The following is a 144,179-nucleotide window of genomic DNA, read 5'->3' on the forward strand; positions in this document are numbered from 1 at the left end:
ATGAGTCTTCAAGATCACAGACTGTAAATAAAAAATGAACATAGCTTCCAGGTCACTCTTAAATCCAGATTTAAGAGTGAATGGCTTCACTCTTAAATCTGGATTCTTCCTGATGGCCTGCAGCACAGAAACACCCGGTTGTGCAGAAAACCATGAAAAGTAAAAAACATGGTAGTTTGATGCTGGATGTTCTTCGTCACATGACCCCAAAGGGAATTTGTGTCTCTGGCTGAAAATAAATGAGCCATTAGATTCAAATCTAACTGAATAAAAAATTATGTTTATTGTGTAGTTTGTGGTCTCTCGAGAGTTGAAAATGAGAGCAGGGCTTAGGCCTGCTTCATGACCAGTTGCTACTATATGAGCCACCAAAACACTAAGATAGCGATGGAAGCAAATCCTCTGCTTTAGGCCTCAGGTGGCCAGTCCACATCAACAGTCATCTCTTTATCTTTTTAAGGCTCTTTGGAGGGTGAGAGGAGAGAGAAGAAATAACAGAGGGACATACATACAGTTCAGCAACCATGAATCACAAACAGGACAGAACAGAGTAGACAGGAATGAATAGCATGCAAATATGGTGTATAAATGCATGTGGAGGGAAACATGGGGAGTGGAGAAGAAGCACTCAGTGTGTCATGGAAAGTCCCCCAGCAGCTCAAGCCTGTAATAGTAAAATTATGATTATAATGTGCTCAGTATTTTAAATACTACAGCTGAAGTTGATCTGTTCCTGAGCACCATCGACAGGTTGGAATGATTAAGTAGTCCTGCCTTTGTGATGCCAGCGAAGACACCCGCAAAGCTGAGGTTGGAGCGGTCAGCACACACTGGACACAACATCACAGAGAGGAAGGAAGGAAGAGGAAGTGACTCCAGCCTTCAGCAACAACTAAGTGTTGAATCATTTGCAGAAATACCCAAACTTATATCTGAAATCACACAAATTACTTCATCCCTGTCAGAGTTACGGCTCCGTCAGGCTGACGGAGGACGGTTGGGGGCTGCGCAGGCTGCAGCCACTTGTCAGAAGGCCAACAGTGCTGTGAATTACAACCGGACGGTTCGTCTCTCTGACTGAAGGATTATCTTCATACGATGACACACTCGTAAACAGTGCCGAGGAGCGGCCATCCATCTCACAGATGCAGCGCCCGCCCCCCCTCGAATGAGGACACCGGGTGAGATGAGGATTTACGTGGCTAATAATAAACTAGATATATTTCCAGAGAAGGAATTCTGCACAGGGTCTATTTATAATTACTGAATCCTATGATGTATCCCCCTGGGGTTCAACGCTCAGACTGCCGGCACGGGAACTGACACATACAGTATACAGACCTGTGATCTTCACACTCTCCTTTAGACTGCTGACATATAAATAAATAACATACATACAGACATATATAGGAGGAGGATATAAAATGGGTGTTTAGAAGAGGGAGTGGCAGTTTAAATAGGCACGAGGGGCTTTATTTTGGTGGGCTGCACCTTTTTTCAGTCAACATCAGCGTTGGTGTTGAAGCGGTGAGATACTCCTGTTCGCGATCGAGCCATGGAGCTGTCAGCAAGGCGGTCACAGACTTCATCACAGAACAGAAATAACTGAGTGAGACGTTGTTGCTCACGCCTGTTCACAGCTTCTGGTCAGAGCTGCTGCTTCCAGAAAAGGATCCTCAGGAAATCCATCCGATGGCTGCGATTCTGTGTTGGTATCAAACACAAATAAAAGTCAGTTCACAGATATGACACAGAACTTTGTGCGTCTATTTAGACAGAAGAGTTGAGCTTGAATTGCAAACTTTCAGCTTTATTTCAAGGGTTTCACAAAAGTGTTGTATTAACTGTTTTTATACACGGTTCCATATTTTAGAGGCAGAAAACTAATCGGACAAATGCACACAACTGTACATATAAAGACTTGTCATGGTCTGTGCTGCGGCAGGCAGGATGTAGGACCCAAAAGCAAAGGAATGAAACAAGGGAGGCAGCTTTATTTAAAACAACACAGAGCAGTGATGCAATGACACAACAAAGGACAGAGGAAAACACCGGGCTTACATACACCAGGGAGTAAGGAGGGAATGGGAAACACAGCTGTGACTAATCACACATAACGAGACGGAAAGGAAGCAAAACTGAAAACATTAACAAAGGACGTGAGACTAAGTAAAACAGGAAACATAAGACGGGCACGAGACGTGGATTTGACAAGGAGACACGGCTGACAGGGCGAACGGAGACAAGAGCCACTAACTGAGACAGGAACACGGCGGCTCAAAAAGGTGAAACACGGGAAGACACAGAAACCTAAGGACAAAAACTATCGCACAAACCCATAAAGAGGATCAAGACCCTGAATAACAACAAATCAAAGAATATTCATTCAAAACCTGAAACACAAATATTGTGTCGCAGATCCAGTACCGTGACAAGACTTTTGACTCTTGGGTGAAAAATAACCATTTGCCATCAGTGAAGCGTTGCATCCACGGACATCAGTGCGAGTGCTGTCTCTACCAACCTTTATTACCTTCAGCTGCTGCTTTTTTGTGGAAATACTGAACCCAGAGAGGTGACAGTCATCTTTAAAGAGCTATAAGTCTGCATCTGGAGGAGGGATGAGTGGTGGAGGTATAAGAGCCATTTGTTAGTGTGCTTGTCTTAGTTTTTACTTTGGATTTTTTTGCTTGATTAGTTTTGAGCCCACCCTTTACTCCCCACTAAGATCAAACTACACATTTGTGGTTCAGCAGCAAACCTTGCTTGTCGATGACCCTAAAGCACGGGGGAACTCCTCACCAGAGGAGGTGCACGCAGACATACAGGAAAACAAGGAGCACAGGAGGGAAAGAAGCTGCAAAGACTCCCACACTGAGCCCAAAACATAAGAGTGTACACAGATAACAGAGACCACGACTTGCTTAAGTTCGTTGTGTCTGAAACTCGGGCTGTCACGAGTCGAAAAACGTAGATACTTAGACAACTCTGACTGAAAGTGAACTAAGCAAGTCGCAGAGTCTCAGCTGATTAAACCAGCCTGCTCTTTAATCAGGAACGAGCTCTTTGACCAACATAAACACTGTGCACACAACATGTGGATACAAAATTCCCAGCTGAACATTATCCAGTTAACAGGATACCTCAGCTGTGAAGCTTTTAGTGTGTTTAGTAACTGCTTATACAGCATTGATCCGCAAGCTCTTCATTGGACTCCTGCTTTCCTTCAGCCTCTCCTTCATGCAGTTCTCTCTGTAATCTGTAGGCGGTGCAGTAACTGTGAAGGTCTCCATTCAAAAAGATTTCCCCCTTTTGCCATCTATTTCAGTCACAAGGTCAGTTTTAGAAATAGCCCACAGCTAGGTTTTGCACTTTCAGAGGAACTGAGGGGTCGGAACAGCACAGAGCAAATATGAGTGACAGCCCAGTTTGATGGGAAGGGTCAAAAAAGAGCCAGAAGAAAGTCAGTGATTATTTAAGTTTGTATTTGTCTTTGTAATTTTTAGATTATGCACTTTATGGTATACATTACGAATATTGTACTTCATAATATTATACTACATATTGCATATCTCTATTTCCTCGTAATCAAAAATAAGGGACACACAGCCACCTCCAAATAGAAATCCTTCAGTACTTGAGACCCCCTCTGAAAACACTTATACCTGCCTGTTTTAATAGTTGAAACACCAAATATACCTTAAACTATCATCCTAAACACTTCCAGTCATCTTACAACAGGTCTGTCTTGAAGGTCTTGAGATATTTCACAGCCATGTCTGCTGATGCCTGTTCCTCAGCAAAGATACACACTCTTTTAAATCATAAAAAATGTCTGTAATCATGAAAATAAAATCGAAGTAACTTGCAAATATATTCGATATGCTTCATAAAAATCCACAAATAGATGAAATTTCATGACAGCTAATGCTTTGTTTCACGAATCTTTGCACAGAAGTGTAGGTTAAACCAGAGTCCAGAGTTTGGAGTTAACAACCAAAATCCACAGAGTGCATGTTCATGACTGATCGGTGCGACAACTCTGATTTATTTGGCAGTCAGAATCTTGAAGCCTCAGCATTTATCATTCATCAAAGAATTTAAATTTATTTATTTTTCTTATTTTCACTTCCCCTAATTCACCTGGCTGTCTGTGACCCAGCAGTGTGGCTCGCCCCACAGTTTGAGAACCAGTAACATATGAGTGACTGAGGTACCCGAGGTCATCACAGTGCATCGCTGTAAACAACGTGACGGTAATTTCATTTATTCTTCAAGTTGTTTCCCAACATCAAAGAACGTCTGTGTCTAAACATTAGGATACTGCATATAAGCTTTAAACGAGCAATTTATTAAGTGTCACATACTGAGCGGTCTTTGCCTCTGCGAATGATCTTTCATTTTACTCTCCTGTTCCTCTTCTTACATCTTTCTCCATCTCTGAGTCGAGTTTTCACACATAACATGAACTTTTTCTTTTTTCCTTAGAATTACAGCGTCTCATAGCTCTTCAGTTTGCAGACACACTGTGTGCTTGCTGATCTTCGCTCAGCTGTTTGAAATGACCACTTTAATCAAAGTTACTTGATTTATGCTCTTTCCCATTTAGGAGCACCAGCTTGATGACTGTGCTTCAGATCTGTGAGGTGAACTGACATCTGCGCCATAACTGCATCAGAGAGGGGAAACAGGAGGATGTAAACGGGACTGTAGAATGACATCATTTCTAATGTGTTAGACAAATTTCTTCATGCAGAAAAATTAACATCCATCTGTCCTTCCTGTTCTGCTGATCCAATTCAGCATCCCAGCTGCCGTAGGGCGAGTGGCGGGGACAGGTACACCCTGGACAGGTGTCCAGTCTGTCAGGACTGACGCAGACACCCACTCTCACTCGTGTTCACACCTGGTCAATTTACAGTTATCAATTAAGCAAACCCCACTAAGGGTAGTTGGTGGGAGAAATTAACATGCTTTGTATTATTATGTTGGTAAACACTATCAGCTTTAATTATTCAGATCATTCTGGGCCACTCCATCCCTGGCCTAAGCTTTTCATTCAAAGCAGCTACACCTGTAACTGTGTGACATCAGGATGGATTCATTAAAAAAAGTATCGCCTACAGTATTCTTTTATTTTGGTTATTTTGAACAGGGACAGTGTTCATGAATAAACACTGCTGGAGCAGAGTTAACCAGAGGCTAATGTTCAGCCACAGTCATGGCCAGAGATTAAAAACAACCTAAAAAGAAAACAGCTTCTAACATCAGCATCATAACGGAAAATAAAAGGTAAAGAAATTAATTAATATTCTTTGATTTAATGTTTTTCATGTTCTCCTTGTGTTCTATGCTTAGTTTGTAGTCTCTAGTTTTCCGTCACTGTGCCTTCCCTTCATGTTCACCTTGTCAGTCATGTCTCTGCGTCTTTGTGAAAGCTTCATGTTTCCTGTTTTATTTTGACAGTTCCTTTTCCTATGTTCAGTGCAATCAGTTTTGTTTCCTCCCCATCTCGTTATTAGTCCCAGGTGTGCATGACTCCTGTTTCCAATTCCCTCGTTATTCCCTTGTGTATTTGATCCCTGTGTATTCCTGTCTGTTGTTGAGTTGTACTCCCTCATTGCTGTGGGTCGTCTCTGTGGCGCCTGAAAACATCTAGCTCTGTGTCTTCTAGTTTCCGTCACAGCAAATAAAACTGCCTTTTCCAGTTCAAGCTTTTTGTTTGAGTCCTAATCCTGCCTGCCAGCCGTAACAAGACAATTGATGTGTTTAAGAACATTTTCAAAACAAAGTCAGTAATTCTTCTGTAAAATTTAGCAACGAACAAAGTAACAAAGCCTTTTATCAAGTTCAGTTATATAAAGACTGTAATGGTTGACCATTTAGTGACACAATAATTAGCATGAGAAAAAAAATCATGAAATACATGATTGCATAACAGACATATTATTCTATATGCATTTAAAGTTATGAAGAACAATTTTAACTAACAACAGTGTAGATGTTAAGATGGTAGAATAGTGGGCACTTTATTATTCTTAATAGACTCAACAGCAGTTTGAGTTTAAATAAAAGCAGGTGAGCACCACATCATTTAATATTTAATTGTTACTCGGCTTCTTCTTCAGAAATTTAAATGTCAGCACTGAAATGAAATCCTTTAAACAAGCTGTCGATGGTTTCAGTAACTTTTACTTTTGGGTTTCTTGTTTCATGCGTTACTTCTCATGACGTCTTCATTTTCTGGCTTCTGATTGGTGGACTGTGATCTCATGCAGCATGCAGTCAGATGAGGTGTCATCACTGCCATAGCATGTACTGTACGTCGCTCTGTGCAATATGTGTACTTTGCAAGTTGACCTCATTTACCAGCAAGTCAAAGAACACCTGACATGATGTTACCCGTCGCCGACTGTCAGTCAATCTGTTGACCTTTGACTTTGATGCCTGATTGGCTGAGCTACAGTGAGAAGATGATTGAAAGTGTGACTATTTATTCCCCATCCACAGTGAACCTGTCTCCTCGCGGTGATGTCACTGCATTTCTATGACCACAGGCCCAGCCAGATACTGTCAAAGATCATCTGTGGTCGAGAGGATGAATCACTCAGCATTTAACTTTTTATACTAACAGACAAACAGAACAATACATTTTAAACCTTTATATACCCGTTTTATTAGCCCTGCAGAGGTTAAAGGACATTAAAGGTTTACATTTTAGAAAGTTTCAGCTCACACGTTTTGGTCACTTGAAAGATAAAGTTGAAGGAAATAGTAAAATTTATACCTTGTATTTTGGCACAAAATAGCAAAAGTTTATACAACTTTCAGAGGATCATGAGGCAGTTTTAATATGTCTGTGTGCTGCGATCAGACTCACCTGCAGAACAGGAAACATATCAGTCTGTATCAGCAGGAAGGACACAGAGACTCAGTCAGAGGATAAGGTCACAATATCTGTTTTAAAAAGGAGGAGACGAAGGCGAGGTCAAGATCAAAAGTACCAAAGAGCAGACAGCAGGTCAAAGGCCAAACATGCAAAGAGCTTGTATTTATTCCCAGACTGCCTGACGCTGCTGTTTCCTCAAAGCATCCAAGAGAGTTTGGGCTCTTTGGCATTTGTTCCATGATACACCGGGTTACTGCCACAGTGAGACGCATGGATTCTCACCGTAGTGAGGTAACACTGCGCAGAGACTCATTCCAGCCTGAACTTCAACTTTTTAGGAGCTAATTATGTTAATGAGGGCTCATCTGCTAAACACAAAGGCAGGACGTGAAGTTGCTGAAAAGAATGTAGATGTATGAAGACAAATCAGGGATAACTGATAGAAAACAAGGAAAGATTCAAGCAAAGAGCAGGAGGGGGTGATAAAGACTTTGCACTTTCAAGATTTCAGAGTCTTATATCTTTATGTTTACAAGAATGCATGTGACTGGTTCAAGCAATTTTCAGAACACTCAGCATCAGCATTTGGTGCAGAGTAACTCCTCAAAGCTCATCTCCATCTTTGCTCGGTGACACAGACGTGCCAGGATCAGCCCAAAGTGGGCAGCACTCGGGGTGGGACGGGTTGAGTATGGATATGAGGGTGGAGGAGGGGAGGGGGGCAGCGCTGATAACTCTGAGAATGCCACATGAGCACATGAGGACAGTGATGTAATCTGAGCTCAGTGACGGACCGGCAGTTTAGCAAAGCTATATAAGAGGCCGAGGCTCCAGCTGCAGGCAAAGAGACAGACAGACGGACATACTGAGCATCAGACCAGAGGATCTGTGGACTAAAATCCACCTCCAGGTACCCACGGCACAGTGAAACCATCAAGGAGAAGAATGGGACTGCTCAGTGTTGAAGAACTGGTAAGATGTGCTGATGTGTGCAACTGTAACAGAGAGAAGCAGTGCGAGGAAAGAAGAACAGGCAAGAAACTTCATTTGAAAATGAGAAATCAAATAGACTTTTGTTCCTTATTGTCACATTTCTTTAATTAATTCCTAAATATTATTTAAATTAAACCATTTTTGTATGGAATGGAACCAAAAAGAAGTGATTTTGAATGCACAAAAGTAAAGAGTATAAATATCTGTTGTTGTGTGCAGCAAGAGTTAAAAACAAGAAGCCAGTCAACCTGAAGCAAAATACTAGAACCTGGACCGCGGTTGTAGCATCTTTAATTTCCCATGTAAGGCTCTTAGATTGTGATTTTGCACAATGCAAGGGCCTCGATTTGGTTTTGGCGTTGGTGGGGATGATTCACCAAACTCTGCCCAGTTTCTTTTTTCTTTTTTTGCTTCTTCATAACAAAAGGAGAAATATACTTGCCTACATATGCTATTCTACCTGCTTTTAAACCGTTTAAAATTACAATTCATAGTTTTACATGTGAAATATATAATGTTAAATTACTATTAAACAAATGACTGACTAAGTATTTTAGGCTTTAGTTTACTTCAGTCATATTCCATATAAATCAGGTATCATACAAAAATAGCTTCAAATACAGTCGTGACAATAAAAGAATATGACTTTCAGGACTCAACAAAGTTTACTCAGCTACATTCTCGCCTAAAAATATGTTAAAAGTTAGCATAGTCTGTAACGTTATTATGACGGACACATTATATGAGTGAACTTGACTTTAAGTGAGTTACAGGTTTCTTTGAAAAATACTTTCTTACATCCAGGTTCTTCCTCTTTGCTGCCGTCCTCCTCTCCTCCTCGCAGCGCAGGGTTGCCGCTGCTAAAACTAAACAGAGCTCCCTGAAAGGCACAGCCAATCACATTGGCCATATTTGTCACATGACGGAGGACTCCAGTAGAGAACGTGATTTAACTCTTTCTGCACCGCTGCACCAAATTATTGGCGGGGACATGTCCCTTCCGTCCATGCCACATCTACGCCCTTGGCACAATGTAAATACAAGCTGTATTAAAACATGGCCGTCAGATTCACTTTATTTGTAGTCAAGATTGAGATCAGTAAAAAAAAATGCTTGTAACAAAGAAAGTACAAGTAAATATTCATTTTTAATTCAGTTACAAACCAGATGATGAAGCAGCTAAAATGTCTTAAAACGCATTTTCAACAATGAATCTGAAACGTCTCTAATTGCACGTGTATTGGAGGTTTCCTTCACATCTGTGACAGCATATCACCATTAACAGTTATTGAAGTATATATAAAAACAAAGAAGACATGAATGCGATTTTCTCAATTCTGTGCTCTGCACTTGTTTGACTAAAGCAGTTTAAAATGTGATGAATTGTCTCTGCACACAACCTGACTGCCTTTAACTCCAAATGCAGGATTTAACTTTTAAATCCATTAAATTCACTCAGTATACTTTCCAAGATGAAAGCACACTGGAGGTAAAAGTGGTTTAATGATGAGGTACCAGAGAGGTTAGCTCAGTCTCAGCCGTGTTTGTTGCTGTGCATTAGACTTGAACATCCCTTTGTTTCCTTCAGCAGTCATTGTTAGAGTGATGCATGGACTACAAGCTGTGTAAATGACTACATGAGTGATTTGAATGGAACAGTTGTGGCTCATTAAAGAGCTGAGTGAGCGTGTGTTAATGCGTTGACACTGTGGTGTGTTTTCATTCCTCTGTTTGCAGCAGGCCTTAGCTGTGCTGAGGGGTGCATGCGTTTGACTCTGCAGCAGCAAAGCCAAAGCTCAGTGCATCAGTCTGTGCTTCACACTGTAAATCTATCCATCAGGAAGGTTTTCTTGGTGTTTTTTCTGCAAAAGGCACCATTCAGACTTTGGCCTTTCAGCTGTTGGATATATAACAGTTATCAAAATACCACAAAACCACCTCACGACGTCTCCGCCTCTCCTTCTTCCTGCAGGTGACCGGTAAGAGGTCAGAGGGCATAGAGGCAGATGACTTTCAGGGGGGTGTGTACGAGGCGGCCGTCAATCAAGAGAAGCGGGATGATCTCAGATCCCACGGGGAGCTGGGGGTCGGCGGGCGTCTGTCGGAGGAGAGTGACAGCGGCAGCGAACAGGAGGAAGTCAGCGTGGCAGCTCTCAATGTAAGAGCAGCAGCTACAGTGCAATGACAGGTTACACTGAGAAGTATTATTTTACTGACAGCTGTACATGAACATGTCAATATGATTATGTTACACCAGCTGTGACTCTGCAGGTGCAATCACCACCTGCAGCAACAATGATAGTTACAGGAAAGTCTCATTACTTAAAATAAAATAGGAGTGACAATAATGCATCAAATACAATGAGTACATCACAATATTCAAGTGTTATCAGATACATGTGTGGATAACCAGCGTGAGAATGAATACAATTCTTTTTTGTGCTAATTCAATAAAATGTGACATTATTTAAACTTGATATTTTTAAACAGAAGAACTTACTCATCTCTAGGTAAAAACTACTTAAATATGTCAGTTTTAGAGTTGTGTATCATGTGTAATACGTACTTTTAGTCGTATTTGCGGTTATAGTAATGGTGACAAATTTCAGTTTAAATTCAGGCGTTTCCTTTTTGCCACAGCAGAGAGAATTACAGGTTCAGGATTATGTAATAAGTTAGAGTGACGTCACTTAAATCTGGTAAATGATCTCATCCAAGCACAGAGGTGAAGGAATTTTGAAGCCATCTAACTGGTTTTCTCCTCATCTGTGCTGCCACCTGGAGGCATTCAGGAGTATGACAACTTATAACTGCTCATGTTGGCATTTGATTATCATTCAGTGAATAAACAGACCAGTAGAAGTTGAATAATAAATGAAGTCTGTGGTTTTTACTGTTGCATGCTGACGGCCTCTGTCTTATTTCCACCTGTCAGACGGATAGGAGCGGCAGACTGAAGCTGGAGACGGTGGACGACCTGTTCAACATCCTGCAGCTGAGGAAGAAACGGAGAGAGAGGAAGAGCCCGGTCCTGAAGAAAGATGAGCCAGAGCCTGAGACTGTGGTAAGGTTTTTGACTTTCATGAATTCCCAAATTTTGATTTAATTTAATATTATTAATTTGCATTTGACCAGAAATACTTTAAACCTTGATGACAAGAAAGGGTGCAGTGTAAATAAAATCTATCATTGCATAAATGTGTGCTGATGCTGAATGACGTGAACCAAAGGTCAACTCTTTTATGTATAGAAGTTAACATTGATAAAGCTTCTAAAGTATTACCATGGGCTCCAGGTCACCAATGATATGAGGTATAAAACAGATTTTATTGGACAATAAGTCGATGCATGAAAGTCTGCAATAGAGCTGCAACAGCAGCAGCTTCTCTTGCCGCATGCTCCGAGGCGTACCTTTCTTTTTTCTCTGTTTCTTAATTAAAGTCTCTCTGCACACATTTTCCAGCCGGAGACAGTAGACGAGGAGCTGTTCCTCACAGCAGTCATGGAGAACAAACTGGCTGTGGTGGAGAAGTACCTGTCTGACGGAGGAAGTCCCGATGCAAGCGACAATGTGAGTGTGGCACAGCGATGTCTGCCTGCAGCACGTCAAAATCTCAAAAATTAGCATGTTGAAGTCATGTACAGTAATTACACTTATGAAGCTTATTTTTCTGTATAACGTCCAGTTCCAGAGAACAGCTCTGCACAAAGCCTCTTTCAAAGGACACGTGGAGGTCATGCAAAGACTTCTGGAGGCCGGAGCGGCTATGGAGAAAAAAGACAAGGTGAGCATTTTAAATATGTCACACCTTCTCTTTTACCCCCTTTATTAGTGATGTTTCCTCCACACACACACAGAATTGTTCTAACACGTGTGTGTGTTTTCAGCTGGAGGCCACAGCGGTCCACTGGGCCTGCAGGGGAGGCAGCCTGCCGGCCTTGCAGCTCCTCCTGGATCGAGGAGCCAAGTTCACCTCCAGAGACAAGGTTGGTGGAGGACTTGCGAGGAAGGGTTACTCGAGGTCACAACAGCTGCAGCTGGTTCTTTATTTTGAAAATTACTTTGGCTCCATCTAGTGGTGTGAGCAGCACTCGCCCAGATACTTTCATAAAATACTCTACTTTAGTATTTTCATGACATTTGATTTTCAGAATTTCTTCGTGCATGAACATAAACTCCTCTTCTTCTCCTCCTCATCCTCTTCCTCAGCTGCACAGCACTCCTCTGCACGTGGCTGTGAGGACAGGACACTGCGATTGTGCCGAGCACCTCATTCACTGTGGAGCAGACCTGAACGCCAAAGACAGAGTAAGCACGAAAGTACAAGCAACAGGACTTCAGCAAACAGAGGGTGATGTCACAGCGGCTTCATCCATCCTTTATATACAGTCTATGAAATAATAAAGCCAATTCAGCTTCAGGCACTCCTGCAGAGCGTTATATGGGTAACTCATTGTAAAAGAATTTGTGTTTGTTTGGAGCTGGATGTTTAGCGTTGCATTTTTCTAAAACGTAGAGTTTTAGTTTGTTTCTCGGCTGCTGGATTCTTGTTCCTTGTGGTCTATTTCACCCTGAATTTGGGGCACATTAATAAGTTAAGCACTCGTGTCCTGTGTTAAGGTTCAAAATATTGGGGATGGAGACAAGAGAAAAAACCACAATAACAACACTGGTCCGGCCGGGTTGAGTCAAACGATGATTTAATGATCACACACGTGGGAGATGGACACTGATGCAGACAGCCTCAAAATCTCAAAATGGTGGAGCATTGCTCAAACTTTTATAACCTCTGGTGCCTCCACCTTATCATAAAAAGCCTAAACATTCACATGCTCTCTCTCACACAGCGCCTAAGCTACGACCTTGGCTCCCTGTTTATCTGCTCCTGCTGAAATGGGGCAGAAAACTCCAGCACACTCTGTTCTCTTCTACTCAGACAAATTAGACAATAACCTTCTGCGAACAGTATTTCTTATAACTCAGCAATATAATGCATCATAAAACAATATCATTCATTCACAACAAGTCAGCAATTTAATGTAATGCAAATCAGTTTAACTAATGCAATAGTTATCAGCTTCTTCTAATTCAGGAGAATAATGCAAACTAAAACTACATAATAATTCACAATCTTTAATTAGGGGTATAACATGGCATAAAATAATATCATAATTTTACAATTCCCCCTGATGAGGTCATTAGAATAATGACCTCACAAACACCCTGTAGCCCAGTGTGGCCGGGTCCATCTCTTCTCACTCCTGAGGTCCTTTGTCCCCCTGAGGGGCAAACCATATGTAAGATGACCTCTGTGTTTGCGCAAGTCAGGTGCAAGACAAACTATTACTACACGGATAGCAGGTTCAGATGACACTCCCCTGTTCTCCCACAGCTTTATTTGGTGTTCCCTTATACCATTCAGACGTAGACTAGAACCTCTGTCCGAAGAGCTCTTAACCTTTATTTTATTGCTGCAGCTACCAGTGTCGTCCAGTTGGGTGATCCTCTGCTCTTAATTCTTCAACCTTAGGGGTTAGACAACCCTTCAGTCGTAACACAGATCAGGGGATTATTCTGCTCCGATTTCAAACAACGATCTGTGTATTCTCCAGAAAAAGGAACAGGAAGGTGTCCCCTTTTTACCCAAAAGCCTCTCGAACTTCGTTGGTCTGGTGTTCCCGGATTTCCGCCAACCCCTTCATGGTTATTGCTGTGTTTATGGGATCCATCCTTTTGTGGTGACTAGCTGGAGCCCAAACGCCATGACCCTTGGACCCAGTTGATGTCTCGGCAGTCACTGTGTCTGACTCTGCTACGGAGGATCCTCGTATATCTGTGACCTCGTCTGGTGTCTGTTCCTTTCTCTGTAAGAGACAGAAAACCAAAACACCTCTCTTCCTAACCCTAATAATCTAATGTTATTATCTACTGACCTTCTAGTGATTCAGAATTAGTCTAAAACATTCAGAATGTCCCAGGGACTTATTCTAATCATATCTTATGTGTGTGTAAGCATGTTTGCATTTAGCCCTCCGCACTCAAGGCATTTCTTACACTTTATCAGTCCGGACAGTCACGCCGAACGAAGCTTCTGACCTTCAAAAGGCCGAGTGCCAACTCGTTATAAGCACATTTGCAAGGTGTGTCTGAAAATTATTGAAACCCCTCTTTTTAACAAAAGACAAAAAATTAACAAATCTTCTAAACGCTATTCAGTTCATTTCAATGAGTAATGATTAAACATGAAAGTGATAGTTTATGCTTTTTCACTGATTCTCTAAAAGGTCCGTCTCCTCGGACCGCTATTAGCTTAAGCTTTACCATTCCTAAATTATTAAAGACACAAATGAAGTTATAAAATGTTCAAATAATCCTGGTTTGATGTTAAAGCTCAACCTTCCCCCCCCCTTTTTTGACACATTCCAATGTGTCAAATCAACGGAGCTAGAACATTCAAAAAAAAAAAGTTAGGCAGCTACAAAGTTTCCCAGACTCTTAAGGTGATCCGCGTGTAACGTTCTGACTCAGGTATTTAATATTTTAATAAATCTCGTTTAATTAACTGCCACTATTTAAACTAACCTTAAAGACATAATTTAAGAAAAGATCACAAAGAATAACATGATATCAGTGTTTTGTAAGCGCGTGCGGCCTTCTATGCTCGAAGCCTTTCCCCTCAATAGATCAGTCAGACATTCGCGCTGACTGTAGCTTTTAACCCTTATTAACTTGAGCACAACTCTACAATGAGCAACAAGTTGCAATATGTATAAAAATGATCATGGATACACCTGCAATGAAAAATTATATCATTATCCTAACACCTGTAAATGGAAGATTCATCAGAAGTTATAACAATCACAGGAACACAGATGTTAGTATAAGGTCAAAAGCTTCAATAAATGATCATCGATGCAATGCTTGTTGCATGATTCTCATACAATAATAATGCTGACATTGAAAATAACAGTATAACACCCCCTTTTGTCCCGTTTCACTTGACACCTAAACGTTTATAAATGCCTCTTTAATTCTTGATTTTATTTCCCCCTTTTCTCCCCTTACTGACCACAGCAGGGGGATCTTAGTTTTGAATCAGCCATGAATCCAGCTCACCTGATTCATCAGTGAGCTCCACCATCACTGGCGTCTGACAGGGTGGTGCTGCATACTCTTCCTTTAATGTCACTATTTTCAACCTGTTAATGAGAGTGTTTAAACCTGAAGTCGACTACGTCCACAACAAGTCAATACAGCTGTAAATGTGGCCAATTATCAATCTATTACCAATCAATAACAACAGATAACTTCTATTTTATGCATGCTTTTAATCAACCACTCACCCACAGGATCTCCAATCCCAGGAAATGCCTTCTCCTCATTTAATGAGTCTGTCCTCCTTCCATGCCCTGGTAACTGGTCCATCCAGAGCCATATAATCTCAAATATACATACGACAAGCCAAACCACACCTTGGTCACACCAACCCCCTTTCCACCCCCAAGATGTCCAATGCCATCCTAGTATGGACTGTCAAATGTGGCTTTAACGCTGACTGTTCTGACAATCCATTTTATAACGTTCCTGGTCAGATTTGCCAATCTCTGCACCAGAGTTTTAAACGTTTCGCCATTTTCATTAGGTTTTATCTTTTATTTAGTTTCGACTCCAGATTTTCAATTTTTTGCCAGTTGTAATTAGTTTTTACCAATTCTTTGCTAGTTTAGTCTAGTTTTTATTTCCTGAAAATCCTTAGTTTCAATTTAGTTCTATTTATGTTTTGCAAAAGTTAAGTGTAACAAAATCTCAGTTCCATCATATCAGTCATGCTCTTCTAATTATCCTTGGGTGTTGAGACTAATAACTATTAACTCTTGCCGCACCGAGTGTACCTAATTTTGGTTGAAGTCAATTGATAACCTTTTGAAGGCGATTGTTTCACACCTTTATTTAGATGTCCCAGTCCTGTTATCTCGGGATACATCACGCTGCCTTATCTGGGGTTAGCTATTTTCTTGGGATGCGAGTTAAGTGGGTGAGCTCTTCAACGAGGGGGAGCGTGCTCCCCCTGATGAGGTCTTCTAGGTAAGCTAGGTTAACCTTCTTGTGTGAGCTTTTCAAGTGCACTTTTAAGGTTTGTGGGATTTTTTGTTTTATAAATGTCCCTCAAGACCCCCTGATGACCCAGTAATTCATTTTTGCGCACTGTAGTACACATTTAGTTTTTTGCTTGTAGCTCTCATACTCTACTTGCCACTCCTCTAAGTCCTGATGTTTCTTAGAGAGGACAACAGTACCTTTAAAATTATGTCACATGTGTGGGGGTGTGGCCTTGCCAATTGTTTTTCCCACCTTTTCAAAATGGCTGGCGTGCCCACAAGCACATTTTATGGAAGAGAGAAAGGTAAGCTTGATATTTACATTTAAAATGTTTTGTTAAACTCAGATTTTTATTTTATTCAAAAAATAAACATCTGGTAAATAATTTCAGGGGTCTTTAAGAATTAGGCTCATTTACTTTCACAGGGAACATGACTAATTTATTAATGTGTGCTCTACACATTGGGACTTTATATTTATATTTATTTCACTTTTTCCTAATACCCAACTTTTGACAAAGGCGGAGAGAATTCTTAACACAATTATTAAGGGAGATTCAAACATAGATTTTTCAAAATATGAGAGGGTCAGGACCCACTAAAAGCCACAGAGAAGATTATCGAGATGCAGTGGCAGATGTAATAGAGAAAGACACAGGGCCACCTGAAATCTGTCGTCCTATCTGGTGCAAAACCAACATGTAGGAGAATCTGGAATTTTGATTTTGAGTTAAAAATAAAATATGGGTAAAATGCAGAAATCTTTTCCAGTAAAGTAAAAAAAATAAGTGTCGCAATTATAGTTGAATCCATAACACCTAATTGTTCCTACGAGATCACGTCGTTGCTGAGAGTTATCAGTGATCTCAATGTGTGAAAAGAACTCACAGTATCTGGGGTTTAAGCTCCTCTTGGCTGAGAAACCTGGGACAAACATGTGAACAAGACCTGAATAATACCAGTAATGAAGACTTCTCTCCAAAGATCAATAAAAGGAAGCCCCAATCTGATGAGAGTCTAGCAAAATATGGTTCACTCCACTTGCCTGAAATGGTTAGCAGTCCAAGGCATTTCAGTTGTAGAATGATTGGGTACCACAATGAAACAGATGTGAGATGAGGGAAGTGCCAAATGTTCCTTTGTGTCTCCAAATAAAATCAGTACTTCCTCAGATATCCTAAATAAATTGACTTTTGTGAAATAGACAGTTCAGTGCCATCACTTATTCCTAAACCAATAGTTTACAGCTAGTGAAGTGCCAGTGACTTCTGGGTTGGTCCCTGATCTTCATCTTATGAGATTGTTATTTTAATAACACTTGATTCATTTAAAAGAAAAAAGAAAAAAAAGAAAAAAGAAAAAACGAAAATATTTTCTCCCTGTTTTTTCTTATTCTCTGGGTCTCAGGAGGACATTACGTCCCTCTCCACTACAAGACTCTTGTTATGTCTACAAAACAGTCATATTAAAATCATCCTCAATTCTATTCTGGCGCTGTCTCCCGACTTTTCCTGACCTGATTCTGCGCGTGAACGGAGCAGCAACACAGACGACTCGACTAACGTACTACCTTAATTTCACTATAGCAGGGCACGCACACATCAATGCAACCAAACACATTTTGCTATAAATCTAGTTAATTTTAGTTAGTTTTGTGAACATTCAGTACAGTTTTAGTTAGTATTTCCTTTTTTTTTGATTTTATTACCGTTAACGCAAATTTTTCCACTTCTACTTTTCGTTATTTCATTTGTTGTCTTTAATAATAATAATCTCCTCTGCACCCTTGAATAAACACCATTAACATGATCAACCTTTTGCTGCTTGTTATTTCACCATGTTATTGAATCAAATACTTCATGCTTATGTGGTTTACGACATTATATGTATCTAAATCTCCACTTTGTGTCTAAATGTTTGAAGAATTTTTGAGGGTCAAATTTTGAGAATTTGACCATAGTGAAAGTTATGGCATTATCACCCCCTTTGGGGATTACCTGTTTCCAGTTTTGATGATATTCCTCCCCGTTCTTTATTCTTTGCAAGTACCCCTCTTCGGTGGCGAGAAACTGTTGGTGTGATCAAGCGGGTGCTGTAAAAACAAAAGCTCAGGACAGAACAGTCACCAGTCATGTACTTCATTCAAAATTAACAAATATCAAGCTTCATATTGATCCTCTGAGTGTAATGGTACATTTTAATTTGCACTTCTAAAAACAATATTTTCTTTATTTTACTCTTGTTCTTGTGCAGCACCACCCCTCAGCACATGCCCCTGTTATTTTATCTTACTTTTAAATTGTTGACTACTTCAAGAGAGCGCCCAAAAGACGGGGACCAGTGTTTATCATTACATATCTCCATTTTGAGTGTGGCTGTCTATCATTCCCCTCTTATTCATAGACCTCGGTGGAGGGTTTTTTGTTTGTTTGTTTTTTTTTCTAAAATTAATTGACTCTCTATAGTGACCCACTATGGTTAATAATAACATGCTCAGTCATGAGTGGGATCAAACCTTTTCTTCACTTTAGCATTTAATATTCCCAACAATATAATGTAATACCTTAATTAAAACACAGCTACTAAAACACAATTTCCTTAATGCAAACATCAGTAGCTCAAAATTAGCAACCAAAGGGTTCAGTCTGCAGTTCACACTGCTGTGAAGCTACAGCTCTTTAGTCTCTGTCATTCTTCTGTTCTTGCAGACAAAACAAAGCAAAACAAAACATCCACCCTTCTTTTACAGGCTGGGTGAATTGTCTGTGGACATTCAATAATCCTAAAGTCAGCACCGTTTTTGTCTCAGTATCAAGTCAGTTAAACTTTTAGTCGTCAGTCCATGACTTTTAGTCGTCAGTCATATGCATACATCCACACACATTCATACCAAAAGTTGCTGATAATGGAGTCTCACGCGCAGCCTATTCGAGGCTCCATCACCAGCAAGATGACGTCATCATTTTAAAGGAAACAGCTCCTTGTTTGTTTTTCCTTCTTTGGACTGGGTTGACTCGCTGCAATCCTTTTAGGCTTCAGGATCAGTGTCCCATATAAGTCAATTTTCTCCCAAGCTCATTATAATCATGGAGAAAAAATACTTTGCGACTGTTTTCAATAAGAATATTTTATAGCGCTTTAAAGTTCAATCTCTCAGGCCTGGATTAAAGAGCTGATTTGTTAAATCAGGAACTCACAAAATACCAAAATATCACCACCGGTGGATCACACCTCTCAGATGTTCTTATCTCAGTGCACTGTAACAAAAGCAAAAACAAACGTAAACAATAAAACACTCATATAATAACAGATACTGGGGCCCATTGCAAACATGTCCAAAGTTCAAACCATCTTTCTCTCTTTTAGAGAAAGAGAACAATCCAAACCTCACTGATAGAATCAACCTAGTGTCAAACAAAACCCAAAGATCAACCAAAACTCCTTTTTGCACCAACAAAACATGTTGGATTTACTTGACTCAATAGTGGACACTAGTTACACACCAACTCTTTACCTTGGCAAAAACGTAAACAACTAAGTTGAATCAACACAACCTTTTCATAATCTCTTCGAAATAAAACTCACACCATTCATTCATCATTTTCGCTCTGTACCACTGCTCCTTGTTAGACTGTGTGAAGCACAGTAAACAATTCAGTGGAGGCTTTGAGCCATAAACAGACATCACGCACAGACATTGTTTTCATTATCAAAGTGCTTCAGACCATGTCCTCTAAATCTACACAAATGCCCTCTGCGTGGCATGAAATACATTTAAGCAATAAATAATCAATCAGTTCTTGCTGTTGTAACCAACTCCGTATTTGGATGTTTGTGTGCAGCATTTGTTAGTAAAGCATTCTTCATTGCATCAGCGTGTGTGTGTGTGGATCACTTCTCAGTTCATTGAATCAACATTTTAATTTGTGTGTGTGTGTGTGTGTCATTTCTCCCTCAATCAACGAGTGCATATGTTCATATGTATGTTTCTTTTCACTCTGAGTCGGTGCATGTAGATGTGTGTGTTTGTGTGGGTGTTTGTGTTCATCACTTTCCTGTTGTAGTGTTCTGGGTAAACCACGGCCTGAAGCGTGCCCTGGGTCCTGCCCTCCTCCTTTTCAGTCTGTTTGCATCCATTGGTGCTGCTGCTCAGAGTTCTGTCCATACTGGTTCTGGCCCCAATTGAGGCAGTCCTTTTCTCCAGTGTCCAGCATCTTCTCCTTATTTCGCTCCTCCTTAACTTGACCCTTTTGCTTCGGTCTTCCTTCAGGGTTTTGATACGCAGCTCAATTGTCTGGATGTCCGTTTGTTGCTTGCAGAAGTGCGACTGCTGTCCGTTTGTTTGCAGGTGGAACGGCTGACATCCAGAAGGTGTATAGGAGAGTCTGCAGCTTCCACCTCCCCAGTGGAAGACCTCAATCTTTGTTCTGTTAGTTTTACACAGGCCTCAAGGCTCTCTGGGATCCCTTCTTGCACTCTCAAGCCCACGGCTGAGGTCGTAGTCGTGGTCCCATTCCACGGGAATGGAGTCCATGGTTGTTTGGGTGTCTCGGCCCGAGCGTTCAGTCCAGAGCTGGGCAGCCCAGGACGCTGAGCGATCGGAGGACGGCAGAGGCGACAGGAAGCCATCCCCCTAACGTTCGCTCCATAGCAGACCGGACAAATCACACTGCTCATCTAGCTCCAGGATGCTCCGGCCTGATTTCAAGTCCGGTGTCTTGGACTCCAAGCCTGATGGGTTCGATTTTCAGCTAGCTCCTCCTGGGCCATGCTCAGTTTCTGCTCTGATGCCTCGAGGTCTTATTGAGGGCAGAAACCTCAGAGTCTTTTCCGTAGAAATCAGATTTAAGTCCATTGATGTTTTCCTTGCTTTGCTCCACGGCCTTTTGCAGCTCTGCTGTTCGGCTCTTCTCAGAGGTCAGCTCCTGGCCGAGCCCCGACACCTGTGCCTTCAGCTTATTTTCTCCTGGTGTTTTGTCCATTCTGAGGTGACCTCAGTTACTCCTCCTGTCCCTGGCACGCCCTTTTTGCTGCCCGATGGTCATTGTTGGTCCGTCACTGTCCTGCACAGTTTTAATGCAGAGTGGTTAAGGTCAGCATGGTTTTGCTCGGCCTCACTTTTCATCTGGGCTTGATGGGCGTCTCGTCACAGCTCTGTCAGCTGAAACTGTCTTTTTCCATATGGCAAGAATGTAAAGAGTGTGTGAGAGGGGTGTGTCCAATCAGGCACAATGCTGGTGGCTTTGCGAGTGCCTCGTTTTCCAAATCCAGATGTTTCTTTGTCACGTACACAGCAACAGAGAGAACAGTCTGTTGTTGGGATGGCTGAGGTCTTTCACGATCTTCCTGGTCTTGGTCCAGCACCGCCTGCTGTAGATTGAGTGCAGGTCAGGGTGCTCGGAGCGGATGGTGCGCTCAGCTGATTGCACAACCCTCTGTAGTGCTTGTCTGTCCGGCATGGTGCTGTTCCCGAACCAGACAGTGATATAGCTGCTCAGGATGCTCTCAATAGTTCCTTTATATAAGGTGGTCAGAATCGGTGGTGGGAGCCGGGCCTTTCTCAATCTTCTCAGAAAGAAAAGACGCTGACAGAAATCTCCCCGTGTAGTGAAACGGGCCTTGGATTACCGCTCTCCGTCTCTGCTGCATGAGATCATTTTCCTGCAGCACTGTTGACATTTTCAAGTTGTTGTTGCGGGTTCAGCTGCTTTAGCATTTAGTCAGGGTCACATCAAAGATGGTAGAGGGGAGAGCAGGAGTCCAGGGTCAGCCTCGGCTTTTCCGGGCCGACAAAGCAGCCTGTAATCAAGCATAAAGAGAAAAAACAAAACAAAACAAAAACAAAAACAAACGAACAGGAAAATCATGTTGTATTGGCTGTGTTACTCAGAGAGGGGAAAAACAACGGGACCAGGCCCTGTGTCAGCCTTCTCTCCCCCTTTTTTTTTTGTTTTTTTTTCTCACCATATAATCCTCTCATAACTCACCAAGCTGACAGGACAACACAGGTACATGTTAAAATTCTTAAGATCATGTTTAAAGCACAAAAATGGAATTTTCTTTCATTCAGTAATCACTTGTATTAATCAATCAGAAGAAAACATGTCACAGTTTGACTTTTATTAACCACTAAATTTGTCGTGTTATCACTGGTTGTGATTTTTTTTTTTTTTTTTTTTTTTTTGAAGTTAAGTTGTTGTCCTGCAACCCAGAGGGTTTATTTGTTAGTAGTGGATAAACTTTATTGTGTAACGGCGGGTGTATGTTAAGTTTCACTGCTTTAAACTTGCTGGAAAATCTTCACGTGTTCATGGGTGTAAGCTGTTTCTTCATTGCGTGTATGTGCGTTTGTACATGGGCTAATTTAACGTTTTTTCTCAAACGAGGCATTTCTCTAGCACGTGCCTCTCTCTCACATTTCTCTGCTTGTGTGTGTTTTTGTTTCACCTTCTTGTTGTGATGCTCCAGGCGCCTTCCCAACCTCCACAAGTCTGTTGGCCGCAATTTTATGTGTAAAACTTCTCTTAATTTCTCCTTTAATTCTCTGCTAGCTGCTGTCTTTTCCACAGCTGCTGATTCTTGCTGATTTTGTGTCCATTACTATAATTTTGCTTCGGCCGCCGTGCTTGTGGGGGCAGTTGGTCCAGCCCCATAGCCACCTGTATCAACACACTGAGAGATTTATTTAATATCATTTTCATCACTGTTAAATAGACTAGCAGGCAAGACGCCCACCTTTGCACTGCAGACTACATGCCAGTCTCCCAACACACTCCTCTCTGAGTTTCCGCTTTAAACTCCAACATCATTCACACCCTAGTCATTCAACACCTTATTTGTAGTATCATAATCAGCAAAATCAGCGTTTTACTTACAGGCATGTATCATTGTTTGCAAATCAAAATTATAAAACTCAAAAACACGCTAAACAGGAAGCAAAGTCCTCTGTGCGCGTCACAGCTCATTTGCATGTTCACACACCGTCTAAAAATAGCTCGCAGCGCTGCAGTGCGCTGTCGTCACACACAGGGTCACACAAAGCTCAGACAAAACTCTTCTATTTTATATTACAAAGACGTCTTATATTTACAATCACTGACAGGCCTGACAGATTCAGCACCTAACAAATTTCGACAAATTTAAGTTAACGGGTCCAACCGAAGAAAGCTTCACTTTTTTGTAATCAATTAACCAGTATCTGTTTCCTCCAGAACAGCCTATGGCCTGATTTCTAAAATCCCTAACTCAATTTAACTGTGTCCAAAAAAGCACATCACACCATTTAAACGGTGAGGAGATTCTAACTCCTAGCTTATTTCGGGATGCCCTGTACCCCACAGTTAAAGCCAAACTGAACTACCCCTGTTCGCCGACAGGTCAAGACCGCGCGTCCACGGCCAGGAGGGAGCGTAACCTCCGGGCTATGTGCTTCTTAGCATCTTCCAGTGCCGTCCTATAACAATTTTCACCTAAACAATTTTGACAAATTTTAACATATCAATTAAACAGTATCTGTTACCTCCAGAACAGTTTCTGACCTAATTTGTAAAACTATTAACCAGTCTCTGTTTCCTCCAGAACAGTTTCTGTCCTAATTTCCCTACCAAACTACCTGAGCCTTCAGCTCAATATCCAGGGACTCAAACCCAACATTATATCTGTTACCTCCAGAACAGTTTCATATTTCTTCAAGTTCATTAAACATTCTTAAGCAACTTTAGCTGCATAACACACGGTGATTCTCATCAAAATCAAAACAGACACTCTACCAGTAATTTCAGTGAGTAGACTTTAATTTAGTCATATCCAATTTGGCACATTTTGGAAATAATTCAACAGGTAGTGCCTTACCTTTAGATAAGCCGGCTTTTGTCCACTCAAATCAGACCACTGGCTCGTGCCTGTCCGTTCGACAACCTCGGACCGTCCAAACTTTTAAATTCCACCCCAATACCACAGGACGAGCCCCCAAGCTGTTAAGGTTCAAAATATTGGGGATGGAGACAAGAGAAAAAACCACAATAACAACACTGGTCCGGCCGGGTTGAGTCAAACGATGATTTAATGATCACACACGTGGGAGATGGACACTGATGCAGACAGCCTCAAAATCTCAAAATGGTGGAGCATTGCTCAAACTTTTATAACCTCTGGTGCCTCCACCTTATCATAAAAAGCCTAAACATTCACATGCTCTCTCTCACACAGCGCCTAAGCTACGACCTTGGCTCCCTGTTTATCTGCTCCTGCTGAAATGGGGCAGAAAACTCCAGCACACTCTGTTCTCTTCTACTCAGACAAATTAGACAATAACCTTCTGCGAACAGTATTTCTTATAACTCAGCAATATAATGCATCATAAAACAATATCATTCATTCACAACAAGTCAGCAATTTAATGTAATGCAAATCAGTTTAACTAATGCAATAGTTATCAGCTTCTTCTAATTCAGGAGAATAATGCAAACTAAAACTACATAATAATTCACAATCTTTAATTAGGGGTATAACATGGCATAAAATAATATCATAATTTTACACCTGACACCAGCGATCCATAATTACACAAACCAAAAGATGATGATCGTGATAAATGATAAAAATAGGTGTTCAGTTTATTCTCTGCTGAAATGTGGGTTTTCCTCCTCGGCTGTAGGACGGAGACACACCCATGCACGATGCTGTGAGAATAAACCGATTCAAAATGATCAAGCTGTTGATGATGTACGGGGCCAGTCTCAACACAAAGAACTCTGTAAGTACACAACGCCTCCTCCAGAGAGCCAACTGGGTTTTTGAAACTACACACAATATGTCGTACTCCATGTGTTGTCACACCTGTATTGTTTACACTGATTTGAAAAGCGTAACACAAGCCTTGCATGTGACGTTTTCTACCATTAGGATCACACAGTCACAAGAAGGGACCTAATTTTGTACGCAGGGATATTCAGAGGTGTGATTCTGTTCTGGCATCTTCGTGCTCTTTAATCTGCCTCAAAGCCGGAGGCACCGAGAGCAGCAGTGAGAGTCTGGCCCCTTTAAGAACAGCCGTCAGTGACTTTAAATCAGACACAACCTGAAGGAAAGAACTGGGTTGCATTTGAGCAACAGCTTACCTACCTCCCTGCATTCCTTATGAGTTTCAGCAGCTGGAGGGCGTATCAGCCGAGTCATTAGCTGGGGTACGCTGACTGATTTCCTGGTTTGGGTCCCACCTGAACTAATGCTTCATATCAAGCCCCTCAAAACTTCACTCAAAAAGCTTTGTGTCTTTGTGCATAGTTAAAGTAGACTGATGTCGACAAAACCTCTGCTTTTCTTAAAAAAATATTATGTTGAATAATCTGTTTGTTTAGTGAGAACATGTGCTGTCTCTGCGTTCATCCTGTCTGCAGGGCCAGTACCAGAAAAGGAACATTCAAAGTTTCTTTGTTTCTTTTTCCCTTGCAGGACGGGAAAACTCCAATGGAGACATTGTATTCATGGCAGAATGGAGCCAAGAGCCTCCTGTGCAACTTCAGCGAGGAGAAGCTGGATCAGTAAAAGCCAAGAGAGTTCAGTAAAAACAGGAAGTCAAACTGAAAATCAGCCACAGGATCTCCTGGCCACACTAAGGTCCGCCAAGTGCACACTGCAGTTTATCCCGAGAAGCTTTCCAGAGTGTGGATGCTGTTTTTTCCTACTCACAGATATCGTGTTCCTCAGGAAATGGGCTGATGGACGTTATATGGATGTCATCCTAGTTCAGCGACTTTTCTTTGACCTGCTGAGGTTTTTTTTCCTCTTGTAATATTAATGTATCATATGTACGGTCACCATGGAGACCAGAGTGAAGGAGACAATGTGAATTCTAATCAGGATGATGTCATTATTAGCGCTGATAGATTCACTGATCGCCAAATATTGCTGGACAATGTCTCGGACGACAGTACGTGCTTTCTCCTTAAAGCTGAGTTAAAGTCAGCGAGAAGGTGAATTATTTATTAATGACAATTCAGTATCAGGTTCATTAGCTTCGATTGTTTGATTCGATACGTTTAACAACTGAGTGACTGAGTTATGTTGCAGTTGGTTTGTTGATTTTAACGGTCAGAGTAACTAATTATATGTTGTGAGTCTATTAGGAAGCAACAAATATAACTTGACTGTTTTAGTTTTTGCAAATGTGCTTGTAGTTCAGCTGGATGAGCTGTGTGCAGATTTAAGGTGAAGCGTGCACCGTGTAAAAACACTGCAGCTCAGTGAGCATCATCGTTTCTACGATGATGTGTGTCTCACAGGTTCTTTGGTCTTATGTGTTTGCAGATGAGAGATAAGGCAGGATAAAGTGAGCTTTGGTCAGGTTGATGAAGAGCTCTCCACTTACATTTGATTTCTGTTGAATTCGGACGTCTTTATGTGGTTTTAAAACGTGGATGTGGCCACTGTGCAGTGTCCAGCGGTTTGTGAATGACCACTTCAAACTCCCGGCTAAAGTTTTGGCCTTGCACACTTTGGGTTTTTGAAAGCACTAAAGCGTATCCTTCTTTGTTTAATATACTTTAAACGGGACCATAGTTTCCAAAATGAACGTCGTGTTGTATTCCCTCGAACTGAAGCCAGAAACTCATCGCTGAGGTAATAAATCAACTGACTTCTATACACAGCCAAGGAATCGCCACCTACTGGCCATTAAAATACAGTTTAAGGGACACTGACATACGTTTAGCTCATTTTATGTTCGTATTTTTCCCCTTTTCTTTTTTAATAAAAAGTTCTGTTTGGGGTTTAAAAAAGGTAATGTTTTAGACTTTGGTCCCTTTTCTGATTTCAGTTGGTTTCTTCTATTTCTTAAAAAATATACAACTGTGAGAGAGAAGCAGTCACTGTTGGTTAAGAGGAAGTTTTTACGTTTGTGTTTAAAGATGAAATTAACTTTTTTTTCTCTGTTGTTTGATGTAATGAATAAAAGACTGATTTTTAATGTAATTTGCTGTTTATTGAAGGATGCAGTAAATATAACCTGTGCATTACTTTAACAGGCTGCATGTCTGTACAGGTGTATGTGTATAAAAATAACTGTTTACATTTGAAAAGAAAATGTATTTATTTTTTTTTCTTCCCATTTTTCCCATTTTGAGGCTATTATGGGGTTTTATTGGTGATTTCAGGAACAATTCTACATTTTTAATGACAACATCATTACTCAAAAAAACAATGCTTCCCATTACTTTCGATTTGACACATCAGCTGAGAGGAGAGAGCTGAATCCACTGTGAGGCGTTCATTGCACCAACATTTGTAAACTGTTTTGTTTGCATACCAATTTTCTTTCTTTTCCTGCATTTCCAAAATATTTTGCTTCTCCTTCTCTCTGCCTAAATCAAGCCACCTGTCCTACAGTCAGTCACACTGTCGATGGGGTGCTGACATCCTTAATGCAGCAGCACAAAGATGCCACCAGCTTGTCAGTGAACCAGTCACACATGAAAACGAAAAGAATCAAGTCCGCAAAAGGACTGAGCAGAAATAAGGCCATAATAACATCTGTGGTATGTGTTATAATGTATTGAATGTGATCTAACATGTAAGATCTGATGTGAAAAATCAAAACGATCATTGGAGAGATCATCACGAAGTAGTTAAGGAACAGTAGAACTACTGCTCCCACAATTCTTCGTTTTTCCTTAACAGGCACTGAGGTGGCAGCAGGCAGACACTTGAGGGTCCCTGCTAAGCAGAGGATGTACAGTGGAGCAAGGAGTATGGCCAGAATACAAACAATAAATACTTTTTCTGCAGCAACGGAGATGGTAATAATGCAAATGACCCAGATCACAGCGCAAGCCAGCATAGAAATCATAGTTTGTCTGATGCTGTCCAACTGTCTGAAGACGATGATAAAAGATCTGCAACACAATACAAAGAGATAATATCATTATTAGAGTACAGAAGTTCATATATCTGGCCATAAGGATGTTTCACTGAGTAATAGAATGGAAGTACAAACAAAGACACGTACCCTTCTAGAGAAATGCATATTTTGAAGCCAAGATTAGCCATCATACTGAAGGCATAACAAGAAACGGAGGAGGAGTTGTACTGAAATTGGTTTGAGTTTGCCACCAAAGCGATCATTGTGAACAGCTGGAGGAGAGTGGTGATGAGGAGGTTTGTGTAGTAGATGACAGGAACCTGCCCGCGTTTTATCTGCAGGAAGTATGAAAGTCACATTAAAGCAGTAATAAGCATGACACATCGTCTCAAGATCTCTACAAGAAATCATGATGTGATGATGTGCTCGGTTCAGTTCAGTCTCTCTACAGTTACAGTGTTCACTTTCAGGGAAATACATGAGTATGACCAGTAATGTGTAGGACACACAAACAGCTTTGGGATTGCATCAGGACGGTTAACTGGTGTGATCGGGCAAATCAAAGCTGCAGTACTATCCTGCTTTGGTGACCACTTGTGAATAAGGAGAAGCTAAAAGTGATTTTATTTCGGTTACCTGCAGACTGCAACAAGAAATTACCTTTTATAAGTTGCTAAACACTAAAAACAGAGAGGTGCAGGACTGTGCAAAACGTTTGAGCCACACATGATATATTTGGTTTCCAAGGAACCAGACTTTGACAATTTTTTTACAGGCTCTGCCTCCCATTTGACTTTTAAATGGCCGCCCACAAGAAAGCCTGCAGGCTGAGAGCAGATGTTAAACAAATATGCAGGACTGCTTTATTTCATTTGCACAACATCTCTAAAATTAGAAATATCCTGTTGGCTTCCTGTTAAATCCAGAATTCAAAATCCTGCTCCTCACATACAAGGTCTTAAATAATCAGGCCCCATCTGATCTTAATGACCTTGTAGTACCATATCACCCTATTAGAGCACTTCGCTCTCGCTCTGCAGGCCTACTTGTTGTTCCTAGAGTATTTAAAAGTAGAATGGGAGGCAGAGCCTTCAGTTTTCAGGCTCCTCTTCTGTGGAACCAGCTTCCAGTTTGGATTCAGGAGACAGACACTATCTCTACTTTTAAGATTAGGCTTCAAACTTTCCTTTTTGCTAAAGCATATAGTTAGGGCTGGACCAGGTGACCCTGAATCCTCCCTTAGTTAGGTGTAAGCTGCTGGGGGATTCCCATGATCAATTTCACCTTACAAATTCAAAGTGCTTTGAGGTGACTGCTATTGTGATTTCGGCTCTCTCTCTCTCTCTCACACGCACACACACACACACACACACACAAAGAAATGTTTTATGCCTAAAAGCTGCATGGTGTGATCGACGAACTAACTGCATTTCTACAGGCTGTCAAGCAAACGGACAGACGACAAACAGACAGTAATGTTATTTTTTACTTACAGCACAACATGAAAGCACGAGGAGAAGAATAGTCACAGGAAGGCAGACACATGTGTCAACTAGGAACATCACATGAGCATGAGATGCCATCTCTGAGCGACTGTCTTCACGGTGGAGGTAATGCAGAGGTAAAGTCCACACTTTTCTTCAGCAAACAACCTTCAGTGTGGAATAGCCGATCTTTGCTTCTTCAAAAGAGAAAAAGAAAAAGACGCTGAACTGAACAGTTTGTCTTAAATCGTTTTTCATAAAATGATGCTACCACATGCCAAGAGCTTTACCTTTTTTTGTTTGACTATTTCCTGCCAAAGTTTTTTATGTTTCACAGAAAACCACAGAAAGATCTCTTCTCATACCTCCCACATGCATGTTATTATTCTTCTTATTGGGGGCCCATTGGGAGAGAGTTTCCTTACAACTATTCTACTTTCGCTGAACATAATATGCTAATAATATATATGTTTTTTCCTTATGTATTTTTTTCCCATTTTTTAAGTCTGACAAAGAGAAATTGTGGTTTTCTTTAGTGTCGCCTCTGTGCAAATGCACACAGAGTGTGGTTAGTAAGTGCTTCAGTGGAAGGAAGTCAGTGTAAACTGGAAATATTAGTCATTCATCTGGTGAAAAACAGCCCGTACACCCTTTGGCAGATTATGGCCATTTTCTAATGTATGCATTATTCAGTGAGGTCATATCTCATCTTACAAAAAAAACAAACAAAAAACAAAACGCTACTGTGTCCAATATAAGATGTAGGGGAGAGCGGGGTAAGTTGTCACACTCTTCACACTGACTAACTTTTACTGAGCACCATACATCACAACGTAATAAATGTTTCACCAAATGAAAGACGGAAGTCTCGGGCACATATGATGTATTGATTACATTTTCATATCTTATCTCATTACGGAGTTGTAGACTGTTGAAAGGAGAATGTGCACTTGTGACAATTTGCCCCATCGGCAGGTAAGTTGTCACACTAGATTATCTTAAAATATGAACACAAATACTTAATTATGATTATTGATTTTAATTGTTAAATTCAAACCAAAACTGGAAATTTGAACAATTATGCCAAGAGAATTTGGAAAAAAACAATTATTTCAATCCAATACACATTTTAATCAAAACATTAAGTAGAAAGAAAACTTTAGTTTGAACTTTAAACTCAAATGTTCTCTGGCTTGCACATAAATCCATCATAACTGAATGGAATGCTGCAAATAACTTGCTTTACTTAACATGTTTATCCTCTGAACAAAACAGATGCCTTATTTCTGATTAATCAGACTCAACTTCATAGTCACAATTCTGGCACACATAAATTGCCTGGCCTGAGGTGCAAGCATCATGGGCCCATTTGTTGCATTTTACGCATTGTACCCAGGTCTCTTTTGGACGACTGTTTGAAAATGGCTCCACACAGACAAGGCAGAAGCACTCTTCATCATCTGATGATGACTCTTGAATTATTTTTCTTCTTTTAGCTGCGTTGTTCTTCATAGGTCCAGATGTTTTCCCCCCTCGCGTCCCTCTCTTTTGAAACAGCTTTTTGCTAGATTCAGCCTTATTCTTTTCTTTTTCTAGTTGCTGCTTCACTGGCGTGTCGGTTAGAATTGCTGATTTGCGTCGTTTTCTTCCTTTGCTGGATGGTTTTCGGCGGCCAGCTTTTGGATATGGCTGGATGTCCTCTGGAGTTGGTAGTCCGCTGTCAGTAATTGCAGTGCGGTAATTTATGTCAAAATCCTTTGCTGTACTTGTGATTGATTTGTTCTGCATCTTTACCTGCCTGACTGCCTTTAACATAATGTCAGGTGGTGTTCTGCCACGCTCTGTCTTTCGTTGATAATTTCGAACCATCTTACTTTCTTCCTTCCTTCCTTAATTCCTGCCTCTCCTTCCTTTCTTCAAAAACCTTATTACAAATACAAATGAATTACAATATCACAATTTTTTGGAGCATTTATTTGTACTGGGGCAAGTTGTCACATGTGACGACTTGCCCCAAAGTTAATGAGACAACTTGCCCCAAACTGACATTTATGCTAATTTTGGCTAAATGTCAGGGTTAGCTCAACATAGCACATCAGCTGAAGTATCAAAAGACACGTTAATGTCTCCTCTATTTTGTGTAAAATAATAATCTGTAACATCTATACCTAACAAAGTTGTACTGAAGAAAATTTAAAGTGATTTATTTTTCCTTTTAGGTCAAAAAAATAAAAAAGATGTGCTCACCTCAGATTAGAGCAGTCTTGACCACATGTGAACAGGAGGTTGACTATAGAAGAAGAAGTCACACAAAGTGGCTATTTCATTTTTGAGATAGAGCCTCTAGTGTTGGAGTTATGAACAGTGTGACAACTTACCCGTGTGACAACTTACCCCGCTCTCCCCTATTATTGTTTTTTGTCTTTTTTGAAATATCACGGTGGGAATAATAGTTTTTATGTGTGTTTTGTTACTGGGTGCACTGCATTTGCAGTAATACATGATAGATATCTACTACTTATTTAATATTGTGATATTCTGGCGTACAGTTATAGCTGACAGTAGAGCAGGGCGATATGACCAAAAATATTTATCACGATATACATTTGAAAATTTGCGATAACGATATAACTGACGATATAATTGACACTAGACAAAATACTTTACAACTCCACAACTTTATTGTGCAAAAAATAAAACATCACTGTATTTTCACTTAAACAAGCAGCTGTTTTTATGTGCATTAAAGTTATATAGGTTAAATAGGACAAACAGATTCAGGGATAGCTTCTTTCCCAGAGCTATCACCGTAGTAAATAAGCACAAAAACAATTGAACCTGCTTAGCTATACCATACCGTCACTGCCATTAATGCTGCTATCCTGTATATATCGTACTTACTATTGTTTGAGTACTTACGATTGTTTTTTTTGTACTTTTTATATTTTACATATATATTTATTATTGAATCTTGCACCAAGGGAGTGGCACTCCAATTTCGTTGTACTCGGTACAATGACAATAAAGGCTATTCTATTCTATATAAAAATTTATCAGTGCAAATGTATATTCTTTGCTGACAGTTTAACCAAAAGGCATTTCCAGTGGAAATTGGCCGACACATCCTCAGCATAACCATGTATAATATCCACAGAACTTAAAAAGAGCGTATACACACACACAATACGGTAATATTATGTTGAAGCACAGCACGTATCACTTCGTGAGGCTCCTGCCTACGGTAGCCGTAATGCTCCGACAATCCATCAAGCGGTGCGGCTTCGATGCTTAGCAAAGTCGCACTAAAACATTTGACAGATTTTCGAGCGCCGCGCACATAAAATCGTTTTGAGGTCAGTAAACACAACCAGAGTTCATACATAAGGCACACGGGATTATAAGGGGCACTGTCGACTTTCAGAAAAATCAAAGGATTGATTTTAAGTGCGCCGTATTTTCCAAACAACACGGTAATGACGACGGCCCGCTAGCATGCGCTACCAAAAATAGTGCTTTGTTGTGTATCTGACGGACGAAAGCTAAAGCAGTTCCACACCACTGAAGCTGCAGCATTTTTACAAACCAGTTTAGGTTCATCGTTTCATTCAACGATCTGCTTTCGCCCTTCTCATTCTCAGTCGCCGCCGTGCTTTTTCGGCCATGTGCGTATGAAAACAAAGGCACTGCGCATGCGCGTTTTACCCATATTCTATCGCCATATTTCATTTTCTTATTGTTGCCCAACATTATACCGGTTTTACCGTGAACGGTATGATATGGCCCAGCCCAAGCTGGCATGAGGGCTCCATTTGTGTTTTGTGGAAGGATCGAGGTGTGTAATTAGTCCTAAACAGATTCAGCTGATGTGTATCCGGGACACTGTGCTGTCTCTGATTGGTGAATGGAGGGAAACTTCACTAACGTAAATATAAGAAATTAAAATTCTGCTTTTCACTTTTTGTGCTTTTGATTTCCTTCCACTCCCCAGCTGCCCGTGTTGCGTCCACTATTTAAATTATTCAAACTGTGGTCAAAGCGAGCCACCAGACAGCAACATTAGCCAGAGTAGCAGTCATAGGGTTAGCCTGTGTCAGTTAATGAGATCATGTGTTTCAGCTTAGGGGACACTAACCACAACACTGATGTTTTATTTAGCTTCTTTTAACTGCAAATGACACGCTGCTGTTTTTCAGTGCAGGATGTCAAAACAAAAAAAAATTAACGTTTTTCTCTATTTGTGTGTCGGGTTTTTTGCCACAAAGCAGGAAACAGAAGCACTAAAACAACATCAAATGAGTCATTTCCTAATGCGGCTAATCTTTTCCTTTGGCTGATTAAAATGGAGTTGTTGTTGACCTGCTGTTGGTCATCAGTTCATCTGAGCAGCACTTAATCTTCTCTCAGTATATTACCAAAAATATTAGCTTGTCTGCGTTCACATGCATATGAACTTGAGTGGCATCTCATTTTTAATCCATAGGGTTTGTTATGATGTCGGCCGCCCTGTTGCTTATATAAAAGACTCTCCACAAGGTTTAGGAGTGTGTTTAATCTTCCAGAATGCCATCTGTAAAGGTGGGAACTAACAAAGCACAAATACTTTGTTGATGTATTTTAGTAGAATTTTCACGTATCTGTACTGATTTGAGCTTAAACTGTAACACATGAAAGGAAATCTATCAGTATACCAGTCCATTTTATGGCATACAAAGAGAGGAAACTATATCATTTATGGATAATTCACAGCTCTATAGTCAGGGGTTAAGGAGGACCATTAATTTTGTTGTTCATATGCTGTGGTTGTGGTCACTCAGCATCTAGCTAGCTCTACAGAAGAGGAGCAGCATAAAGGTAAAAACATTTTGTCAGGTCATTTCAAATGCAGCGTTTTTAAATCAGCTCAACAAACATCAGCAAACACACAAACTGTTTGTGTGCAGTTTGTCTCACAGTGTGTTGCAGCTCAAAGTCCAGCTGTTTATTTCACAGAAAGAGAAAAGTAAGAGAGCTAACTTCACTCAGAGATGGAGAAAGCTAAGAAAGAAAGACAGGACGGGAGGGGAAGAAGGGAGGTTAGATTTAAAGGTGTATAGGAATTTATTTTATTTATGTATTAATCACATTATTTTATTGTATAATGCTTTGGTGCCACTGGATTTTAACATGTCTCACACTCATACAGTAAGACAAATGGTGGGGGTCTAGTAAGTGTGGGGATGAACAAAAAGTATTTGACCAGCATAATATAATCTGCAGTATGATCATTGCTTTAACAATGTAACAGATAGCTTTAAGAAGGCCTTAAGATGCTTATGCACACAGTTATTATGTTTAGTAGAGGTTCTTGATTAAAACATTTATTTAGTAAAAGTCATATCCATAGTTTCAGTTCGATTATTACACATACGAGAGTGGTTTCTGTCTCTCTGTCTGGTGAGGGGTCAGGAGCTAGTCGCGAGGTGAAACAGGGTGCAATTGTGGTTAGCACACAGACGCAGACACACACACACTTTTAGTTAGATTCATTTATGGGGGAAAGTTTAATTATGTTTTGCTGATGTTGCAAAGAGCAGTTTGTCGCAGAACTGCTGCTGCGGTGTCAAGATGACAAGCGAGCATCCGGCAGTGACAGGATGCACCTGTTTTGAAGATGGAAGACGATGTTCTTTTAAACTGTGTTAAAAGGTCATTGTGGTTTTGATTTGACGTATGTATATATCCTGTCTGTGACGTATGAAGGGGCGTCAGTAATTCAAACCCTGATGCTATAAAAATCTGTGTATGCTCTGATTAAGTCGAGGACTACTGGCTGTCTGCGTACAGAGTGTCTTCCCACACGTGTGTTCATTAAAATCATTGTTTGACCAAGACCTACTGGACCATGGGTGGTGTGTACTCTCCTTCCTCAATTTTGAACCTTAACATAAGGAAGTTGGGGGAAGCAGACAACTCCACAGGAAGAGTCTTTTCGCTACGTTCACACTGCAGGCGAAAGCGCATCAAATCGGATTTTTTTTTTTTGACCCTATGCGACCCATATCCGATCATGGTCTGACAGTGTGAACGGCACAAATCCGATATTTTCAAATCCGATCTGGGTCACTTTCGTATGTTGTACTGAATCCGATACATATCCGATGTTTTAGAAAGCGACTGCTGTTTGATGGTCATGTTGCATTAAATCCGTCTTTTACGTCACTGACACAAGACAGACGGCAATTATCAGCGCCAGAGAAGACATCGTGAACGCTTCCTGTCCATCCAGTGTAGATGTCAGTGAAACTGTTGGGAAGACAACGTTGGAGAAACGTGAACATTTTATTTGTACTGTATAATCTGCAGATTCTGACAGAAATCTGCAGCTATCCTTTGACGCACCGCTCCTCTAAAACAGCAATAAGGATCATTATTAGGTTATTTACATTATTATGTAAATAACAAAATAACTTAAAGCAAAAATTGGGAAACGTAAAGTCCGAAGTCTTTATATTAACGGCCATCAGTCAAACAATACTGTTGCTCTTGGTCTAAACAGAGCGCGTTGTGTGTGACGTCCTCTTTTGCGCATGCGGCCGCTTTGAGCGTTCACACTAGAGCGCGTTTGCTGTCGCATTTTATTTGTAGTGTGAACAAGCAGACAAAAACATCGGATTTGATCAAAAAATCGGAATTTATCATTAAGACCTGCAGTGTGAACGTAGCCTTTGTCTCTTCGAGGACTCTGGGAGGTAGCAAGGGAGTGTGAACCTTAAGGTGCGAAACAGCTGTGTACTGCCTTTTGTTCCTGAAGGTCTTTAACTGAGAGCCATGCTAGGCTCAGGGAGACTCTGCTGACCGTCTGCCCCGCGGTCATGCAGGCTTTCCACCAACTTGGTTGTCTGTTCTTTGTGTTTTGATTAAAGAATGTTAGCTACCTCTCACCGCTCGTCTGCAGGCTTTATTTAAATGGAAAACTTCCGCAACAAAGGGAAGGACTGCTCAGTGGGATTTGATAAACTGGAAATCTAAAGCTTATTTGTAAGTCCTCATTTTTAATAGATAGATATGGGATCCATGCTCTCCCATGAAGCCCATTCTATGATGATCTCTATACTGTTCTTGAGCTAATACGATGGCCACATGAAGTTTGGAGGTGAAAGTTAGCAAACTGTGCCTCAGTATCTGCTGACCCCACTCTGTGATTTCACACGGCCTCCCACTTTCATGCTGAGCTGCTGAGAGCGACCCATTCTTCCACAAATGTTTGTAGAAGCAGTCTGAATGCCTAGGTGCTTGATTTTATACACCTGTGGGCATGCAAGTGATTGGAACACCTGAACTCAATGATTCGGATGGGCGAGTCAATATTTCAGGCAAAACAGTGTGTCTACTTCTTATTTTAAGTCAGGGGATGAAGAGTGCCAAATTAAATCAGTATCACTAACATTATCAGACATATGGCAAACAGTTTGACAAGGTATATGCTTCAAAAAGCTCCTGAGTAATGATCAGGATCTAATTAGTAGATGTTTCTCCAAAAGTGGCCACACCCACCGCACTGACTCAAGGTGAGTCATGATTTGACTTTGGGCCACATCTATTCCACACAACACGAAGGCTGTATCCCAATTCAGGGTCTGCAGCCTTAACGGTCCACAAGGGCCGCGTACTCAAAGACCGCTAAGGTCGGAAGTGCGAGGCTTGTGAAATGGGACCGTCTAGCCTCTGTCGCGCTTGCCCAGGTTGCCTAGCAACCATGATACTAACAGCTGGAAACGTTTCATACAGCTTTGTTTGACAGAAATGAAGGAGAACATCTTTTGTTCATTTGTTTGTTTGTTTCTACATGAGCTTCGATTTGATAAGTATCTGAGGCTGAGACCACGGGACTGTGAACCATGATTGTTGGGCTTCATTTCTGTGCTGAACAGTCATTTTAAGATTAGCTAGTAAATAACAATTAGCTCATGTTGTTCATGAGACTAAAGTAATCTCACTGTGGTAATGTAAATATAATATGGCCAATATTAAAGTTATAATTTCAATCATTATTAGTTATTACAGCAGTGAATGACTGTTTCAAATACTGAGCTTCAGTAAAGATTCAAGCTGCATTTATTTATATTTCCTGTCACCTTAAATCTTCACTCAAAGAAAGGTTCATTTGACACTGTGTATATATAAATGTATTATATATAAGAGACAAATATTGAATATGTTGGCATTACTAAATTTGTCTCAGTGCTTACTTTAAATATCCATGAAATTATCACATTCTCTGTAAGATTAAGGTCAACTATTGAACGGCGTATATTTTAAAGGCTTTAAAACAAAGTTAGTACAAACGCCACTAATGTCACATAACTTTGCTGACATGTGACCAACAGTAATGTTTTAATGTTCTAAGTTATTAAACATTTGCACATGTTTACTCTTCGGGCGCCCCCTTTCCACCGTTTTTTTCCCCGCAAAATCATCCACACGTCATGAAATCAATATCCTTAGTATCCTTATTTTCCTATTATATTGTTTTATGTACTTTAATAATGAAGGCTTGTAGAGCAAGGCCACTTTTGACTCACAAAGTGCTCAGCCAGACTGAAAAACAGGAAGTTTTAGTGCACAGATATATTAATAGATAAGACACAGAACGGAGGAACTTTCCATATAAGCAATGTTTGAAACTGTGTGATGTGTAACGTACCAAAATAAAACCTATATGAGGCACAGTTTATGATTCTAATGTTAGAGCTCTTGCAGCTGGCGTTTGAGCTGTGCAGGGGTCTCTCTCTTCCGGAAGATGATTGAATAAAAAGAAATATAAATGTTTTAACACACTATGAGTCGGTTTTCTCTGTTCTGTCATGGGGACAAAAAAATCGGGGTTAAATAACACCACCGCCGCGCTATGCATTCTGGGATTTGTTGGGCCATCCTTAAAATTCAGGGAAGTAAAAGACGCCTTTGAGGCCCGCATTTCTATGGAGCAGCCTTTGAATTGGGACAGCCTTCGTCTCGTCGCTGTGATGTAATCGGCCTTAAAATGCGGCCTTTAAGGCTGCAGACCCTGAATTGGGATACAGCCTTATTCTGACCTATTGTCAAGCCCAGTTCTTGATTTGGGCCATGTCAGGCACTTTTTAGTCCCATAACTTAGGACCAAAGACAGTTAGGTCCATATATGTTTGCACAGTGACACAAGTTTTGTTTTTTATATAACGGACATGAAAATATTGTGTTGACTCTCAGCTTTCATTTGAGGGTGTCCACACTCGAACTGGATGAATGGTTTAGGAGTTTCAGCTCCTTAAAATGTGCCGTCCTCTTTTAAATGGACCAAAAGTAATTGGACCATGACTCAAAGTGTTCTTTGTGTTTTGATTAAAGAATGCTAGCTACTGCTCACCGCTCGTCTGCAGGCTTTATTTAAATGGAAAACTTCCACAACACTTGCATTGGCTTCCCATTGAATTTAGGGTTCGTTTTAAAGTCCTTTTATTGGTTTTGAAAACTTTAAATGGTCTGGCTCCTGTCTACTTATCTGATTTACCGAAGCCACATGTTCCTCCTCGCATGCTTCGTTCAGCTGAGCAGCTGCTGCCGTCGGTCCCTAAGTCGCAGCTGAAATGCAGAGGAGACCGAGCGTTTTCAATTCCAGCTCCGATGCTCTGGAATCACCTTCCCCTCCGAATTAAACAAGCATCATCAGTGCAGGTCTTTAAGTCCATATTGAAAACTTATTTTTATTCCCTGGCTTTTAACTCTGTAGGAAACTGACACCTTTCTTATTTATTTAATTTTTTTATGATTTTATGGTATTTTTAATTTGTTAGTTTTTTGATCTGTGTTGTTCAGCACTTTGGTCTGCCTGGTGTGTTCTTAAAGTGCTATACAAATAAACAATGATGATGATGATGATGAAAATCTACACTTTTGTACATCCTGAGAAAGCAAGACAGCATTGTGAACTCAGCAAAACAAAAGGAACGTCCATATCAATATCCAAGTCTACCATAAAGAGAAGACTACATAAAAGTAAATACAGAGGATTCACTGCAAAGTCCAAGCCACTCATAAGCCTCAACAATAGAAAAAAAAATCGAAATAAGACAGAACAGTTCTGGAAAAATATTCTTTTCACACATGACACCAAGATCAACGAATGCCAGAATGATGGCAACAAAACCGGCATGGAACACAATATGATCAAAAACAGCATGGTGGAGCCAGTGTGATGGCTTGGGTGTGGCACTGAGACACTAGTGTTTACTGATGATGTGACAGAAGGCATTTTGACCAAGTATTTTTATTTTTATTTTTTTACTTTCAGTTATTTAATTTGTCCAATTACTTTTGAGCTGCTGAAATGAAGGGAATGTGTTCAAATCTTCTAGTTCCTCAATAGTTTTTAATGCAATCATTTTGTTCAGCCCACTGAATTAAAGCTGGAAGTCTGCACTTCAACTGCATCTGAGTTGTTTCATTTAAAATTTAAAATTCACTGTGGGAACGTACAGAACCAAAATTAGACAGAAAAAAAAGTCAGAATATTTATGGACCTAACTGTGTGTCTGCTATCTGTACAAATTCCTGTATGTGAGGAGGATACAGTAATAAACAGTGGGACACAGGGATCGCTTCACTTTATTGTTTGTGATTATTACACAGTAAAAATAAATACGAATGTCAGCATTATAAAACTGTCCTGTTACCACTACTGCTCACTAAAGTCTAAAGGCTCCTACAGCTGTGTCACAGGTAAAACACACAATAATAAAAATAGCATGTTTGTTATCCACGTGAACACTTTTACAATGTTAAGTACAAACAGGAGAAATTATCACACTAACTTATGAGGAATGATGTAAATGGTAAGAATATTGTGTACAAGTCTGTGTGGCTTTTTTAAACTGTGCTTGGTGCTTATGGCGTAGAGGGCTTTGTTAACAAAGAAAAAAAAACCATTCTATGTCAGAGTTATAAATATTTAGCACATTTGTCCATTAAGGTAAAAATCACTGAGGATGTCATCCAAAGGAAGTTTGGAGATGCCCGTTTCCTGGATCCCAGTCACATTATTCAGTATAAAAACCAGTTTAGAAGATCTTCATGCAGCAGCACAGGGCCCAGAAGCTCTTCTTGGCTCATTTGTTTTTGTAGTATTATTTTATTTTTAATATACTTAATAGGGTGATTTGGGATGTAGTCTTGGTAAGTAATATGTTAGATTCCTATGTCCTCAACTGGAAGTGTTTTCATTCACATCTTAGGTCTCTTCTTTTAATTTCAGTTTTGATTCAGTCTTTGACTTCTTCTATGATTGCCCTCCTGTCATTCATCACCATCATCATCCCTTCTTCATCATCTCCACAGCGTGCCTCTGGCCCTGGACTTGGAGGGAGCAGCTCTGCATCTTTTGAGCTGCTTGTGCTAGCAGCTCTGGCAATCCTGGTGAGGGTCTGTTCATACGGAGAGGGCAGATAGACCATGAGGAATACGCCGTCTGTCACGTCCTGCTCGGAGCTTGAGCTGGGAAGTGGACCTCTGTTGCTGCGGAGGGAGGACAGCAGCTCGCAGTTCCTCTCTGGGTCCTGTAGGTCCTCCAAGGCGATCACGTTAGCCAATCCCAGCTTTCCATTGAAGCTGAAGCCCCTCCTTCGGCGGCAGACCACGAAGCCGAGGATGCTAATGAAGAGGACGAGGAAGGAGATGCTTGCTATGACGATATAGGTGACTGATCCACCGCTGAAGATGGCCTCATCAAAACTCTGGTTCTGTGAGTCAGACACAAGATGTTGTTGTTATTATTATTATTATTATTATTATTATTATTATTATTATTATTATTAGTAGTAGTAGTAGTAGTAGTAGTAGTTAAGGAATATAAAGTGCAGAAGTCACAGATTTAACAGAGGTCATTTAGGCGCCATAAAAACTTTGTCCAGCAGAGGGAGCTGTCCGTGCCGAACTTCTGCTGATCTCCTCTTTGCACATGTGAATGTGTAGCATTGTGAGGGTGGACTTATGCCAGAAGGATGGACAAAGAACGATAAATACTTGTTTAATATTTTACTGGCAGCAGGCAAGAAAGCCATCACAAAAAAATGTCTTTCTTCAGAGAGCCCAACTATGAACATGTGGATGAACATCACAATGGACATTTACAGAACGGAGAAAATGACAGCAGATGTGAACTACAAGAGGGAGCTGTTGGTATCACGATGGAAGAAATGGATGGACTACATAAAAAACGCAGGCCAGTTTTTGCTTTGGCTCTAGATTTTGACTTTGTTAACTACTAGAAGACTAGAGGAAATATTAGTTATATTAATGGAAACAAAAACACACTCCCTACATTTTTTTCTTTCATTTTTCTTTTTCCTTATGTATCTTTTATTTATTTATTTATTGTTTCCTGTTTTGCTTCTTTTTTCTTTCTTCTTCTTCTTTCATTCTTTTTGTATGGATATTTTAGTTGTTTAAATATAGAAAAAAAATATATGTAGTGACAAATTGCTGAAGTTGATGGTATTGTATAGTGATTCCAAAATGTCCATTTAAAAAAAAAAAAAAAAAGTATTGTGAGGCTGAGCACACCGCCTCCTGATGTTATTTTTATTTGGAGCATATGTGCACTGTGAAAGCTAAGAATGAAGAGTAAACATGAGATGGGAGACGTTGTCTTTTACCAGACAGCAGTTTTAATAAATGACTTGTTGTTAAATAAATGTTAAAACATCCAAAATTTATTGAAATAAAGCTGATGTTGTTACATATTGTTGTTGGAAAGTAACTGAAAGAAGTCTTTAAAGGATGTCTTCCAGTTCTACACATCTGCATTTTTTCCAATCTGGATTTTAGGCAGTGTGATTAAAAACACATTAAGATCAGATAAAACTAATGAAATAAAACTGGATTCAAGTATCAATGCAAAATTTTATTTCTGCCGTCTCATCGAATGCCAAGAATCGTGTCTTCATAGCTTCATATAAGTAACATTTCTAAAAGCTAGAAGTATAACTCTGCAGAGAATCTTTGAAGTGACACGTTTTTGTTGTGTAAGCTTTGTAACATCTCTCCATCAGTTCGACAATTATTAATATTTAATTTTATTACGTGGACGCTCACATTTGTGTCACTGCATTTAATTTTTCAAATGACATATTTTCAGATTAAATTATGAACTGATGAAAAAAAACCACTGACAGCATGTTTAATAATAAAAATAAAATCATCGACGTCTGCGCGAACTCACCGGTGCCTGTCTGTCAGTGGAAGGCAGAGCCGAGGGTCCGGATGACCAGTCTAGAGAGTCCCGGCCAGCGGGTCCAAACTTCCTCCAGCTGCTCTCCAGCAGAGACCGCATGGTGGAAAGTTTCAGGATCCGAAGCCGACGGGTCTGTTGACAGCTCAGAGGGTTAGCACCGACTGCACCGCTGAAGTGATCAGCCTTAAATATATCTGGGAGGGGGAGGAGGGAGGGACAGCAGAGAAATGAGGGCAGCAGACAGTCCAGCAGAGAACAGACACATCACTGGTCCCAGTGGGTCACAGCAGAGGGTGTTTCCAGGATTTTTCTTTTTTTAAAAACTATGGTGTGTTTTTATTGGGGGCAGAGAGATCGCGTGCTTCCAAAAATATGCATTAGGAGACGTTACAAATCTGTGTTGAAGGATAAGATGTATAAACTAATAGGAAAAAACTGCATTTACGGTTCCAAACACAATTAAGTAAATAAGCAAAGTAGATGAGTTAGAGAACAGTAGACAGTAAGCACTCTATTTTTTTGCATCTATAATTAACTCACAAGCATTCATTACATATTATTTGAATATTTAACGCTCGCTGACACACTGACAAAGAAATTTCAGTCAGTGAGAGCAACGAGGAGCCATCAGAAGCTAAAATCAACACTTTGAATGATTTTTACATGTAGTAAGATTGTTGCTGTTTAACAGTAATGACTGTGTCGATTGTTTGAAAGGTCCAGATAAGCAATAACAAAGAAAATCTGACATAATGTGTCTCACTGGGTGTGTAGTGGATACATTCAAATGATCGGTGTAAAGAGTGAGACAATCAGGAAGCTTTAACTCCAGTGGATGACTCTCTGTCACTCAGAGTGCTCGGGGGAATCACTTTTTCTGTGAATATCAAGAAGACCAAAAGTGAAAAATCTTTGTGATCTGATGAAACTTTTCTCAACATTTCTGGGATATAAAGTAAGTCTGAGAAAGGTTTTACACACTTTGAGACAATTTACAAGTCATTTAAAAGTGTGGAAGAGGAAAGTATATCACGGGTTTACAGGTTTGGTAAAAACTGTACAATAAATCGCTGCCAATAGTCCATCCATCCTCTTCGCTTATCCCTGTCAGGGTCGCGGGGGGGCTGGAGCCTATCCCCGCTAGCACAGGACAAGAGACAGGGTACACTCTGGACAGGTCGCCAGTCTGTCACAGGGCTGCTGCCAATAGTCATAGCACGCCATTCTCAACCAAGTTCCACATTTCCATACAACTTTTGTTCAGGTTTTCTTAAAACTGCAGGATTATTTTGGAACTGAAACTCTTAGGAAAGAAGAAAAAGAGGAGAAGCAAGATGAATAGTTAATGTTTTCAATTGAGACATTAAACAATTTATTGTGGTATAAAATGCTGTTATTTATGTTTCTGTCCATGGTTAAATTGGTAGGACTACACTTTTTTTTTTGGGGGGGGGCAACTTCTTCACACAACACAGTTGTGTATGTGGCTGTGTTGTATTCAAAGTAAATGGGTCTAAAAGGGGACCAATACAGTCTCTACCTTACAAAATAAAGCACCTTGAGGCAAGTGTAGAGATTTGGCGCTATATAAACTGAATGAAAGTACCTTTTGGATGGATTTATGTGACTGTAACTTTGGAAACTGTCTTTTAATGATGGGGTATCATCTGTTTTCTTCTAAATACCAGGCAGAAAATACGCTTTCACATGCAAAATGAATGAATGAATGAATATTTCATTTTCAGTAAAACAAAGGTTTAGGAGAATTGAAGTCACAACCACAACAACTACAGCAAGAAGGCAAACCACCTGGTTATGGTATGACCGTCTCAGGCAAAAGACACATGCTTTCATATGGTCAGCCAGTATTAGTTCCAATTAATATTACTCTTAGAAAGGTAAAAGAGGCACATTTATAATCCTCACAAATACACTATATTGGCAAAAGTCTTGACTTGCCCATTCACATCATTGAATTCAGTTGTTCCAATCACTTCCGTGAGCAGAGGTGTATAAAACACCTCTGCATGCAGACTGCTGAGTGAATTTCAGCATGGTGCCGTAATAGGATGCCACCTGTGCAACAAGTCAAGTCGTGACATTTCCTCATTCCTAAATATTCCACAGTCAGTTGTCAGTGGTGTTATAACAAAGTGGAAGCGATTGGTCCTGCTGCCAGCGGATTCCAGAGCAGTGGAGACATGTTCTCCGGAATCACAAATCTGTTTGCCAATCTGAGTCGGGGTTTGGGTTTGCCAGAAAAAAAGTGTTTTTTTTTTTTAATACTTCAGCTTATCAAGACATCTTGGACATTTTCATGCTCCCAACTTTGTGGGAACAGTTTGGGGATGGCTCCTTGTTGTTCCAACATGACTGCGCACCAGTGCACAAAAGCAGGTCCATAAAGACATGGATAAGCGAGCGTGGTGTGGCTGAACTTGACTGGCCTGCGCAGAGTCCTGACCTCAACCTGATACAAGCCAGGCCTTCTCGTCCAACATCAGTGTCTGAACTCACAAATGCACTTCTGGAAGAATGGTGAAAAATTCCCATAAACATTCCCAAACCTTCCATTAAACTCTATGGGTTAAGAATGGGATGTCAGTCAAGTTCATATGTGTTTGAAGGCAGACGAGTGAATGCTTCTGGCATATAACTTAAACATACAGCGTATATATAAACAGGTTTCACTAATTTGTGAGCCTTGTTCTATAAATCTCCAACCGTTTTGATCTTTTGGCAAGGACAGCTCTAATACCACTTTCATGTATTCAGCAAATCGCAGTGTGTCAGCTCGGCTTAGCACACAGACTCCAACAATGTGCAAATGGAACCAAAGCCAAACCGTCAGCAATAACAAAATCAAAAAATCCCCCTAAGCTCCGTAACTAAAACATTACAGCTGGTTTTGTTTATTCTGCACAAAAATCCTTTTTACTGTTAAAATCATCACTTTCAGATTGGATTGAAGACATCCAAACTTTGGAGTGCATTTGATCATCATCATCAGATATAAAACACAATGCCAAACATTTGGGGCAAACTGCTTTTAATTTGCAACACAGAGCAGACAAGCCTGCAGAGAAAGCATTTTACAACTTACAGCACTTACACAGCTGCGCTCGGGACAGAAGAGAGAAGCCAGAGCAGGTTAGAAACACCAGGAGAAAATCTTACAGCTGCTGTTCTTTAATATCAAAAGCAGAAAAAAATGCACTTTTAGAAATCACAGTCACGACATTAGCAGAGCCGGCGCTCACAGGTCGGGCAGCAGAGCATCTGAGGTCAGTGAAGGAAGCAAACGGACAAAACAACCTGAGTGAATGAGCAGAGAGCCTGAAGTCACATCGTAAAGACTTTGCACCTTCACCTGCAGGGACACCCACGGTTGTGTTTTATATTTGTACCATCAGTCAAACAAAGACTTTTACCATTTTCTCTGGTGGTGATTGTTTACTTTGTAAGCATTTATAGACAGTAGCCATAACTGATCTTCAGTGAGAGAAAGAAAATATATGTAGACCACCTGGTCTCTGGAACACAGGATATGAAATCAAACACCAACCATTTGGTTAATGTCAGAGTCAAATGATAAGATCAACACAAGTTTACACAGTAGATCCACTTTTTCTGACAGCTTCAAGTTTGTTGATGCCAACATCTGGTTCAGTTTAACCTCTTTTCCATCAGTGTAGAAGAAACTGCAAACATTTTCACAGGAAATATCACAGCGGCAAGACTGCACACTTCAACGGCCAATGACTGGTTAAATGAAGCACCAGAAACCATATTAGTGGCTTCGTCTTTGTGAGCAGTAATTATGTTTTTCTTCCTTCTGATCATCTCCTGATTACTCCTCAAACAGCATAAATAGCACACCGTGTCAGATTTGTCAGTTGAATGTGTTATCTACACCCACATCTGCTGCATATCTGCAAGCTGCTTTGGAACCCACTCTACCCCAGCTCCAACTAATTGATCAAGTCTGATGTTACAGACACTCTGGCTTTCTGTCTATGCACACAGAAGAGTGAGGAGGTCCCAGGACAGAGCAATGAAACCAAATAAAAACAAACGCAGATGAAAATAACAAATCTCATTTCTGCTCTAATGGCCGGGACTTAAAGACAAATTTATGCTGTCTTCTTTACCATCATCTCGGCCCCAAAAACCTGATAAAGCCTGACTTTGCATTTTTTTAAAAAAAATGCAAACACATAACCCAAATCTTTTCCCACGATTGTCCATCAAAAATTAAAAACTAATCAAATTCAAACATTTACCGACACAATATTTCTGCAAAGTACACGTCTAAGAACTTTTATTTGATTATTCTTTTATATTTTTCTGTTTCTGTATGTTCTCATGACTTCCTCTGTCATATGACCTTTCACTGTGGAAACTGTGTCAGATGTCTGGGTCGCGTAGAAACTTTGTATCCATCCGTGTCAGACAAAATGACAGAATAGTCAAAGCTGCTTTTACTCCTACGCTCTCAGTCAATCACCCAGATGCCCTGAAAGCTCAAGCCTTAGATATGTGTACATTTCTCAGACAAACAAGGGAGTCGGTCTTTAAACTGTCAGCCAAATCACTCAGACGTATACTGAGTTCTCCAAACAATGTTTTCTCTTTTTTTTTGTCTCAATCTGATCTCTGGAAAGTGAATGCAGTAAGGCACTGCCTCTTCCATCAGTAATCCCTCAATAAAGTCACCAATGTGTTGATTTTACTGTAAATCAATAGTAGAAACAATATTACAAATTCCCAGGAATTGGAGAGAAGAAGGAGCTGTCAGTATCTTGAATCAGAAAGCAATAAGAGCTTAGAATCAAACAAAGACTCGTGGAACACGTAGACGGATTTGCAGCTTCTTGTCAGCAGCGAGTTTACCCAAGAGCATCAAATCTGCTTAGAGTGCAGATAAAGTTTTTTGTGGCGATGAGCTGCACTGAGCAGCAGCCACAGCGACTGTGGTTCAAGCCCTCTTAATCTCAGCTCAACATTTCAAATGTACGTTGGCTGTAAAAGTAAAAAAACGCAGACAAAAGATTAATCTCTGGACTCGGCGTTACAAATAATGTCGTGGGCAAAGTGAAAGCAGAGAACCAATCAGAGCAAACACCTAGAGGAGCACGGGCGCCATCAGCACAAACTGCTGGTGCGGTGTCGTTGCATGACGCTGACACATCAGCTGATGGAAACACTGTCACAGCTTTAACACCCACTAAATCCTTTCCCTTCACTATTGCTGATCACACTGATGGCCCACAACATCTGTCCAGTTGCTGCTCGCCCTCGAACAACAGGGACAAATGGGGACGGGTCAGGGACACCGGGAGGGGCTGAGGGACAGCAAAGTCAGCTGAGACACAACAGAGTGGCGAGACGTGCTAATGCTGCAACGTAGCAGCCCCACAAGAAGGAGGCCGGAATTAGAGCACGACCTTCCAACCGATGCTGTCGATATTCTGCATTCTGATGCAGGGCTCGGGTTAAAGACAAAGAATAAAACTGAATTTTGTTTAATGTTTTCTTGTTTCTCATGGATGAGCTGAGGTCCATAAATACACAATCACATCAACAATACGTGTAAAAAAAATTGACTTAGCCACCTCATTTAAAACGTGCAAACTCACATTCTGAAGCCTCAAACCAGAAGTGCAGAAGTGCATACACTAGTATGCTTGATTAACAAGGTGCACCTGTAGTGGACTCTGCACCTCACAGGCAAGGAGGATGGGAGATTTTTAACTGGAGGAGACTCTTGGCAGGACTTTTAAGATTAAAAGCTGTACAGCTAAGTCCTATTTTTTTTTTCACTGGAAATTCTTTGAAAGACACCAACAGCACAGGCGAGAGGTCTGGCTCAGTGACTCCCAATTACTGGAAGTGAAACCAGCATCAAAGCGGTCGAGTCCTTAATTATCCCCAAATAACGTTTAAGTCTTCACCCCATGCAGAGCAGCTCTCGGGGAGGGAACCAAACAAGAGACAAGACAGTCTTTTGTGGCAGGCTTTAAACATCTGCTGTTAAGTGGGCCATTTAATCACAGTCTGCAAGGACTCAGAAGAAGAACTGCAGCATTGGCTTCATTTTTCATCTGCGGAGGTTTTGTGTGTGTGTGATAGGGTGGCTCCATCATCCAGGTGAGTAAATCCCAAAAAGCTGATTCTGTTCATCTGGACGTCTTTAGTGGGAGAGACATTTCGTCATCATCCAGGTGACTTCTTCAGTCTCAGCTGACTGCAGGTTTCCTTAATCCTATATTTGTGTAATGACTGAAACTAGCAGCACTATGTCCAAAAGAACATAATCAACTGTTTGGGACTCCCAGACGGTTGCTTGTATATGTATAACTTTAGTCTAAGGTAAAAAGGATTCCAATAGGAAGAGTCTGTCTGGTTGTAGCATTAGTTGTCCACAATAATGCAGCACCACGTGCTGGGGTGGATTATAGTCTTTGAGCTTCACCTACGTTAAAGAGATGAGTTCACTGTAGCAGAGGCCGACTGACAGGCACAAACATCTCCTTCACAGGGGATGACAGGTTATAGTTCCTGTAGCTGGGGGTAAGAATAGAAAGTTGAGAGTATGCGTGCCCGTGTGGTTGTGGCTCCTACAGTATCACTAGCCTAACAGGCTGTCCCATAAGAGGGACAAAATGTATACAACCACACCCAGCAGCTGTTCCCTTTTCTCTCCCTGGAGTTAAGAAATTCACGTCTCAATAAAATGTAAAATGAGTTCTTCAACAAGAATTCTTTGGCATCACTTTGGTTTTAGAGTTGTCCGGTTCCTCGACGCCTCGTCTGTGGCAACAAAAGCTAATGAAGCCACATGACATAAATATTAAACACATGTTAAAGCAAAGCAACAGAAACAGCAGTCGTTTAAGATCTCAGTGACTGGTTCCAGCCTGTATTAAATAAAGACGGTGAGCTTTAAAACTCTGTTGTTGATTTAAGATTTTCCGGCTTCTAAAGCAGGAAAAGCTGATGACTTTAAAGCATCAAATTAGGACCCAGCTTGGCACTGACTGCTTGCTTTTTTGGAGCATCCAGTGGAAGCATTGCTGCCAGGGAGGAGGTGACAGCTGGCACAAAGGAGAGAATGAGGCGACCGACAAAGTGAGGAAGCAAGTGAAGAGAGAGCAAATAACACTGAAAGAGTCTCCGCTGTAGACAAAGTGGGTGAAAAAAGGAGAGTAAATCTTCTTAGGAGCATCAGATGCTGCCGCCCTCCCCGCCCCACCCGCCTGTCCTCGATATGGGCCGAGCCGCTGAAGTTAGCGTCAGTTCAGCACTCTCTTCATGCATTCATTCATAATCTGTCCTGAAATGCACATGAATGGAGGTAAGCAGAGTTACAGCTCATCGAGGCAAACTGGACTAGTGAAAGTGAGATAATGCACGTTCATTCAGTTTGCTGACTCCGTGCTCGGAGTACGTTTCTTTCTCCGTGATCTAAACGCACCTGATGGCAAAACTTTCATCCATCTGTTGGTTTCCAGGTGAGAGATGTGGCATTATTCTTGGAAATGACTGATGATAAGAGGGTAATAATGATAAGACTGTTATTTAAATATCATAGACAGTAAGGAGCTGAAAGGACAGGTGTTGATTATTATTGAACTTTTCTTGTATTGTTTTAGATGCAGGACAAAAACATTCACTTTAACCTGAAAGTTATCGGCGCACATATATAACCACACTGAGACACGTTACATGGTGACAAACAGAATATGAAGACTGAAAGTCATGTGAAGGCACCGCCATACAAAAGACATCGTGAATCCTCCGTTTGGCGATTGGAATTCTTTGGTCACTTAAAAATGAGTTACTGATGATGTTAAACACGATGCTCTCATTAAGCGGCTTTGTCACCAACCCCCTGCTCTCTATTAGCAACAATGTTGGAAAAGCTTAAGGATACAGGTTTCCCCTGTGGGGTGGGGGGTGAAACACTGACAGTGGGGTCAGACTCAGGGTTTCCCCTTCAGTCACAGCCAATAGGCTCCAAGCACATATATGCAAAAAAATATTATCAACACAGTAAATATTTCAAATAAATATTTGCATAAATAGATGATATGAAAAAGGACATGCGGCTGGCATGAAACATCAAAACACACACCGAGCGCCGTCTTTGATTAAAATAATTAATACTCATGTCAGAAGGCTTAAACAGACCTCTGAACCACATGTGATCAGGATCAATGAGCACTCGCTCCGAACTCTGAGAAGGAAAACAGGATAAAAATAAAGTTCTAAGCTGAACCTTTGTGATCTCCAGGATTTCACTGGCTTGTTTATGGTCCCGTCTTCAGCACTGTGGAGATTTTCAGAAACCTGCTGAGCTGAGACATGGGCTTTATTCAGACAGCAGGCAAATCAGATTTGTTTCTCAAATAGGACCTTTAGGACTGCGCTGTTATTTGCAAGTGATCAGATGGGATTTGTGTGCCCAGACATCACCAGACCATCTGTAAGAGTCGCTGCAGCAACAGCGCAGGCGTCACTGAATACATCGCTACCATTTGTCTTCTAGCTCCCTACACGCCCCCTCCCAAAGAGCCAGCAGGCAGTTTTCTCATCATCTAATCTCATCTGGATACAATGTGGGTTTGTGGAAAAGGGAGTGAAAAATGAGCTGGAAGTAAATTTGCAGCAGGTTGTAAAAAGGATTAAAGCATCCAAACGGGCACCGGGGAGAGCTGTTTGGACCACCTGTGGCGCTACGGAGCAATACAACGTGTATGTGGTGACAGAGTATGACAGAGGTTATAGAGACGAGCGTATGAAGAGATGCAACAATGCAAAGAATGTAAACATGGCTGCTTCTTCATGGGTGTTAAAAACCCCTGGAAGTCACTGACGCGAATGAAGCACGAGGGTGAGGAAATATTATCAAAAGCCTCTGTGATTGTCGTGTTGAGACTTTATGACAATGCTGGACCAAAATTAGGATTCGGCCAATCAGTCTTCAAAAACTGAGAACTCATAGATGACATTTAAGAGCTCCGTGTTTGTTTCTTTGCACTGTTCAGGGTTCAGGAAACAGTTCAACCAAGTAACAAGAGCACAGACGGCACATTTACTGAGAAACATTTCAAATAATATAGAGAAGCCTGTTACATTTTTATTCCTCATACCGTATCCTTCATCAGGAAACAAATCCTTCATACTGATGTCACTTAATGACTGCCTGACAACAAAATGTTGGCGAGGACCATCGATCATTCATCAGCTCCTAAAATCTACGGCAGCATTTCTGATTTCATCTGTTTATGTCCCTCACTGACCGACACTTTGCAGCCTCCGGCCGCTGCTTTTGCATTTCATCGCTGCGACATCACAGAATGATGTCATAGAGTCTGCCGACCCGGCCCAGCCATTCGCGCAGGGCCTGGCGAACGCGGGCGTCGGTCACGTGGCAGGAGAGCTGGCTGAGGCAGGGGTAGAGCGCCGGCTGGAGCGCCAGGAATGAGGAGTCAGACAGTAGGAGGACCTGGTTCAGGAGGGTCAGGACCATGTTGGTCCAGGCCTGCAGAGGGAGGAACACAGACATCAGTTCACAAGCAGATGCAGACCTCACTTTTACCCAACTTTCTTTATACGAGAGGGTTTAAACAGGGGACCTTCAAACTTGTGGGGACAAGGATTTTGGTCCACATGAGGCTGTTGGTCCCCACAAAGATATGAATACACACACACACACACACACACACACACACACACACACACACACACACACACACTCGCCTGTATCTGAGCCTCAGAGTCTCTCAGCGAGATGCTGTGGGAGCTGATGGTGGACCCCGACCGCGGCCTTTTCTCCTGCCTCAGCACCTCCGGCCCCGCACTAACCGAGTGCCTCAGAGAGGGCCCCTGCTGGTCCACCAGCTGCTGAGGCCTCTGCGGGGGCCTCTGCGGCTCTACTGGGCCCCTCCTCTCCCCGATGCCGCCTCCTCCTGCCGCCGCCCGGCCCTGCTCTTTCATGAACAGGTTGACGTGGCTTTGCTGCGGCTGCTGCTGCTGATGTTTCCTGCGTTTATACTCCATCATCAGCTTGCTGATCGTTCTGTCCGTGGCAATGGTGTATAGCTTGTTTCCAGCACTTTCCCACCATTCCTTTCTCCTTCCCGGGCCAGCGCTGCCAGGAATCCCTCCAACCGAGCTGCTTGTTATGTTGGAGTCCCTCCGTTCGCATCCAGTCCGGAACTGACTGGACAGACTGCCTGTGCAGCTGTGGGGAGAGGAGAGCGGCAGCTTTTATATGACGGGTGACTAAACAGCCTTCACAAAGCACACATTAATATGCGTGATCTCCAACCTGAATCCTGGACTTGGCGTCGGTGTGTCCCCCGGTGACGCTGAGCTCACGTCTGTCGTCTGACACCTGTACCCGCCTTCCTCTGAGGGCGTCTCCCTCGCTGAAAGCCCGCCTGCTGAGGTCGGGGTCGAAGTCTCGGACTGGAAGAGAGGCAGGAAGAACACATGGTCTCCTCCTGCACTTCCCCTCAGCAGAGCAGTCTCCTCCAGCATGCTCTCCAGGTCGCGGTGCATCTGAATGTAGCTGTTGCACAGATCCACGCACAGCTTGTAGAGCCGCTTGACCAGCCAGGCCCAGTCGGCGCTGCCCACCGGCTGCACGCTGAGTGAAGGGACTGGAGCTCGCCACGGGTGACGCTTATCCCGGCCGCGAGGGGGGCTGACCTGCCAGATAAGACACAAATATTACGAGGAGGGTCAAAAGTTTAGAAAAGCCTCTGAGGATTGAAGAGAAAAAATGAATAATGGATGAAAAGAGCAGCAGCACGACTAATCCAAGGCCGCTGCTTTAATTCTAGATTGAGGTCACCTGTCAGCCCCTCTGAGTGGCCTCTCATCACATTTGAATGTTTCACAATTCTTTACAGTAACGCTGCCAATCAGAAGCTGTGTGTATGTGTGTGTGTGTACCTGTTTACACATCTTTGTGGGGACCAACAGTCACCTGTGAGGACAAAAGTGTCCCCACGAGTTTGAAGGCATTTTTGAGACTCAAGATGTGATTTTAGCGTCAGGGTTACAGTTGGGTTATCGTTAGGTTTAGGCTCAGGGTTAGGCATTCATTTTTGATGGTTAGGGAAAGAATTATGTCAATTAGATGTCCCCACAAGATATGAATACCCAACATGTGTGTGTGCATGTGTTACCTGTGCGGTTTCTTCAAATATGTCTTCATCCTCCGAGGAGGCGGAACCAGGATGAGAGGAGTCTGAGCTCCCCTCCTCTTCCTCGTACAGGATCCTCTTTACCTGAACACGGCGACAGGTTCAGATGTCAAACAGATAACTAGTGACGAGCTCGTCTGTTAGCGGTGACGACGGTTATCACCAGTGATTCTGTGTCTGCTGAGAGGTTAATATGACTGCTGTGTCTGGTTGGTAAAATATGCATTAGAATAAAAAATAATAAATGAAATGAAAATGTTATTTTTGTGAACATCGTTCCTCCAGACATATCAAATACCTGCTCCGCGCTTCTTTCATTCGACCTACCAAATACACAAAAGTGCATTTTAAATCTGGAGCTGTACATTTAAATAATCCCAGCAAAAGAAAATCATAGAAATCAAGAAACATCGTATATGTGAAGATGTTTTCCTGCACAGTGAAAAATCGTTTCATGAACATTCGTCCAAGACATGTTTGGAAAAAAGTTCCAAAATAAAAGCTGGGCAGGCGTCCAGCTCACTGCCTGCTCAGCTCCGTTCCTCCCATGCAGCGCGCCATGACACAGATTTTAAATTCAGCTCTACATCAGTGGTTTAAATGTTATTTACAGGTCATGGTTACAAAATGTGTTTATGAAATGACTGTCAGCGAATCAAAAACTTGTGCATTTGGCTCCTTTAGAAGTGATATGATCAACAGGGCGGCCTGGCTGGTGTTGGTCGTTTTGCTGGGCGTGCGTCTGAACCTTCTGGTCCAACTTTTCACCAGTTACCTTCTAACTGTGTGCGTTTGGTGCTAAGCAGCAGCACGAGGTGGGATAATGAAAAGCAGTTTCCAGCAGTGAGAGTGAACTGGAACAGTGAACTGAGCTGTGAAACGATAAGCTCAAATAAGTGATAAGGCTTTGTAGAGCTGAGTGGAAGTGACCACTCGGGTGATAACTCTCTGTGGCTTTTACGATAACAAAATTTTGTCCCAAATCATCTGAACGCATTAGCGATGCTCTAGAAGTGACAGCAGGTCCCTGTGAAACTATAAAAGAGCTGCAGTGTGGTTGCTAATTGTTGGCTACTTCTAAGCTACAAAAGCCTGGAACAATGTTTGTGCCCCTCAGTGTGTGGATCTGGATGCGCTGTATTAGCAGCGTGACAAAAACATACAAGAACATTATTAACTTGACTGGTTTCCACCTGCTGTGCAGTCATGCTGTCTGCCTGGCTCAGTATGGCACACAGCAGGGCCTGGAAGTACAGGCTGAAGCTCATGGCTGACTGGCGGTAAAGATTGGCTGCTCCACAAACACCCGACACCTTCATCAGCAGGTACTTCAGACCCGGCCGAGTGTCAAAGTCCCGCGCCGTCCTGCACACAACAGATTTTTCAGCTGCATTTGAAGCTGATTGACATTATTATAAAAAGCATGAATATAAAAATAACTTGTTTTGTTTCTATGTTTGGAAACTAGCAGGATTCAGTATCAACACTACACTGCCATCTGCATATGTGACATGTTTTGCTGCAGTAACCTGTACGAGTCCAGCAGCAGATCCAGAATTATGGCTAAATTCGTCATAGAGATGTAGCGCAGGAAGCCTGCCGTGGGTTTACTGGGGTCAGAGGTCACAGGTGTGACCCTTTCGTGACCTTCAGGCTGCTTTACAAACTCTTCCAGCAGGATGTCAGAGAGGTTTTGGAGCAGAACCTGGTGGGACAGCAGGCTCACCACGATGGTCCTGAATGGGATCCTGCACATCAGTCGAATCACATACATTCAGTTACTTATTTAAAAAAGAATCCTTCATAATAAAGAAAGATTTCACTGAACACATTGATGCATTTCCAGTCATGGTTCATTTATCTGTTGTAGCATCACTGTAATGTTAAACAAATGAATAAAGAGGATAAAGGATAAAGATGCAGGTGCAACATGTAAATGACAGAGCTGCACAATATGGCTGCGGTGTAACGTGAAGAAGTGCAAATGTACAAGGAGAGCTTCTTCTTCTTCTTAAACTTGTATCGTTGATGCAGCTGCAAGCGAGAAGCTGACTGAGTGCTGATGGTTGAGTGCTGCATTAATTACAACTTTATTTTTGGTTTACATCTAATCAGCCATTGCATACTTGTCTGTGCATCGTGCAGCTCATTTAAGATTAACACTGGCGATCATGCTGTCCATGCCTCGTGTGGGCATTTGTCACACTTTTAAATGGTTGTTGATGAACACACAGAGAACAGCCTTACCCAATTTTCCTTTAACACAGCAGCAGAAAGACAAGCACAAAGAGTTAGTGGACTTCAGAGAGCACATTTCCCCCACAGTCACTGACAGAGCACACATAAGAGGACAGACCACAGAAGGAGGCACATTTAAACCTAAATCTAACTGAAAACATGCGGCACCTTCAGAGCCTCGTTAAGAAATGTAAACCAATCAGACGAGTAATAAACCACCCATGTGATCAGAGCTTTGATGTGCACCTCTTCTGAGCGTGTCCATTGGACTGCTGGTCAGACGGCAGCTCGATGATGAGGACGCAAGACTGAGCGTGCTCAAAGCCTTCCTTGTTGTTGGGTGTCTTAGGGGAGCACTGAGTGTCCAACATAAAGACCTGGGATAGAAACGGGACATGCGGACAAGCTCAGGTCAGACAGTTAAAACCACAGGACAGGCTTAAAGAAAGATTACCCATACACGTGTGTTTATATTCATTTACCACGATGGATCTCTGTAAGTATTAAGTGATAAAATACAAGTTTATGTACAACTTCAACTTCAGGATCTGACATTTCAAACTCCAGGATGATGGGAGATTTTTTTTCCTGTCTAGACTCTCGATTGGAGGTCGAAGCCACAGCAAAGCCACGTGAAGTGACACTGACCTGCTGGGCCATAGCTTTGATCCTCCAGTACTCGGCCTCGGCTGACGGTGAATGAGAAGGAGCCGCCACCTTCACCTCGCAGGCGTCTCCAGAAAAGCTGTCCGAGCCGCTGTGAAAACACGCCAGAAGGTTCTGCAGAGAGAAAACAGGGAAGACTGGTGTGGGTTAAATGGGAAACACAGACTTTTGCGATCTAAAAGCTGTCACGCTGAAGGAACCTCTGGCTCCTTGGAAGTGAAATCTGCTGAATCAGGTTTGAAACCAGAAGAAGATCCGTCAGAAAATTCATTCTTCCACTGGAATACTGTGGAAGAGACTACAGCCCATTATTCCTGAAACTCTGGCTGAATGAGGATGAACCTTTCAGTCTGTGTGTTTAATCAAGGAGCACAGCTTCTATTGTTTATAGGAAATATCATACTGTTTCCTTCATACACCAGTCAGGTTTTGTGTTATATGGTATATTTCAGGTGACAGTCGGTCTCTGAATGACATGTATGGCCAGCGTTTATTACATTACATCAGCTGTGACCTGAATGCTTTTTAACAAAAGCAGCTTTTCTATAAAGCCAGTCAAAGGCCACGTGTTCATATGTCTGAGAGCAGAAGCTACACATTAAGGACCGATGTCTACATAGCATAAGCTGCCTGTTACCAACTGTCCTACAGACATAATACGATTCTATGCATTTTTCAGGATTTCATTTACAGTCACATATCATTTATTAACATGTCTGAAATTTCTCTGCTCTTCCTTCAATATTTCTGTAAGATGGGACGGAAATGAAAGAAGTTTTAACTGAGGTTAGAAACAACGTTGAGAAGCAAAGTGCGTATTTTACAAAGACGTGGAGCCCTCTGCTTGTTTCAGAGCTAATGATTAGTATGAATCTGAGCGAACGAGATGCACTTGTTTTCAGTGTGCTGTTATACGTGGGATATAGAGCTGGGCGATAGTACGATAACGATATGTATCGCGATATAACTTTTACTCGATAGAGAAATTAAGCTATCGCGATAGACCTCGCCGCTCTTGTCCTCCTAAAAAAAAAAAAAAAAAAAAAAAAAAAAAAAAAAGGTCAGCCAATCCAAATTAAGTAGCGCAGAGCCGAACCAATCACAGCCGCAGCGTCACGTCGCGTGACTTGTTACGTACAGCACAAGTGCCAAGCCGCACGTGTGTTTGTTTGGGAAGCAGCCAGCGGGTAATGGAGGAAATGAGTGTGCCGACTAGAAAAATCAACCGAGCGTGACCGAAGAGAAAACAGATGATGGTTCCAATGCCGGAGAGATTGTCGAACGGAAGAGCCATAGAAGTTCCGTAGTGTGAAGGTATTTCGGCTATTTCAAGTCTGACAAAAAACAGAGTAGCGTGCACTGTAAATTGTGCCGAAAGCAAGTCTGGAAATACAATAAACTGGTGCATACGTCACACTGTGCGCCACGTTATTGTTTCGGTGAAATGAATTTCTACAATACTGTTACTGTTAATTCTACTCTCTGCAGTGTTTAAATGCTTACATATACACACAGTTACTGTCCGTCCACACATACGACTCGGTTCTGCTTCTATGCCCCAGCTTTGTTTACTTTTTCCCACCGAGGCTTCTAGACTTCTGATTGGCCAACATTTCTGCACGGTTAGGAATCTAGCGCCACCTGCTGCTTTGGCATGTTCATAGCAGCGTTTTCCTTCATTTCTGCCTTTATGTGTGGACGGGATTATTTTTAAAACGGAAACGGAAAATCTCCGTTTTCAAAAATACCCATGTACGTGTGGACGTAGCCTCAGTCTCTGACTGGAAGCGCTAATTCGTCATTCGGCTTTTGTCAGACTAAAGTAACTGTTAAAACTGTTTGAAAAGCTCAGCTATACAACAAGGAGAGATTGAGAATTTCCTTTTAGTTCTCAGTTTATTTGATATTGACAAAAGTTAGTCAGTTTTGTCTGTTCTTCTGTAAAACAAACTAAGATTTATTTTTAGAATTAATATTTTGTTTCTAAGTGGAATTGACAATTTAGTCTGTTTCGTTTGTTCTATTTTGAAACTTAAACGCTTTAGCGGCTGCCTTTTGTGTAGTTTGCAATATTTGCCTTTATTTATCTGAAAAAGTCTCATGTTCCTTAAGTACATCTACCCTGTTGAACTTATTATGGGAAATAAATATTTAAATAAAAACAAGCTGCTGATTATTTCACATTTTACTTGTGAGCAACGGCACAATTAAATCTTACAAATATAGTTATTTGGCTTATATCGTGATAGATATCGTTATCGCCTGAAATGAAAAAAACATATCGTGATATGAAAAAATCTCATATCGCCCAGCTCTAGTGGGATATCATGTAAAAAATTTTTTTTTTTTTTTTTACACTGGATTTCAAGTCAAACAGATGAATAAAATGTGAACCTGTCAGTTCAATCATATTTAAGGGCTTAAACAAACGTATTGCATCAGGAATTATAGACACCGAAGTATTTCAGGAGGTCACAGCTCCATGTGTGACATTAGCAACATGCTTTAAGATGCCTCTGCTTCAGCAAATATTGTTATATAAAGGGCTATTAGACCTAAATACACAAAGCGCATTGCTCAGCATGATAATGTTAAACCCCCTCACAAAGAGTCAATCAGATCTGTTTCTATCCATCCTCTCATTTTCGACTGTTGAGACCTCGCTCTCCCGGCCCAGTTGGACCATTTTTATTTTACTATCTTGTATTTTCTAGAAAACTACTTCCTCTTACAGCTGCTCCCTTTAAGCGCCACCACAGCAGATCTCTGCCTCCATCTCCCCCTCCAGCATCCTCCCCTGTCACACCAACCCTCTGCATGTCCTCCGTCACTGCATCCCTGAATCTTCCCTCATGACTTTTTCTTTTCCTCCTGTTTGGCACATTCAACAACCTTTGTCCAGTATATCCACTCCACACCATCTCAGCCTGACTGACACACACACACACACACACACACACACACACACACACACACACACACACACACACACACACACACACACACACACACACACACACACACACACGTCGGGTATTGATATCTTTTGGGGACATCTAAATGACATAATGCTTTCCTTAGCCCCTTACCCTAACCTAACCACAACCTAACTGTAACTCTGTCACTAAAAACACATTTTGAGTCTCATAAATGGCTTTAAAACTTTTGGGGACCAGGATTTTGGTCCCCATAAATATAGTAAATTTCCATTTTTAGTCTCCACAAAGATATGAATACAGGCTCGCACGCACACACAGACAGATGTGGCTCTAATCTTTAAAGCTGCTTAGCAGATGTCAGGCAGGCAGCTGGCTCAGAACTGCAGGAACACGACATCCAATAACAAAGTGCTCGTCCATGTCACCTCTGCTGAACACTCACGCACACTCTGGGTTAGCGGCGGTTCCCTTGGTAAGTGAAAGGGAACAGCAGGAGTCGGCTCCCCGCTGAGGCTCTAAATCTGCAGGCTCACACATGCACTCAGCAGGTACTGAACCATCGTCAACAAATTAACACAAATTTTTCATTAAAGCTGAGCGGGCTGGCAGATCGTCTCAAACAGACCACTGCATGTTCTGGTAGAACATTTAACGAGCGAAAGGAGGAAACTGATTGTGAGACAAACATCGAGCTCGCATTCAGCTTTCAGTCGATTCTTCTTCTGTTTAGTTTTGCGCACTGGCTATTTTTGGAGAGATGACGTAGACTACACAGACCGAACAGGACTGCTATGACTCAAGGAGCGCCTACTGAGCAGGTGAAAGAAGCCATATCGTTCCAACAAAGGGAACTCGTATCAATAATAGAAGCTAGAACGAGCAGAGACATGTTGCATTATTAGAAAGTGAAACAGAAAAGACTGTTAAAAAGGAACCATTATTCTCTGTCATATTTCTACCTGATATTTAAACGTTTCAAATAATAAGATCAGTGCAGGTACGAGTAATCACTGAAAGCAAAAACCTCAGGTTTAGACTGGTCCAAACACCCAGTCTCACACTCAGCTCGATGTGTAAAGAAGCACAGAAATCACTAATGTGGTGAGCTCAGGTCCAAAGCTGTGGCTCTGAGAGCAGCAGCCTCACTCACCCGCAGGAGAAAGACGACTTAAAGGTAAGAGGAAGGAAGCTAAATCAGCTGATTTCAGACAGAAGATGAACCAAGGCGCTGCACCGAGCCCCAGCATGAGATCGATAAGGATTAGGTTTCGTTCGCAGAAGTCAACGCTTAAAAAAAGGATTTATATTGCACATAAAAGCCACACTGTACTTAATTCTAATTATAAGTAAAATTAGTCTTAAAAAGAAAATAAAAGAACATTTAGAAAGAAATCAGTTCTGACTATATTCATCCATGAAAGCTGGGAACGATTGTGGTTTGAATGGTGCCTCACTGTGCGGTACTGATAAAGAAGAACAGCTACAAGTGACGGATCCAAATAAAACACTACATTTGAGGTAATTCAGACAAAAGAGCTGCAGAATCCAAAAACCAGATAATATCTAACTGAACCTCTCAGTCAAGGATGGTTGACACCAAAAAGGAAAGGAGAGCAGTTTCCTTCCTGCTGCGAGGAGACAAAGAGTGATCGCTCACAGCTGCAGGACTGTGATGGCAAGTATATAATGCACACCGCAGGTTAAATGGGGTTATTGGAATCCCAGCACTGTGATGGTATTAACTGCTTTCAGATTACTTCTGTCTGGACAAGCGGCTTCAAACTGGGGATGGATTATGTGGTTTACTGCAGCGGGCTGTCCAGGTCACTTGTATCCAGGTGCTGTACCACCTGACATCTGCATTTCATCACGTACCTTGACCGGCTCTAACGTGGCAGAGAACGCGTCCTGCAGAGCGCAGCAGGCCAACCTCCACATTTCTTCTGTGAACACTGGACCCACTGTGACCAACACGTACCTGGAGAGAGACGCAGAACAACCGTGGACTGATCACACAGAAAATAAACTAAGCTATATCTTTTAATACCTTTTAAATCAATTTCTAAAGTGCTACAAAACACACCTGACATTGTTTGATTTGACAATTCTGTTGCTGCGAATAAACCGCTCGAGTAGCAAAACTAACAAAGTCTTAGTGTCTAATGCAGTCCTTGAAAGTTTGCAAACCTTTTATGTTTGTTTCTGCGTAATCAAGACATAAAACGAGAGAGACTCACACAAGTCCAAATGTGTGAGTCTGTAAAAACGTCATATTTGTGATTAGTATGGAAACCTCGAGGATTTGAGTAAATGTGAAGATAAAAGTAGAGTAAGTCGGCTCGAACACTGACAGATGAAAAACAATAATAATGAGAAGAAAAGAGCCACTATCGATTTCCTCACACAACCTTGGAAAGCATACAAAACTGTGTGTGAGTCTGTATCAGTGATGTAAAGCAGTTGTCTCGTGTATGGCAGGTGTTGCATGTGCAAAAGTGCCCTAACAAAACAAAACAAACAGGGTGGCATGCCCCAGAGACGGTGTAGACATCGTCACAGGAGTAGAGGCAGGATTTAAAAAACACTGGCCTGCTGCATTATTGTGCAAAATTTGCAAAGAAACAGCATGTGCTTCAAAATAAACGATTTCCAACAGTGAAATTTAAGTTCTAATCCTCCCAGAAACGACACAGAAAGGCATAAAGTCAAACACGACTTTGAAAAACACCAGGAAACCTTTGAAAGGCCCTGATAGAAACTACATCTCCCACAAAAAAGGCGTCACTTCCGGTTTTCAATGGTAATGGCGGACATGCGATAATCCGCAGAGCCATATGTGGAAGGAAACCACGAGCTGGGACAAGCTGAATGCATGTGATGTAAGTACAACTCATCTGGTTCCAAATGCAATAAAATGATTGCGCTAGCTTATGTGGTTGCAGTTCTACCAGGATTTAAAAATAGTTCCACAAATCGTCCACCTTTCTTCTAGCTGCACCTCATTTTTAGAAACGTCATCCTTGTTTAGGACGAGCGTCCACCACTGAAGCGCTCACTCAGCCAACAATCCACCCAAAACAGAGAAAGACAACCTGAATTGAAAAGAGGTTTCACACTTGATTTCACTGTGGCGACAGGTGTGTAACTGCCAGATGTGTGGTCACCTGATGCAGGAACAGCCCACTCTGGAGATGGTCTCTGCAGGTTCAGACACGCAAGCCACCAGCAGCTTGAAGAGGTCCTTCAGCATCTGGTTGATCAGTGACTCGTAACCAATATCTGCAGGAAGTGACGGCAGAAACACACACACGTGCACACACACACACACAAACACCACAACAGAGCCTGTGAGCACACAGGGTGGGGGTGCAGTTTAATCTGACTAAAGAGGAGGACAGTGGAACAACACGGTATCACTTCTGCTCCATTTCACTTCAGAGAACAAGCACATTATACGCCAGAGAAACAATAACAGTCCATCAGATCTGTGACAGCGCACCTGACTGTGCTAATGCACCACGGGTCAAATCTTTCAGTGAATATTTACATGAAAGCTTAGAAATGCAAAGTTCCCAGAATGCTTTGCTCTTAGCTTGAAGACGATTAAAGAAGACGAAACGCGCGAGGTCACAGAGGGAAACGCACACCACCAACCTGAGTGTATGAAACTGTTGACGTGCTCCACCACCAGCTCGCAGGATAGGCCGATTGCGTGTTTGAAATTCGCTGCCGCCACATCCCAATAAGAGTGGTCACCGTGGCTACGCTGCAGCCACAGTGACATCACAGGAAGCAGCAGCTGGATGACAGCGAAGATGCCAAACCCTGGACCTGGAGAGGCGAGATCAGGTTACATCCCAGCTGTTTGTAGGGTTTGTCTTCTTCTTCTTTGGATTGTGTTTAAGTTTATCACCTGGCACTGCGGTGACTTCTCTGAGCAAAGTGAAGAGCAGCTCCAGCGTTGGAGGCTGGTGCTGTCGAGGGCAGTTTGACACGGCTGCAGTGAGCTGCTCCAGTAACAAAATCCACACCTGGATCAGACCTGCAGGACATGAGACAACAAAAATGCACTGACGAGAGAGAAAGGAGGAGGAGTCTTAGACAAAGACCGTGAAGCACAGAGAGGAGCAAAGCGAAACCTGTGTCGTCATCGAACTCCTGGAGGACACAGTCCATGCCGTCCTCGCTGCTGATCGAGCGTTCCTGCGATCTCATCGGCAGGCTGGCGAGCCGCGCACCCAGGAACACCGGCTTAGACGGCATCTTGTAAATCTTTGCCAGCAGCTGTCAATCAAATGCAAAACACGGTTTCTTTTTTATAATAGCGAAAAATCTTAAAAATATGCTCTCACATCTCATATCTGTGGAGCTTCCACCTGCGAGCATTTGCGGAGGTAGTCGAGAGCAGGCAGGCAGAGGTCTGTGGAGCTGTAACCTGACGCGTGAACACAGTCGCCAATCTCTTTGTAGTCCACCTCTCCTGCACGGAAAAGCATAAAGGTTCTCCGGAGTTTGAAAGGTCAGCTTTAAAAAACACTTGGATGACACTGTAGTTGTTTCGAGTCATTCAGAGAGAACGTGTCTCTGAGAAACACAGGATCGCTTTTTCTGCGGTGCTGTTTTCTTGTTTTTGTCACTGACTCGCTGCTCGCCTCCCACTCACTGTCATCAGCACCGTGTTTGCTCCTTTCTCCTTCTGTGAGGTTTTAAAGCTTTTGATGGTGACGATTTTTCTAAAAACCATGAAGTATCTTTCTAAAAGAAAAATTGCTTCCCAGTCATTGTTTAGGAATTATGAATAACTGGGATTTTAAAAACATAAAAGTAGCTTTTGTGTCTTGTGTGTCCTCTTGGTGCTTTTTTGTAAAACATTTTAATGATGTACAGGAACATATTTATGCATGAGTACTTCCCGTGCATTTGTGCATTTGGCCTTTTTTGATAAATAAAAGAAATAATAATAGCACATATCAACATAAATTCTCAAATCTTAAATTTCTGCAGAAAACTGAAGCACTCAGCATCTGCAGATGCATAAATCCGCTCTCCTGATGTATTAAACTGTGACATAAATACAAAATGTACTTGCATGTTATGAGCTTCTAATAAAGAGATAAATACATAGCCTGATCCCGGGAAAAGTAAAATCCCAAAAGGCTTGAAAAGTAATATCTTGAAATGAAAAATAGCACGCACACATTAGTGAGACAAACCTAATCCTTTGACAAACTTCATGAGACACATGATGTAGTCTGTGGCAGCGTTGGCAAAAACTTGGATGTTGTCTGTGTTTATGAACGCCTCAAAGACGTCGAACACCGGCGCCTGAGACTTCCCTGGAGGAAGACAATAAGACGAGAGCAGGAAACTCAGATTTACAGTAAAAATCTTTCTGCTGATAAACTTTGGAAAAAAGTTTGTTAGACATACCCATGGAGTATTCACCCAGCAGGTAGTCTTTGGTGTCAGTCTTGCTACCGTGCACCGTCCTGAGGGCGCTGAACAGAGGCCTCCACCCTGACAGGATCTGAGGAGAGCACATCTCCACCAGCTCTCCAATCGATGTTATTACCTGGAGGGAGACAAACCCAAGAAAAACTGTTTGGCAAACTGAACGCACAGCCCGGAACAACGCTGGCTGATTTGGTTGTTTTGAGGAACTGAGATCCGACTCCACCTGGTCCTGAACGTCCTCGTCGCAGAGCTCCAGCTGCATGATGTGCTCGAAAGGCCTGAACAGTGCCTCGTTAAAGTGGAAGTGTGGAAGCTCCGCCCAGCTCGTCAGCACCTCTGTGAGAACATCGTGGATAAAGGAAACGGCCTTCTGGGATACGTGGCGCTCTTTGTGACACGCAGCCTGTGATGACGACAAAAACTTTGTGTTTAAAGAGCCTCAGATCAAAGCTTTTATTCTCTCAGTGCCTGAAGTGTACCGAGCTAAAAAAAAGGAAAACCACTGTGCGAGATAGAAGGTGGTCTACACAGATGTTACACAACTTCATTTCAGAGCCGCTACAATCCAAAGAAGATTCATTTCTGTGTGCAGTCACAGTTTTCTGGGAGCCCTTCACTCTTCCATGTGCATACATAGAAAGAATAACAGCAGCAGTAAGACACAGCACGGAACAAGCAGACATTAGTGATAACAGATTTGACACTGATCAGGTTAGAGACACCTTTAAACAGGGGTCTTGAACTCCAGGCCTCGAGGGCCAGTGTCTTGCAGGTTTTAGATGTGTCTTTGATCCAACACAGCTGATTTAAATGGCTAAATGACCTCCTCAACATGTCTTGAGTTCTCCAGAGGCCTGGTAATGAACTAATCACTTGATTCAGGTGTGTTGACCCAGGGTGAGATCTAAAACCTGCAGGACACCGGCTTTTAAGGCCTGGAGTTCGAGACCCCTGTCTTAAAAGGAGGAGCTGGGCTGGAGGTGGGTTGCAAAGTGGCTTGGAGATACACAGGCAGGCATGTAGGCAGCCTGAGGTGCAGTAAGACCCAAACTCAGAAGACTGAGACCTGCCTGAACTACTGCGATGCTGCTGCTGTGAAGTAAATCTCCATAAAAGGAGAAGATTGATTAACCCATATTTCACATGTGGCAGAATGGATAAACTGTTGGCTTTGTTTGTCTTTTAAACACGTTGACTTTGTCTGTAGTTCCAACTCGTGTGAGAGCAGCAATTAGAACTTCTGTAGTTACACAACTGCGCAACTGAGAGGTTGAGAAGTTAACAGAAGGAGAGAAATAAAACACTGTTTACAAGGTGGTAATATCCTACCTCCACCAGATGAGGCGCCACCACGCTCCAGGCCCTCATCATGTGGAGAAGGGGTCGGTTCTTATTCCGGACGATTCGCAGCATGGCCTCACCCAGACGAAAGAGATGGAGGGCGCTGCGCCGGTCCAACGTTGACTTGGCTTCTCCTACAGACACGCAGAGGACACAAAAAAGGCCTCGGAGCTTTACTCCTGTCTGTACTTCATCTTTAATTAACCACACGAGGGAAACTAATTAAGAAAGAGAACAAGGTATGCCCAGCATGGTTCACAATTATGCAGACCCTTGGGTCAGTGGCCAAGGCCTGAGATCGAGAAGGGCACAGGAAGGGACCGAGGATGTTTAAAGGATGCAAATTCTATGGGGTTTTTTTGGATAATTTTCTTTTGTGTGTCTGAAAAAAGTGTGTCAATAGTTAAATAAATGTAACAGAATTTGTTTTAGGTGTGTTTAATAAAAGCAGAAAATGTAGCTATTAAATAAAAATGGATGTCTGTGGTTTATTTGTGTTGAAGTGAAGCCAAAATCTTTGTGAAGAGAAGCCAGTTTTTAACTTGGCCAATTTCACCTGCTATTAAAGCAAACACAGTTTCGACTGTTGAACATGTTTCACTGGGTCACTCATCTGCACCTCTGCACTCACGCTCCTGGTGCCTTCTGAAAGATTTCTGAATGCAAATATCTGACAAAGAATAATTGCTCTCACGCAGCCCATCCAAAAAACTCCAGTTTGATGATTAAAATGTAATAATGATTTTTTTAAAATCTGTTACTTTAATCAGTGAGCAGGTATTTGTGTCTGTGTGATGCACCTGTACACTTTATGGATGCAGCTTGCTAACCAATCTAATGCAATTATTGGCTGATAGCTTAGCATCCCAGCCTTTTATCCAGATACTACGTGACGGCAGCTCGTCACGTTTCAGAACGTAGAGCCCAAAACCAATTGGTGGCATCTCCTTGAGTATGTCCATCTTTTTTATACAGTCTATGGTCAGCCCATGCATGGAGTAAGGGGTGGGGTGGGGCCTTTTGCCCAGAGTGCTCACATGCATTTACTGAAGCATTATGTGTGTGTGTGTGTGTGTGTGTTTTGATGTCAGAGTAAAGTCAGCCAGTCAATATAATGTGCACTGAATGAATGCAAAGTGTGTACCTGGCATTGCCAGTGAATAGTCTCCAGTCTCGGTGGGAGAGTCAAACAGCTGAGACTGAGAAGCTTTTCTGAGCTGCTGCAGGAAACCAACCAGACCAACCAGGTTTAGTTTGGTGGCCCCTTCTTCAAATAACCTGAAACACACAGAAAGCATTTCATACACTCACATGAACGTCTACAGTGCAAAAGCAACGCTGCCATGCAAGTTTACATCCTACACTGAAATACTTGCAAAGCCTCCCTGTTCACTGCCCTCTAAGCACATATAGGCCACCCCTGTGCAGCAGTATTTACTATGGTTGTCGCCACTTTGAGCTTGTAAATGTGTTCAGTCCATCTGTTCCAAAAGATCAGGGGGAATTTTTTTTTAATATACGCTCCTAAAAGCAGCCCAGATAACTGGTTATGTAAGAGATGATCCTTGGAATGAACACGCAAACAAGTCCACAGTTACTGCGGCCGTGTGCGAGCCGTAACAAGTGGCACGCGCACATATGCATACATGTTTGTACACGTGTGAGGACATCAGTCTCACTCTAATCCTGAGTGTCGGTCCAGTAACAACAAGCACAAAACAATGTTCTCACTTTTACATTTAGGGTCCAAATACCAAATGACTCATCAAAGAAAGTGTGTCATAGCACACACACACACACACACACACACACAGCAGTAGCTCCACTACTGCCATCTTTTGGCTATGAAACCAACCTCGGGAACACTTGCTGAGCACCAAATGTCGGTGAAACGTGGATTTGGAAGATAAAGTCATTAAGAGCCTCGGTCATGCTGGCTGTTAATGGAACACGGTGCTAACACAGCTGCTGCACTTCAGTTAGAAACTAAACCCACTGTGAAACTTGTTAGTCTGCTTCTATTTCCACCGTCTTGTTGCCCGTGGTGACATTATGGCCGAGCTTTTAGAGGTCAGCCTTATTAGTTATGGCTGCGCAGTTCATCATAGTTTAATTTCTAACAATAATTAAAATTAAATAATAGAGATAAAATGAATATTGCACCACATAATTCTCTTGTTTTGCCTTTCATCGCGTACATTACTTTATTTCCTCTTGTCAGGATGTGATGTCTGCAGAAAGCACGGCAGGAAAGATCTGAGAGTCTGAAAGATAACTGTGACCTCATCAGAGTTAAAGTGGACAAAAGAGAGAACTGAGTCTTTTCAACGCTGTCAGAGTGCAAGTATAAATAAAACTGAACCCCTCTTCTGTTAGTCTTTAGCAAGATTAAATACCTATAAAATGAAAAAGATATAAAAAACATAAAGCAACTCAGTATCCAAGTCTCTGAAGTTGCACCTCAGTGCAGCGACTCTCTGAAATAATGACTACCACCAGGATACGGACAGGGGCCACTCTGATCCGACTGTCAAAGGAAATCTAATTGCTGAATTTCTCATTTACTGTTTCTTAAACTTGGAGCACGTGCAGTTATTGGGTTTTAATAAAACAAAATCAAAACACAACTAACAGCACTGGTGCAACACCTGGAACATCACATGTAGAAAGTGTCTGGATTGCCATCCAGTCTATCATGTTGCTGTGGTATTTGTTCAGTCTCTACCTGTCGGCCTGTGTTGACAGCGTGCACACGGCCTTGGCGGCGCTGGTGCCGGTCATCAGGCTGCCGCTCTTCAGGTCCAGGCCTCGGCCCCCTCTGCCGCTCTCCTTCAGCAGCTCCTGGATGGAAAGCGGCTGGATGACCGGCTGGCTCAGGCTCAGGTCCGAGGCCTCGGGGCTGGGTTCGCAGCTCAACTCCAGCCCGAGGTCGATGCCAGCCATCTGCTGGCTCTGCTGGGTGATTGTGGTCAGAGAGGACGGCTGGGCAGAGCCGTCACTGAAGTGGGTGTGCTCCAGTGAGCTGATGTACTCGGTCACCCTGAAAGTGATTTGAAGTTCTAGAACATATTTTTGAAGTTTCATCCCTTATGAACCACTATAGCTTCACATACTACCATTTCCGAGCTTGATATATATGATATATGAAGTATATTTTACAGGATAAACAAACGTACCTGAACACATGAGGCCAGCAGTCATGGTTGTGGCTGCCCATCTCCAGGCCAACGTTCAGGATGGCGTCCATGCACAACACATGAGCTGTGTGGAGGCGAACTCCCTGAGGACGGCCGATCTGCTCCAGACGCTGCTCAACACGCTGTTTCACTGGAGACACACACACACACACACACACACACACACACACACACACACACACACACACACACACACAGTAAAGTGTATTTTAAATATCACAGACGCCCTGAACATTGTGCTTGAACTGATTTGAGATGAGCTTTAACAAAACTCCACTCTCAGGTTGTGGAAATATATAAACATTAATGTTGCATCCCAGTAAATGCTGCCAGCAGTTTGTAGCAGCTGTCACTAGATGTCACTAGTTCCCATATCTTGTTTTTATCATTGCTTTTGTCTCCAGTAGAAATGATTCCAAGTTTAGGCTGTGGCCGAAAAAAGGAATTGGCCCGTTATTCCAAACAGATAAATGCTCCTGGAAGCACCGATCACAACCACAACAGACATAAGCTTTGTTTTTGGCAAAGAAATGTTGAGCATTTTGCAGTAAAGTGCATGCTTCAGACTTTGTAAATCATGTCTATGTTACTCATTTAAATATTTTCTTCTTGAAAGGGAAGCTCCTACAAATGTATATGCCACAAGGCCACCTGGAAAAATACCCAAGACTGTGACGTTCAGTCACCGTGAGCTCCTTAGCAAATCCAGCTGCTGCGTACTGTTAGCAAAGCAAGGTGCAGTACGTACGATGTTTTGTAGTCCACATTTACACACTGTAGTTTCAGTTCAGCATGTTAAGCAGGTTAGTGTCAGGTCATTCAGATTCTCAGCACACAGTTCTTTTCTCGAGCCCTTATCAATATTCCTAACACCCTCTTTTCCTTGAACTCATGACAATTTCATCAAGGTCAAGGACACAAGGTTTAGTGAAGGAAAAGGGGGGTGCTTTTTACTCCCATCGGCACAGGTACATAACATTAAGCACCTAGCCACGCAGTCGGTCTTTGCAAACGTTTGTGAAAGAAGAGGTCGTTCTGAAGATCTGACTGAACTCCAGCCTGGTTCTGTAACTGGACGCCACCGCTGCAGCAAGTCAGTTCTTCCCTCCGTGATATTCCACAATCAACGGTCCTGACCTGCTGCTCAGCCGGGAGGTCAGGACGCATCAAGTTACAGAGCAGAAGTGCTGAGGCACACAGCAGCTTCCAAGCTCCTCTGTGCTGGGAGCGTCACGGCATGGGTTTCCATGCCGAGCAGCTCCTGCAGGTCAAGGTGGCCCAGAATGTTTCTGCTTATAGTGTAAAAAGTTTATAATAATAACTTTTTTTTAAAAAGAGACAAAAGCAAAAACAGAAGATGGAAAATACTCAGTTAAAGGTACTTAAGGAAATAATAATACAAGTAATAAATAAATATTAATACAAGTCTCAATATCTCATGTTGAGATATAAGTGGGGCCTTATTAAGTGTACAAATGTGTTTACTGTGGGTTCTTTGTATGTATGATTATGAACGGTCAAGATTTCCTTTATCTGGGTTTTATAACTAGGAAAACACAAATTAGCACTAATTTGAGGTTTTACCCCTTGATTGTGTGTGACGACGATGAGCTTGATTCAAATTTAAGGTTTTTGTGTGTCTGTTACATGCAAACGTCCGAACAAGTGTGTGTTTGTGTTTCTGTGAAAATACCTTGCGCGATAGCGTCTCCCGTCTCCCCCACCTCCTTCTCCTCCTTCTCTTCCTGCACACAGGAGGCTGCAGCCATCTGGGCTAAAGCTGAAGCACAGTTGGCAGCCACACCTGACAGACGCACACACACACACACACACACACACACACACACACACACACACACACACACACACACACACAGTAAAGACGTGCCGTTTCATTCATCCACAAAACATCATCCCTGCACATTAAAAATGCAACATTTCAGCCATCATCCATATTCAGAATCTACCAATGAGACATTTTCACAGATTTCTGGGATTTCCACTGTACATGTTTAAAATTTTAACTGGAGACACACCAACTGTAACGTGCCAACTGCAAACACAGAGGAGGTCGTACGCCATGTGTTCATTCATATTCATTAGTCCTTCTGCACTAATTTCAATCTGATTTGCTCCCATGCAGGCCCCGGGGATGTGCCACTGCCCTTTAATGCTAGTGATACTCACAGACATCTGACAGCGGTTGATAAGTAAACTGCATTTCCCCTGACATCCTCTGTAATACTTGCATTTAACATTTTGGAAGTAAAACTCGCAGTTAACCTCCAGAGGAGCTGCACAGCGTCGAACAGGTGCTGGCTGCTATTGGGCACCTGCCACTGGTGTCAAATTTGATTAATGTGATACATAATCAAGCTGACAAGGAAAATCAGAACTCAGCAAAACCTTCCCCGTGTGAGTACGAGTCAAAGCTCAAAGTATGGCAGAAACATTAAAAGCCTACAGTACCATGAGGGGATTTTTAGGCACTATGAAATGCCCAGTAAATGCTTTACTGATAATTTCTGTTTTTACATTTAAATGTATACGTTTGAAGCATGGTACAGTACAGATGATCAACAGCAGATTCATCTCCCTCTATGGTTTAAACGTGCTTATTAGAAAGATCATTTAAAGCCCTCATGGACTCAAGTTATCAAGAGAACGTGAAGAAACAACTGACATGACTTAAATCAAAAAGGCGTGCACGCTGTGTTGAAACGATGTCAAAGTATGAAGTAAAACTGGGCATGACGTGGCCTCCAGTCTGCACTTCCAGCACGAAGAGAAAAGTTAGACCAGCAAGAGAGGAGAGTCATCGTCTTTGCTGCATTCAGTGTGTAAAATGAACTGAGACCAGATGAAATGTAAAATGAGCCTAAAACTGGAGCGTTTTAAGGAAGCACCTGTGTCTCATATTTTTATGGTTGACAGCTTCGCCCAGTGTTCACGTTTGAACACTAATCTGCACTCAGCACACTGGTGTTATTCTGGTGTCCCTTTTCAGTGACAGCCAAACGTCGAGGTGGAAACGAAAGGATCCCCGAGCTAAAAACATGGGACAGAGCTTTAAGGCGGGCCAGCCACAAGGCCGCTGGCACTTGGTTCAGACGACTATTCAGGTTCAATGAATGTCCAGGACTTCTAACGGGAAAGTTTAAAGTGCTTAATCGCTTAAAAAGTCACGTGTCAAGCGGTTTTCATTAGTGTGACTGCATTTCCCTGTGACCCCATAAGCTTCCAAAACATGTTTAATATCAATTAAAAGCTGTGTAAACCCTCAGTTCTCAATTATTCTGTGTAAGTAAACCTGTGCTGTGGCGGGAGCTGAGAGGGTCTGAGCTCACACGAGGGCAGTAAACTCCATGTTAGAATTAGAATAACAGCGTTTTGTCTGCCTCTGACAGCCTCTACAGTCTGAACCTTTTTCACTCTGACTTCCTTTGTGCAGTCATGTGAGGGCATTTGCCATCCTGACAGTTACTGTGGCTAAAAGTGAACAATAAAGCCATCTGACAGCAAGTCCTCCCCGGTGCTCTCTCGTGCTTATTCTGCTGACTGGAAGAAGAAAACAAAGACATTTCAGTTCAGTCTTTCTACTTCTGAAGGCTGTGGCCAAATAACTTGCAGCTCATTGTTCTATCTTATTACATCAAGACCTTATTTCTGTATTTCTTCCACCAAATTCATACTGAACCGTATCTCAAAGGTTTCACCGTCTGTGCCGGAGTCTTTGTGTCCATTTGCTTTTTCCTGCGGTGTCCCACACGGCTCAACTCTAGGGCCCCTGTTATTTAGTTTTAATTACATCAAGCTTTGAAACCTCAGGACGTTTATAAGTTATCTATGCTAACTGTCTTAATGCTAAACCAGTGATGGAAAATGTTTTACAGCTAAATACCAAACAAAGAAAGAGAGGTTGTAACTGCTGCAGAAAATAATCTGAAGTAGAAATATTTTAGCACAATGTTTCGTATCTTTAGCATGTTATCTCCTATCTTATAACATATTACTACTGTGACACAAATCACGTGAAGAAGAAATCACACTGGCCAAGTCAAAACATCTGTGTGTGCATGCTGTGATATAAGTGTAATATTTGAATCCACAGTACAGATATATTTGGATTAAGCGTTTACAACATGTTTCACACTGCACTTCTTCAGGCCCCTAAATAAATCAGTCCTCGAGTTTAGTGAGCTGCGACAGGACGTGCTGATTAAAAACAGTGCTGAGTGGCTGCTGAGCTGCTAATAGAAATTACTGTTCATACTGTACATACCTAGAATCTGCTCCAGCTGTAGGACAGATGTCTAGTGAATAATCCTGACCTTTGCCTGTGCTATAGGGAGGGAGCACAAATCCTCCCCCACAGGGATGAGAGAAGATGATATGCATTTGTCTTATTAATACAGGCACATGAAACATGCTTCACACACCCAGGGCGCAGCTGAGCGCAGCAGCTTTACGCAGGCCGTCTAAACTCAGGCAGATGGTGTCTCTCTCCCTCTGGCTCTGCTCTTTGACCCCCTCTGCCCCCAGGATGAAGGCCAGGCCCTTGGAGCTGCCCGCCATGCGACCGGTCAGCGGTGTGGACAGAACATCGATCAGGTTTTTCCAAACACCGGTGAGGATGAAGCGTGAGAACACAGCTCCTGAAAAACACAGAGCAAAAAAAAAAGGGTCGTTTTTTTAAATGGTGACACACACAAAACACACAAGATGAGCATAAATGTCAGGGGTGAGTCAGCCAGCAGCAGTTAGAGTCTGGCTTAATCCTGCAGGAAACAGCACAGGTGCTCACTGCCCTCTTTCTACCCAGCTACCCTTTTTTCCCCAGCTTGTCTCATCTTTCGTTTGCAATGCAGCTTCTTGCTCTTTCAGTTACAGCAGGTCAAATCCAAACACACAACATCACTGAAGCATGATTATATTTAAAACCTGCAGGTTTCCTATCAACGTTCCTGCAGACCGACTCTGCAGCAGGACATGAAACTTACAAATGTTCATCTGTTATGTTTTGCAATCATTAATGCACCAGTAAATACAAAATCTTTAAAAAACCTGCATGTCTTGACCATGCAGCTCTGCTCTGAGATACTTCTGCTAATGTTGTGGTTTCTACTGATTACCAGCGCAGCACTTTAGTAGCAATTACGGGCTCAGCGAACTCGAGTAAAGCTCCCCAGAAATATAATCCAAACATGAAAACCCTGTGAATGAAGAGCTGCTGACTGAGGAGAATTAAATGTTAACTACGTTCTCAGTAAGTGCTACTGACCTGCCATCACAGCGTCACTGCACGGCTTTTCACAGCCGAGCGGCGCGTGGCTCGACGCTCTCCTGATCAGCTGACCTCCGATTGCACTGCTGCCCAAGCCGTCAATGTCTAAGAGACGAGGAACAGAGAAGTCACAACATGTCAAGTATTTGAATTTATACCCTCTACATATAATAAATCCCAAAGTCTGTCTGAGCAAACTGGGGTTCAGTATCTTCAGTCTGCCGTGCAGACTGGAGCAGCAAGGGCTCGAACCACCAACCTTTCAATTAGCAGATGACCTGCTCTACCTTTTGTGCTGCAGGCAGCCCTGAGGAAACTATCCAAACTCAGACACAGATTTAGGAGGTCTATGGATTAACATACAGAGCCTTTAGGTCCCTGCTAATAGAAAAGCTCAGTAACTGAACAGATAAAAAGTTGCCCGTGGAGAGGATGTGAGCAATTATAGGCATTACTATAAATACCAGAATTTAGCCAGGTCCCTGTTTGCAGGAACAAATAATTTATTTGGAGATGATACAGTCAAGGATAGCAAAAGATATTTTTAACTGGGACTTTTTGTTAAGTAAAATGAAACTGATGGTGTGGCGTGAACTACAAGCTGAATTTAAGGGTAGGTTTATGTGGGCTACTGTGTGAATACTATGTTGGGTTTTTTCTGTCTGTGTCATTTTGTCCTACACCTAAACTGATCATAATAATCTGGATGATGGGCACCAAGTACGACTGAGGATGAGCTGGAGGTAGTTTGGAGGGAGCTGCGTAGTGTTGGGGACAGAGGAGGGCAGGGCGGTGCGCTCAGCTGGTGAGGCCTGTAGGGGGAGCTCTCTGTCAGTCATCTGAAGCCACCTGGACAGTGTAGTGTAGCATAAGGGGCTCTCTCAGTGGCTAAGACACACACACACTCTTTTGCACCTTTCATAATAAATACTGTTGCTTCATTTATCTCTTAATCAATATTTTTCCCTTGTTATGGAGAGGCCTTTTGAGCCAGTGTGTGGAGACTAGCTGAGCACGTAGAAACTGTACAGGTGTGTGTGTGTACCTGTCAGCATGGTGATAAGCGGCAGTGTGTGGTCCTCTGAAGAACCCGAGAACCCAGACTCAGCCAGCAGGTTGCGCTCCAGCACCTGGTGGTAAAGCTCCTCGATCCAGGCCTGAGACAGAACCACGAGGACGCCGCTGCTCTGGATCAGACGCACAAACTCCTTCTGCACAACAGAACAAACGTCCACCCATTCAGTGTGACTGCATCCAATTCAGTGCTGTTATATTCAGGGCGGGAAGTTTTTTTTAATTTTCTTGTACTTTTGATGATAAAGTTGAAGTAGCTTAAATGTCTAAGTAGAGCTGATTCAGTATTTAGTTGGGTCGTTGTGTGGCTAGAGGAACACAAAGATACATCTATACCTTTAAATAAGCAATGCTGCACAAAGAGGATTCTTTGAAACTACAGGATGTAGTTGCATTGGTTTGGTTTTACTTCTTATCTTTGAATCTTTGTCTTTAAACACCGGAGGAAACGAATCTCGCTCTCACCAGGCTGAGGACGGGCGTGAGCGTTCGCCGCTTGTAGTAGCCGCAGCAGCAGAGTTTGAGATTGAGCAGCAGAGCGTAGTAAGACACCAGGTAAAGGCCGTCTGCGTTCATCAGAGACTGGCAGCTCAGAGTGTCGCCTGTCTCGAAACCTGGGGAGTGAATGCCGCCTGCAGGGACACAGATTTAGGATTACAAGTTACATCTGTAGAGGACGTGTCGGTGTTCTCAGAGGTCAAATGTGATGGATTATATATATATGAATTAATAACACCTACAGCACAAGTGAAAAAGAAAGAAAACTGAGACAGTGAGAGAGCCAATGAAAGGGAGTGTGCAGGTGAGAGCAGGCAGCGAGATACAATCTGTTGGCTGAAGGCGACTGAAGTGTTTTAATCAAAAACCTGCTCTGGGGATTTAAAGTCCAAACTATTTCATTAAGTCAGCTGAGCGTAACATTTCATTTAAGTCATAATTTTGCTCTGCTGATGCTGCTGCTCTTAGCGATGGATGTCATGACTGTAAGGCAAAAAGTTTTCTTTAATAACTGTAAGAAAATAAACGTACTGCATTTAAACTACACACCGATGACAAATAACAGGAAAAAGCAAAATCCATGCCAGCAAAACCCTGACGTCAGCGACCTGTGCATACAAGAGGGTCTTTGTTACCGCACCGCAGTCAGAACAGAAATTTGTACTGATAATAAACTGATGCTCTTATAAAAAAGTACAAAAAACTAATCTGAAGTACCGCCTGCCAAATCTGTTGCAAAAGAAACATTACACAACAATGTTACGGGGATTTTAATCACATATTCGAGCCATTTAGAGGTTTTAAAAACAAGCATGGAACAAGACCAGAGAGTTTATGAAAGAACAACAACACCCACGACCCACACAGGACACCGCCACAGAGAGGAAGCCCAATCTGCACCAGAAACCGAAAGTGAACTCATTTAAGCTCCTGAATATTTTACCAGGTTTCCTCAAAGCAGCGCACACATACAGAAAACCGCATCTGAAGCTTGATGTTTTCTTCCACTACACAGTTATGCTGTTTATTTGAGATGCAATATTTTCTGCTACAGCTGATTTTTACTGAAACTTCAAAGAAAAGAGCGTTGCATCCATTCAGGTACCCCGACTGTCACTATTATCTATTAGAAGGAACAACCAGAGTTAACTTCTGAAGGTGTGAAGAACAGAAACATCTTCTTTAACTTTTATTGTTTTAATTATAAGGAGGTAAAAACACAGATGGGCTTGAAAGAAATTAGAAAAAAATAAGACAAGGCAGGCTGGAAGTTCTCTGGCAGTTCCCCGACCCCTCAGGTAATGGTCTTGATTTCTAAATCATCAAATTTAGAGTGATTTAGAAAATGCATATATATTGTACATTAATTTAAAAAAGCTTTTGTGTCCAAAAAACTCTTTAAGACTCTTTTCTCAATCTCATGTATTTATGGAGGAGCTCAGGAGAACCTTCAACAGTGAGAAGCTACAGACCTGTCAGTCAAGACACAGGAAACAGGCTTATAGAGGAGCTAGCATTAGCTAAAAGCTAAGTAGTGTTAGCTAAAAAGCTGGAAAAGCTAGCTGTTTATGCAAACGGCTAGAAAATGACTGTTTGCACTAACAGTGATTCAGCAAAGAATGAACTTCTCAATAGCGTCCAACAAAGCAAGATTTTTATTACCTCGCTCAGTTACAAAAAATAATCACCTTTGAGGTCAAATAAAATGAAAAGAAATGTAAATAAATATAAAATGCAGTAACAAAGCCACTCACAGAGCAGAAAAAACTGCATTAGCATGAGAACCTGTGCATTGTGACGTCACTAACTCTGCTAATTGGTTGAATGAATGTGCAGCCAAGGTGTTCATTAGTCAGACTAATCTCAGCAGTCTTCTGATTGGACGATGGGATAAGGAGATGGGGCTCATTTGCCTGATTGATGGGTTGACAGACTGAAACATGATATCATAAATGTTCCAGGAGTGTGCGAGGCAGTGTGGCATTTCCACGTAATTTTTCTTCTGAAGAGTTTTTATCCCCAAAGCACCCACCCTCCGTCAGCTGTGCAGACATGTTCTGCATTACGACTGCTGTGAAATCACAGCAGCTGTTCGTGAGCGTGAGGAAATCTTATTAATCAGACCAACTAAAGGTGTGTTAGGACTGGGAAGGGGCCTTTGGAAAATGTAATTTAACCATGACCACAAAAATGTTGAGAACCTCAGCATTTAGATCATCTACTGTAGAAAAAAAGAAACAATAAATGTTATTCTTTAAACTGATTTTTAGCGTGTCTCCTTGTCATTGAGTTCTTGCAGTAGTAGAGATTTGTCTTGTCTTTGCACTCTGATATTCCCAGCGCATGCCTGCAGTGTAATATATTTACTTAAACAGGGAGAACCATCTCCTCCCTGAGCAAATATGTGTGTGTTTGAGTAGCAAACTCATGCAGATCGCAGAACAGGAATCACTCCACTGCAGTAAATCTAACCTCCCTCCCTTCTCCCCTCACTCACCAGCCTGCAGTCCAGAGCAGAAGGTGGAAGAGAAGTTCTGCAGCGACATGTCCACCTCCGTGGCAGTGGACATCCCCAGCAGGCGGGGCAACTGTCCAGCCAGAGACTGCACGAACAGTCTGGCGCTTTGCTGGTCAGCCTCTTGGTTGCGGAGCAGTTTGAGGGACAGGGCGGCAGTGCGCAGGGAGCGGTGACCTGGGAAGTCGCGGGACAACTGCTGGTCCTCGTCAGCCAGCGACATGTTGTCGGACCCGATGTCGGAGACGTCAGAGCGCCCCGAGTCTTTCTCGGCAGCCATGGAGTACTGATCGCACGAGTCAAACTCTGTCCGTGACAGGTCCTGCTCCTCCATGCTGGTGGGCAGCAGGAAGAAGCATGAGATTGTTTTTATTATTTATATATTCTTTCTTTACTTAATTACTATTTATCATAATTTCAATTCAGCAACTAGAGAAACAGCAGTACCTGAAGTTGCTCTCGCTGTATCGTGACCCTCCTCCGTGGTGCGACCGAGACCTGGATTCCACAGACAGGAAGTTCGTGATGTCGGGGTAGACGAGGGCGTGACTCCTTTGCACCACATCTGGAGGAACTGCACCTCCTCTCTCTCCGCCTCCACCTCTTTCTTTCTCTCCTCTTCCCTCCACCTCCCCTGTGGGCACCCCTCCTTCCTCCTTCTGGCCTCCCTGGTTGGGCACGGGGATCGGCTCGTGTTTGGTTTCCTCCTGATCGCCACAGAAAGAAGGCGAAGGGAGACGAGCGTCCTCTCCACACTCCTCCGGACTGGTGTGGCCCACAGCGAGGCCGAGCTCTCCCACCTCTAAATCCAGGGTGGTTTGGCCCGCTTCCGTGGTGATCCTGATGCTGATGTCAGGGCTACGCTCAGTGGTGCCGGTGGTGGCCACATTGGAGGAAGAAGAGCTGGGGTCCCACGGAGGCTGCTCTGAGGACAGGATGTGTCTCTGCCACCTGAAGTCAGCCTCGTTGATCTCCATGGACTCACGTGTCGACTCGGTTCCATCTTTCAGATCGTCCAGTCGTCTGAGGAGAAGCCGAGCCTGGAGAGCGCAGCTATGTTACCGTTTTATACGTAATCAACACCAGAGCCCATATTATGCTGATTCAGAGACCCAAGAGCTGTCACTTGTTAACAAAATCCCACAAACATTTTAATGATGGACGGCCACCGAGAGAGCTGCTCATTCATTGGTTGAGGGCTGTCAAACTAACTGCTAGGAATGCATTAAGTATCACTGGGTTACACAGTGACATAGAGACCTTCTTTTGGCCTGAACACTAAATCCAAACCCTTTGCATGCACAAAAGTGCTACTTAAATAAGTAATACGTTAAACCCCAGAATGGCCCTTTAATGCTGTGGTTCCGTGTGTTGTCTGCATACCTGCTCAGGCTGGATGCCACGGCCCTGTGACAGCTCATCCAGTGCGCTGAGAAGGGCACAGGCACAAGACACGGAGGAGTAACACGCCTCGATGCCTCCTTTCATACAAGCCTCTGTCATCCCATCCATCACTCTGCCACGGGAAGCAGAAACAAACAGCTCAGTATAGGATTGATCGCCAAATGACGTGAGCGAACACATTACTTTGATTTCTACTTTAATTTGGACCGAGTGACGATTGAAACAATGTGCAGCAAAACAAAGAGTACGGACAAACATCCCTGGGTGACAGATTTCAGGTTGTTAAATTTCAGAAACAGAGCAAACACCAAGTGAACAAAGTTAAGAGTTACTAACAGTCTGAGCAGGTCCAGGTGGGACTTCCTCTTTGAGAATGATCGCTTCCTGGTCTCAGGCTCAGCCATGCAGGGACCGGCGAGGTCATACAGCCGCTGGGGGCTGCCCAGAATCTGCCACAGACGAAAGCATTAAAGCTTTTGCTGACATGGTTCTAAAAACATATGCAGGCAGGTTATCCCAAATGTCAAACTGTTACTGGACCCCTTCGAGTGCATGATCCTCGGAGGTACTTGTGAAAACTTTGCTGAATAAAGATTAGCAAAAGGCTGCCTGTCAGTGAAAAATGATATTATAAACGTAGAGAAATGTCTTTGTCCCACCTCCTTCATGATGCGGATGGCCTCGGTGCGGTGCTGAGGAGGAGGGTAGAGGAGGATCCTGTGGTAGAGCGACTGGAGCACCGGTTTCATTGACTCGACGCAGCTCACCAGACGCACCAGCTCTGCTGCAATGTAGCAAACTGTGCGCACTACCGGTGCAATCCTGGCAGGGGCGCTAGAGGAGCAGCCAGAACCTCTGCCCTGATCGGACAGTCCTCCGCAGGAGGAGTCCACCTCCTGGCCCATTCCTGGGAGAACAAAACAAAGAGGGGCATGAAGCTGAACCCATGAAATCATGCTGATAGAAAGCTTCCTCCTATAAGAACTCATGTCTCCTTAAACTCCTGCAGCAGTGAGTGGAAACCAACACTTTTCACACTGTTAGCTTCAGTCGTGATCTTCATAGCTGCATCAGGCTCCGTTTATGAGCGATCAGTAATTAGGTATTGATTTTCCCCCCTTTCTTGCCGCTTGAATTCCTGATAGAGATTAATTTCCACTGATATTCGCTTTCAAATTGTTGCAAAAAAACAGACAAACTCCTACAGCGGATTCTTTAGTAAATTCAGTTACCTAAACTGAGTCTCTCTGAGAGGCGGTCTCGGTCTGATGCCGCTGAGTAGCCGTGGTGGGAAGCAATAGTTTTGTCATTGACGGGATTGCCCATGATTGCCACCAGGGATGGGCACAGCTGCTTCCTGGGAAGAGGAACATTAGCGATTTTTATTGATTACATCGGACTACGATCAACTCCAATTAGGACAACAGTGAGGGACCAGTTGATGAAATTTTACTCAGTGAGTCTTACCACACGAGGTCTGTGAAACCTCTGAAGAGGTGCATTGTGGGAGGGCAGCTGCTGAGCATAGAAAGGATGCACTCCAGGTAGAGTAGCTGCAGGAGCTGGTTATCACTGGGAGATTAAAATAAAGAAATGGTTACTGTATTAAACTAGGAAGCTTCCAGGAAGAAACCATGGAAGTGCAGAGGAAACATGCAAACACTGTTTAATGTGGTAAAGCTGACATTTAAAACGAAACCACACGAATGAGCTAAACAGCAGCTAAACTATGTGCAGTTTTTCAACCTTTTCCTGGGCGCCTTCATGTTTGTTCTCATTACTTACACTGAAAGGAGATGAAACACTAATGAAAGCAGAGTGATTATCAGTGACGTCGGCCCATCCTTTGCTCCAAAATCATATATCTGTGTTTTTGTTTCTGTGTTTGGATCAGTCTGACTGAATTATCACCTCCATATCGAGACAAGAGAAATATAACAGAATATTAGTGAGTCAATGAGAATCTGCAGCGTTACCTGTCCACTGACTCCAGCTTTTCACAGAAAACGGTCAGAACCGTGACCACATCTTCACACAGAGCTTGGCTGGTGGGAGAAATATCTGCAAAAAGCCACCACCCCCCCCCCACACGCACCATAAAAAGGTTAATTTGTGGTTCCTGCTTTATCATTCGCCACTATGTACATGAAGTGATAAAAAATCATTGCTTTCCCAATTTCCTCTCTCTCAGTTTCCCCTCTAAGAAGCAGAATAAATCAGTTCCCTCACTGGAACCTGTTTGGCTCTCTGCCTGCAGAGGCATCTATCGAAACAGTGCATTTGACTGTTTATGGTATCATAAAAGCAGCCCTGCCAGTCTCTCTCCGAAGTTGCTTCTTACTACCAGCAGATTGGTGATTACAGTGGCTTTATAACAGCTACAAAACAGTTGGAGCTGCACACTAAACATGACAAAGAGCCCACAGCCACCAGTGGCTCGCAAGCTTTAATGCTGAACTCACACAAGAAACTAAACTTGGACATTTTCACCATTGCTGGGCCAAACTAGTGTCTCTATGCCTTCACCAACCAGTGATGCTTTAACTTTCACATGCCACTCATAAAATGGGCAATAATGTCCCCAGTCCAGCATTCAGAAAGCACTTGGTGATAGTGGGGAAGAAGAACTCCCTTTTAACATGAAGAGACCTTCAAGAAAACCAGGCTCAGGGAGGAGCAGCCATCTGCTTTGACCAGAACAAAAACGTTTTATTGTGTGTACTGCAGGGGCCAATTCAGCGTGAACATGAGCGGGACTGGCAATCAGGGAGCTTCCTGTTAGGTCAGAGTGATCTTAAGGCTTTTATTTAGTCTCTGCTGGACACTCATACCCTACAATGGTCCTGTCTGCAGCATTCATAGTAAGATATTAGGCAGTGAAATGCTGTGCTCATATGCAATATTACATATTAGGAGGTGAGAAGTAAATCCCTACAGCTGACAAAGGAAGCTGCAGAGGTGAGAGAAACCCCTGGCAGTGATGTACCTCGTCTCTGCAGCGGCGGTGCAGTCACCTCGTCTCCATCTGCACCCTGGAGAGGAACACACACAGGAGGCATGCTTACTGTCACTTCGGTGTCAAAACAAATGCGGTACTGTACGTTATGCTTTTATCTACCTGTAATTTTCTACTAGTTAATGTGTGCACATACAGTGGGGCAAAAAAGTATTTAGTCAGCCACCGATTGTGCAAGTTCCCCCATTTAAAATGATGACAGAGGTCAGTAATTTGCACCAGAGGTACACTTCAACTGTGAGAGACAGAATGTGAAAAAAAAATCCATGAATTCACATGGTAGGATTTGTAAAGAATTTATTCGTAAATCAGGGTGGAAAATAAGTATTTGGTCACCTCAAACAAGGAAAATCTCTGGCTCTCACAGACCTGTAACGTCTTCTGTAAGAAGCTTTTCTGTCCCCCACTCGTTACCTGTATGAATGGCACCTGTTTGAACTCATCATCTGTATAAAAGACACCTGTCCACAGCCTCAAACAGTCAGACTCCAAACTCCGCCATGGCCAAGACCAAAGAGCTTTCGAAGGACACCAGGAAAAGTATTGTAGACCTGCACCAGACTGGGAAGAGTGAATCTACAATAGGCAAGCAGCTTGGTGTGAAAAAATCAACTGTGGGAGCAATCATCAGAAAATGGAAGACATACAAGACCACTGATAATCTCCCTCGATCTGGGGCTCCACGCAAGATCTCATCCCGTGGGGTCAAAATGATCATGAGAACGGTGAGCAAAGATCCCAGAACCACACGGGGGGACCTGGTGAATGACCTGCAGAGAGCTGGGACCAAAGTAACAAAGGTCACCATCAGTAACACACTACAACGGCAGGGAATCAAATCCCGCAGTGCCAGACGTGTTCCGCTGCTGAAGCCAGTGCATGTCCAGGCCCGTCTGAAGTTTGCCAGAGAGCACATGGATGATACAGCAGAGGATTGGGAGAATGTCATGTGGTCAGATGAAACCAAAGTAGAACTTTTTGGTATAAACTCAACTCGTCGTGTTTGGAGGAAGAAGAATGGTAAATGGCCTGTATTTATATAGCGCTTTTCTAGTCCCTAAGGACCCCAAAGCGCTTTACATATCCAGTCATCCACCCATTCACACACACATTCACACACTGGTGATGGTAAGCTACATTGTAGCCACAGCCACCCTGGGGCGCACTGACAGAATACTGAGTTGCATCCCAAGAACACCATACCTAATGTGAAGCATGGGGGTGGAAACATCATGCTATGGGGCTGTTTTTCTGCCAAGGGGACAGGACGACTGATCCGTGTTAAGGACAGAATGAATGGGGCCATGTATCGTGAGATTTGAGCCAAAACCTCCTTCCATCAGTGAGAACTTTGAAGATGAAACGAGGCTGGGTCTTCCAACATGACAATGATCCAAAACACACCATCCGGGCAACAAAGGAGTGGCTCCGTAAGAAGCATTTGAAAGTCCTGGAGTGGCCTAGCCAGTCTCCAGACCTCAACCCCATAGAAAATCTGTGGCGGGAGTTGAAAGTCCGTGTTGCTCGGCGACAGCCCCAAAACATCACTGCTCTCGAGAAGATCTGCATGGAGGAATGGGCCAAAATACCAGCTACTGTGTGTGCAAACCTGGTAAAGACCTATAGTAAACGTTTGACCTCTGTTATTGCCAACAAAGGTTATGTTACAAAGTATTGAGTTGTATTTTTGTTATTGACCAAATACTCATTTTCCACCCTGATTTACGAATAAATTCTTTACAAATCCTACCATGTGGATTCATGGATTTTTTTTTCACATTCTGTCTCTCACAGTTGAAGTGTACCTCTGGTGCAAATTACTGACCTCTGTCATCATTTTAGGTGGGGGAACTTGCACAATCGGTGGCTGACTAAATACTTTTTTGCCCCACTGTATACATCTGTATAATATATCTGTGTGTATATAATTAAAGTATTGTGTGACCTCCTGTCTGTGGCGGAGCTGTAGCGTCAGGTCTCCCAATATCTGGCTCAGCGTGGCTCTCACCGCCGTGTTGATGCTGCGCTGGTGACAGCTGGACATGTAGGTCTCGATGCACACCTACACACACACACACACACACACGAACATCTGTCAGTGTGTGGTCTTTCTTATGTCACTAAACCAGAAAAACCATGACGCACTGTGCCAAGAAACCATCACAGACAGACACCGAACTGTTGGACAGATTCATAGGAGCTTTCCATGGCGTCACTGGTTACTATGGTAACCAGACAAGAGAGCAGCAGGGGCAAGGGGATGTATTGTCAGTGTCAGACATCTTTCAGGCAGATTAGAAGGTTACAGAGTAAACACTGTGCATCTGTGGAAGGTAAGACAGACGTTAGCTAGTAGCTGAGCACACACACACATCGGGTATTCATCTAATTGACATAACGCTTTCCCTAGCCACCCACCCTAACCATGAAAAATGAATGCCTAACCCTAACTCAATTGTAACCCTGACACTAAAACCACATTTTGACATTTTCACTTGTGGGAACTGGGATATTGGTCCCCACAAGTATAGTAAACATACAATCTTTGGTCCCCACAAAGATATGAATACATGCTCACACACACAAACACACAGCCATTTATAACACATGCTTTCCCGCTTTGCTTTTTGCATTTAAAATCAACTATACCGTATTCTCGGGATATCTCACTGTATCCCAGGTGTACAGTTAGGGTTTTTCACACGTTGCTTTGATTAATGCCATACTCTGAAACTTTTTTTTGTGACCAGGTGCAGCAGACTCCTGTGACTCGCTGGGAGATGACAGGAAAGAGACGAGTACAGAAAAAACGGCTCTTTTCTCCTTCAAAATAAAATGCTATCCTAGGGTATTCATTTGTTCCTGGATTGCTGGGACTGAACCAGCCAGGGAGGAAGCATGAATGCTGGTTTGCTAATGTCACAGTAAAGCATAGCGCTTATTCTACATGAAATTAAAAACAGCCATTATGAATACACTTATTTCATATAGAATTAAGGAGGGAATTTCAAGTATTTTGTTTTCTGTAGCATTTTTGCTAAATATTGTCTGTCACATCTGGGCACCTTAGAAACAATGGAGATCTTAATTCACATAACAATTCTTTTTTTTTCTTTTTTTTCACATGAAAAAAACAAAAACAGCAAAAAAACAAACATAATACGCACTGATAATAACATAATGGCACAGTGAAACCGTCAGACCAGCCCGGTCTGGGGGAGCTCCCCTCCACCTCTTTACAGGTCCCATGTCGTCAGGTTTTTGCTACTGTCCACGCAGCACTTTACAGTCCATCCCTGATGATATTCGGAAGGCTATTTCCAGTCTCTTTTATGACCTGCCTTCTAAAAAACAGTGACCACGTCCTTAGCAGGCCTTCCTTCTTCCAGTAGTTGTGTGAAAATACTTAGTTAAGCTCTGGTTATATAACCCACCACCCATCATCCCACATTACCACCTACAACAAATCTCTCCCACTTCCTCCAGATTTTAAGAAATTGGTCCATTTTGTGGTTCAAAGAAAATGTAAGTTTTTCCATTCTATGTATTTCCTCCATTATTCCTATCCTATCTTTCTTTGTTGGGGGCTCTTTCTCCAGCCACCTCCTGGTAAGTGCTTTTTTGCCCGCTCCCAACAGAATATTTATCAAATATTTGTCCCTTAAGGAGGCTGCTGATGGGATATCGCCCAAATACACAGTACAGAAATCCAAATCACATAACAATTCTTAATCCAAGAGTGGGGTTTAATGGAAGAGCTACAGAGCTTGTTGATAACAAAATGTGTAAGCCAAGATTTATTTGACCAATTATCAAATTTCTGTTCCATCCTGTGAGCTCAGAGGGGCTGAGAACTACCAGGGCCAACCTCACGTAGAGCCTAAACAAAGACCACATTTGCTAATTACATTTGAAATCTTGGCAGCTTCAGGGATGTTTTACACCACCTGCTCCCAATCAATAAAAAAACCAATACATCCTGCACCATAAGGCACTCACAGATGGGATGAATATGCATGTGAGAGGGACAAGAGAGCAAGGAACAACCTCAAGGTACCTCTTGAATTAAGAGTTGCTCCGGCTCCTTCAATTTTAATGCTCACACTTCCTGCAAGCAATCGATACTCCACCTTGTTTTTTAAAGCACTGCCAGTTAGTGTAAGTACAAACATGTCTGAGGGTTATATTAGAACCTACATAATGTGGGGTTCATATAGTACATGCACAGGGTACATTTATTTAAACAACGCTTAAAAGCTAAAAGCTTGTGTTGTACAGCCACAAACAAGAAGAAAACAACAGATCAATAAAGCTCCTCGGTAACAAAATACTCATATTCCTATTTTGCCTCTAGGTAGCACTGGTCAGTTGCTACAAAACAACCTACTGAATATAAAAGATGGGGGGAAACACCGCGATGTATTAGTATTAGCACTTTGAAACTAAAGTGACCATATTTTTGACGAGGGGATAAAGTGCTATGCTACAGGCTAACACAAGTAAGCGGCACCTATAAATTATACAGGTGCGACAGCGACAGAGGCTGCACGAACTAACAAGTAACAGTATGGTGGCTACATCCATTTTTTATTTACAGTCTCTGAGTCTGAGAATGACTAAACTGTTGCCACCTGTTCAACCTGTAGTCAGGTTTCAATTTTCAGCTTTATTTGTGGCAAATCCCCCCAACAGTCACCTCAAGGCATTTTATATTGTAATGTAAAGACCCTACAATAACACAACCCTAACAATCAGATGACCCTCAATGAGCAAGCGCTTGGTACCAGTGGGGAAGAGCTGGGGAAGGGAGACAGGACAAAAAACACACAACCTGTGGTCTACTGAACATTAATGAGTTAGTCTGTTTGATGTAAGAGTCAAATGTTTGGGAACAAGAAAATTATTTACAGTTAAAATAAGGATATCCATCCATCCATCCATCCATCCATCCCCTTCAGGGCCACAGCTGGGTTGGATTCATAGGGCATGAAGCTGGGTACACCAGTCTATCGGAGGGTTAACACACTAATACATCTGAAGTGTCTATAGTTGTATGGCAGGTTACATTTCATGTAACTGATGACCACATTAGAGAGATGGAGCGTAAGCCTTGAGCTCTCCGTGTTTGACAATGCATGAATCTCTCAGCGCTGCCAATCCCTCCATTAAAATAAATAAATACATTAGAAAAAAACTGTCCTGGCCCTATTTGCCTAGATGTTTTGATAATGGAGTGTTGCTGACAGCCTTTCCAGCCACCCTGAGTTATGCCCCAATGCAAATACAATACACTCACACACCAGATGGCCAGCCCTGACAGCACAGAGCCCATTAACACGCCATGGTGACTGGGTTTTTACGAGCTGTTAATGGGCGTCAAACATCACTTAGCTGCAGGAGATGTTGCTTCTGCTGCTGGGGGAAGTGACGTGACAGAAAACATTTGACATAAAACACTCGACCACGCTACGATCAGGTGGTCTGAACATTAATGACTAGCATGACGTTTCTGCTCAGTATAAACAGTAGAACTGTAGAACACTGTGCTTTCTGAAATGTCTTTCTTAGAACCAAACGTCCCATTGTACAGTAAGCTGTCAGCGTAAAGTCTAATCTTTGCATTGAACTGATTAGTGTCTTGAGATGATTTGACACCGTTCTTTTATTCATGACTCCAAATCAGTTTTACCTAATATAAACCAAACTGAATGAGGCATCCATTATGAAACAGCCCAAGGAGCAAGTTACGAACCTGAGCTATCGAGAAACGGGGGATTACTTTTTTATGTTCTATAAAGACCAAAAGGGAGGCTGAGTCTAAGAATGACTCAGGGCAAAAAAACTAAAGTTTCTGAATTTTATTCATCAGTGTTTTTACTGCTGGTGGCTGTACAACGCGGACAACCCAGTTTAAACGTTTGTGAATGAAACTGTCTCCTTGAGCACTTCTGGACTGCTTCCAGCACAGCTGCTATTTTAAAAGCATTTCCTGGGAGTCCCAAACCTTGCAGACTGCACCAGTTCCACACAGAGCAAACATTAACTTCAGTGTCAGCTTGACCCAAGTTTAATTTCAGGGATCATCACTACCCACGGGAGCTGAGACTCCAGCTACATCTCAAAGACCAGGCTGCAGGTCTGCAGCACATCCCTGTTTTTTCTCCTTACATTGAGAACATTGAGCACTACTTTTACTACGGTTACTTTAACTATCATTACTATTAATATCATTATTATCATTATCATCTGGTGCAGTGCCACCCAAGGAGACGACCTTGAAGGGGTTGATGTGTCATATTTGAATTTGTGATTTTAAGCCAGTTGTGATCACACCTCCTAATAAAAACAAGATGCTATCTGTTCTCTTGAACCCCATTCACTGTGAACCCAGCAAAACAGAAGAGCTTAATCTATAATCTATCTTAATCTATAGTTTAATACAGAACTGAACCTGCTGACCTTCAAGGCCGGGGCACCGCCTGACGTGTGCAGTATGTCATCAGGCAGGCAGTGCTGGACATTTATCCAGTCTCTTCAGCTATACGTTCTCATGCTCATTATAAGTACACTGTTCAGCAGAAATCAAAGCAAGCTGAGGCTTGAACTGGGAACAGATGTTCTTGATTACAGCAAAACTGATGATGATTACACAGACGTGTTCCAGTAATATGATGATAATACAGCCTTAAAAACCATGAGTAAGAAGCTTTGTACAGATTGCTAAGCCAGTGAACCTGGTGCAGACCTTGGTACTTCCAGCACGTCACGGTTTTATTGGTTTTATTGGCAAATATTTTCATCTGCACAGCCCTGCCTCTTTGTTTGTGTGTCTGTAGGAAAACTCATCTCACTTTTCTGAATAATTGATGAGATTACAGTATGAGATGAGGCTTGAGGGCAAGTGAGGACAGAGAAACGCTTCACCTTTTAAAAAAAAGATCCATGTTCAGCTCGCTGTGCTAACAGTTCACTTTCCTTAAAAAAAAAATGCAACGCCCTCTATCATCGGTTCAGTCTGAGACAGCCTATTCAAAGCTGGTACTATGAAAAAAAGTCTGCGTCATGAGGCAACAAGCAGGAACAAGCTAAACAGAAAATGATGCAAATTCTTTTTAACATGTTTGAATTTTCCTTTGTAAAGCTCGTTTGGCCGTCCAGTCCAAGTTTAGTCCGGCCCATAAAAGTCTGTCTAATCATTTCAGAATAATTCCAGGCGACAGCAATACAGAAAAAGTCTAAAACTTAATGTAAGAGCTGGAAAAAGAATCCAGGAAAGAAATTTCTGCACAGTGATGAAGTCTGTGAATGTATTTGTTTATGCATTTATTTATTGCCAAGTAAAAGCTCATGTATCTGATTATGAAGATGAGTCGCATCAGTCTCAGGCTGCCCTACCTCAGCAATCCGGAGGATGGAGTCTCCATTAATGTCAAAGTTTGGTGAGTAGGTGATACAGAGCAGGACCTGCACACAGGAGAAACACACTCTTAATAAGCAGGGATATTGCATTTCATCATTTCGAGCTGACTGGAGACCAGAACAGCCAATCCGATTTTTTTGCATCCAATTCTGTGATTGGCTGGTTGTCTGGCACAAATATAACGGTGTAGAGAAAGAGTTGAGCGCGCACGGGCAGAAATGTTGAGAGTGCGAGCAACACATTGCGAGCGAGCGCAAATGCAAAGACTGAGCGAGAGGGGCTGCTATTGTGTGTGTGTGTGTGTGTGTGGATAACAGCAAACACTGAAATACATTTTTTGCACGCAGCAATGAATTTTGTTCACTCAAATTCAGCTTTTCTTCGCTCAAAGAAAAATTTCTCCTCAAAATACAACACTTGCACCTGCAAATTTTTTTACGTGCGCTCAGAATAGTGGCACAAAAATAACGGCATACTAAACTGCTTTATTTTCATATTAACTATGCCCAAAGCTGCAAACAAAGTTAATGTATATATAATTAATAGCTGTGAGCCAAAAGCTCAGGTTGCACACTGCTCTAAAAACTGTGCTTCATGCTGTTTGTTCAACTCTTGGCTCGATGATTCTATTTACAAGGGCCAATCAGAAGAAAGCTGGTCAGTAACAGCAAAAGGGGGAGGAGCTAAACCAGCTTATTTCAGGCAAAGGATGACATGGGAGCTGTACAAAGACCAAATAAGATACTTATTTATAATAAGTAATCATGCATTAAATAATACAATAATAATGCAATAAGTAATCATGCAATCATGCAAACCTACTCCAGTAGAGTCCAAGAATAAAATATGGAGGTGGAAATCGCTACCATAGCAGGTTCACTTTACATAGGCTAAGTGCACTAAGGAGCGTGCTCCAGGAAAATACAGTCAATGTTAGAAAATAACATCAGTTTTGGGGTCTAAATGATTAGAAATTGACACTATTTTAAGTGTGTTCACATTAAGTGTAGCTACATGATGAGCAGTGTGGGCACTCAGAACTGTAGACTTCTTTCAGTCCAGTTTCACAGAACAATTTTCAGCACCAAGGACAGCACCGGCTGCACCACCACGCAAGCCTGGAAGTTTCATGCATGACACAAGTACAACCATCTGTCATCATTTCAGCCCCAAAAACACATTCCCAGGTCTTACTTTCATAACTTCCACCTGCAAGTCTTCATGGAGAGATGGGGTAACTCTGATAGCCTCCAACATCTGGCTGAGCAGCTGTTTCTCCAGTGCCTCCACCTCCACACTAGCTCCACCCACAAACCTGTCCTCACACAGGAGTTTCTGTGTAGAGAAAAGCTACAGCTTCAGTTTGTACCTTCCACTTTAAGCTGGTGTCAGAGTTCAATCAGAAAGGTTTAAATAAAGACGAATAAAATCCAAATAAATAAATAAAACCTTTATTTATACATTTGTGTCTTCCAGTACCTGCATGCCAGTAAGTGCAGTCTGTCCCAGTTTGGTGTTTTTTGACTCCAGAGCCATCTGTAGAGGCAGCAGACAGCGCTCTCTGGAAGCAAACACAACATAGTAATGCAGGCAGTGCAATCACAGCTCTCTACAATCTCTGAAGATTAGCTGACACGATCACAGGCAGTCAGGGATTGGTGTCAATAAAGTGAGCGAACACAGACTTTGGAACAGAAAAAAATGCTAAATATGGAGTGAATAAATCTTGGAGTGGAAGTTAATAAATTAAGCTTTAATAAATGAGTTCTCATCAATGATTAGTGGTTGAAAATGGTTATGTTGCATAGGCGGAATATCTCTTAAAGGCTGTGAAACTGTGTGTGCAGTACTTCAGAGATGTGAGAAGAAAACAGATCAGCAGATTATCAGAACGTCTCCTTTTTCACCTCCATCATAAATCTGTGCCCTCCTCCAAAACCGAAGCATTATAGTTTACAATCGTTACAGTAACAAGTCAGGAGGAGCAATTTACTTGAGCTTCTCTTGTCTGGCAAAAGTCTTCATTGGCCAACCCGTCTGATGGGTGAGGGGAGCGTAAGTCATAAAGTTGAACTACATTCTAGTTCTTGTGTCCTTAGAGCTGCATATAAGCAACATTTGTAATAAACATCAAACCTGGGCTGGAGGTGGGTTGCAAAGCATCTTGCAGAAGTGCCACACTGTTTTCTTGCTAAGGTCATGCTCAATTAACCTCTTTCCTGATGAGTTTACTGCTGGTTTCAAGTCACTCTGTGCAACATGGTGTCTGTTTTATAAATTGTGGCCCACAATAACATCCAGAAGGATATAAAGCAAAGTATGCGTCAGGGTGGGCCTACCTCATGGCTGATTAATATCCCATATCATATCACACCACATGAGCTCACAATGTCAGCTGGTTTCTCAGTCAGATCCGCCCGTCACACGAGCAAAATGCTAAGCTTAAAACTTTGCACAGGGAACCCAAATAATCTCAGCAACCACATCCTTTGCTAAATAAGCTTTTCACGGTAGCTTCACGCAGATATCTTTATGTAAACCAGCTACTGTGTTGCTTCTCCCGCCGTTTCTTCCATCTCTCTTTCCACTCGCTCGCCCTCCATCTCCCTCTTGTTATTTGTGGTTGGCTGAGTCACCGCGCTCTGCTGCTGATTACAGGATACTGAGCTTCATCTCTGCGCTCTCAGGCTGCTCTGAGCTGCCACAACTCGACCACTCAAGCAGGCTGTGAGGAGCCACAGTTTGCACGGAAGTTACCCACAACCAGACCATTTATGAGCAACAAACAACACAGACAACAAAGTCAAAAGACAAAAAGGCAAACATTTGGGTGAAAAACATTGAGAATTTGTCATTTAAACACCAAACTCAGTCACTTTTGAATTTGATTATTTATAATTAAATACATTATAAATTAATCTTCCATCAGTCTGTCAATCAAGTCTGTTCTTTAGCATCTCTCCTTCAGAGATAACAGGCATGAAGTCTTATCTGTAGAGCCAGAAGAACACACTAGTAGAGAAATCATGGCACTATATTACAAAGACATTATCATCAATATTTAATCTAATACGCTCTAATAAAACAACACAGATTATCACGTGAATAATTCATGCCGTGTTGGGAATTTACGGGACCATCACGAGCTGCTGGCCACCAGCAGCAGCAGCTCCATCCACTTTACACTTTACTGAGTTTTACTCACAGAAACAGTCACAGATTCCTAGATTTCAAACTCACTACAGCAACTGCAAGAATCAGACAGATCATATTATTGCATCCCCTCTAATTAAAAAACTCCACCAAGAGATCACTGAACTCTAAAAATGTCCAACTGGGTTTTTTGGAATGATTTAAAAGGTGATTAGCACAAAAGCACTTGGACTCAGTAGCACAAACTCCCCTCACATTAGAGAGCTCAGGTGTTATCAACACTGCTTTTTCGCTCAGCTCTTTTAGTTTGTGGTGCTCTCGTACTCATTTAAATAATAGAAATACTGAAAACTCTGAGTTAAACTGTACGATAACAAGAAAAATACTGCAGCTGTAACTATCATTGCTTTTATTCTGATGGGGACCAAACTCACAAAATAAATATAACACTGTGTTAAATAAGATTTGAAAATAGTGAACGTGTTTACTGAGGTCAAGGGTCAAATGGGAAATACGGCCTTTTTAACCAGAGGAGTCGCCCCCTGCTGGCCAGCTGATTTGTTTACTGAGTCAACTGCTTTGAAAAATTCATGTTTTTATTTTAACACCTGTAGTGATGTACCTAAATCTCTATACAATAATCACGCAAAAAAGAAATTTAATAAAATAAAAATAGGCATTTTCAAACAATTTAAACTAAATTGAATAAAAAGCAAAAACTCAAGAAGCAATACAAATACAAACTACATAGAAAATGTAATATATCCATCTATCTATCTATCTGTAAATAGTCTATGATCACAGTGTATATCTGACAGCCCAAAAAAGGATCCTGCTTGTCAAAGTAGCCTCAGATACACATAATAATAATAATAATAATAATAATAATAATAATAATAATAATAATAATAATAATAATACATTTTATTTAGAAGTACCTTTCAAGATACCCAAGGTCACTTAACAATAGAATAAAACAAAATAGAAGAATGACAATAAAGAACAACACATAAACAAGAGCACAAGATAAAATAAACAATGAGTTCATAGTGAAGATGCAGATTTGAACAGATGAGTTTTAGCTGTCAGTGTGTCCAGGCTACTGCAGTTTAAACTGATCACTTCTCTGACAATCAAACGTCCAAACTGAAGCAATGCTGAGCTCAGAGCTCGCGCTCAGTATTTGCATTATCAACTCAGAAATGACTCCTCTGTCATTTTAATCTATTCAAATCAGGCAGCTTTGAGAAAACTGATGTTTTAAGCCACAAAGTTCTTAGCAGTTTAAATTTCAGTATTCAGTTGTCGGTGACAGATTAGCGATTTGTCCAGGGTGTACCCGGCCTCTCGCCCCATAATAGCTGGGACAGGCTCCAGCCCCGATAAGGATAAGCAGAAGAGAATGAATGAACACTATCAGGTTAGCTAAAGGCAGGAACATTTCACACTGTCGAAGACGCCTCCTTCAAAACAAACCACAGGCTGTCAGCAGGTTCTAATTACACATTTTAATTTCACACTTTCGAGAAGAAAATCTGTCATGTTCAACTTACCGAAGCTGTGAAGGGGAAATCTTTGCTGATCCATTCTGAGACTGAAGCATTTCTATTGGAACAAAGAAACAGACAGAGTGGTTAAGTCACATTTTCATTCATAGAGAATCCATGAATGAAAAGCTGCATTTAATTCAGCACAGACATGCGAAACAGTTGAAGAAATATTCTGCATTGAATATGTTCTCATGTCAACAACCTCCAACCTCTGAACCCAGCGAGCCACTGAGTGACACTACTTTCATTACCATGAACACAAACACTGCACTTTACTTTGACTCAGTCCCACAGACACAAATACTCACTACAGCACCAAATGCAGATTGATTTACTGCTGAAAAAAGAAAAGGCAGGATTGGATCTTATTTACGTGACACCTGACTGAAAGATACGGGGCTAGCTGACTCATTTCTGTTAAAATTACAGATTCAGCATGAATGCCTGAAACAGGATGCCCCAAATCAAATGTGAGCTTGTACTTTAAGAAAACCAAACACCAAAATATCTGTACAGTCACATTATGTTCAAAGCCGGCCGACATTCACAGCGCACGCTGCATCCTCCTCCTAACGTGACCTCGGTGAGCTCAGAGAGAAATTTTCACCTCTTCTTTAGACTTCCAACCAACTCTGACTGCGTACCACGTTTTTCCAGCTATAAGGTGAAATATGAGACTTGCTGACATCTCTAAAATCTGCCATAAATCTCTGCACGTGCTTTCATACTTTGTCTGCCAAGACTTAGTGAACAGCAGCTTTGTCCCTGCACTAAACTCTCTCACATATGTTCTCTGCATCTGCATCAGGCTGTTCAGCATCCTTTACATCCGGAGACGACCATGACCTGCAGTGACTGATGCTGTGGGCATGTTTCTATTCATGCAAGCGGTCTGTGAAGAAAAGAGCAAACAGAACTGATATATGATATCATCTTTTTTGGAAAGTCACAGTTCAGGCCTTTTGTGCATGTGTGTATATGCAAGCATGTGCCTGGAAAGGGCCTGCAGCTTTCTTTGGACATACCCAAATAGGTGTGTGTGTGTGTGTGTGTGTGTGTGTGTGTGTGTGTGTGTGTACGATTACACAATGACCCCTTCTTCAGCGCAACCTGAACTCATTCTCTCCTTGCTGTCTCAATGAGTTCCACCTGCCACTAAAAGGTCACGCTGACCCGTTTAATGCTAACAGTCTCCTCGCTGACGTCAGTGGAAATCGTTTTTCACCGTGTGCTTATATATTCTGGCTTCTGTGGCATGTTCTCATTGTTGTCACAAAGCACTGAAAGTCACATGATTTGTGTTCGGCCGCATGATTCGTTTGTAAAAGGTCATTGCCAGTTTCTAGCATGCTGGATTAAGTGTAACAAAGCTCAGAGGATTATTTGACAGAATTCAAACCGAGCTCTAACTTGATGACCCTCCGTATCCGTATCCGTACCGGTACGCCATCAGCTTTATTCCAAAAACTCATCCTGCAGAACTGAAAGATAACACAGTGATGCAGAAGTGCTAAAAACTGCAGTTCCACTAACGTCCACTTGAGGCTGGCACCGCAGAGGATTCAATCCCCATTTACTTTCTTGTTAAAAGGCCCAATTTTACAGCAAAAACAATCAGATTTGCAGCCTGGAGCATTAAACTCTTTTAGCTTCATGTGATAATTGGGTTTTTCATAACAACTCTGAGAATTTCTGTCATAATTCATCCACCTGGATAATGAAGCGATGTTGGCTGGAGTCCCAATCAGACTTTGCTACTCATTATTATTACTATTATTATAATAACTATAATAATAATAATTCCAAAACAGTGTGGGAGCTTGGACACCATGGTGTGTCCGTTTTTGTTATTGCTTGATGTGATGTGTGTGTGAACTCTTCAGTGCATAAATATTATTAAGACATTTTAAACCATATTAACTACATTTTATTTAATAAAGAAACCAGAGGAGGACTCCTCTACTTCTATATTTCCCTCCACAGTGAAGCTCGTGTCTCGCGCTGAGGCGAGAACTCGTGAAAGGTACTGAACTGTGCAGACAGACAGTAATGAGACAGGAAAGAGTTTCTGCTCAGTCTGGAAACCTCTGAAGAAGCTCCTTCATGCTTTCTTCGTCTCTGTCAAATACTCCCAAGTTATTGCAGTAATGAATCAGCAAATATTTGCCTTGTGTATTTTTCTATAACGATCCAATCTAATTGTCTAAAGCCTGACTGGAGCATTTACCGTATTTCTTTAAGAGAGGCTGACATTTGGCATTAGAAAACAGGTGCGGAGCTCAGCACAGGGGCATGGCAGCCATATGGCACCGTGGCTGCTCAGATTATGGTCCTAAAGATTTCCTGGCTTCTTGCTCAGCCTTCACAGCCTCTGGGCTGAGTGCAGGTGCTGCTCTCGGGTTCCTAAAAGCTAAAAGCAGGTGAGAAGTCGCAGGTTCCCCTCATCCCTGCTCTCCCTCCGCCTCCTGTTGACAAAGAGCCCGGAGGGGCTGCCGTGCACTCACCGCAGGCGTAGACGCAGGCATCGCGGATGCCTTTGTATTTGTGGCCGGACGCGTCTTTCTGCAGCTTCCTCAAGAGTTCCTCCATGCTGATTTCAAAGACGAGACGGCTTTAAAACAGCAGAGCGCAGAGGGTGGGTCTGCGTGTCCGAGGGATTTTATGGGTGCTATGACAGCGACAGCATCCCCGAACCCCCCCGGGGAAGGCGATGATTCATTCCTAACTGCCAGCCAATGATGTCAGGCCAGCCGCCGATCCTGCGAAGGTGGAAGGAGGAAGCGCGTGTGCGTATTTTCCCAAATCCGAGGCTTCGGCCTTCAGAAAGAGCAGCGCCGATCAGCTGACGTGCGACAAATAGTCGTGTCAGCCTGCTGCCCGTCCAGCCGCGGACACACGCAGGGAACAAACGCGCTTCGCTCGTGTCCGTGGCTCGTTTATCCCTCCGCGCTGCCGCGTTGGGAAAGTCCGTTCCAGCGGATACTTGCGCTCTTCGCGGAAACCAGATCCGGTTTTTCTTATCTTCGCATCAAGCTGCCTGCATGGCAGGAGCACGCGCACAGCTCTGCACGGTGAGCGCCATCCGCTATAAGGTGGATTCCTGTCCAACCTGGCAACACAGTATTTACACGCTCTCCCCGCGGGGACGTTTGAAACTGCGGCAGCGACGCTGGAGTCACTGGAATGGGATTTCCTGCGGTCTCAGCCGGTGACAGGTGGAGGAAGCTCGGGCACAGCTGATAAGGCGATTCTGCTTTCAGAGTAAAGCACAAATTCTAAAATAATTCATATCAGTGCGTCATAGTTTCATTTTTGCCCCAAAAAGGCTCAGCTCAAAGCTCAAAAGCTCAACCTCAGGGATATGAAGTAATATGAAGTCAGTGGGCTTCAGTGTGTGTTTCAGACCGTCCAGAACTGCAATTCCATTAACGGCCACTTGAGGCAGATTGTAAAAGAGCGTCAGTCAATGTGGAAGTCCTTTAAGGCAGTGGTTCCCAAACTTTTTTTTGCTAGGTCCCCCCTTTGTTTTAAAAAGAAAAATGCCCCCCCCCCACCCCCCCCCCAAACACATCCTCCAGCCACAGCCACACACACCTATATTTTGCTCCGTTGCATTTATTTCACACCTCAAACATTTAGTAAACAATTCAGCAAATACAAGTAATCTGCAATAAATTACAGGTAGTGATAAAATAAACTACTAACTCTTTTACGCTGCTTCCGCACCTACACGGGTATTTTTGAAAACGCAGCTGTTTCGTCCACGTAAACGGCGTTTCGAATCACTGAAAACTGAGATTTTCTAAAACTCCTTTTTTGCGTTTACGTGTGGACGAGGAATACAGAGTTCGTCACAGCGTCAAAGGTATGTGCCTTTTTTCACGTCACGCTGTGCGCCACGTTATTGTTCACAGGAGATGAATTGCAGAATGGCAGATAGAGACAAAATACTGTTAATCTGACTATCTGCAGGTTTGCATGCAGTAACATGCAGTTACTGTCCCTCCATTTACAAAGGCAGAGGCGTCACGGTGTGATTATTTTACGTGTAGTTGTTTTTTTCCTGTGTAATAATATTCAACATTGCTGTCAATACATTTTTCAAAAAATCTCTCTGTGCAAAATAGGTTTAAAAACATAAACAGCTGTGGGATCCTGTTTGTCTGTGATTTGGAGAGCCCAGCGTGCTCCCCGCAGGGAAAACTAATTCTGTCACAGAGACCTACCTCGGCACTTGTGCAGGTGAAGCCAAAGGAAGATATGCTTCACCGTATTTTCTAGTCTTTGGCTTGAAAGGAAGTTGGTTTGGAAACATATTTGGCTATGCTTCATCTCCTGCTTTGTGTTTGTGTGGGCGCCCCGTCAAAAACCTGTCAATTATGCTAGCAGTGTACAAGCATTCTTCTTCTTTTTTCATACCCCCCCTGCAATGGCTCTGCGCGGGCCCCGCACTTTGGGAAGCTCTGCTTTAAAGAGACATTGTTTCTGAAAGGCCACTGAGCAGTGAGAGCTGTGGGTGCAAAAGCATTTCAGTTCCTGTTGAAGGTAATGACATCCCTCTGATGGAACCCAGTGAATTTATCCTCATTTTCTAGTCATTCTGTATAAAATATGAAGGTCATTTAATCCATAAGTGTCAGAAGGAGGATTATTCTGGATATGCTCACTGGTTAACGCGTTGACTATCCCTCCCTGAGGCAACTATTGCTGTGATTGGGTGTTGCCCCACAGCTTTCCATATTAAAATACCAAACTTCAAAGGAGAGACAGCATAGAGACTATAAAAGATGGATGAAGTAACAGTGACATCATCACCCACTAGTTTCCAATCCTGCATTTTGAAGCTTTGGTGTTTGCGTTTGGACACCAAAGAAGTTTTCATATTTTTAACGAGAGGCTGGAACATGAAGTTATAAGCTAATGCTAGCTAGCTTGATTAGCAAGCTACAGCGATAAATTGTAAGAGCACAACACACAGACACATTACTGCTAATAATAATAATAATAATAATAAAGGACCAATGAAATATCATTTCAGAGTTCAAGTATCTCGGGGTCTTGTTCGCGAGTGATGGGAGAAGGGAGCCGGAGATCGACAGACGGATTGGGGCTGCAGCTGCAGTAATGCGGACGCTGCACCGGTCCGTCGTGGTGAAGAGGGAGCTGAGTGTAAAAGCGAAGCTCTCAATTTACCGGTCGGTCTACGTCCCTACCCTCACCTATGGCCACGAGCTGTGGGTAGTGACCGAAAGAACGAGATCGCGGATACAAGCGGCAGAAATGAGCTTCCTCCGAAGGGTGGCTGGCCTCTCCCTTAGAGATAGGGTGAGAAGTTCGGCCATCCGGGAGGGGCTCAGAGTAGAGCAGCTGCTGCTCCACATCGAAAGGAGCCAGCTGAGGTGGTTCGGGCATCTGACAAGGATGCCCCCTGGGCGCCTCCTGGGTGAGGTGTTCCAGGCATGTCCCACCGGGAGGAGGCCCCGGGGCAGACCCAGGACACGCTGGAGAGATTATATCTCTCGGCTGGCCTGGGAACGCCTTGGTATTCCCCCGGATAAGCTGGAGGAGGTGGCTGGGGAGAGGGAGGTCTGGGCCTCTTTGCTTAGGCTGCTGCCCCCGCGACCCGGACCCGGACAAAGCGGATGAGGATGGATGAAATATCAGAAAAAATGAGGCATCCAGGACTAGTTGATTTCACTGTGACTACACTCATCTTTTATATACAGTCTGTGCTTAAGGCCAAAGCCCTTTTAGAAGCATGTCTTGCCAGTCTGCAGCCATCGTGAAAACCCAGCTGGACTCATTATCATTATTCTATATTAATAACATAACAATGGTCACTGAGACATAACAACTGCAGGTTTAAAATCATTAATCAATCATTAATCAAATCTACTTTCTTTCAGTTTTATATCACTCAAAGAAAACTGGCAGAACCACTACTGCATATTTAGCAAGCTAGCATCCAATAAAATTCCTCTTCAGCATGCTGGGCATTAGTTTATATCTAATTACATAAAGAAGTTATAGATTTTAGGCCTGGCTACCATTTTCCTCATCAGGGTACTGAGCCAGAACAAAGACTGAAGCATCAAGTAAAAGTTAGCCAGTGTTTCCATGATATTTGAGAAATCATCTGCCTTGTAAGTGCAAGCAGCAATCTGCATTATGACATACATTTAGAACATTCACGAGCTGTTGCTTACTGTGTCTGCGTGGTTATTTCAGCATCAATCTCAACTGAACTGAAAAGTGCTGCTGTGATGAGTGGACTGTCTGACAAGGTGATCTCCAAATCAATGGTAAAATGATACCTGTAACATGAGCTGTGCTCTCCACAATGACTTCACCTTAGTTTACTGGTGCCCCCTACAGCCACTGATAACTGACATTATTAAAAATCTAATAGTGATCACAAGAATGAATCTACTGAATGTCAGTAAAGAACAAACTCTGAATAAAGAAACTGGAGACAAACGTATGTACTCGCAACACGTTCTGATACATGCATGTAATAACTTTCAAGTGTTTTTCAGTGTTGGTACTTAATACTTTCTTAATGTACTTGTTTGCTTGACCATTCAATAGTTTTGTGACTCTGTGACTTCCAATACGCTGAAGCAACAACGTGACCTTTCTAAACAGAACTCGACTGCACTCGACAAATATTCTGCATTGATCAGATTTATCCACTTCAGAGGCACCTTAGAATAAAAGCGCAGACAACCAAGAGGAGACATGATAGTAAAATGAATATACAATCATAGATTATGGGTGAAAAATAGGAATTAAAATGACTTTAGATCGAACCTCAACCACTGTATAAAAACAAACAATGGCAATAACATGATTATAGGCCTGTAAGTCACACAGTCTGTTGTGCAATGATGACTTTAATCATGAAATGAGGCAGCACATTAGGGAGGACAAATCTCACTTATGAACGTTTTAAAAAGCTATTCTAGATTCTCGTCTAAAACTTCCCCCAATTACAAAATGACTCAACATTCATCGTCAGTGTGATGCCAGTTAAAGGGATGTTTAAGGTGTCGAGGCGAAGAGACTCATTCGTCTGTTTCTGTTAATCTGAGCTCTTAATGCGCTTAATCTGCTCTCAGCAGATGATAGCTCTCTAACAGATGTTATTATTATATGGTGGCCTATGTTTGGTGAGCTCCTTGAAATCTGGTGTTGATGCAGTTTGGGTTTTTTTTTTGGATAGCCAATAGCACTGAGAGAGAAGCTGCAGGAAATGTCAGCAAACATTTCCACCATCTCAGGGATCAGCGACTGCCTGACAGACAGGCCGCAGGACATGACACTGAGCTCTGTCTGATTTGCTCATGTGCATTAGAGGAGCTCCACAGGAGACCGTGCTGTCTCCAGTCCATTTACCATGAACACCTGAGACTTTCAGTCCAACTCCGAGTCATGCCACCTGCAGAAATACTCAGAAAGTTTGGATGCATTAGTGACGGGTTGGTGAGCACGAGTGGATGGTTTTATTTGAGTAGTCTTGGAGAAATGATCTGCTTCTTAATGTGAAAAAGACCAGAGAGATGTCATAAGAGCGAGAATGGCTACAACACCCGTGTCTATCCTGGGATGTTGATGTGTCACATCAACAACAGGCTGAACTGGAAACTCAACACAGATGCTGGATACAAAAAGCTCCGTTTCATAAGGAAGCTGAGATCCTTCAATGTGTGGAGCAAACATGATGAGACACACGCATGATCACCCTCACAGTAACACAAGATGTCTGTCTGACAGAGAGGCATATAGCAGTTATGTTTTATTTGATTTCATTCTATTAATTAATTTCATTTCATCATCATTTTAACGGCTGCACAAGAATTTCCCAAATTTGGAAAAGAAGTATTTATCACCTCTTAATGGTAAACCTAATTTTTCTTTCGATGCATTAAATGTTTAAAAAAAAAATTTGTAATTTTTCTTTGGCAGAGATAAAAACAGTAGATCCATTCTGGCCATATCTGATAATTAAACCTGACATTATAAAACTCTGGACATAAATCTGCTGCTTTACCAGCCTCTGGTTTCAGGCTCTCCACAAGAACCAGCATTACAGTAATGAGGTTGGCTACTAATTTCAGGTTGTTTGAATCGTATGCCAGTTCATTTATTTGAAAATGCTGAATGGAGATGAGGTCAGGAAGCCTGCAAAATCTTCTGACTTCCCAAACTTTAACAGCACGGGCAGTACGATGGACAAGTTTATTAACTAAAGCTTCAGAAATGCAAGTCAGACAGAAAATGTACTTACTGTAAGGGTCTGATTGTTCCACAACCAGGCTGAGATCAGGAGCAGGAGCAGGATTCTGGAAGGTCGAGCTAAGTGTATTTATTTACAGTGAACACCAGTGTAATGTAATATATATATACACACACACACACACACACACACACACACACACACACACACACACATATATATATATATATATATATATATATATATATATATATATATATATATATGGCAGGAGAACAATGGAGCTCAAGGGAGGAGAGGGTCCAAATATCCAAAAACAGTCTGAACACTCCACACTCACTCAGCTCAGCTGAGTGACGAGCAGGGACGAGCTGTACAAAGGAGAAACACAATGAGACAGGCCGCAAGGAGAAGAAACAAGGGCTGTACTTTCCAACTAGGGAGCCAGAAGTTTACTAACTGCATAGTTTAATGTTCCAGTGAGGAATGTTAGCCAGCTGCTACCCAAAGTAGTGATCTCAGATGAGATCATTGTAGGCAGGTGTGCAGCTTCAGAGGCGGAAAGCCCGAATGGGTCCCGCTCATGGACATTAACAGCAAGCAAACAAAAAACAAACTCTGGTGGAGTCAGTCAGGGATGACTGAGGAACCGTGACATATATATTGAAACCAATAAAAGTTTATGTGACCTTCGTGAATGTTTAAAGTTTCTTTACACTTCTTTTATTTAGCAATGTGCCGATCAGGAATCAACCTATCGACCTATTTTAAGAGTGTTGGGGATAAAAACAATCAAATCAGACCAGGATAGAAGTTATGAATGAAGACCAGAGTTTCCTGTAAGCTTTTGGGGGGGGGGGATCACCTGCTACTAACTCAGTCATTGGATCGTGCTCCTGAAGTTGTAACTGGCATGAGTGTATTTTGGCTGCTGTGCCAGCAGAGTGTGAGTCGCAGTGTGCAGTTTTACTGCTGTCGCCTCACAGCAAGAAGGTCCTGGGTTTGAGTCCAGCTCCTGTGTGTGGACTTTGAATGTTCTCCCAACATCTGTGTGGGCACTCTGGCTGCCTCCCACCAAAAACAAGCCCCTGCCTCCATTCTGAACTGGATAAGTGGGAAAAGTTGAATTGATTGACAGGTTTATTGTAAGTCTTTTAAGCAGTCAAAGAGGAAAATTCACATTGACTAATCTGTCATAAAACAAGGTGATGATTAAGTGATTCAGATTGAGGTGTTTGGGGATCGTTTAGGATACTTTAGATGACCAGCAGTGAAATTCCAGCCTGTGGTGATCTCTCCAGGGCCCTAAAGTGAGAAACCACAGCTTCACCTGTGAAAGAAAAACATGAAATTATTTCAAATTAAACTAACATTAAAGCATTGAGAGTATAAACGTTTTATCGCGCGATGCTTGGTGCAAAACCAAGAAAGAAATCCAGCATTGTCTTCACGAGCAGCATGCAGTGGACGATTTTGATCACTTGGGGGAGGTAGTAACCAAGCCTACCTACTGCATTAGTATCACAGCCACGTATAAACTTATCTTTTCCAAAATTGCACTTAGATTAGAGAATGATGAAAAGACGTCGGGAGCACTTTGTGTTCCTGTTCTCAACTCCAGCAACACAAATCTAATAGTTTTAGAAGTGAGATGGAGGCAGATTGTCCTAACACTCAAAATGTGACTCATGCAGGCTAAACAGAAAAATGATTCAAGGTAAAAATTAAAGGAAATCCTTTTCAGCTCCTTCACTTCGATCAGATGAGGGATAAACAACTTTAAAATGAAACCACAAAAAGTATTTCCCCACAAATATGTAATTATAAGACCTCACTTCTATCCCCCAAAAGGATGACATGATGTTTTCTTAAAATTTTCTTAAAACCTCAGATTACATCATTAAAACTTCGATAAATACGAATTTATCTCCCTTTGTTTTTTGTTGTGTGTAAATTAATGACATTAATGAACATTTATCCTTTCTGCGTAATTACGCACATGGGCACGGGTTTCCAGTTCCAGCAGAACGAACACCAAAAAGCACAGTGCGTGTTATTTGTGTAAATGTAGCCTATAGGCTATCCAACTTGGGTTTTGACGTCACGCGTCAACTTTTGTGATATTTACGCGTAGGGCTGCGTTTAAGTTTTGTCTTCCAGCACATCGGAGTGAAAGCGTGACGTGCAGTCCGTCAGGCCGAGGACAAAAAGAAAATAAAATCCCGTTTTGTAGGTCAGGTATTTTGGGAATATGCCCGCTGCGCGCCACGTGCGTAATGACGAGTGCGCCTGTAAATAGATGAAATAAGGCGTCGATACTTTGGAATGAAAGAGGGCACACCAGCGTAGTGTCTCCTGACGGGGGTTAGGGAAAGGAATTAATCATTTCACGCACCAACACCGGCACTTCAGTGCGCGTCTGTGCCACCTCCGGACGGCTCTCCAAGTCCATGGATAAAAAGGAACACGAGGCGGCAGAATGGTTGTTGCAGGAGCGAGTAACGGGACTTTCGGCAGTGGCAACATGAGGTCGTCGTTCATGATAGAGGACATAGTCGGTGGCGGAGATCCCGGGGGCTCCACTAACATGATGATCTCCGAGGCTCTTGCGCTTCGGCTACTAAAGGCTGCGCAAGGCGCCGCAGATGCAGCAGCAGCAGCGGCAGCAGCCACTTCTCCGTCCACCTCCAGTCAGCCGCAGGTCATGGAGACGAACGGGACCCGCTGCGGGGAGCAGATCCTGAGCTACGGCCGGGTGGAGAAAGTTCTGATCGGCGCGGTGCTCACTATGCTCACGCTGTCCACGATCTGCGGGAACTTGCTCGTGGTCATCTCCGTCTGTTTTGTCAAGAAGCTGCGCCAGCCGTCCAACTATCTCATCGTTTCTCTGGCCTTGGCCGACCTTTCGGTGGCTCTGGCCGTGATGCCGTTCGTCAGTATCACGGACCTTATCGGCGGTCAGTGGATATTCGGTCAGTTCTTCTGTAACGTTTTTATCGCCATGGATGTGATGTGCTGCACCGCGTCCATCATGACTCTGTGCGTAATCAGCATTGACAGGTAAGATAAACTTCTCCAGCTTTAAAACTGTGTCAGTCTTTTTTCATGAAGCTAAGATAGAAAGTTTTTTTTAACAGAGTTTAATTAAACGTCTCCTGTCTTTAGTATTTGTTACCCGAGTCTCCAAAAATACATTTAAACAGGTCACGTTCTTATTTCACAGATGTAGAAAAAATGCCTTCTGTAGTCTAACTCCAGATTTTGTCGCTCGGGGCTCTGCGACACTGGATCGCTGGGTTTCTGTGAGGCTTCTTGCGCCTCGGGGTCTTGTTCTGGGGCGCTTACTTAAAATGAAACGCTGCAGGACAAAGTGTGACCTCTCTGCCCACGGCATTCCTGTTCTGACCGCTGAATCAATTTACAGATTCAGAGACTCTGAAACGACCCCGAGTTTAAAATTCAACCGCTGCCTTTGTTTTTCCATTTCCTTAAAACGTTTTCACCACTTTAATCAAATGATAAAATGTTTTTATGCTTATTTGTTTTTGAAAGCCACACATGCCTGCCAATGCCCTGTGTGTTGGAAATTTTGTAGCCTGGTTTGCTGAACATTTATGGTCTTTCCCAGCATCGCCAAGCTTCTCTTTCATAATGTAACCCAGCTCTCATTTGGGGGCTGAGTGTGGCAGGCAGAGATCTTAGTTTTGCTCAAGGGCACCTTGTCCAGGGTGGGGAGAGTGTCACCTGATTAGGGTAATGTAAAGCAATAAAAATAGAGTTACACTAGACACATTTTAGGGTTGTATTCATTTGGCTGTGTTTTTCTCTGTGTAGGTATTTGGGTATCACTAAGCCTCTGACTTATCCTGTCCGGCAAAACGGCTGCTGCATGGCCAAGATGATCCTGTCGGTGTGGCTCCTCTCTGCTTCCATCACCCTCCCCCCTCTGTTCGGCTGGGCGCAGAACGTTAATGACGGCAGGGTCTGTCTCATCAGCCAGGACTTTGGATACACTGTCTACTCTACAGCCGTGGCCTTCTACATCCCTATGTCGGTGATGCTGATCATGTACTACAGGATCTACCGAGCGGCCAAGCTCAGCGCAGCCAAGCACACCATCACTGGCTTCCCCAGGGAAGGGGAGCACCGAGCCGTGGTGACTCTTCGCGGGGGGAGAGGAGGGCATCAGCCAGCAGAGTCAGGAGAGACGGGAAGTGTCGAGGTCGAACAGGTGGAGGAAGCCGAGGAAGAGGAGAGCTTGGACTGCGTGGCAGCGGTGCTGAAGCTCCAGCGTGAGGTGGAGGAGGAGTGCAGCACGCGTGTCTCCCGCCTTCTCAAAACTGGCGAGCACCACCAATGGCGCAAGAGGAAAAACCAGTCCATCTTCAAACGGGAGCAGAAGGCTGCAGCCACTCTGGGCATTGTAGTTGGTGCCTTCACCTTCTGCTGGCTGCCGTTCTTCCTGGTGTCCACTGCCAGGCCGTTCGTCTGTGGCGTGCAGTGCAGCTGTGTGCCCCTCTGGCTGGAAAGAACTCTGTTGTGGCTTGGCTACGCCAACTCCCTCATTAATCCTTTCATTTATGCATTCTTCAACCGTGATCTGAGAACCACCTACAGCAACCTCCTGCGCTGCCGCTACAGGAACATCAATCGGAAGTTGTCGGCGGCTGGCATGCACGAGGCTCTAAAACTGGTGGAGAAACCAGACACTGATGCGTAAAGCTGTAGGTCTGCCAATCAGCAAGGCTGCAGAGACCAGTATGGAAAATAATCAACTGGGGCTCAGACTGTGGCACAAGGCTATTGTGCTGACAGACCTTTTTACCCTCCAGATTTCATGAGGATTGCCAATGCGAGAGGAGGAAAGATGCTGCGATTAAGTGGATGTAGAGGAAGCCTAAGTGTTTCACTCTGGAGAAAACTGAGAGCTCAGTGGTGTTGAATTCATACTGTTTAATTAGCTGAATCTGTTGCAATGACTCTGAAGCCCACGAGGAAGGGCTACCTTGGTGGATGTAAAACTGGCTGCTATGTTGCTCAGAAGCCTTTTGAACATGACATTGATGCAAAAGCAGGAGCTACACACCCAGACTTTGATCTCAGCTCCTGTCATGGATGGAAATGATCTTACGCAGTAGCCAGTGACTTACATTTCCATTTCTGACCCAAGGAAAACTAACAATGAGAAAATAACGAACGACTCGGAGCTCAACCGCTACCAAATGTGTTTACTTTGCATCGTAGTTATCACTTTTCTAAAACGTAGAGTGTTTTATTGGTGAACAGGCGTAACAAGTGGACACGGTAATGATTAAAAAGTATGTAAAAATTTATGTACACAAGTCAATAGCCACGCTGTTTTTGTAACAAATGGTTCTGATCTGTTGTAACCTAATAAGTTGATATCATTTGAAGATGAGCCAAAACGTGCTCCCTTTCCTTCTACTCGTGTCATGACCACCTGTTTATTGAAACTATTTGCTGATCATTTATTTCTGTAATATGGCAGCTAATTAACGAGCAAGCAAGGACTCTTAGGGACGAGAAAATGACGTGAAAATGCAGAACACGATGATGTCGACATGGAGCTGAAGGTGGAGTAGAGGGAAACAACATCATTGAGGACGCTTTCTGAATGTGCCTGTGCCTTTTTCTGCTTTGTCGGTTAAGGTTTGGTTGCAGCACACAAGAGTCTCGCTTTACATTGTGTTAGAAAGTTGAGACAATGTGCAACTTTAGCCTTGTTGTGCATTACATAACAAAAGAAATGGCCAATAAAATGGGCAGTATCCTCTCAAACAGAGATGAATGATGGTCAGACAGGATCTAATCTTTTGACATGACACGCACCAAAAAATTATTTTCACAGTTAATTTAACAATTGACTAGTTTTAGGGCTAAAGTTCGGTCTCAAGTGGGTCTAAAAACAGTAAAATCACAGTTTCATATTCAATCTACAGTCACCAAAAAAAAATACCCCATGTACCAGTTTCATTTTGATAAATTATGTTTACATTCTTTATAATATATAAAAATCTTAACATTAATATATTATATGGACATTTTTTTAGGACAAATCCAGGATCAGGATTTGTCCTGCTGCTGGGAAACACCCCTGACCCATAACTGGCGTCTCCTTTGAAGTCAAATATTGCTTAACTCCAGCTGATGCTCAAAACTCGAAGAGGTCATATTTTTCCAACTGGGCTCAGCTGGAAATTAGGAGATCTCACGTCACAGATGTAATTCATCCAGCTGAACAGCAGGGGGCCCCAGTGAGACAATCCTCAATGAGCAGCAGTGAATGGAGCTAAACAATTAAAATCATGATTTATGTTTGCTTCCAGGGAATAAAATACATAAACTGATTCTGTTTCCTGTTTGAAGTAAAACGACAGTTATGTTAATTTTTTTTCTAACATAGAGGTCAAGTTAGCTTATAAATGCTAGCATCCCACTAATCAGTGCCATTAGTTGATTAGGAATTTTACCATGGGACCAGTACACCCTTACTGGCACCTTTGTCCAAATGATAACTACACATTAGACGTTAAACCGCCACAGCAGTTTCAGTGTGTGTGTGTGGGAAGCAGCTGGTTGTGGCGGCTGAAGGCGATGCTAGGAGCCTGCTGCCTGCAACAAGTCACACAAAATGATTTTATGACGATGAAAACTTATGGTCTTAACCTTTTCTATATAACGATGTTGGAATTTCCACGTAGCCCTGTCCATTCTGGATTCGATTATTCAAATTCAATCGAGTTATCGTCGTCAAAGCTGACAAAAGCATGGGCAAAGCGTAAATACGGCTTTTTTTTTCTAAAGATTTGTTAGATGTGATCATTTATTAGGATCTGTACCACCAGTGTTAATTAAATGACCTCCAATATGTTGGGCTGCCATGCTGTTAATCTTCTCACCTCTTGTTCTTCTGGAGTTTTATGTGATCACAGACACTAATTACGCAGCCATCTTTCCCGTGTAGCTCTGTCTCAGGCTACAGGGCGACGCCCCGGGAGGAAATCCGATGTGGATGTTAAAGGAGAGAGAGCAGATCACAGCCGCTGTTTCTTTGGTGTGTTTAATCTCCCCCGGAGATCGAGAGCCTGTCTGCTTGGAGTTTAATTTAAAGTTAAAAGTACAAGTTTAGCTCAGGGGGAGTGATAAAGTGCACAGAGCTTTTGTATGTGCACAAGTTTTAGTGCAGCATCCTGCATGCACCAAGCAGCTGCAACATCATGTTGACAATAGGAACTCTGGAAACTGCTTGCTTGGTTTCTTTCTGGCAACATTATTTTCTTTGTGTTCTTTTTAATATGCACTGACACGAGTAGGAGAAACGTGTTACCTCTTATTCCACACGGACTTCAGTAATGTTTTTTAATCCTTTGAGGAGACTTTGTGTTTTACAAGTATTAGTACACTCTGTGCTGCTGAGAATTTGTCCTCGTTAACTTGAAATTGTACAACAGCTAACTTAGAAGGAGCAACAGAGGGCACTCAGTCAGTTTTACCAAAATCTCTTTTTACTAAAGAAGTGTGAACACTGCAATTACCGCCTTTATTCTCTTTTGAAACGTTAATTAAAGCTGCTCTCCACAAGATTATTTTTAAATTTAAAAAATGCGCTAAGCTACTGAGCCTTAATTACCGAGTTAGCATGGCAGCAGAGATGATACAGAGAAGCCAGCAGGACGTCTGGTTCATGTGACAAACTCTGCTGTCTGCCCGACAACAGAAAGTTCACTCAGAGTAAAACGGGACTCGAGCACTTCTCTAGATTCTAGATTTTAGATTTTATTTCAAGTATCAAGTGTGAATAAACATCATAAGGAAACACAGGAGTGGGCGATATATATTTTCCCAAGGGTCACAACGGAAACCAGAATCAGTGAGCTTATAAAGAGATAAAATGAATATTGAGCAGAATTGACTTCACCTTTTTCTGCAGCCCTCCACAACAGTCCAATATGGAAAAATGAATTGCCTGCCCCTGGTATAGAACATCAGCTATAATAGGTAAATCCATCTTTTTCAGTCACACTTCAGGGTTCTGCCCAGTCACGCCTTTGCCATGTGACTAAGGGAATTAGTTATTTGGGGGGAGGTGAGCTGAAAAGGTTGAGAACCACTGAACTGTACTCTTCTGGGCTCAGTGCCGCCGTGGCATGGCTCCATTTCCCGTCATAGAATAGATGGAGAATGGTTGCCAGGAGCACAGGAGCACATTTTTCCTGAAGAGCATCCAAAAACTCTGAAGAGCAGAATGTTATCATTCACATGCAACACTCAAACTATCTGGGAAGCGAAGCTGTTGTTATCTTGACAACATCTCGTGAAAATATTCTCAGTGGCGTATCAACACATTGGTGCGAGATAGGAAGGGAACGACTGCACAGCAGGCTGAAAAAAATTCTTTGTATGACATCCAGAGGAGAGAGGAGACACGCTAACAGGTAAATGGAAGGTAGAGGCACACCCTGGCATTCAGTGGCTGTCGCCTGCATCTCAGAATGTGACTGAATGCGCGCCTCTTTCATCAAACTAGTCATCTTCCCGCATGAGAGCGCTGCTGATAGGTTTGTAGCTCAACAATACAAATCTAACAGCTGCACTGAACCGGAGCTAATTTTAAAGAAATTGAGAGCCTGCGTCACAACAAGTAGATTTATGGATTTTTTTCAGTGAGGGAACGCGAACCCTCAAACTAAGCGTGCACCAGCAGTTCCCACAATAGTCAAAAAATGACTCTTGGCTCGGCGCGGTCACATGGTTTCTAAAGAATCTATGAAAAGATGGGGAATGTGGAGATATCAGCTGCAGCTAAATTTACACATCAACCAAAGATGTGATTGTTTAAAGGCAGATGTTTTATTCCCATGTACTCCTCACTGTACACTGAAAACACTCTGAGAAAATGACTGTTAACTCTAAATGCAGAGAAACTGTGACACTTCAGTAAGGATAATAAATAGAGAGATCAACATTTAAGGCATATGGCTGGAGGTGACTTAAATTACCTGCTGTCTCTTGCTAATAGCTGCTTTAGAAGCCAGATGTTTGGAAATGTTCAGCCAACAGTTGCTTATCCTTTTGAGAATGTCCTCATCACAAGCTGTTTTTGAACAGGGAGGCTCAGCTCCATATTAGATATAAAGTGTGCTGTTCATAGCATTCAGTCTTTAGTCTGCACCGCTTTCCATTTGCGTGAATGGATGTGTGTCGGTTTGTCCTGTTTTGAGAGTCAAACATCTTTGTTTGCCTCTCGTGGATGCTGAAAGCCAGCGCTGCCCATTTGAAACATCTGCACAGTGACAACACTCTACTGAGACGACTCCATTAATCTGTCACTGATTGGCTGTGTGTTAATCCTCCCACGGCACTCATTGGACCAATTGTTTTTTAATTTTCAACCTGCTGTTTCATCTCAAAATGCTAGATGAACGAGTCAGCTCTGTGGACTGGAGACATTCAAAGCTCTGGACTCTGGCCTACCATTACCGGACAAATGCACAAACAAGGATTTGTTCGGGAAAGGCTATTTCAGATGATCTTTGGAGGTCATCAACGGGCAAATAGCACAGGAGTCAGTCAGAAAAATAAAACATATGTGATGGCATACGGTAAAAATATCCCATCCAGTTGTGTTGTTTCTGGCACAACAGAGGGAGATCATTCCAAACCATCTTGGTTAATGAGAAACCTCAACGGCGCTCCTTTGAGTTATCGTCATCAAAACTGCTCCACATCAGATAAAAGGTAGAGCTGGTGGACTAACAAGGTCAGAATAGCAAGAGGGCCAAACGCATCCTTTCGGGACAAATAAAGCTCTCAGATTGGTTCCTGGGCCACATTCAAACACTTTTTTCAATTAGTTTTCATACCACAGCCAATGTTGTTCACTGGGACTATATGGGACCTTGTTCTGTCAGCATTATCAAAGTACAAAGAACAGCTCTCGTGGGATAGTATTGCTTTTATATGCTGTTTAGCACTGTGTGAAACTCCTGTGTATATATTAAGACTAAAAAGAGAAAAAAGGAAAGCGCGATGGCTCCATGGCCCCTGGTGACCATAACAGCTGGGCTTAGCGACCCATAAAGCACAGCAGGAGAGTCTCTATGGCACTTCTCGGCACAGATGCGATGTGTATTTGACCAATCAAATTGCTGAAATTCCTTGTATATGAGTCCAAAACCATTCACGTGGAAAAGACTGTAAGATATGTTGTTATTGTCAGAGTGAAACCTTGTTGGTTCCAGTTAATCAGCCTCGTTTTTGACCCGATCTGTAAGATTATTTTCAATCATGGCTCTTCATACTGAAACGACATCAGCAGCAGTGTCATCGAGCTATTTAACAACCAGCCACGATGGAGATTTCCAGTTAAAACTCTTTAGACTTGTTTTAGATGTAATCTATATTTTACAGTCTGTACAGTTTTGTCAGGGTGCTGAGTGATGGCTAAATTTGTGAAGTGACCTTTCTTGCCAAAATGAATCATTAAATACTTAAAAAAACAAAACGGGATTGATCTCCGTCTCTGTTTCTGCTTTACTGTTCTGATCAGCACCTAAAGACAGCAAGCACACGTGGAAATGATGGCTACTGCAGGCTTACGCTTATGTTACTTCACAAGTAAAGCACTAGCTTTGTTGTTATTGTCTGGCTAAGTCACAAAACTGTTTGATATTGAAATTAATCTACGCATAAAGCGAGTTCTTAGATGTGAAACGCACACCATAACTCATTCACTGCCAGCCATTTTCAAATCAGGTAACTCCCCACTGCCAGGGTTTTTGAGCATTTTTTACTCATTTTTGAAGAGCCACAGAAAACTGTGTGTTATGATCATATAAACGCTGAACCTACCAAAATGAAGAACAGACTCTCTTCTTTCATCCAAAAAAAAAGCTTGTTTCTACCATTTCCCATTCTTTAGTAATCAGCTGTAGAAGAGAGGTGGGTTCCACCAAAAATGCCTGTTTTGACCAAAAAAAGGGAGAAAACGAGCTTTTTGTGAAAAATACATTTCAAGCAGAAAAGTGCCTTTGACACTAATATTTCTTGCTTTGTGACACCTCTAACATATAAAATAGTTTTTCACTTCTATAAAACAGAAATAACACTGAGAAAGGTTATGTTTTATCAAAACAATTCATTTACAAATATATGAAAAAATTAAATTCACTGACAAGCTGCCCGAGGTTGTATTCTAGCCCCTCCCATTGAAAAACGAAATTGACGTCTATAGACGTCAATGGCAGTGAATGAGTTAAAAAGAGATAACACAACCTTCACCTTTGGCGACTCGAGCTTTGTGGTTTTGCCCACAATTAAAATGCTGGTTGGTCCAAAAATAACTCTTGAAAAGAGCATTTTTTTCTATTTAACTGTACTAAGTTTCAAGAAAAAAGCAAAGAAAAAAAAACACTGCTCAAGGTTGTTTTCAGCCATGCTAAAAATATAAGCCAAAGGATGAAAAACCTCGTATCTCCAGTGTACTGGAACATTTGCCACACTTTAAAGTGGGGATGCTACTGATTTCCTGTCAGGACGGTCAGGATGATGCAGACACTGTTCCACAGACAGTTCATTTGACATCATACAAGATGCTGTCACTGTAACTGATGAGAGTTAAGTGGGCTATTATCAGCTCTGACTGAAACGATGAGTGGCAGACTCGGTGCGTTTAAACATTAAAAATGCATTCAAACATCAGTCACATTAGTCAGCAATAAAAATCAGAGGCAACGTGGAGAACACATGATGGAGATGTGTCTTTGTTTATGACAAAAAGATAGAAAGATTATATGGAGGGTTTTGCTAGACTACTATTTGCAAACAGAGCAGGAGTCAGTAAAAGATGCTAAAATAAATAAGCCTCCGCATCTTTTTAAATAGTCCTTTACAGTGTTTAAACTGAGACTGTGTCCTAGTTATATATGATATTTTTAATAAATTGTACTGTTGTTCTGTTAATGTTCTAACTAGCTTGTTAAAAACTATTTAATTGTAGCTATAAACACTGCGACCCAGTGTTTTTGAGTCTGTACAATTATTGACCTGTGATTTCATCATGACTCTTAGTGTTCGGGTTCCTGTGCCCCTCGTGTTTAGTGGAGGCTTCGTTCTGTCGTGTTTGTTTTCTTGCTCCGCAGTCAGTCGCCTCTCATGTTGCCGTTTGTTATTCTGGTCTCTGTGCTTCATGTGTCCTCTGTTCCCAGGCCCTGTCATGTTTCCATGTCTACTCTTTGTGAACTGTTTCCTGTTTTACTTTGGTAGTCCTTGTCCTTTGTTAATGTTTTCAGTTTTGCTTCCCCTTGGTCTCGTCATGTTTGATTGCTCCCAGCTGTGCTCTCCTCCTGTGTGTCATTCCCTCGTTATCCCTCTGGATATTCAAGCCCTGCATTTTCCTTGCTCTAAACTGCATCGCGCCCTCGTTCCCCGCTGTGTGATCGCCCTGCCTGTTTAGTTACATGTATCTTCCAAGTTTAGTTAGTGTCGTAGTTTCTGATGTTCAGCGATAAAGCTGCCTTTTGAGTTTACCTTTTGTGTTTGTTTCTGAGCTTCGGTCCTCTCCTGCCTGCTTCACATGGCCGGCACATGACAGTAAGACCTACTTATCTAGCATTACAATGAAAGAATGCAGTTTAATATTGGAATACAGAAAAATTCCCCAAAAAGCTGGGATGCTGGGTCAAAGGTCAATAAAAACAGAGTACTATGGTCTTTTACAGGCACCGAAACAAATCACAGAGGAAAGTGAAATGTTGTACAATCTCACTCTGGAGCCTTTCTAAGCTGTCAGAGGTCCAGAGCCAACATAATCTGTCGCAGGGCTGACACACTGAGTCAGACACCTGCAGCCAGTTTAGCATGACCAGTTAACCTAACTCCATGCATGGCTCTGGACTGTTGGAGGAAGTACCCAATCAAATGTGTCATTTTAAGAACAATATGTGCTCATTTGGAGTTAATGTCAGCAAAACGTCTTTACGAAGTTGGACCATGTTTCCTCTTTTCTTTTAACAACAGTCCGTAGATGTCAGTGATCCGAGGAAAGCAGCTGCTGAACTTTTGGGAGGGGAATATCGTCCCATTCTTGTCTGCTCAGCAGTCCTGGCTCTCCTGTGTCATAGATGCTTTTTCATGATGTTCCAGATGTTCTCGGTTGTTAAAACGTCTGGACTGCAGGCAGGCCGGTTCAGCACCTGGACTCTTCAGAAGCCATGCTGTTGTAATAGATGCAGTTTGTTGTTTAGCATCATTCTGCTAAAATATTCGAGGCCTCGCCTGAAAACAAAACTTTGTTTGAATGGGGTATATTTTCTTAGACCTGTGTATTCCTGAGCACTGATAACAAGCCGAATAGTCTCACTTGCTGTTAGTCTGGAGGACGTGGCGCCCATGTTTCCCAAAAAGAATTTCAAATTTAAATTCATGTGACCGCAGAAGAGCTCTGCACGTTGCCTCCATTTTAAACAAGCTTTGGTCCAGAGAGGACTGCAGCATTTCTGGATCATTTTCATATTCACTGTGCCTTCTTCTCTGCACAATAGAGCTTTAAACTTTACATCTGTGGACAGCACCGTGAGCCGTGGTCACAGACCGTGATTTCTGGAAGTGTTCCTGAGCAAATTCACTGATTACCAAAAGAGGATGCTGAGGACCTGACGGTCATGGGCGTGTCCACTGATTTTAACCTCGTTCCTTGTGAATCTTTTGATGGTAATATAAACTGCAGAGGGCGAGATGTTTACTGTCCTCACATCTTTACAAAGGTGGCATTATTCTGAAATTCTTCCACAGTTTGCAGATGTGTGAACCACTTCCCAGCTGTACCACTGCTCCATAAGATGCTCGTCTTATATCCAGTCTGTGGCCATTTGCAGAAAGAATGGGAAGAGAAACTTAGAGAGCCAACATAGATGCTGATGTGCCGTTATTTTAAAGTCATGTGCAATCAGCATTTACTTTATGAGTTAAAGGAAAAACTTCTTGCAGGTTTCAGTGAGCCTTGACGCCAGCTTCCACTCTAAAAAACGAAGCGGGAAGTTCTTCCCGCTGCAGTTAGAGAGATTATTTCCACACTCACTGTTGTCTTATCTGAAACTCGTATCTCACTGAGGTGTGTTTGCACTGATTAATGCTCTGCCGTCTTATTAGTTTCTGTAAATTCAGGAATGTAGAACAGCAGGTTGTTGATCTACAGCAAATATTTGTGAGGAAGCTCAATAATGAAGAACAGGGATGCTGATATTCTGTTACCTCAGTCTGCGGCACACCGACACTCCTCTGTAATTACATCAGCATGTTTTTGTCAGTATGTGCTTGCCAGTAGTGACAGGACAATCATCTATTCATCAGCTCCATATTTAATGACTTTTAACAAATAGAAAAGTTGAAGATGAAGTAGAGATTGATTAATATGCAAAGAAAAGTTTCCTTCTTGCTATATAGGGAGTGCAGAATTATTAGGCAAGTTGTATTTTTGAGGAATAATTTCATTATTGAACAACAACCATGTTCTCAATGAACCCAAAAAACTCATTAATATCAAAGCTGAATGTTTTTGGAAGTAGTTTTTAGTTTGTTTTTAGTTTTAGCTATTTTAGGGGGATATCTGTGTGTGCAGGTGACTATTACTGTGCATAATTATTAGGCAACTTAACAAAAAACAAATATATACCCATTTCAATTATTTATTTTTACCAGTGACACCAATATAACATCTCCACATTCACAAATATACATTTCTGACATTCAAAAACAAAACAAAAACAAATCAGCGACCAATATAGCCACCTTTCTTTGCAAGGACACTCAAAAGCCTGCCATCCATGGATTCTGTCAGTGTTTTAAGATAAGATAAGATAACCTTTATTAGTCCCACACGTGGGAAATTTGTTTTGTCACAGCAGGAAGTGGACAGTGCAAAAGTTATGAGGCAAAAATTAGAATACAATAAGAATAAATACAGTACACAGCTGTACAGAATAGAATAAAAGAAAATACTATATACAGTAGAATAAAATAAAATAAATATACAATAAGATAAAAATAGAATACAAATACTATATACAACTGAGTAAAAATACAACGATGACAGAAAGGATTATTGCACTTAGTATTATTGCATATGTATGGATGTGTGTGCTTGATCAGTTAAAGTCTTTATTATGGAGTCTGACAGCAGTGGGGAGGAAAGACCTGCGAAATCTCTCCGTCCCACACCATGGGTGCCGCAGTCTCCCACTGAAGGAGCTGCTCAGTGCTGTCACAGTCTGCTGCATGGGGTGGGAGATGTTGTCCATCAGGGATGACAGCTTAGCCGCCATTCTCCTGTCACTCACCACCTCCACTGGGTCCAGAGGGCATCCTAGAACAGAGCTGGCCCTTCGGATCACCCTGTTCAGTCTCTTCCTGTCCCCAGCAGAGACAGTTTTGATCTGTTCACCATCAACATTGCGTGCAGCAGCAACCACAGCCTCCCAGACACTGTTCAGAGAGGTGTACTGTTTTCCCTCCTTGTAAATCTCACATTTGATGATGGACCACAGGTTCTCAATGGGGTTCAGATCAGGTGAACAAGGTGGCCATGTCATTAGTTTTTCTTCTTTTATACCCTTTCTTGCCAGCCATGCTGTGGAGTACTTGGACACGTGTGATGGAGCATTGTCCTGCATGAAAATCATGTTTTTCTTGAAGGATGCAGACTTCTTCCTGTACCACTGCTTGAAGAAGGTGTCTTCCAGAAACTGGCAGTAGGACTGGGAGTTGAGCTTGACTCCATCCTCAACCCGAAAAGGCCCCACAAGCTCATCTTTGATGATACCAGCCCAAACCAGTACTCCACCTCCACCTTGCTGGCGTCTGAGTCGGACTGGAGCTCTCTGCCCTTTACCAATCCAGCCATGGGCCCATCCATCTGGCCCATCAAGACTCACTCTCATTTCATCAGTCCATAAAACCTTAGAAAAACCAGTCTTGAGATATTTCTTGGCCCAGTCTTGACGTTTCAGCTTGTGTGTCTTGTTCAGTGGTGGTCGTCTTTCAGCCTTTCTTACCTTGGCCATGTCTCTGAGTATTGCACACCTTGTGCTTTTGGGCCCTCCAGTGATGTTGCAGCTCTGAAATATGGCCAAACTGGTGGCCATACTGTCAAGTCCTTCTTTTGACCCATTTTGCCAAAGGAAAGGAAGTTGCCTAATAATTATGCACACCTGATATAGGGTGTTGATGTCATTAGACTACACCCCTTCTCATTACAGAGATGCACATCACCTAATATGCTTAATTGGTAGTAGGCTTTCGAGCCTATACAGCTTGGAGTAAGACAACATGCATGATGAGGATGATGTGGACAAAATACTCATTTGCCTAATAATTCTGCACTCCCTCTATTATTGTTTGTTTGCTTATTATGGTTGAAAAAATGTGTCTGTGTGGTTTTGTCGATAAAATAAAATTATGGAATAAGAAAAAAACAAAAGTGTTTATTCTGTATCTTACAAACCAAATAAAATTGTCATCAGATTTAACGAGCGATCATTGTGAGTCAGTTACAGACAAACTGTATTGTTTAAGACTCTGACAGCAGAGACATAATAAAACCGAATCCCATCCAGAATCACATTCAGACATCTCTGAAAGAACTAATGAGTCACCTCTTGGAAGTAGAAATGCACAAAAACTAATTACATTTGCGTAATAATTAAATGAGATTAGTTTAAAAATGTGTATTTTTTGGAGAAGCACCAAAACGATTCATAAAGAGAACAAGAGAGAAAACGAGGAGCGCGAGAAAGTGACAGACAGGAAGGCAGAACACTGATTCACTGCTGTGTGTTCAGCTCATTATATTTAACATTTTTAATAATTAACTGAGACATGAGATCATGTCCATAATCTACATCATTTTTCACCCAAACTTTTAAATGAAGTGATGCAGTTTATCCCAGTATGGGCCCAGTCCAGCCATCACATTGAACTGGTGTTGTTACCCTCTACAGTGCAAGACTCCGAGTCCACTAAAGGGTCTTCTTCACAAAGCCTCCCAACCTATAAACACTGTTTCAAATCTTGCAGGGCAAAAACCTAAAAGTCAGAGTCAGCTAGCAAAAACGACACACCAGTGATCAGCCTCAGTTTGTTGCACTGAGCTGCACAGAGCTGTGACCTCAGCCCCATCAGTAACTTTGGAGTGATGTGTAGTGCCAGCTTTGAGCCAGATGCTGTCACTAAAAATCACTGCTGGAGCTCATGATGCTCTTAAGGCTGTGTGGGAGTGGATTCAGACAACCAGGCTCCAACATCTGGCTGGTGAGCCTGAATCCACAGACGGTATGAAAGATGGCCATACCCGCTGCAACATCACTCACTGTTCATCAGAGTTCTTAATGACACCTCAAACTAAGCATTTCTGCCATTGCCATCTTCCCTTAAAACCAGATGTGTATCGTAGATCTGATCGTGAAACTGCACACTCGCTGGCTAACAACTCCACAATCACAATCATCGTTTCTAAGTCTTTGAATGAAAACAAAAAAAGAAAACAGGGTTAGTGTTTTATTAATGTGACCTGAAATGAACGACTGAACTCATAAAACCATCAGGACTGCCCACAGTCTGTGTGCGTGCAGACTGTGGCCCATTCATCTCTTTAGAGCGAAACTGAAATCATTGTGAGCGCTAACTCAGCCAACTCTTTTGCACTTCTGTGACTGTGGCTACACAGACGGTTGTTGTGATGTTGTTTAAAGCAGATTCGATTTTGATGCGTACTCTGCACTCTTGTTGAAAAAATAATACATTTATATTTAAATCAAGTCTCAAAATTGTGATTAAATCTCTAAAAACTTTGTAAGGTTTCAGTGGAAAGGTACTACTGTGACCTCTAATGTTTTTGTAGATACACACACACACACACACACACACACACACACACACACACACACAGAACTGCAGGATCCCAGCATCAAAGACAAAGAAGAACGCACTTTTGGATTGAAGCACTTCAGTGGAGCTGCAGGATGAAGAATATTTTCCCAGCTTCAGAAACCAGCAACCCTCTGCATGCTGTAGCTCCCAGCTGCAGCTTCTCTGTGACATGTAGATGAGCAAAGACGCAACAGCCTCCCCCAGCAGAGTGAAGGATAATAACACAGTTTTATATCCACCAAACGTTGCAGTAAAAACAGAGTTTTGTTGTTTTGTTGTGCCTGAAAAGTCCATAGATTTTGTGTTTCTATCAATCACTTGGATTGATGCGCACCATGACGCAGTTTTCTGTTTGACTCATTTATTTAGCCGCCAAGGGCAGCGTTTACATGAGCGGCTGCTATTGATTCAGCCTTCCCACATTCACACTCAGAAATATCATAAAGAGTGATTTCTACTTTCTTCCAAACAGAGTGGACAGCAGGGGAGCAGCTCAAACTGAAGGACAACTTCACACCTACTGTACTGTACTTTTACACAAAAGAAGAAGGAGATGGGGGATTCTGTGAGTGTTTTTTTTTTTTTTTTTATACTTTTCTCGGTACAGTTTTCTGCTGAGATTTGGCTTTGTGAGCTACTAAGTGAGAAGTTTGCAATCCCCGAGTCAGCCAGCGTCTTGCCTGTCGAGATGGGAGACGAGGAGGAGTGAGAAAGAGCGAAGGAGGGCTGGACGGAGTGAAAGAAACTGAGATGTGAAGAGAAAGCGAGGAAGAAGTGAAAAAGAGAGTGGGAGGGAGGAAGAGGAGGAGAGGTGCTTTCAGAAGGTGGTTAAAGAGGAGAGAAAGGGACACTAACTGGTGAGGGGAGGGGAGGGGAAGTGGGGGGTGCAAATGAATGAAGGATAAAAAGATGAAGAGGGAAATGCTGCACTTGGACGACGGGCTGTCGAAGTCATTTAACACTGAACCATCGGCTTTTAGTGTTATTATTGTTACGTAAGCTAACTAGCCACGTTAATATGGTGAGTCAAAGACATGTTGATTACGATGAGTCAGTGCGAGGAGGCGGAAGAAAAATAGCGGTGACTTCATCTGGACACTGATTTTGTCCTTAAGCCTGTGGAGGAGAGACGGAGGCTCTTTAATGTTTCGTCCTCGTTGGTGCAAAGACTGACCCCGTCTGTTCTCTGTCTGCTGTGCCTTTATGATGTTAGCTAACAGGCAGCAGGTGAGCCCCATTTTGTGTCCTCACCACTGTCTTGTTAAGGCTGAGTTAAGTTTGAGCGTCTAAATCTAACCTGCATGAGCTCAGAAAAAATGTCAATAATGACGTTTGAACTGTGCTGGTATAAAAACAACCAAGCTATGCACCAAGACATCCGCCCTGAGCTGCTCTCTTTTAACTTTTGCAATGCTACAGCAACATCTTCCCACCTTCACTTTGAGAAACAACAGCGTGCATGTGCGCACACAAGAGCATGCTTAATGCTTGAAGTGCTGATGCTCTCGCTGTTACTGAAAATGGGAATCTGACAAAAGTTGCTTTTCTATCTTTTCGAGTTAAAGCCAGCCCGAAACCTGTTTTCTCACATCTAAACTGGGCTTCTTCTACACCCATAAATATGATAATCTCCCACATCTCTGGATTGCTGCCATGGTTTGACTTCAAGTGGACTCGAGGAGCAGATTCAGCTGCAGGTTCAAAAGGTTTATTGAAATTTTTGAAAAGAGGACACTGGGTATTTCATGCGACAGCAACCAGAAACACAGATGATCTCAACAACTGCTCAGGTGAGTTGAACAAAATATAGCTGAGGATGAATAAAATGTGCTTCCACTGGCGAGCAGGGAACCTGGCAGGTGGGTATCTGTGACCGATGAGTGGGTGCAGGTGTAGCAAAGGTAAGGCTTTCCTTGGCTGGGAGCTGGAGAAACAGACTGGACTGGTTAGATGTGGCTATGTCTGCGGCCTATCCGCAGCTCGGACACAAGCATTTCACTACATGTTGTACTCTGTATAACTGTGTATGTGACAAATAAAGGTTGTTTGTTTGAGGAGTCAATCATGGATGAATCAACAACACAGAGCCAGCCGGACAGCTCCACCTGAGACGAGAGAGAAAGGGTTGGAAGTGGGGGAGGGAGAAGAAACCCAAACCTATGTCTTTCTTTTAGATCATCTTCAATCTTAAACTTGGAGAGACAAAAAAATCCACATCTGTGTCAAACTACCCCAATGTTTACTGTTGCTGATCATTATTGGCGGTTCCTGGACCAAAACCCTGACACCAAACAACACATTTTCCAGACATTTATGGAGTTATGAACCACGACATCGTCCCCCCAGGTGACACTATCAGTGCTGGATTCTATAATGTCCTGAGGCGTCTCGGGGAGAAAATACAGGAGAAATAACATGAAATGTACAATGTTAATGTGGACAGGCTTTTTAAAATTATCTTAATCAACTGGCCTGAGAGCATGTCCTCTTTAAAGTGAAATTCAAGTTGTAGAGCTGGCCTTTATAGACAATCAAGGATATCCAGTGTACATGACAGACACTGGCCAAAGAGCAGGTCTTCGGTACTGGAAGCAGTGCAGCGCCGCACAAAGAGACGATCAATAGTTCAGCTACAAGAATTTTAAAAGATGGACCTGAGTGCAAACAAAATAAACACACATTTCTTTTTGCAGGTTTGGCCAATATCACATCACACACAATATCATCAGACTTGTGTGTCTGTCAGTCTGTATTGTTCACTGTGAGACGCACAGATTCAGATCACTACGCGTAATTGCAGAAATCCTTTTCTTTTAAATTCAAATTCAAATTCAAATTCAAATTTTATTTGTCACACACACACAACCATACACAGTATGACATGGGGGTCAAATGCTTGTAGCTGTACAATGCCCGACCATTAAATGACAGAAGAAAAGTTTTACAATATTTACAATTTACTACAAAAATTTACAAATTAACTTAGGAATTTACAGTAAAGAATGTGCAAATAGCAGAAGAGATTATAAAGATTATAAATTATAGGAATTATAGGATTATAGGAAATGTGTGGTGGTGCGTGTGGTGACGTGTGTGAGAGTCCAGTCTTATAGTGACGTGTGTGGGAGAGTCCAGTCCTACACCTGGTTCAGGCCCCGAATAGCCTGGGGGAAGAAGCTCCTCTTCATTCTCTCTGTTTTGGCCTTAAGGGAGCGGAAGCGCTTCCCAGACCTCAACAGTGAGAAGAGTCCATTGTTGGGATGGGAGAGGTCCATCATAATCTTCCTAGCTTTGGACTTGCACCGCTTGGTGTAGATGGACAGCAGGTCAGGGAGCTCTGATTGAATGATGCGTTCTGCCGAGCGCACCACCCTTTGCAGATCTCGTCTGTCCTGCTTGGTGCTGTTCCCAAACCAGGTGCAGATGTTTGACGTCAGGACGCTCTCGATGGTGCAGGAGTAGAAGTTCTTGAGCACCTTCAGTGGCAGATGGAAGTCTCTAAGTCTTCTGAGGAAGAAGAGACGCTGACGGGCTTTCTTAACCAGGGTGTTGATGTGACAGGACCATGACAGGTCCTGAGTGATGTGGACACCCAGGTATCGGAAACTGTCCACTCTCTCCACTGGCGTGCCACTGATGATGAGGGGTTTGTAATTCCTCGCCTGCTTTGTAGTGAAGTCCAGGATCAGCTCCTTAGTCTTGCTGATGTTTAGGAGGAGGTTATTCTCCTGGCACCAGGTCTCCAGGTTCCTAATCTCCTCCAGGTAGGCAGTCTCGATGTTGTCGGAGATCAGACCCACAACAGCAGTGTCGTCAGCAAACTTGACAATGGAGGTGGTGTCGGATGTGGCTACACAGTCATAAGTGTACAGTGAGTACAGCAGGGGGCTTAAAACACAGCCCTGAGGCACTCCAGTGCTGAGTGAGATGGAGGGGGAGACTTGTTTTCCCACCCTCACTGATTGGGGTCTGTCTGTGAGGAAGTTGAGGATCCACTGACACAGTGATGAGCTGAGTCCTAGATCCGTCAACTTGGTGAAAAGCTTAGAGGGAATTATTGTGTTGAATGCTGAACTGTAGTCCACGAACAGCATCCTAACATAATTCCCTCTGCCAGTGTCCAGGTGACTCAGGGATGTGTGGAGCAGGTGAGATATGGCATCGTCTGTGGAACGATTAGTCCGGTAAGCAAACTGAAGTGAGTCGATGGTGGGAGGAAGTGAAGAAGTGATGTGATCTCTCATCAGTCTTTCAAAACACTTCATCACAATTGAAGTCAGTGCTACTGGACGGTAGTCATTGTGGCAAGCGGGCTGTTGTTTCTTTGGTACAGGGACAATAATGGACCGTTTGAAGCACGTGGGAACCACAGCTTGGGCCAGGGAGAGGTTGAAGATCTCCGTGAACACCGGTGCTAGTTGATCAGCGCAGGCTCTAAGGACCTTTAATGTAGAGATTTAAAAAATAGCCTAAATAGATAAAGAACGATGTCAGGAACACAACAATGATGAATGTTCTCTACTGCATGTGTAAATAGTAAAATTGTTTCTTATAATAAATGGCATAAAAACTATATAAATTGATAATATATCCTTGTGTTTGACAGACTCCCTAAAAAAACAGGTTCATGCATTTTAAAGGGCGGCTATTTGGAGCCCAATTAAAGATGCAATGAACACATTTGAGGCCACTTTAATATATTTAAAAACCTCTTTACATCCTCAACTCCAGCCAAACAGTTTACGCACACGCGTTACATGAGGCCCCCGTGAAAGCTTTCAGGATGCCCTCCACTTTATATCTCAAGAGCCATTTACTCCATCATTACATTTTCTCTCTCACTCCCTCCCTGACACACACACACACACACACACACACACACACACACACACACACACACACACACATGCGCACAGTAAGTACATAATGTAGTGCAAGTATGGAAATGTGTGTTAATAATGAAAGATTTTCATCCACTTTACACACATGATAGAATGTAAGACGCAGGGCTATGATGCATGAGTGTAATTTAGAATTTTGATGGTTTTTAAACTGGGGAAAAATTGCAGTCAGAGTCTGTGTTTGCTTTCTAGGATCAACCAGCCGGCCTCGGGTACATGACGTATACTTTTACACATGCTCGTTATTACCGTCACTTTTTCTTACCAGGAAAACATTTTTACATTGACCAGATGTTCATGTAACAAAGCCTCTACTATTACACAACAGCCCCAACTTTAACCATGTCAACAGCTATCTGTGGGTGGCACTTGCATTGTTTTGTTAAGCTGCAACCTGTGTGCATGTGCAGCATAATTACAAGCAGACTTCCTGGTCTTTTCTTATGTGGCTGACTCCTTTTCAGAGCCCCTCTTGGCTTTGTCTATGTTCGGTATCTTCTGTCTGATTCAAATTTGGCTTCCTTTTCTGATTCTCGGTCTGTGTCGCTTTCACATCTATCGTTTCAGCTTTTGATTCACCCTCTTCTGTCTCTGCACCGCTGTCATTGTTTGCCTTTTTCTATTTTCCTTCCTCTTTATTCAGCAACAGCGCTCGCTTTCACAGCGTATGGCTTCCTTTCATTCCTTCAATCCAGGCCTCTGCTTCCCTCCCTGTTTTTCAGAGTCATTCACAACGTCTGGCTTCTCGTTGGCAGCTTTATCCTGCTCTGTCTCAGGGTCATCCTTTCATTCACACTTTCAGCCTTTTTTTTCTCCATCATTCACGAGCACCGATGCTCGTTTAGCACGTCTGTGTGAAATCCATCCCCTGTTCCTTTGTTTCTAGTTTCCATACATGAGCGTGCCAGTTTTTAATCCCAACATTAGGTTTCCGCTTTCTGTATATGCTCATTGCTACTTCCTCATCACATGCAGTGGCTGCAGCTGGTGTTGCGCTAAGCAAAGAGGACATTGTTAAAAAAATGATATGGTGGGTTTCAGTCAGACTAATCCCATTAACTGCTGAGGAAAAAGAAGCAGAATGCTCCGAGAAAGAGTCGTCGTCCTGATAAACTGTACTGTGCCACAGAGCAGGAGGGACAGGGACACTTTTACTGTTGTGGGCACGCTCTGTCATTTTCCAAAAATACTTCAGAAAGATGAAATATGTAAGGATGAATGAATAAATAAATAAATTTTAAGCACGTTAATAGCAGAGTCCGGCCTTTTCCTCGAGAAGGGTTTTTAAGACGCGAGAGTGAGAGGGGAGCAAGAAGGAGTATTAGCAGTTTGACACAGATAATCCCTAAATAAATATGCTTTTGGCCGTGGCCTGAGAAATATTACACTCCAGAACTGCTTAGGAAGCAGCTGGCATCTTCAAAGTACTCTGCAACCCCAAATTTCCAATTAAGAGGCAAAATTCCTTTCATGTACTTTTTCCTCACTCTCGATTCAAGCCGCTGCAGAATGATGTGAAGTTGAAAGAGCTCCTCTCTGTTAGTGAGTTTAGGCTGATAATGAATGAGGAGCTCACTCCGAATTTATATAGGCCTGCACACACACACACACAAACACACAGATTTGGAAATGTCTGTATCAAACTGGACTAAAGGAAAGTGCAGATTATGCGATGTTTCCTGAAAGAACGCAGCAGTCATGTAACAGAGAAAAGTGGAAACCAACCGAGACTAAACTGAGAACAGAACTAAGGAAACACAATAAAATGATTAACAAGACTTCAGTAACAAGAAATAAACAAGACAGCCATCATCTAAACAGCAGACAGACTAAGACTATAAAACGAACACTCGGGTCCAACAGCCGGGACCATAACACACTTGTACTTCACCTCAGGTGAAGCCTGCTGGATCTCCTCCACCATGTTGAAACAATGACCCCAAAATATGATTTTAATTTTGTAAAACTGTAAAAAAAGAAAAAACCCTGCATGGATGTAAATCTTACCAGGGGCACAAGTACTGAAGCTCTGTTCTCCCAAAAAGCCCTCAGCATGTTACAGTGGAACATGTCAATAACAGTGTCACACAGGTGCCCGGCTGTCACCACACAGACGTCAGGCCACTTTGAAGCAGTAGCTAATCCCTGAGCCGATTCATCCTGGGATCTCTAAAACAGGGCTGCCACATGACACAAGATCAAAAGATCAGCTGATGTGTACGATTCATATTTTCACTCCTTATGTCATCCAGATATAACTGTGCTGATGTTATATTTAATGAAGTATTGTCATCGTCTGCCACTGGTCTGTGTGTTCTTACTCTCTGAGCCAGGATAGGTTGAGAGGTCCTCTCCTCTTTGGGTGGATTTGCTGCTGATGAGGTTGATGAGATCCAGGTGATTCTGCTGGGGAGCAGAAAAGCTCCAGTCTCCATCCAGTGTCTGTCAGATCATCTGCCTTCAAACCAGAGGACCTCCTCACAAAGATACGAGTAAGCAGCCTGGCTAAATCCTCTCTCTGCGGACAATCAAAATAACATCTAGGACTAACTTGTGTCTCCCGGCTGTAGCCTGGACCTCCTCTAGATCTGAGTGCTTTCCAGCCACACTCAGGTAATTTATTTGAAAGTGCATTGTGTCTCCTTTTAAGGGTTGATATCGAAAGACTGCAAAATCAGGGAAAGGCTTACTCTGCATCTGCGGCAGGAAACAAAAACGCAAACGTGGGCGTGTGCATCACACTGGTGTAATGCCACACCTGCTGCTGTTTCTCATCTTCATGTCAGATCAGATTAGCTACGGTGACCAAGTGTGAAAAATGTTTCCAATATAGTTTTTTTGTGCTGATGTATTTGTTAGTTTGAAAAGGAAACATTAACTCCTGAATTCCAACAAGGCATCACGAGCTCAGCTGGCTGGCAGATATACTACCTTCTGATTCTGAGCTGTAATACGTTTGTCATAACATGGCTATTTTGTCACCTTATGTAGTATTAATATTTTTTCTAAACAAGAAAGTAGCTCTTTAGATTTGGACTTGTGGATATTTTGTAATTCCCTCTGTCACTGAGTGATCTGAATAAACTCTGGATGGCACAACGTTCCCTCTCTGTGCTCTGAATCGCATATGTGTCATTTCAGTACAAATCGCAATATGCTCGAGTTGCCGGGTGGCCTTTACATACATATATATGGCCTATTGAAAAAGAGTTAAAGTGCATCGTGTAATTATCAGACCCGGACTGAGCTGCTGGTGTCAGCAGGAACACTGGCGTTCCAATTACAAATCCCATTCTCAGGTCTCCGGAGTCTCGAGTTGACTTGCCAAGTTCAAACTCCTCAACTACTGACTGGAGCGTGCACGGCTGCACTGAGAGGCCCATCATCACAATTTATAGTCACTCTCAGCCTCAGCTTTCATTTTTATATTTACAGCGTTACTGTCCAATTATATAGTATTATGAAAAATTTTCATTACTGTCCTTTCTCTATAGGCCCCAATCAGATAATCGGGCAGCTTTAGAAATGCATGGTTCCTGTGGTGATGTTATAGCAAAGATCAGTACTTGGATGGGTTAAATTAGGGCGGGGCTCTCCTGGACCGGTCTGGCTCCCACATACTGCAGGTCGGTGATTAGTTAATCAGCTGCAGAGATCCAGCTGGAATGGGTGAACAGTCACACCTCTAGGCATCATCACAAGCAGAAGGACATGTGCATATACACAGAGGAACAGGGGGAGCCTTTCACTCATACCGTTAGGTCTAATGACTCTGGACTGATTGCAGCTGTGGGGTGCTAGACAGCTTCTTTTATAAGAACGTCAGAACTGACACGGAGACCTCGTATGATTTTAACACACCGTCTGAGCAACAGAAGCGACACTGTGGTTTGGAAGAACACGTTTCCTGGTTGAAACATTATTAACGTTTGTCTATATTTTGATATTCTTGAATATTAATTGTAGACTTGTGAGTAAAAAGTGATGTAACCACGATGTTGTCACCCTGAAGCCTCAAGCGGAGTTTTTAAACAGGACGTGATGATCTAACAGAAAAAACTGTCATGTGCTGCTTTTTGACTCTAACTGCAAACATAAAGTGAACATCATGCTTTATTCAACATGACTGGAAACTACACATTTATGTTATAAACTAGTTATGAGAGTGCAGACTTAGGTTATAGACAAAAGTAGGATGGATTTTATTTTCCAGTCGGAGGAGCCACCACCCGCTGGCCTTTAGATGTGCATGTTTAAGGCTAGGTGGAAGCTGCTTCACTCTTAGATACAAATTCATGTCTATGATGTAAATTAATTCCCTTCCAATGCAGTGACTGAATCAATATGACTACAACAATTCAGTTATTAATGTGATCAATCATCACCAACTGGTTGGTTTACACAGAGCTTTGTTGTAGCACATTCACTGTGTGTCAGATCACATCAGTCCTCAGCCTGTTCTTAAATTTCTATAACTGATTCCATTGTTTCACTGCCAGGATTTCAGTATCTTGATCAATTTGAACCACTAAAGTAAATTATCAGACAGTTGAGGTGGTTCAGCCAGCAGACCCATTAGCACCTCCAGATATAGTGTTTCAGGGAGGTCCACTTGGGAAAACGGAGCTTGAACTTCTCTGCCTGGACTGCACTCCAGACCTGGCTGGATGGCTGGATTGATGTAAAACAATCGAGGTAGGTGTAAATGGTGGATTAAAGCCCTACAGCAAATATTAGCTCCTGTCCCTCAAACACCTGGACAAGAAATCAAAGGAACGCCAGGAGCAGCCGAAGTCGTTGAGCACAATCAGGAAGGCTTCCAATTAATTGACCGGGTGCTTGAAGCAGTTGGGAATAGGTCACGATCGGCTAACTAAAACCTCCATCAAATCCATCCATCCTCGAATAGAAAATGGTTTAAAATTTAAGGGGCTCTTTTAAACTGCATAAGATGCCATTTAGTGCTGAATGAATCAACTTATGCAGTAAAAAGCCTCAGAATGGCTTCCTGGCTGAAAACTACACCCCCAGCATGTTTGAGCCCTGCAGACTGTCAGTTTCTCCTTCCTTTCCTAAAACGCTCATTTACATATGAATAGACCATCAAACACGTTCAAACAAATCACATGTGATTACCTGCCTCTCTGCTGGATGAAAGCTTCTGCAAAGCAGTTCATGACGAGGAGAAGGAGTTCATAATGATCATGTTTCATGTTTTCTTTTGTACAGCTCTCAGGGGCTCATTAGTGGCAATATTCAAAATATGAAACTCACCCGCAGTTCAACTACGTGATGTGCAGACAAAGACCAAAATATTACACAGCTGATGAGATACCAAATAACCTGTGGAGTCTGCTGAGTGTGTAATGCACGGCCAGAACAAATACTGACATCGAGTCAAAGTTCATGTACTTTAGTTTGTTTTTTTTCTGGGTTATTTGTCATGCTTTGATCCTCCACTTCTGACCTCTGAGTATATTTGACAACTTCTAAAGGTAAAATTGTTTGTAGCTGTTCCTCATAATCACAAACCAAAGTTGAGCCAAGGCCTCCACCAGCTCTGCATGTCCAGCGTCTCTGTGAGAACTCAGTCTGTGTCCTGCATGAATCCAGAGAGAAGAGCAAACACTGCTTTACTCTGAAAGCTTTGCACACTCAGCCAGCTGGGTCCATAGAGTGGATGTGATTGATTGTTTCCTTCACAAAAAAAGACAACAGCCACAAGTTAGTTGTTCATGGAGGTGTAACAGGACAGTTACAGTTTTGCGAGTACTGCTCCTACTCTGCATGTTACATAGACGTTTCTCAAAATGTGATAACATAAGTATAAAGTAGAAACTCCAACTGTGATTAGCCACAGTGTCATTTCTAAAGACACAATTATAGAAACGTGAGAAATGAGCTCCTTTCAGAATCAGATGCCAAACAACAGTTTCCTTATTATCTCGTCACAGTTTCCGTCACATGGAAAAATTTAAACACACTTCTAGATGTGTGTCAGCTTTTGTGCGACACGTTTTCATGTAAAAATGTGTCAGGATTAGGGATTAAAGTTTAAGGCCTTGACATAGCACAAGGATGAAATTCATTAATGCAGCGATTCACACCGTAATTTCATAGGACAAATTTGTGTCACTTATTTTTGTATCGTGCTCGATTTTTTTCAGATTTTTCACACGTGAATAAACAGATCTCAAAATCAGACTCTAGCAACACGGTGCTCATAGTTCAGCATGTGGACCAGTGCTGAATATAAAATGATAGAAAAATTATAAAATAATCCGATTTAACCTCAAACGCACAACTAGCTGCTGCTCAGTCAGCCGTCTGGAATGATTTATCTTCTTCAGAAAAATCAGGGAAACTTTTTATTTTTTTAAGGATGAATTCTTCACACACACACACAAAAAAACTGTTACACGACAAGTTTGGGTTGGAAAAATGTTGAATTTCGTGTTGTGTTCTTTGCAACATGCTCAGGGCTGGGGTTCGGGTAGGGTTACACAGACCTGAGAGGTTACATAATCTTTATATCTACACCCCTGAAAGGCCAGTGGCATGCACCATGATACAACCCAGAAATCAAACGTTCAAGCAGTGTGGTAAATTCACCTCCACATCATAACAAAGTGGGAGAACTACCGAGGGACGGTGAACAGACCCGAAGACCAAGTAGGGCACCAGCCAGCATGACCTGGGAATTTCTTTTGGAAATACTGAAACCAGATGGAGCGACCGTGATCCGGCCCACTGAGCTATGCTCATCAATCCGCAGCCTCAGCAGTGTGATGTTCAACCAAGCAAACTTTCTGATGTTAGAGTTTTGAATCCCTGCTTTGATGTTTTTATCACTGAGCCTTTAATGTTATTGTGCTATTTGACTTCCTGTTTAGTTCCATGAAGTTCAGGAAGCTTGTTAAAATGGCTTTACCCTTCTAGCATTTACTTTTAAATACTTGTTTTTGTTTAGCTTTGGTTCCTATTCTGAGTAAGTCATTTCTTCCTCCTCATCTCCTTCAGTGTTTCCTTGTCTCTGTCATCATGTTTAATTAGTTTTCTTTCTTTGATCCTCTGTGTCAGGAAGTTAAATCATTTCCTGTTTTATTTCCCATGTTTGTTTTTAATCTGTAACAGTGTTAAGCTTCCTACAAGTCTGTTAGTTTTCGCTCCTTTGTGACTGAACGCCTGGCTGATTAGTCTCACTTGGTTTGTTCTTCAGATTTGATTCCTAGCAGTCAGTCACCCTCTCTGGTGTATGGACTTCCTGCCTTGCACTCCCTGCTTGCCAGATCTTCTTGTATTCTTTGTAGTCAAGCCTTCCAGTGATTCTTATGTTGTTTTCCTGATGTTTGGCTTCTCTGGATTGTTTCTTTGCCTTTTGCCTGCTCCCTCCGTTTTTGAAAAGTTTGCCATGTTGCCTGATCTCCTGTTGATGACCTTGTATCCTGTAACATTGTGTAGGAGACATGTTTCAGACTCCAAAACAGAACTCAAGATTCAGGAGTCGAACAAAAATCAAAGCTTTATTGCTGGCTATTCAAACCAAGTTCAAAATCATCTCCTGGAAACACGAACAAGGGAAAATGTACTTCTAGGAAACATAGGAAATACCAGAAGACATGAAGCAAGGGAACACAGCTCAGAGCAGAGGAGGGGGCAATAAATACGAGATAACAAGAGGAGAGGAAACAAGTGGAAACAGCTGAAACTCATTGGAGAGAAAACACAAGGGAAGAAAAAGTAAACACAGTGCACACAAGACTAAAGACTGACAACACAAAACAGGAAGTAACTCATAACTAGGGCTGGAACACTAATAACATTAACTGAGAATTAAATTCAGATAACTACATATAAAAAGGCCTGAGACTAAAAACACTAAGTGTAGATAGAAAGCTAAAGACAGCAATAACGAAGAAACACAGAGGAATTATAAGTAACTTGACACAAAGGGATACAAGACAAAACACAGAGACTAGACCAGACCTGGAAACGTAACATAAAACTGAAACCAAGAACAGAAATCGATGTGAAACCACAACCTGGAAATGTAAAAGGAAAAAAACGGGAAATCAGACAAAACTCAAAGCTCTGGATTTTAGACTCAGGGACCATAACTGACTGCGTGGGATATTTGAGCTCTCATCGTTGAAGTTTGAGTGTTTCAGTAAGACGACACAAACTCACACAATACCTGCGATCCTCAGACAAGACAGAAAGACATCCCTGCAGACGGTATTTGTAAAGGGTTTCCACGTGATTCTCAGCCCGACCGCAGGCTCTGCATTCTTTGCCCAAATATATCTCACTGAACTCGCCTTGCCCTCAGTAAGGATCACACCTCCAGGATATTTAAGCTGCACAGAGAAGCCTTTTGAACCGAGGAGTCAAGATTTAGTTTTTTCCACCTGAGCAAAAACTTCTTTCATCATGTGCATGTATCATATATACACATAGACTCCATATATAAACCCTTGCTCACCTCTGTGGGATCTGGAGGGCCTCAGTTATTTATGAGAGAATTTATTATGCTGCTACGTGTCTTCTCATCCATAATAAATGTGCCACAGTTTGAGTCTGTAATTCTTCTTATTAAATCAGGCAAAACAAAGAAGGGAACGTACAAACACCACAGGAGTTGAACTCTTATTTCTGTGTGTGAGTACATCTGATGTCATGTTTCCCACTGCATGCAAAGACTCCTTCACACACCTCAGCATCATTTATCATTAAACAGTTGGGCGCCTGCGAGCGATGATGATAGCTGCCTGTCAAATAATCCGACAGGCATTAAAAGCACATTTAAAAATTGATTTGAAAGCACATATTTGTGAAATGATCGAGCGTATTCTCAACTATATTTAGAGACACTGTTTTCCTTTTTCCACTGTCAGCTGTAAGTGAGCACTCGTGAAAAAAAAATGCACATTCCCATCACTGCCACAATAATCTTTTGTTATGAATTAATAATTTTCTTAAAAATTAAACATATTTCCATGCTTCGGGATTTTCTATTTTATATATTTTTATGATCCTTTATATTATAATATCTTTTCCAAGAGATGCCTGGCTTACGAGCTTACGTGCTGCACAATAATGTTAAATATTTAGTATTTACTGTTATATTCCCATATATCATCATGATGTTGTTTATTGTGTTGCTCTCGTTTTCTTCTGCTTGTTTTCTTTTTTCTTTCTCAACAAGTGATCAGGTGATCGATAGATGTATCTTTTTGTCTGCTTATTTAGTTGGTTTTTGGGTTTTTTGCCCTTTACCCCCGTCCCTCTTCTCCGCTGTTTTTTCCCCCTCTTCCTTTCTCCCTTTTCTTTTCCTCATTCAAGTCTGTCCCGTATCTAGCAAGTGAAAATAAAAAATAAATAAAATAAACAATAAAAGGTGAATCAAATAGACCATTACGACGAGGCTGGGATGGTCAGTTTGGTAAAGTAAATCCGTTGGGCATCTTTCTTCGCCTTTAGACAATAATTCTGATGGCAAAAGAGCCAAACGGAACAGGCAAAATAATAATAATAATAATAATTTCATGAAAACCAATCCCAGTTAAGGACCTCATTATATTTATAGTCCACACATACCTCTGACAGTAAACTGCACTTTTTATTATTTAGGGATTACTTTGAGGGTTCCTAATTGTTGTCACAGGCTCCAGGGATTTAGAGAGCCTTGCTGTTTTGTGGTGACTTGCAGAACATGAAATTGAACTGCAGAAGCAGCCATTGTTCATTTCGTTGCCCCTCACTGAAGCGGCTGTTTGTGTATTTAGTGCTACAACATTTAGAATCACAAAATTAACACTGAGATGTAATTTTAAGATAAGGGGAATGAATTTGTCTGAACTAGAATGGTTTAAGGCAGGTGTGTCGAACTCCAGGCCTCGAGGGCCGGTGTCCTGCGGGTTTTAGATCTAACCCTGGGTCAACACACCTGAATCAAATGATCAGTTCATTACCAGGCTTCTGGAGAACTTCAAGACATGTTGAAGAGGTAATTTAGTCATTTAAATCAGCTGTTTTGGATCAAGGACACATCTAAAACCTGCAGGATATCGGCCCTCGAGGCCTGGAGTTCGACACTTGTGGTTTAAGGGGAAAGCCCAGGCCCAGGTGTTGAACTGGCACTTACATGCCTTTGATTTGCCTTCACGGGACCTTAATATCTTCTGTTTTCTGTTTCTATGATAGTGATGCTGTCATGTGTGGTGCTGTGGCAGAGAGGATGTAGGACACAAGTGCAGGACTCAAATGAAGAGAGTTAACTGAGAGAGGCAGCTTTAGTTAGGAAGTGGTGTGCTGGGAAGGTGGGTGACACTGATAAATGCCACCATAAGTGAGCCACACTGGCAGCTTTGACAGGATGTCATTGTTTGTTTTGTTTTTCTTACATCCTGGGAAAGAAGAAGAAGAAGAACGGCTCAGTCGGATCTTGACTTTTTCAACAGTCAATGTTAACCTACTTTATAATTTAAAAAAGAGCTGAAAAATACTCCCCAAAGGGCCAATCCTTCCATGTCTTTGTTCCACATGGCCATGGTAGAAAATTAGACTATGCCAAAAAGCCAGCAATAACTTCCTGAGGACAGACACTGGCCCAAAAAACAAAATCAGGTTTCCAAGAATGACAGCTTCTCTGTTCCCAGCCTCCACACTCGTTCTTATTTGTCTTGTTTTCACAAACATGAGACACTCTGAAGACCCCAAAATGACATGATGCAAATGGTTGTTTGTGGTTGTTCCACAGCTGTCTAAGATGGACACATTTAGGACATGAAGGATTGGCAAAAGACAAAACTGTGGTCATGGCTTTCAGAAACAAAGAAATTATATGAATCATCTGGTTCTAGTTCTTTGTAGACTTTATACCATCTATTTTTAGGCCACAACTAAGCCCAGTAGCACATTAACCTACAGTAACATGCACAATTCTGGTTTTCCTCCCTCATTTCAAAGTCACGGCTTGTGAGGAAATTTCCACCAGACCAGAGGCTTCAAGCTCAGAAACTTGGTGCTGTGAGGCGAGAGTACTAACCACCTGATTTTGTCTAGTACTCGCTAATCTGGAATCCAATAAGGGTGGGCACAGAAACAATTTACACTTCAACACTCTCACATTTTCACTTCCTTCCTCCGGACATGTTGTGTCTGTTGTTTCTCAGTTTGTTATTCTTTCAATGAGTTCATTTTCATTTACAGGTGATCAAAAGACAATCTGAAACCAACCAGACAGGTCGTTTGTTGAATTGCATAAATGTCGCTGCCGGTGTGAATGTGTCACACATGGCTTGCATTTCCACACGAATCAGTCACGGACTGTCACGTACCTAAGATGACAAGTCATCAGATCTAACAGCACATTAAATAAGATGATGCACATCGTCGAGTCGTGAAACCTTTGACCATTCAAATCTTTGGAGGTTTTTTTGCCTGACACAGACCAAAGTTGTCGCGTCGCTCCTGAGCTGAGAAGCGTCCGGCATCTTGCTCCTCACAATAAACCACAGGAGAGGTCGAGGGCCTCGGGCTGTGAATCTTTTCTCTGACTGGAAATATAAGGGAAGGGAAATAGAAAAACAACTTTCAACAAAGAAAGTTGTTTGAAATGGAATTTCAAAAGAAAACCCCTGAAAAGCCAGATTTTCATTCAATAAAGCACAGCAGCTCAGACACTTCGCACTTCATGACAGGTTGTGCTTAGCAGCTCTGAGGCGTAAACGTAGTGGAGAGAGAGAAGTCATTGCTCTGTGAGCTTTCACTGAGACCAGAAACAACAACAACAGGAAGGTTTAAAAACAAACATTTAACAAATTAAAATGTTATTATTCACTATAATAAAGACTAAATATTGGAAATGACTATCTATGAATCTTTCTTCCTTCCTTCTTCAAAATTAGTTAATTTAGATAAAGAAAAAAATCACTGATAGCTTTCTCTCTGCTCGCACCCTCTAATTCTACACTATTCATAACCAACACAATGCATTCATAATCTTCTTGATTCTACTTTTTGTGAATAAAACAGCTAATCTGAATGAGAGGGTTTCCTTCTGAAACTGAAATGGGGAAAAAAGCTTGTTTGAGCTACTGTGATCTGATCCTTTGTCACCAAAAAGAGACCTAAAGCTGCTCTCAAGCACAAGTTACAAAGTCCAGAAAGGCAGGAGCAGTCACACTAAAGCCCTGCTGTTGATTTCCCCACGCAGCGCAAATGAGCTGGAGCAAAGCAAACCCAGGGTTTTTCTCTCCTTGGAGCCTCTGCAGTCGTGAAGCTGAAGATTTTTATTGTGAGGTTATGGGTGCATTAAAATATTCTTCATGCAGCACAAATGTGATGATTCTGTGGTTTTTCATTTTTATTTATTTTTTGTGTCCTTGCAAGATTAGACCAGATGTGTCAAAATGTAAAATGTAAAAACCGCAGAGACGAAATCCCAGAAAGTTGATTCTGTTCATGTGAATTTTACATTTCCACTGAAAACGCTACGTCCAGATGAACCGAATTAACTTTCTGGGGTTTCCTTACCTGGATGAGTGATCGTGCATCAAGACATCTGGAGAAGCAGGGCTTTAAGAGCAGTTCAAGGAAAAACGAGAACAGTGGTACAAGTGATACGTTTTCATTCAAGCCAGGACTCTGAACCATCAGACACAGACGTTACAGATGAATGAGAAGTAATAGGTTGATGGAAGGACGTGTGTTGACATAATTATTGGATTTACCATAGCAGCATTTCTTTGTAATGGCAGCAGAGTGAATGTGGAAATCATTGAGGTTCTTAATATGGTGTTTGGACACTAAAGGAAATATTAAAAATTGACTGTGTTTATTACACAGTTATTACACTGGTAAAGACCACTTGAGCTGCTTGCACTGAACAGCAGAATGATTAGGAATCAGAGTTTAATAAATGCAGGAGAGAGGCTCAGAAAAAATTCAAACTTTTGTCGTTCACAGAGGCAGGCAGTGAGGAAAAGGTCCATATGGTGAACAGCCAAAATGCCAAGTCTATGAAATAATCTATAAAAAGGATTAAAAATACACAAAAAGCTTTAAAAAAAGGAAAAAAGAAGAATAACTGTGAAAATAACAAAGAGACAAAGAGAAATGCTGAACAGCTTGGACTAAATGAACAAGACAACCTGACGGAGAACAAAGGAAGCTGCGGAGTCCATACAGCACATCCTGCTGAGTGATTAACTGATTGTACACACACACTGTGAAATCTAATCAGTTCCCAGAACATTAAAAAACAAACTTATTGCCTCAAAAAACGTATTAAAGCTTCCTTAGGACATCTAAGTTAGTCCATCGTATTCATTATGCGAGCATGGGATGGAGGAAAGGTGTGACAACAACACAGATAACAGGGCTGACAGCAAACAGTGCAGAAAATTACCAAAAGCAGGAAATCAAACTAACAGGAACAGAACGAATGAGAGCAGGAACCAATGATTAGATAATGAAACAGGAGATAACCAACATGAATATTCATTCCAAGCACTTATCCGTCTGTCGGCTGAGGGCACGCGATGCATATTTTCTTGGGACTTCTTGTGACTGTCACATTAACATGTTTCCCTTAGATTAGTTTCAGAAATCCACATTCACTACAAGAACAAAAAACCATCACCAACATAGCCTGTGTATTAATGTATCATATTTACAGATTAGCAGAGCGCCGTCATTTCATCCTTTACGTCACAGCTGGGATTGTTTTTCATTGTAGTGCATCTTTGGGAACCTTTGTCTTTTCTTTGTATGATCTTTGGACCTTTTTTGAAACGGTCTAAAACGATACCACAGTCGAGTCCATGTTTGGAGGTGGACATGCCATTTGTGGTGGGGAATGGTGCTGGAATGTGAGCACAGGTGCAGCTAGAGGACTTCAGGACCTCATGCCACCCTCACAGAGTCTGAAACATGAGTGATCAACTGGAGGTCATTTCATGGGACTCTGGTAATGTTCGTTAATCCAGCTGATCGTGTTGAATCACTCGTACAGGTACTGTCTCATAGAAGGGACAAGGATAACAGCAAAAAGCACAACTGGAGAAACAGCTGAGCTACATCTGCTGCCAGCTGTAGGACTGAAACTGTTTATTCTCGAGGTGTCTGCAGTAGGGTTGTGAGCCTAGTGTACCCTTAGTTTAGGTACTAGTTTTTTTAAAAGTAGTCTTTAATTTTATTATGGTGGCTTCTTAAACGCCTTTAGAAATTGTACACAATTTTAAGTCTTGTATTAAAAAATGTGCAGCTGCTTTGTGTAACTGTTTATGTGTTAACAGGATTTAAATGTCGACCAGAGGAACTAACTGTGCCTTTACTGTTAGAGTTGTAAAGCTAAACGTCACTCTGTAGTTTGGCCTCTGACACTGTGGTTAAATGACACACATATTTTTTAAATCTCCTTTATTTAATATAAAATATAACTCTAAATAAACAACACAAAAAAGCTCATCTGAATTTAAAGGAAGAAAGATTTTTTTCTGACACCGCAGCTCCCAGAATATTCCTTTTTATGCAGGAATATGAAGCTGTTGTAGTGATTAATTACAAATCCTATATATTCATATGTTCTTTGAACTCTTATCTAAATGTCACACACATTCACACAGCTGGCTGGAGGGTCTGCTGAGGACAGGGGTAGAGAAGTGGAGGAGCTTATTTTATCTCAATTTGAAAAGAGAATAAAGCCACTCTGTGTAATGTAATACAACAGCTGTCCTCTTCTCATTCTCCATTGGCAAACACAACACAGCTTTTGGTAGCATGATGAAGTGTCTACGATTGCACTAGTCTCTCATAAAGAGCTCTTACTGTTGATGTTTCCTGTTGCACAAAGAAACATGCAGCCAAATGTGAAGTCATTCACTGGTTTAAATTAAGCTCATTTAAACCAATGAAACAAAAAAACAAAATATTTTTTTTGGTGTAGAAAAGTAGAGAAAAGATTTCTGGTTTTTTTTTGGCTATTCTGCTTTTATTCAGGAGGATTTGGGCCAGATTTCCCATTGTTGTTGCTGTGCTCGTCTTTTCTTCCCACTGTCTTGTTGTAGGGAACATTTCCACTTCAAAGCAACAGGGACGTGTACATTAGGAGGTGGGATTGTGGTAATGCATACACATCTAACTTTCAGCCAGGGTAACGGAGAAATGACACCGTTTATTTTGCCAGCTTTGCTTGTTATTTGGCTCCACGTTAGATTAAAGCCCTCAGACTGTAGCCTGGCCTAAAAAATATTAGAGACCTGTACAATCATAACACATATGACAAAATTCATTTTTTTCCCATTGTTTCTCTCATCTAAAGGTGACATTTATTCACACGACCACTGGAAGTCAATAAAATTTAAAGCAGCTCAGACAAATGAGAGAAGTCTCATTTATGTGAGCACAGCAGACGTGACAATGATTCCAGGAACTTGAAGTGGTTTCTTGGGCACTGATTTTATTTCTGTCTGTGTTTGGTTTTTTTAGCGCTTCACAATCGACTGAGATGTTTGAGCCAAATCCCTCCTGACACAGACGGCTCTCTGGTCCATGTGATATCTTTGCATACAGTGGAAAACAAAAGCACAGCATGAATATAATAAAGGAACCTTTGAATTCTGGAGTATTGCCGCCTCCATATTGCATTTTTCCAGCATTTGCCTTGCAGTCTGTCCAGCAGCCTCCATCTTTTCTCCAAGCTCTCTTCGTCTCTTCTCTCCCCATCCATCTCCTCCTTCACTTCCAGCATCACTCCCTGTTCTTACGTAATCAACTGAACCGCATGTTTTGGCTTAGCTCCTTTATGTCCCCAGTGGCCAGCTTCTTTGAAGTGCACAGACACACAAACGCATGAATGTGCAAATACAGACGTTCCCAAACAAATACAGACACGTGGAGCTGCAGCACAAAGTAATCAATGCAATGAATTCACACACATGCATTCCCTGCAGAGCGGCCAGCTGTCCGGCGCCATTGCACCGCGACACTTCTCGCCTGTGCTGTCAGGTCACGTGACCACTGGCCATCGGTAAGGGATGTAAAACACAGCATCCTCCATGAATTAATTACAGCCAAAAATAGCAGAAGGCTGTGTTGTTGCAGACGGTCTGTCTGGCTGTGCACGTACGTGCGTGTGGAGAGGGATGCAAAGAGGTGACTACACAACAAAAAGTGACTGAGCTGACAGAGGACCCTCGACACTGTCACGTCTTAGGTTGGTTCACTCAGTGTCACATAAATGTTTCAGTGACACTGCTGTGGTCTCCAGCCAGACAGTGAGCGGCAACACAGATGTTCACAATGACAACGGCTGTACAAAAAGATGAATTGGTTTTAAAGAAAAGCTTCAAAATGTTCTATATTTATTCATTTAAAGACACACGGACACACCCACATGGAGGCCAAAACCAACAACAAACTAGAGGATAAAGCAGGTCCTCTGCCAGTCAGGAGGTCGTGGTTCAATCCCTGGTTGCTTCTGTTTCCAGTCTGAATTCTTAAGTGTCCTTAGGCAAGATTCTGAACCTATATGTTGATTACTGATTTTCTGGATTAAAATGTGAAATAGAGCATATTTTTAATGGGATATATGCTACAAAGAACTTTTTAAAATTCAACAAGGAAAAAAGTCTACTTCTTCTGTGTTTCAGCCTCCATAACATCTGCTGCAATATTTACATCTCTTATCAAAGTGTTAGCTTTATTTTGATACCAAGATTGTTTACACAGAGTTTGTAACTGCAGAGAAAATCTCCATTCACTTTGGATATGCCATTTTCAAGCAGGAAGCTCAGAAAGCTCTTTGGGTAGGAACAGGTTAAGTGCACCACAGTCAGTCACTGTTTTCTGTAGTGTGACTGTAGCATTACTGTGCTGACATGGCAACAGCTTGCAGACAACAGTCAAGTGTTCGGGGGGGGGTTGCACTAGTGAGCAAATGCAGAAACATTTTAAAATTGACAGTCTAGAGAATTTTGGAAAGCACTACCTCTTTATTGCTCTCCTGACCTCAATATATGGAACTTTGGCCATGTTTGTTATTATCCACCTTCTGTAACAGCAGAGAGTAAGTAGAAGGAGAATACAAAGATCTCATTTCACAGAGATTTAGTTTATGGATGTTGCTGATTTTTTCCCTTAAGATGCTAAGTAAAGCTAAAAAACTCAGCTTTTTAAGGTGTCTAATGCTGAAAAAACAAGAAAAAAATCCCTCTATTCTTTCATTTTTGTATCTGTGAATGATGTGAATGTTGTTTCCTGTTGTAAAACTTGCCTTTAGATCATCCTCGGGAGTTTTACTGGCCTCAGAAACAGCAGTGTTGCTGGTCTGAGTTTCGTTTTGGCTTTTTTCTGTTTTCAGGTGGAGGAATGTTCTGCACCTTTGGTTTTATTTATCACAGGCCCACATTTCTCCCTGCAGTTTCTGCCTCCTTTGTTCTCAGTTTGCTTCATTTGCATGTAAAACACATTTGCTTTCTTTTGATAAGTAAATGCTACGAAACATGGCCCTGAATCTTGGCCTTTTTATGTAATATTGTTAATGATGCAGGTAATATG

General features: G+C 42.3%; 5 protein-coding genes and 1 long non-coding RNA gene across 7 annotated transcripts; 2 read left to right on the forward strand and 4 right to left on the reverse strand.

Moving 5' to 3' along the window:
• Positions 1-1,434: 1,434 nt before the first annotated feature.
• Positions 1,435-8,739, reverse strand: LOC147315738 (uncharacterized). The gene is made up of 3 exons (XR_015124395.1): positions 8,681-8,739; positions 6,881-6,957; positions 1,435-1,704 (listed from the first exon to the last, which is right to left on the reverse strand). It is a non-coding gene; the product is annotated as an uncharacterized LOC147315738 (long non-coding RNA).
• On the forward strand, positions 7,739-26,948 carry LOC147315739 (ankyrin repeat domain-containing protein 1-like). 2 transcript variants are annotated; one of them, XM_086258733.1, is made up of 9 exons: positions 7,739-7,861; positions 9,855-10,040; positions 10,818-10,946; positions 11,346-11,453; positions 11,569-11,667; positions 11,771-11,869; positions 12,093-12,191; positions 24,639-24,737; positions 25,436-26,948. In XM_086258733.1, the coding sequence occupies exons 1-9, from the start codon at positions 7,835-7,837 to the stop codon at positions 25,526-25,528; spliced, it is 939 nt and encodes a 312-aa protein (XP_086114859.1). In that variant the 5' UTR covers positions 7,739-7,834; the 3' UTR covers positions 25,529-26,948. The 2 variants fall into 2 exon arrangements, with proteins under 2 accessions (XP_086114859.1, XP_086114860.1); XM_086258734.1 differs by lacking the exon at positions 24,639-24,737.
• Positions 26,859-29,540, reverse strand: LOC147315740 (uncharacterized). Its single transcript, XM_086258735.1, has 3 exons — positions 29,333-29,540; positions 27,987-28,174; positions 26,859-27,873 (listed from the first exon to the last, which is right to left on the reverse strand). The coding sequence occupies exons 1-3, from the start codon at positions 29,420-29,422 to the stop codon at positions 27,372-27,374; spliced, it is 780 nt and encodes a 259-aa protein (XP_086114861.1). The 5' UTR covers positions 29,423-29,540; the 3' UTR covers positions 26,859-27,371.
• A 10,388-nt stretch (positions 29,541-39,928) lies between these two features.
• Positions 39,929-42,826, reverse strand: LOC147315741 (uncharacterized). Its single transcript, XM_086258738.1, has 2 exons — positions 42,558-42,826; positions 39,929-41,076 (listed from the first exon to the last, which is right to left on the reverse strand). The coding sequence occupies exons 1-2, from the start codon at positions 42,666-42,668 to the stop codon at positions 40,600-40,602; spliced, it is 588 nt and encodes a 195-aa protein (XP_086114864.1). The 5' UTR covers positions 42,669-42,826; the 3' UTR covers positions 39,929-40,599.
• A 2,384-nt stretch (positions 42,827-45,210) lies between these two features.
• arfgef3 (ARFGEF family member 3) lies at positions 45,211-98,562 on the reverse strand. Its single transcript, XM_086258736.1, has 41 exons — positions 98,042-98,562; positions 95,541-95,592; positions 92,314-92,395; positions 92,029-92,169; positions 90,810-90,878; positions 85,360-85,476; positions 83,385-83,430; positions 82,375-82,459; positions 81,866-81,970; positions 81,631-81,755; positions 81,058-81,305; positions 80,735-80,847; positions 80,378-80,510; positions 79,442-80,034; positions 78,977-79,329; positions 76,447-76,613; positions 75,953-76,118; positions 74,905-75,012; positions 74,063-74,278; positions 71,317-71,427; positions 69,603-69,753; positions 69,152-69,466; positions 67,571-67,704; positions 66,415-66,560; positions 65,309-65,488; positions 65,062-65,203; positions 64,845-64,967; positions 64,008-64,111; positions 63,771-63,915; positions 63,545-63,673; positions 63,286-63,462; positions 62,796-62,910; positions 61,507-61,609; positions 56,675-56,806; positions 56,273-56,403; positions 55,318-55,536; positions 54,982-55,153; positions 53,771-53,872; positions 52,906-53,288; positions 52,335-52,818; positions 45,211-52,116 (listed from the first exon to the last, which is right to left on the reverse strand). The coding sequence occupies exons 1-41, from the start codon at positions 98,124-98,126 to the stop codon at positions 51,925-51,927; spliced, it is 6,894 nt and encodes a 2,297-aa protein (XP_086114862.1). The 5' UTR covers positions 98,127-98,562; the 3' UTR covers positions 45,211-51,924.
• A 5,603-nt stretch (positions 98,563-104,165) lies between these two features.
• htr7 (5-hydroxytryptamine receptor 7) lies at positions 104,166-114,295 on the forward strand. The gene is made up of 2 exons (XM_086258739.1): positions 104,166-106,833; positions 107,608-114,295. Exons 1-2 carry the CDS (start codon positions 106,253-106,255, stop codon positions 108,491-108,493), a joined length of 1,467 nt encoding a protein of 488 aa, XP_086114865.1. The 5' UTR covers positions 104,166-106,252; the 3' UTR covers positions 108,494-114,295.
• Positions 114,296-144,179: the final 29,884 nt, after the last annotated feature.

The sequence above is a fragment of the Aulonocara sp. 'chitande type north' Nkhata Bay genome, linkage group LG13, assembly GCF_057382095.1.
Source record: "Aulonocara sp. 'chitande type north' Nkhata Bay isolate Kocher_YH1m ecotype deep benthic linkage group LG13, A_spYH_male_GT1.1, whole genome shotgun sequence".
NCBI lineage: Eukaryota > Metazoa > Chordata > Actinopteri > Cichliformes > Cichlidae > Aulonocara > Aulonocara sp. 'chitande type north' Nkhata Bay.

Excerpts from the sequence above, each read along its gene's own strand:
- htr7 (XM_086258739.1), top strand. The coding sequence starts at position 106,253 with ATGGTTGTTGCAGGAGCGAGTAACGGGACTTTCGGCAGTGGCAACATG. Across the intron at positions 106,834-107,607 it reads TGCGTAATCAGCATTGACAG|GTATTTGGGTATCACTAAGC; the intron begins GTAAGATAAACT and ends TTCTCTGTGTAG.
- arfgef3 (XM_086258736.1), bottom strand. The coding sequence starts at position 98,126 with ATGGAGGAACTCTTGAGGAAGCTGCAGAAAGACGCGTCCGGCCACAAA. Across the intron at positions 67,705-69,151 it reads CTGTCAACACAGGCCGACAG|GTTATTTGAAGAAGGGGCCA; the intron begins GTAGAGACTGAA and ends TGTGTGTTTCAG. Across the intron at positions 64,112-64,844 it reads GAAGTTTGTCAAAGGATTAG|GAGAGGTGGACTACAAAGAG; the intron begins GTTTGTCTCACT and ends TTTTCCGTGCAG.
- LOC147315740 (XM_086258735.1), bottom strand. The coding sequence starts at position 29,422 with ATGGCATCTCATGCTCATGTGATGTTCCTAGTTGACACATGTGTCTGC. Across the intron at positions 28,175-29,332 it reads TCGTGCTTTCATGTTGTGCT|ATAAAACGCGGGCAGGTTCC; the intron begins GTAAGTAAAAAA and ends TACTTCCTGCAG. Across the intron at positions 27,874-27,986 it reads ATATGCATTTCTCTAGAAGG|ATCTTTTATCATCGTCTTCA; the intron begins GTACGTGTCTTT and ends ATTGTGTTGCAG.
- LOC147315741 (XM_086258738.1), bottom strand. The coding sequence starts at position 42,668 with ATGCGGTCTCTGCTGGAGAGCAGCTGGAGGAAGTTTGGACCCGCTGGC. Across the intron at positions 41,077-42,557 it reads CCACTGACAGACAGGCACCG|AACCAGAGTTTTGATGAGGC; the intron begins GTGAGTTCGCGC and ends TCTGACTCACAG.
- LOC147315739 (XM_086258733.1), top strand. The coding sequence starts at position 7,835 with ATGGGACTGCTCAGTGTTGAAGAACTG. Across the intron at positions 11,454-11,568 it reads GTCCCGATGCAAGCGACAAT|TTCCAGAGAACAGCTCTGCA; the intron begins GTGAGTGTGGCA and ends TATAACGTCCAG. Across the intron at positions 24,738-25,435 it reads GTCTCAACACAAAGAACTCT|GACGGGAAAACTCCAATGGA; the intron begins GTAAGTACACAA and ends TTTCCCTTGCAG.